The sequence below is a fragment of the Durio zibethinus genome, chromosome 14 (genome assembly GCF_047325235.1).
Source record: "Durio zibethinus cultivar Kanyao isolate XHJ-2024 chromosome 14, ASM4732523v1, whole genome shotgun sequence".
Taxonomy (NCBI): domain Eukaryota; kingdom Viridiplantae; phylum Streptophyta; class Magnoliopsida; order Malvales; family Malvaceae; genus Durio; species Durio zibethinus.
This window is the reverse complement of record NC_143175.1, coordinates 24,626,318-24,752,943: the sequence shown is the minus strand read 5'-3', so window position 1 is coordinate 24,752,943 and position 126,626 is coordinate 24,626,318. Positions and strand designations below refer to the sequence as shown.

Genomic DNA, 126,626 nt, shown 5'->3' with positions numbered 1-126,626 from the left:
AACAAAAACAAAATATTATATTATATAATCCAATGGGTGACATTTAAGATGTCACATATCTTTTAAAATTTAATTCAATGAACGATAAAATTAATTTAATTTAAAAAAATTATATTTATTATTATAATTATGATTAAAAAATTATTATAATTATAATTTAAAAAATAATAAAAAATTTATATTAAATAATATCATTAAAATTAAAATTTAAATTTAATTGATAAATCCCTCCCTAAGTAGCGCTATCACCGGATGAAACGATTACCGCAAACGCAAATTTCCTTTTGTAGTTGTAGGCGATTTGGTTTGGTTCGGTTATCGTCGCAAATGCAAAATTTCTTTTGTATTTATAAGGTTGGTGTGATTTGATTTAGTTAATAGCAGTACAGCCTCAGGCATCCTTTTTGACGCTAATCATATTGACAAGAATCTGCGTCAGCTGCCACGGATTTGCCATTTGATTTGAATGTTTGTATTGGTGAATTCAAATGTCTGTCAGAGCCGCTATTAATTAAAGCGAAAGAGTGTTAAAACCCAGGCTTGAATTCTAAATCTTTGTATGGAAATAGCCTCATTCTTCAAATGACCAACCATGCATGGAAGTTCCCTGACATTTTCGATTGAATAGTACTATTAGAACTTTATCCTTCTGGTAGTCTAGTACGGCATAGTACCAGCTGATTTGACACAAAAATAATTTAAGGAAGATCTGATTTCAAGTCTGAACCAGTTCAAGATGATGGGTGCACCAGCTTTTTAACCATATTTCCCCCAACTAGCGTAGTAACATATTGTAGATTGCACAAATAAGGTATAAATGATTCAACCGCCAACCTTCTCAACATAAATTAATTGCCAAATCCTCATGATAATAGCTTGGATAAAGCAGCCCTGACTTAGCCTCATGCTTGCGTTAGCCAGGTTTGTGGCCGCCACGTGGAGTACTAGAACTTGGTCTTTTAGATCTCCAAGCTTCCGATTTCCAACAGTCAAATCACGACGGAAAGTGCATTTCTTGGCAGAAATTAATAATAGTACCTCCAAAAGTGTACTAGCGTTTCGCATCTTTTGAACCGATCCCCATTTCCCACTCCCACATATGTTTCTGATTAACTTAATTTAACCTTTAAAACCATTAACCTAATCGTTTTACACGTGCCCAAATTCTCCAGCCTTACCGTGGGTCAAAGATTGAAGCTAGAGAAAAAGGTGACATTTTACTAAAAATATATAGTAATAATCTTTAGGCAATCCAATGACACCTACAGTTTGCCTTTTATATTGGTTGGATAAAGGTGAAGTGCTCTGTTCCTGTTCCCCACGAGATAAACAATGATTCAGCCAAGCTCGTGGCACATCGCGATTGCCCAGAACATGCCTGCAAACCTAACCCCCCCAATGTGCGTAACCAGTTAAATTTTTATTATAAAATAAACCTTACCCAGATTGAAAGACACGGAGGAGAGGCATAAGGTTGCGTCACGACCGTAGATTTTCCAGTACAAACAAAAAGATACATCTTTTGCATTTCTTTTTCACTAAGATACATTTGATTATTCCACCTTTTTTTAATTTTTTGTTAGTTTTATTCCATTAATTTGAACTTATCATGTAACCATTAAAGATTAGTTAGGTTAGTATTTTTTTTTTCGCATGTAACCAAATCAAACTATGAAATATGCTCTGGTCAAAGCGGAGTTTCCTTATTAAAAAACCCCTTTTGACAAGCGCACCAAGGTGTAAATGGTTGATCTTCATACTAGGCAGGCTACCATCTGGCTCAACCATCTTCTCCCCTGGAAACTTCCATACACTTTATTTTTTTATTTTAAGGGTTTGTTAACTATACAATTGTTTTAATGCTCCTGCAATATATCGTGGGATTGTCTTCAATAACATATATATTTTTTTATTTGATCAGAGAAATGGAAAGAAACCCCCCAACAAATTGGGTGCATATAGTTATAGGCCATGGTCGTGAATCATGAGATACCACAAGTGAAATTATGAATTTGTCTTGTTGCTTCGGAACAAAACATGAATCATGAAAAACAGTTTTTGAAGTATTTTAAGTTGAAATTATTGCCACATATTATGGTTTTAGTGTTAGAGGCGAGTACGGAATGATATGACCTTAGGAGAAACTACTTGGAGAGTTCTTAGCAGTCTAAAAACCAAATGGGAGCTTAATTATTTTGTTTTCACAAGTACAAATGTCCAGAATTTGCATATAAAGGCAAAATGAGATTGGTGTTAAAACTATTAATTAAATGATAATTATCATGTAAATTAATATATTAAAACATTGCGTGATCAAATAAAATGAGATGATTGATTAATTAAATTGCTCTAGTTCTTAGTCATTATGGGATTATTTTTAGAACGTGAAATGGAGGATAGTGCTGAGTTTGATGAGGGAGATGAACTGATGAGCTCTTGGTCTTCAATTTACTAGCATTCATCTCTACTTCTTTATTTTGAAACCATAAAAACAACAACAAAATAAATAAATAAATAAATAAAACAAAAGGAGAAGAAATTGGGAGGATGATACTGTCCCACGAGGTTGGTTTGGAGCTGAAAAGCATGTTCCTATATATATATATATATATATATATATATCCTATTATCAGTGATAACAAACTAATCTATCTGGAGAACAAGAAAATGCCTTTGGAATGTCAGCTTCGTAATCTGGATTCCATACTTACATATCCTTTTAAATAACTAGCGTAGTCGCCTGAGATAGTGATTAAATTACTCGCATCCGAAACCTACCTTTAAGCCAGGTTAATTTAGGAGAAGGTATATATGTTTATCAACAATGAAAGATGGATTAGTTGATGAACAAAATAGAATTGCAATTTCAAGCAAAGCTAGCACCTAATTATTAGGTTTAGACTGAAATAATTACAGCTAATCATGAACTCCATAAGATCATTTATGTGGGCTCTTCATTCCATATAATTACAGGTATATATGATTTTGAGCTTCCATGAATTGAAGCTTAATTGTCATGCATGGGCCACCATTGAGAACTCAGTGCCATGCACATGACTGTCCTCGATTCCACTCTTCTTCTTGCTCTGTCCTTTTCGTTTGCGGAATGCTTAATTTGTACAAGGGCTGTAAACGAATCAAACATAAATAAATTAATACATATTTTTATTTATTTATTTATTTTTAAATACGTTTATGTTCGTTAAAAAATTATTATATTTATTCATATTTGTTCGTTTAAATAATAAATTGTTCGTGTTCAGTTTATATTCGTTTAATTAAATTAAATGAGTTCATTCATTAATATTAAATGAATATGTTTACAAACATATTCACGAATATATATATATATATATATATATGAACACATTCATGACTAATAAACGAACTATAATCAAATAAATTTAAACAAACATTAAATAAATATAAACAAACCTAAACAAATATAAACGAATCCTAAAATAAAATTAAGATAAAAGATAAAAATATAATTTTATTAGTATTATTATAAATGAATAACATACAAACAATAAATAAATAATTTTTAAACGAATCGTAAATAAATTTATTCGTGAACATAAATAAACAAATAAACAACTGTTTGTATTTGTTCATTTAATAAACGAACATATAAATAATATTTAAAATTATTTATTAAATTAACGAATAGAAATCAAACATATTCACGAAATTTTTTTTAAAATTTATGTTCATTTAGACCTTTAATATATAGGAGTATTTTTTATTTCCCTCTTCAGAGCTTGATCATCATTCATCTTCATGCGCTAAAAAGGCACAAAAAGACCTGGTTTCAAAGTACATTTTTTATGATTAATTTAATACAATCATTGCCACTATTGAAGTTTGCAATTAAACTACTCTATGAACAAACGTGAAGCTCTCATGAAAGCATAATTGTTAACAATATTTTATTTGCGATGACATGTCTGCCAAAGAACTGTTAGTTTCCAAGCATATTTTAGTACCTCAACCCGCATGATTTGCTAGGTTACTAAACGGTTTTCCCTTAGAAAACTTTTTGATACGCTCTGAAGATTTCGAAGTGGGATTCATGGCCTTTGGGGTCCAATCCTTTGATTTCTTTATTTTTCTGAAATCCCCTGCATTTGGTAGGTTATTTGATGCTTAACAATTGCCAACAATTTTTATATAAGGCTAAGCAATGACATTTAACTTCACTTTGTCTGCTTCCATTCCATGGGAAAACATGATTCAGGCTCATCTGCATTTGGTAATTATCTGATGCTTATATTGGGTACTGCCAACATTTTTATATGAATCGGCTAAGCAATGACGTTTAACTTCACTTTGTCTGCTTCATTCCATGGGAAAACGTGATCAGGCTTTTGCTTCAATCTTATTAAATTTATGATGATTATGAAAACAACTTTTTGTGAGATTGTGCTCCAAAAATGAGCTCCCACCATTAGTTGACTTCAAAAACAAGTTGCTGTTTAAAATTATGCAAATGATTTGTTAATCAACTCTCAAGACCGTATAAACTTTTTTTGATATCAAAGCCAGTTAGTTAAGGTGGTAGGAACCCTCAAATGTTCGAACACAACTTCTGATTCTGAAGGGCTATTTGGATTTTTATGAAGAACTAATTGAGACTAAGACAGTTACCTAGAACCAAGCTGAGTTATGATTCACGTGGCTCCATTACAACCTGTTCTGTACAGTCAGAACCACTTTTTCCTGCGTTATGATCTTAAGCTATATGCTTCTGTTGCCTGGCAATGAACAACTGCGTGTTTTTCTGGTGATAGATTTTAGCAGAGGTAGGCAAACACGTGGCCATGAAATTAAAGTCAAGTACAAGGGCATGGATCCTATAATGGCAGAAGGCATGGCTGTCTCAAGGAACGATTTTGTCCTCAAACTAAGAGAAGAAGAAATCACATATGGCTAATGCGTTTGGCAAAGACATTGGTGAGAATTGATGGAGGATTTTTCTTGTTTTGTCTGCAGCAAAAGCAATTGATCAATGTTTTTCCTGGTTATCACAAATGCCATTGCAACAACCTTAAAATGGGAATATATTTAGGCAAAAACGGAACCATATACCTATTATGGGAAGAATTATATGGATTGCAATTATATGTCCTCACATGAACGAAATCGAGATTGACTCAAAAAGCAAGGCTAGCTCTTCCTAGAGATACCATTTCTTGATTTCACAACCATTAACTATTCAAGCCAAACGACATGATTGTTGAAAGTCAAAGTCAGAAAAAACTTGAAGCTGGAGTTGGAGATGACTCAGATTTAGTAGCTGAAACTGAATGATATTTATAAAATACACATTGCATTATTAAGACAAGTCTAAATTCTCATCTGTTAATTAAATTTTGGTCAGTTTGACTAAACGTTGACTTTCTCTAGGATGTGCCATGTGTCACACTCTCATCATCCATTTATTTATTTATTATTTATATTTAATTAATTTTTTTAAAATATAAAATAAATATTTTTTAAAGATTTTATTTTTTTGTTAGATTCACTTATATAAAAAAAATTTTCCCTTCTTTTAGTTTTTTTAAATATTTAATAAATATATTTTTTATTTTAAATTTTTGTGCGAGAATTGCTTGATACCAAAGAAATGTTGTTTTTTTTTTTTTGTTTTTTATATATTCATTAAATAAATTTTTTATTTTTATTTTTTTTAATTCTTATTTGATATCAAGGTTATCTCATATATTAAGTCATTTGATTCTTTTTTCATTTTTGTTATTTTTCTATTTATATTTTATATTTAACAAGTGTTTTTAAATATTTTTAAAATTTTTAAATATCATATTCATTTGGTATTATTATTAAAAATATGTATTTTTCATTATTTTTTAATATTTAATAAATTTTTTTTGAACAAATATTAGTAGTAGTGTTGATGTCACATATGGATTTCATTTTATTTCATTTTCCTTTTTTTTATTTTTTTTAAATCAATGATATAAATTTCTTAATAAAATCTCATCATTCTACTATCATGTGGCTACTCAACCCTTTTTTTTTTTTTGCTAATGTTGTTTGGATATATATACAAATACATATATTTTATAATTATTTTAATTTTATATTTATATATATTTATTCATAAAATTATTATTTGATACTTTAATTTAATAAATTAATAGTTTAAACTCAATAAAAATATTCATGTGACATCCTTTATTATGACCTCTTTTTTATTTTTTATTTTGAATTTTTTTTTCTTTTTTACTTTTTCATTTTATTCTTTTTTTTTATAATTTTATAATTATTTATTGGATATATTTTGTGAAAATATGAGATCCGTGTCATTAGTAAGATCCTTTTGGACTGATTATTCAATCCCAATGGACTATTATCGTTGAAGTGTCACAGTCATGCTGCTTCCCATTTACATGTACAAGACAAAGAAACCTGAAAACGTCTATGAAGTGAAGATTTTAAGCAATATAATTGGACCGGCATTAGACCCTCGAAAGCGAACTGGTCATACAAGTCATTATAATTTCCTTTCATTACAGCTTGGCAGCTGATCATCCCACGATGGATCCCTCAAGATTCTTCCACAAAATTAATCAATGCTTCTTCATATATTATCAATTCCAACGATCCAAATTAATATAAAAATGGTGTTACTCCTTTGGATGTCAGATACCCCTCCAGGAAGCACTGGTGGGATCGATGCATGTTTAAGCTCTTCAGAAAATAAAATTATATCTCCAGGCTTTAATGACATAATTCCTGACTTCATTTTTTCATTCATTAATTTCGTTTCAGCTTGAAAATACCCTAAGCATCGGAGTAGTAGGTTTCTTCGAAAGTAATATCACTGACGACATAGATTAGAAAGGCATAGTTCAATTTACCTAATATAGCAATTACGCAAGAGTATAGTTTTAATGGAGATTTAAAAACAGTGCATGGAAGCTCAGTCGTTTTCATTGACAGAGGTTTTTGACAAGAACAGTGTTATTTATAGCTTAACATTGTTTTTTTTTCTCTATTTATTTAATTTATTTTCTTAAGCTTTTGAATGAAAATCAGATAATTTTAAATACGATATGATCAAACGATGTGAATAAAAAATATGAAAATAACACAACTTAAAACTTTTAAAAAATCATAAATAGATTTAATAAAATAAAAAAAATATTTTATGTTTTCATGTTGACATGAATTACGGCACGTGATTTTCGTATAAAACACGATATAAATACAATATTTTATATGACATGATGACACAAAAATCTTTATGAATGATTTAAGAAGGGAAGATCATGATATATGTTTGAAATCAATCAAAGCTAAGTTATTATAAATGATAATAGGCCATTGGTTGAACAATTAAAGAAAGAATTAATATCACTAACAATATAAAAGCCAAACAATTTATGATTTTATGGTTGAATGTCATAATCTATTACTTGATTATTCAAGAAGACCTGAATTAAAATATCATGCCTAATTGAAAGTAAATCCGAACCAAACACTGGTTTACTGGCTAAAATGATTGCTATGATACATTTCCATTCGAAAGATACATGCCAAAAAGCACCAAGAGTTCTGTCTAAAAGTTGTGTTCACAAAATGCATGAAAGCTTGAGGACTAATGGTTGATTTCATGGACCAAAACAAAGTCTATGGTTTATTTTTATTTTTCTATCTTTTTTAGTTTACTGAGATGCTATATGTTACAATGGAACGTATCCATTATTGAAAGCCCACTTCACTACTGGGAAGCAGGAACCAAGGCCCATTTACTTTCTCAATCTGACCCAAGTTTTGCACTCAAAATCATCCCCAATCAGATCAGATGTGGTTCAGCAGCTTTAGATTCTCTCCACTTTCTCTAGCTTTTTCATAGCAACCAAAGATATTTGATCTAAATTTTTGGTGGGTAATGGGAAGACGTACGAGCTTATTATATATAAAGGACGTTCTAATTGGTTTTTTCTGGCATTAGAAAAATTGGAAATGTAGTTTGCTTTGGCTTGTTACAATGATCAAAATAGCCAGTAATTCTCAAATTTTATATTTAAGGTGTGAGAGGGTCTCTCTTGTAAATTAGTTTCTTCCTTTGAAGCTTAGCAGACAATGGGCCAGGACTCATGATGTAACATTGAGTGCATAATTACCGGATGGCTCTCCACGCAGGTAGTGAGCGATGGCCCGATGGCTATATATGCAGTGACACCATTGCTGAAGCTTCTGATAATTTTTTTTGTTATCCTTTGAAGAAAGTCAGAAACCTCCATATACTTTACAGGAAGCTGCACAATATGGCCGCCAACATATCATCAAATTCCTGACATCAGTTCGTCTAACTGAATGTAGAATCACGGGGGAAAAATCAATCTAATATTATTAAGAGTTTGAATCATTACTACAGAAAATAAATGATCAATCGTAATTTACATTTGCATGAAATAAACGAAAAAGCATTTCGTTAAGGGGGAAAAACAAATTTAAGGATCTTCAAAAGCGGAGATCAACTTTGGGAGCCATTTTCCCAAGCAACGCTTGCAAATCATTCTCCAAAGGAGTCAAATTCAAGTCCAAGTCCGAGTTCAAAATTCTTTTACTATTCGATCTGCTTAACACTGGCACCTTTGAAACAACAGGAAAAGGAGAGAATTTTTCATTGATTAAAGCTCTATGCTTCCTCATATGACCTCCCAAAGCTTGCCCCACGGCAAACTCTTTACCACATATAGCGCACTCATGCACCTTAGGTTGAGTTGCTAAACTTAGAAATTTGGAATCGTTTCCTAATTTCTGATCCCCCATCAATCTGGGTTTCTTATGGCTCGCCCTGTGCCCTCCTAGTGCTTGGAATGATGAAAACCGGCGATGACAAGTTTTACACTCGAAAACATCATCCACCAGATGCTCTAACTTTGGCTTGGTTTCCAGGACTTGGGACAGCAACATTAGACATTTTGTCATGTCAATGGATTCAAAACTCACTCTCTCTTCATTTTCTCTCCCTCTCTTCATATCTACGAAAGAAGATTTTTGTGGGTTTCTAAACCCAAAGCTAGATGATCAAGAATGTTTTGGATTGGTAACTGAGAAACCTTGGAGCTTGTATTTATACTTTGTACCTAGGATCTTCCATCAATGAACTTTGACTGGTTATTTGACTAGATTAGATGAAAATTAAATGCTCTTTAGCAGACGGAAACGGACGTAAGCACCAAGCAAAGAACAATGTCACAAGTGGCGCTGTGAACCATCACTGAAACTTCGTATATATGATTTAATTTGTGTGAGAGAAAATCTATGGACCCCAAAAGGGCATTTAAACAAAGCAGCTGGAATCGTAATTGGTTGGATTCGAACTTTCTTAATTCATACGTTAGTTATTTTTTTATTTAATTTCTTATAATATAAAATTGTCACGTTTGTCTGCTTCACATTTTATAAACCTTTGTTTTATATGAAAAGACAGGCTTTGAGTATCCGACAGAATCTATGGACCCCAAAAATTGTTACAGCAATCAATGAGGAAATGCTTGAAGAAAGCTCCACGGTCAGGCTGGTGGGAAGTTTCAGATTTTACTATGTTTTTTCGGGCTTATGTGACCTATTTCCTTACTTCATCAGTACATCAGCCAATTTTGAATAGATATAATATAGATAATTATAGAGCAAAGATGAAGCCACTTTAATGTAACGATGAATTTAATTCTTTTTTTTTTTTTTAGAAGACAATGAATTTAATTCTTATATGTATTATTTTGTACATCATGCTCATAATTTAAATAACTAATTAAAGAATTTGTGGCATATTAAATATTGAGACCAAAACTCTCTTATTATTGTATGTATGTAAAGCAAAATCTTCATTATTTTTTTCAAAAAAAATTAATCGAATTCAAGTTCATATTTTTCCAATAAAAAAATGAAAAATCTTCTTCTCATCATTTTTTTTTTATTTTCATGTTAAACTCAAAACATTCGATTTTGGGTTAATGACGTATTTTATCTTTAATGATTATTTGAAAACAAAATTCTTTTTTTGGGAGAAATGCATTAAAAAAGACATTAAAATTCAAGTGTTAAGCTATAAATTATGTAAAAATCAAGAAAATAAACATGATTTTTTTTTTAGGGATAGAATATCTAGTATATATAATTGTGACTTATAATTTTTGACAATAGATTATAGTAATGGTTAATTTCTTTTTAGAATTCAATTCTTTTTTTTTTTCCCAAGATTAATCATGCAAACAACTATACTATATTTTACCATTTCTCATGGCTAAGGGAAAAAAATACCTCTAATAATATAGGCAAAAGAAGTTTTTAACACGTAATTTTAAAAAAAATTTATAAGAACATAAACAAAAATTTTGGACCAAAACATTTAATACACTTAAGAGATGATGGAATTTACAATCATGAAAAAGAAAATGAATGTAATATTATTACAAATTTCTATTTTACAACAAATTAACCCCTAATGAATCCAAATTCAAGTGTACAAATCAATAAAGAGAAGAGAAAAATAATAAGAAAAAAGAATGAATATTTCAAATGTTGTATACATAAAACAAATGAAAAAATGATGTTAATGAAATGGAAATTACAAGGGTCACTATATCAAATGCAGAGATCAATCTTGGGAGCCTTGGTCCCGAATAAAACTTGCAAATCATTCTCCAATGGAGTCAAATTCAAGTCCAAGCACAAAACCATCCGACTGCTATCTGATATCTTCAACAGCGGCACCGTTGAAACAACCGGAAATGGCGAGAAGCCTTCGTTCATGGCAGCTCTATGCCTCCTCATATGCCCACCCAAAGCTTGACCCATGGAAAACTCTTGGCCGCAAATGGAGCACTCATGGGTCTTAGACTTGGTTGATAAACTAAGGAATTGTGTGTGTTCATTTGCTTTCTCCCCCATCAACCTGGGTCTCTTATGGCTTGCTCGGTGCCCTCCCAATGCTTGGAATGATGAGAAGCGACGGTGACAAGTTTTGCACTCGAAAACCTCGCTCACTGAATGGTCTTTTGGCTTGGTTTCCACGCCTTGAGATAGCAGCATTAGACATTTGGCAATGTCAAAACCCTGAATCTCTCCATTTTCTCTCTTCATTACAGCTAAGAAAAACTTACAAATCTGAATATCAATACTTGTTTTTCTATGGGTTATTGCTTCAGCTTTAAGTAAGGAAGGAAACTCAACTCCAAAGCCGTGAAGTTTGACCGCTAATTTGACTATTCTAATTGACAGAAGTACCCATTTGGTCAAACATAAGGAAATGTAATAATTAAAAATACCCTCAATTTGGTCAAACATAAGGAAATGTATAGTAGGGATGTTTTGTTGGGAGAAGGCAGTCTCCTTCCCCACGTTGGTCTTTTTAGATACAACGTCACGTATGGCGACTGGCGAGCTAATGGCTATAACAGTGACTCTCCCTGAAGCTTCGGGTACCTTTTGTTCTGGAATATCTAATGCAACACGCGCTGAGAAATAGAGATATATAGTAAGGTTGGTAGGGAATAGAGATCAGTGTGGATATTGTTGATGTAACGTAGAAGGCTGAAACACCAGCCCCAACTGCTAATGTCAAAAAAGTTAAGGCTTGAAAGCTGCTTAGTCAAAACCTAAAATGTTTTCCCATTGCTTGAAATTTTCAATGTCGTTGATTAGTAGTAGATAAACTACTTGTACAGGCCGAATGGAACTGTCAACTTTTCCAAGTTTCAACCTTCTTGCTTGCACATGCCGTTTTCTGGTGAACTAAATTGGGTACTTTCTAATGAAGCGTAGGCGAAAATGAGTAATTATTCTTCAGTCAGTGCAGTGTGAATGGACAATTTTCCATAGCCAGTTCTTATTTTACAGGGTGTTAAAACAAGTCAAATTTGCTTTTTTTTTTTTAATTAGTTGAGGCGGGTAAGGGACATACTCTAAAACAGATTTGACTTGGCTAATCTTTCATTCAACCATGCTCTAAAACTTTGAAATGGCTACAGAAGTTATCAAATTCCCACTTTTCCTTGTTCCATATCTTGGATTTTATCATCTGACTAAAACCAGCTAATTCTGATGATAAGGATGGAAGTTCCCACGGACAAGAGTGTTGTAACTGATGAAGGGGAAACAAATGACGTAAGAGATGATGTAAGAAATAATTTGATGATGCCATGATGGCTTAGTCAAATAGCATAAAAGTTTAAATTTCTATACCATCTATGATGAAAACATAGCATCAACATTTAAAGAACAAATGATGCTAACAGTCCTACGGCATGACGTTAATTATAAATAAAAAAATAAAAAAAAAAGTTAATTCAAAATTATAATATTTAATTTAATTCAAATTAATTTTATTTTATTTGATTCAAATTAAATTTAAATATTAAATATATAAATTCGGATCAAATTTTGAATTAAAATATGAAAAATCGAATCAAATCACTTAAAAATTTTATTAAAAGAAATAAAAAAAATTTAAAAATTGATGAATTGAACAGCATAAATAAAATTCAGTACAATTTGATTTAAATTTAGATCGAATTTAAAAAATTTATTATATTATATATTATTAAAAAAATCAAACCGACCCCTAGCGAGACCTAGTAAATCAAGACGTAGCCTAATGCTATATTTCATATTCAGTCCTAAAATTGCTAACCATAATAGGTTGAGAACAAGGGTTTTGTACTCATCAGCTGATGAGCATTGCTACTACATTCGTATTATCCTAATCATAATCAATTGACATCTGCGAAAGGAGTTCTATTCGGTGAGAATGCCACACATGCAATCTGTTGCTGGATTTTGCTTTCATCCTTGCCCCATTTTGATCTGTTTTCTGAGTTATTTTCGTCTTCCTTTACATCTTCAAAGGAGGACGATGTCCTCATCTCTTCAATTGATGCTAAGCTAGGCACAGCTATGTCTCCCTTCTTTGGTGCTGAACCAGTATCAACCTACCTGTTCAAGGCAACACCAATTATACACTTAGAAATTCTATAACAATGTCAACTTGATGCTCTGAACTATTGTACCGACAATTGAGCAAGCCAACCTACCAAGTAGTCTTTTATGAGGCGTTTCTCAGCTTCTCTTCTGATATTTGAAATGCTGTCACCATGGTTTTCTTGCACTGTTTTAAGTTGGTCTGAGCACAAGTTTGTAAGGGAGTCTATTTCCTTCTTACTTTCACGGTCACGAGTAATGAATCTGCCAATGGGCAATATTTTCCCACTTAGAATGAGAAAGATATGCAATTGTAAAATGAAGAACTTGCACAAATAAATTACCATTAATTGCTGCCATTATAGCTCCAGTTCTAGCACCAAACTCTGCATCCATAGAGGAGAATGCGGGCAAAAATTCTTCATGTACCGTGTGATTTCTTTTGATATTTTCCCTGTCAATGAAATAAGCAGAGGGTTTACCACAGAATAGACATTTTAAAGTTCAAAACAATAAGGACTTTAAGAACCCAGGAACAAGAAAAACCTACTTAACGGTAGATTTGATATCTGCGAGACTGCTTATATTAAGTTATTTATGTATGACTTGGCATTTTCCGACTGCTGCCTAGAATCATTCACTCTTTTTGAGCTGTATCAAATGAAAAGATACGATTAAAATCATAAAATCATTTAAATACCACCATTAGTGTGTGTTTATAAATTGATTTGGTGTTTACTAGAGGCTTGGAATCAAATAAAATGGATAGAGAGGAGGGGGGAGCTACTTCCTTGCACCTTGCCACTTGATTTGCAGAAACAGGAATTTGTTTCAATTACCAAATTGGATGACTTATTATCTCTTAACAAATGAAGGCTTACCATTCTTGAAGGCCATCTTCCATTATACGCCTAGATTCAGCCATTGAGAAGGTGTCTTCCATGAAATGGCTTTCCATCTTTTCTATATACTTGCACATTTCCTTCCCAGCATCAGCTGAAACCTGCCGCAGCACGGACATCTGCATCTGCAATATCTTATTATCTTGAAGATCCGAGTCCTTCATGTTTCTCAATACCTCTGAGACCTAATAAATAATTTCTATAAGCATAAAATTCTTAAAATATATTTGAGCTTTGCAGGGTAAGAAATTGGCAGATTACCAACCATGGCATTTTTATTAGATGTCAAAGTTGCTAATATTGATGCAATCTTTTCCATAGCCCTGCTTTTCCTCCCTAGTGGCTTCTTCCTGTTTCACAGCAGTTAAAGTTCGTTATTAGCCTTAATTTCTTCCCAATATAAATCACCCATGTAAAATATCAACTTGCCTTAAATCTCTCTTCAAAATTTGTTAATTGCTCAGATTTCTCGTTTTGTGTTTCTTCAAGGGTTGCAATAAATTTCGAAGCTTGATTATTGATGTCAGTCAGAAAATCAACTGTTGCCTTGGATAATTTTTGTGCTGAAATCAAGTTGCGGTATAATCCCTGACAGTATCCAAAAGATGAGAAATACTTACTCAAGAGAGTGAATAGTATGGATAAAAGGGAAACCAAAAATACATCCACCTCTTCTTGTTGTCGAGCAGAGAAAATCAATAGTTCCTTTTGTTCATTAAGAGAATTCTGGAGATCCTCCATAACCTCATTGGCCTCAAGCACTGCAGTGACAAGGAACTACAAAGACAAAATTAACACACCATTTAGCAAATCCAAGTCACATGCTTTCATTTTCATAAGGGACTAGAAGTAATTTCATTTTCATAAGGGACTCGAAGAAAAGTAATTATCTTCCTTGAATAGAATACCTCCTCAATAGCTGCTGTTTGAAATGAAATGAAGAATTCATTTGCTCCAGGTTGGAGTAAGCTTTCCTTTGCATGGTGTTGGCAAGTTCCTTCATTGTTGCCATTCCTGAAGCATATATCTCTGTCATATTCTTAATCCTAGATTCCAAAGCTTTGGTTGCCTGCCAATAATGCATAATCATGAATCAGCATTAAAATAGCCACATTCATAGAGTAAGAAGGCAACATTTTTCCACTCTTACATCGCATTTACTGGCAAGAAATGAATGAGCATGCTCTTCCATGCATCTAAGTTGTTGATGCTGTTGAGAAATGGAGCCCAGGATGGTCTTGTGCTAATCCTTTAGATGCTTATCAAGCTGAGAACCAAACATTAAAACAATGCTTCAGTTTTCTGCTTCCATCTTGTCCTTATCATCTGTACAGAATAAAATATTTATATTTAAGATCTCTGAAATGGTGGTACATGGGTACATGAACATACCTTTAGTTTTTTATATATATGTTTTGCATTCTTAAATACTCATATGCAATTATTGTTGTTTCAGGTCTCATTTCATGGGAGATATCTTTACTCAAGTTGCTACAATTTGATCCATCACAACCTTTCATGTAAAGGGGCATTTCACTCCGTTATGCAGCACTCATGGAGCGCCCACACCATTGGGACATCTGCACAGGTGAACTATGAAACACAGTATGCATTAGTGTCTGACAAATGCAACACATCTCCTTATAATATTTGTTCGGAAGCAACAAGGTCCTTTTTATTAGAAGGTGGTTGGCAACTGTTTTTAACAAGCACCACTGAACTTCAAAAATGAAATAGTTTCCAATGCAAATCATTAAGATAAACTTAGTGTAAACACAGAATAAGAGCACATAAGGTATTCTACCTAGTTTTGCAAACAGTGAATTTATGTCCTCTGATGCATGTTGCAAATCAGTACTTAACTCCTTTGCCTTCTCGATCAAAGAATTTTCTGTTCATAAACAATATTGTTACTAATAAGCAAAAAGATAGACAATGAAAATTTCCAGCATTGACTCTGGTACCCGAGCACAGCAGTTTGGAGATGATGAATTCCTTTTCTTTCAGTGTCAAGATGGCTACTGTGTGGTTCTCTTGAAGATCAAGGAATTCTTTCCTATTCTTTTCAAGATTTATCTGGAGAACAAAAATCAATTTGTGAGCAGGGAACTGTTCAGAATTGAGAGAGCAAATATGGATATTTCTAGTCCATGTTTACCTTGCAATCCTTGAGGTCACATTCTAAGTCCAACCTTTGCTCTTGCTCAGTGAGATACAGCTCACGATACTTATCAGCTTGCTACATGAAGAAGAAGAGGAGGAAGAAGAAGAAATAAATATGATATGGCAAGAAAAAAGTGAACGCACAACGTGTGAGAATTATACCTTCTCACTGAGGTTAAGATCATTCTCCAGCTGCTCTATCTTCTCCATTCTTGCATGAAAGGTAATATAAGTAAAATTCAAATTGCCTGAAAGAATGAACCTCAATCTTTGACTCTTCAAGTTTTCTTAAATTGAAGAAAATGCCCTTGTTTAGAGTGCGCCACAATCATAACTGAACCATCTCTCAATCTCTATCTAAGTTGGCCTACAATAAAAGGTGCATTAGAGAGTAACATGGAAAGTTTACCTTCTTTTCAGCTTCCTCTTGGGCAAATCTTTCATTGGGAATGTAAACACCATTTTTGTCCCTAACTGCTCGAACATTTGGATCAATTGTTTTCTCATGAATAAGACTCTAAACATCTAATTCTGTCTCATTGAAGGACTGAGATTGCAAGTGCTTATCAAACCTTCTTTCATTCTCTCAATTTCCAAGTACAAATCCTTAAGCAACACAGCCTTGGACATTTTCTGGTTTGCCTGAAATTATAAGCCTGTTCATTAGAAAATATAAATAAACAGATAGATAGATCAAAAGATGCATTCAAACTAACCTCTGGTTTATTTTTGATGTTCTTAGCACGACATGCGTAATCTAGAGTGCTCAATGTTTCTTCCAAGGAATGAGCCGATGGAGATATTGTGGCAATAATGCAGGTCTTTGTTTTCCCTCCCAAAGAATCTCTCAAGAGCCTTGTCAGCTTGCTATCCCTGCACGGAATGTTGTTAACCACGGCAAAACAGTTAGTAAATGAAATTTAGAAGCAGCTCACTAACAAAAAAAAAAAAGAGTTTATGGAAGCTAACCTATATGGTATATGAGCAGAATGCTCCACAAGTGCATTTATGACACGGCCAAGTGTAAGTAAGCTCTTGTTTATCTCTCCTGCTTCCTTTGCTCGACCCTGCAATTCAATGAAGATTTCATCAAAACTTCACACCCACCGAATAAAAGCCATTCAAAGACATTAGGCTTCTTAATATTTTGGCAGCTTAATAGATAGTAATAACCAAGCAAGCAATTGCTCACTCCAGTGGCAATATTTTAATTTCCAACAACACAAGAAACATAAAGGAAGTGATTACCAATAATAGATGCTGAATGTATATATTTCCCTACCTCTCGTGCACCAGAACGAGAAATATTCTCAGACCCTGCCAAATCAACAAGATTAAGCTTGCCACATTTTATCATCTCCTCATCCCCAACAGCCGATTCTTTTATGTGGACAGTGATAGAAAATACAGAATGAGAACGGCTGTGAGGCAAAGAAGATGACTTTAGCCAAAGGTAGTTCTTCTTACACCAATCAAACAAATAAAGAAATCCAACCTGCTGCGCTTGTTTAACAAGGTATCAGCAGTGCGCCTTTTTGCTGCTCCTCGTTCCATGAGAGTATAGATTTCATTAGCACTGTATACAGCTTCTTCTTTTAGACCTCTTACAACAACACAACCCTTTCCATCTTCCATCAAGGAAATTGGTTTTCTTCGCCTATCTTCAGCATACCTTGAACTCTCTTCGGGAGCCAGCAAATCTGTTATTTCCTCATTGTACAGCTCCAAAAATGTAACTTTCATGTTATAATCATCATTTTGGGCCCCTAAGGTATCAAATATTTGTCTCACTGCTCTAGGAATGACACCAGCCTCAGCAGGCAAGTCCCCACCCTGTATTTAAAACATATTCCTTTACTTAATATTCATCAAAGAGTTGTATTTTGACAAATTTCCAGTACATAATTCTATAAACTGTCAACTAACTGTCAACTAATCACAATTTGCTATTCATCAAAATTAGCATATAGTACAAAATTATAAATTCTTAAACAGAAAACTGTGCATCAAATATAAATTTTCAAATAAAAAAAATGATAAGCTAAAAGTTTTATTACCTTGTTTCTCATCCCACCCTCCATTGTATAAGTTTTGCCAGTGCCGGTCTGTCCATAGGCAAAGACAGTACAGTTGAAACCATCAAGTACTTCATTAACAATTGGGGCAATAGCTTGATCATATCTTATTCTTTGTTGTGCCTTGGGGCCAAAAACCTTGTAAAAATAAAATGAAATAAAAATGTGAACTTTAACAAATCCAATTAATCATCTTGCAAAAGAAAATGGTACCATTTTCATAACAGTGGAGCTGGAGCTTCACCTTGTCAAAAGTGAAAACTCTGTCTACTTGCTTGTTAGCTACATTTTGCAAAACAGTAACTTCCTTTTTATGTTCATTACAGGAAATCGCTTTGGGAACATTCATCCTCTGCTCATCTTCGCTTAGTGGCCTGAAACCAGAATCATCAATCAAGCAAAAAAATATACTGACTGAACTAAATTAAATAAAAAAATTATAATTCAATAATAAATAAATCAGTAAACTTAATGAAATAAAAAAAAAATTTAAATACCTGCATTTAAGCAGCACTTGAACATTAACATCTTTATCTCTATCTTGGCGGTTAGAGCTCCAATCGGATCCTCTCGAGTCCGTACGACGTCGTTCAGGCCGGGGAGTGGGGAAAGGAGTTGGAGATGGTACTACTCCTCCCATCCCTACTTTTCTAAACTGATCTGGAGTGACATATTTATGTTTTCTCGTTCAATTTTTTTTTTGCAGAACCTGATCAATCCTTAAATGCTTATTACTAAACCAGAAACAAGTTCTTTAAAATGATTATAAACTAAATTAAAACCTGATGAATCCTGAAAGTAAAATCTTACCGGACTTCTTTTTTTTTTTTTTTCTTTATGGAATCTTTGGAGTAGAATCTGAAGGATGAGTGAGATGGAAGGAGCTTTTCTCCGATCGTACTTTCTCTCTGCTTTCTTTTTGAGTCTCTTTGTAGGAGTGAAAATACTAATTTTACTACTATTTGGAAGCGTGCGGGGGAAGAAACTTGTGTTTTCTAACGGCTACCGGGGGGATCGTAGCCGTTGGAAGACGTGGCCATTGTTTCCAAGCATGTGGGGCCCTCTGCATGTAAATTCATATAGGGCGCTTTGATTAGTGGCGTTGCATGGCCGTGGCCCAAATACATAGTCTAGTATTGATTTTTTTTGCAAAGAAACTCAAAATTTGTAAAATTTTAAAGATATTATATTGAATTGAAATTTTTAAAGATGTTTTAAAATTTTTGAAATTCAAAATTTGTAAATTTTATTTTAAATAATTATGAAAGTTGAATTAATTTAACAAAAAATCAATAAAAATAATAAGTTTAGGGCATTTGGTTAATTAAAATCTTGAAGATCTGATTAGGCATCATTTATGAGTACAAAATAGTAAAAAAAATAAATAAATAAGTTTTTATGTTGAGTAACATTTTTTAAAAAATAAAAAAAGGAATTAGAGATAAAAGGGAAAAGGAAGTTGAGCTTTTGAAGCTCCTCGCCCCTGGATCTTCTTGCCAGTCAGGCTCCCGTGCGATTGGTAAAATGCCCCGCACTGTAGCTAACAGTTGTCCAAAATGGACTCTTCATCAGTTCGATCAGGTGCAATCAAATCAAACGTTTATAATTACTAATTACTAAGTAGAATTTTTATGGGGGAGTAGTGCCACCCAACCAAGAAAAGTAATCAATTATTTTGACCGAAAAACATGTGAATGATGGGCCCCATGGAAAAGCAAAAGCTAGAAGAACATCAAATCGTATGTGAGATGCTGGAAGTGACGTAGCCCCATATTTGTGTCATTCAAAACGAAAGCTGGAAACATGTATTAACACCATCCAGAGCAGATAATTTCAACAAGAACCATAAAGAATGTTAACATTCATAATTACCATTGGACTTATATTTCTACAAAATTCAAGCAAAATTAATAACGCGTTCTCTATCATGAAAAAATGTTTTAGCGTTATACTCATCATCCTCCGTTGTATTAAGTTTTGCCAGTGCCGGTCTCTGTCCATAGCTTTTATACGTTGGATGGGCTGTCCCTTTTCTTAATTACTGTCTTTGGACCTTTTTGAATATACCTATGATTGATCGTTAGTGGACTTATTTTTTATTTTTTAAAAAAAATTTAAGATAAATAAATTATTTAAAATTTTAAGTCAAAATAAGATATATCGTATATGATAATTTAAAATATATGATTGTAAGTCATATATTCGAGATGATCCAAAATAAATGATTATAAATTATATTCGAGATGACCCAACAAATGATTATCGACAGAATTCGAATAAAAAATCTCTTCGTCAATAAAAACGAACATAATCGATTGAACCAATCACTTATTGTTGACTTATTTTTTTATTTAATTCAATGAATTTTCATATAAAATGTATTATTTGATTATAATTTATATTTTTCTTTTATTTATTTTTGTAAAATTTTCTTTTATTTATAACTTCATTTAAAAAAAGGAAGAAGAAGTGCAGTATCAAAGTTGAAATTGTTTAAGCTAAGTAGCTCAATTAAGTCAAGTAAAAATTACATAAATTTCAATGTAAAGTGGTACCGCCTTAACCTATTATCCCAAGTTCAAACTATGATCGCACGTGCATGTCTAAGCAGCCTTTTTTCAAAGCCTTGATTACGCAACTAGAAGATTTAACTTTTGAAATTTCTGTTGAAGGACCTTCTCATATCACAAACTCAAATGAAACTGTGAGTTTTGACATATTGCGATGGGTTCTCGGTGAGTAGATATGAAACTTCTTAGTTGATAGATTTTTATTTTTTATTTTAAATTAAAGGTTAAGTTAAAAACGAATTGAATATTTTAAAAAAAAAGTTAGGTCGAGTTTGCATGTAAATTTAAAGGTATTTTATTTCAATTTAGCATGATACATATAAATATATAATTTATTATTTTATTTAATTTTAAATTTATATAATAATAAATTTATTATTTAATATATTAATTTAAAATATTATTTTAATAAAAATATTATATTTTTATAATTAAAATATAATTTTATAAATATTATATTAAATTAATTTCGAATCCAATACGAGTGGAACATGAGTTAGGTATATACTTATCAAATCAATGTCGCATATAAAAAATAATAGTTTGATACTGAATTAAAATTAGAGAAAATATTTTAAAAATCAAATAAAAATTATTACGGCTCCAATCCGATACCATCCCTAGTTCTTTGTTGTCAAACATGCTTGGGTAGGTAAAACCACGGCATGCTTTAGGGAATTCAATGAAAGTAGCCATTAATTAGAATCAATTTTCTATGCTGTAAATATACAATTTTCAGACTTTGAATCCTAAGTCATAGTATAATCCAACAATTTTTCTGTAACTTGAAGTGCAAGATAAAGAAATACAGGAAAATGTAACATCAATCTTTTGACATAATAAAAGCATCCTTCTTCTCTTCTATTCTAGCCATATAAAAATGGATGAAAAGGAAACAAAAAGGTGAATGACATGGCTTGAAAAAGAAGCGGAGGCTGCATGTGGTCACATTTTATAGAAAAGAAAAAAGAAAAAGAAACCTATTGATTGGTTGCTACAGAATAGAAATGGAAAGTGTTCCAGAACATGACATAAGATGTAGCTCAGGGTTTTTAGATTTCCATGATAATTCTAGTTAATTCATCTCTATCGCTTTGTTTAATTGATCAAGATGAAGCATTAATCAAGTTGATATACGTACAGAGTGAAAAATATTGTCATACAGTTTGTTCAATCAAAATACGAGTAGGATTCAATACCAAAAGCCCAAATTACAAATTCCAGCCTTTTCTGGATAGAAAACAACATTTGTCTCTCCGAAAAATCCTATAAAAAATGCCTTGAAAAGTGAAAAAACAGCATTCCTCTTATGTTGGTTACTTGTACTCAATGTCTGCTTTTGCTGTCTCCGAGGGATTTTTGCAACCTCCCATGAATGATTCTCTGGTGAAGTAACAGTTATTGACTTGAGCATGTTTGCCTTCTCCAGTAAAAGTTCCATTAGCAGAAGCTGATCTTCTTCACTTCTATAACCCCGAAATTCTACAATCTTGAGGTGTTCCAGCTGGGATGTATTGGACTTCACTGTTACATCATCCATCCAAAGGTGAGGTTCATGCCAGTATTGGTGAAAAAATGGACAAGGTATAGAATTGAGGTCAGGATCAATCTGCAGGTTTTATTCAGACAAAAAAAATAGTGAATGAAAGATTATATTGAAACATTTGAAGTAATTCTGGGAAAACCTGTAGGCAAACCGACTCTTACTTTGATAAGCAACTTCTCCAGGGTAGGACATATGTTCAGGAAGCAAGCTAATGAGTCCCGTTTGATCTTGTTCATTCCAGAATCCATCCAGCTCAATTCCTTTAACTTGCTGAATCTGAATTCCAGCCTTGAAAAGATTACTCCTCCTGTGCACAACCACTATATATATATGGAAAGGCAAATATTTCTGGTCAGGATTAATGAAAGTAAAAGCAAGGAGTATTCTGTTTAATGGGGTAAAAGATCGATACCTCAAGAAGCCAGCTGCTAATGGTGAGGATCTCAATTTCCTTTAGAGAAGTTAGGAAAGAAATAACATCCTCACAATCAAACTCACTACTGCAAAAACCATTTCTCAAATCAAGCATCACTTCTACCAAGTCTAAAGCATTCTTCAGCTGAATCTGAGGAAGAACACCTTGATACAAAAATGATCTGAGATTTCTTGCTGAGATTGAAATATTGACCATGTCTGGACAATCCAGCAGTTTCAGGCATTGAAGGTGGTCATTCGCTCCAATATCTAGGCTTTGCAACCCACTACAGTTTTCAAGCTCCAAGCTTTCAAGAAACTTAGAACTGGAGAATAAGGCAGAAATCAAATCTTTGCCATGGTAGTTGACTGATCTAACACGAAGCATCTTGAGACTGGAAAAGCTTAATGCCTGAGAGGCAGGGCTAGTTGGTTTCAACTTCAATTTGAAATTCTTGGCCTCTTTCTCCCTCTTAGAGAACTCCAGGTGAAGTTCTTGTTCTACCCCTTTGGTTGCTAGAACAGTGACTTCATCCTTAGTTTCTGAAGCTGCTTTCTTGCTATCCTGGTGGCTTAAACACAGTTTCCAGACCTGATGACTATCATAAGACTTGGAAAGCATACAGATGATTTCCTCCAGCTCTCTTTTAGCTTCTTGATAAGAGGTTAGTAAAACAGGTACCCAGAGGCTTCTCCACACGGTCGAAAAGGCGCTTGTTCTCACTGCCTCTGCCAAAGGAAGGACTGATATGATGCGTTTCAGAATATCCTGTGGCAAACTACTGATAAAATCACGCCTCTCATCTTCCATTTTTTTTGTCACCCCTGGATCAAAACCAAAGAAGTTATTCAAATCACCATAGAAAATCCAGAAATGTTCATCAGTTACTTACATAGTTGATACCTTTCTAGAGAGAGCCGGCTGTTACCATATAATGGTTTGATAAGGATTAGATTACTAATTAAATACAAGAGCTTGAACAAAACAGACAAGTTATTAGGCTGAATGAGAACATATATATTTTTTAATCTATCCTTTATCCTTTTAATCTTTATATTTATATGGCTAAAAAAGTACATAACACTTATAAATTTATTAAACTCGTAATTTTAAAATACCAACTCTAATTTCATACTAATTGATCTTAATTAAGTGACGTATGAAAATATTTTAATAAATTAAGATAAATATTATAATTTTTGATATGAGCGAAGCCAAAGGGCAGAGATGGACCATTTAATTAATAATATAATTTTAGAATTCGGCCCTCTTTCGATATAAAATTAGCCCCCTTCAATTAATATATAAAACTTGTAAAATAAGCTTTTTATACATTATTTTATATTTTTAATTCCCCTTTAGCTATTGTACGTTTACTTATTTATTCAACCCAATTTAAAAATTCAAATCAAGTTTAAACTGAATTTACTATTTAGAAACCTGATAGAAATCTAAGTCAACCATTTCATTGTTTTGTCTTTGTGCCTTCACTTACCTCGTTACGCTTGACAAAGAGTTTCTTGATTAATTGGTGTTAGACAGTTGAAACACTCTTTTAAAAAAATTAAGTAAATAATAAAATCAAATCGCCTTTAGTTATTTGATTTAACGATCAAAATAATTTTTAAAAATATATTAAAATTGATATTCGAATCTTAATTTTTTCTCTTTCATTTAATGTAAGATTTTATCTCATGATTAAAAAATAATAATAATAATCAAATCAAGTTTTTCTTAAATCTTTAGATGATATTATTTTATAATTATATGAATTTTTATTTTAAATTAATATGCTCCTTATTTTTTTATTAATTTACATTAATTTGTTAGATTATTTTAATTTTACATGTACCTTAATTTTTTTATATGTTGTCATTCATCTAATATATTATTTTAATTTAACATTTTATTTTTTTATTTGTTTATATTAATATATTAGATTATCTTAATTTAATTTTATAATTTCAGTGTGATGAAAGAATGAAGAGCACAAATCAAACAATATTTTTATTTTTTAGTCTATTCGTGTTTAATAATATAATTTTTTTATTTTATTTAAAAAAATTAAAATTGTTATTATTCACTATGCTATTATCCCCTTCATCCCGATGCTGACTTTGCTTGTTATTATTGTAATTTGTTTGAAAGGAACCTTAAAATTTAGAACAAACCAAGTCATACGCGGTATTTTGGTTTCATTTTTCTAGTTTAGAGCTCTTAGTGACAAAAAATAAATAAAAAACATACCATCGTAATTCGTAAATGAAAAAAGTATTAGGATCATTATGATTGTTCGTAAAAAAACATTATTAGTTGGCTTCATCGGCAGTTAAGCAGTGTTATAGATTTAAGAAGGAGTTTTAAATTTCATATCGAATATAAAAGAAAGTCATCAGAATATATAAAGGTTCATATCATTTTTGTTTTGTGAGGTGTATTTTGTATGATAAAATCGTGAGATCAAAGAAATCAGAGCAAATAATATCTCACAAGGGTGTAAATCGTGACAGATAGATTGATCTGAAACACCGAATGAATAGATGCTCAGATCTCAAAACCACTTGAGTCCGGAGGCAGGTAGGCTAATATGGAATACTGGATGAATGGATATCTGAGTCTCGGAGCCGTGCGGGTTTGAAACTTAAGTTTCGACCCGGACAAGTGGTATCAAAGTCAATCTTAAACCGTTTGATCCACGTCAAATACCTCATGAGAGGTAAGCAATGATGGCTAGCATCCGCGACGAGGGCCTCGAGGGAGGTAGGCAAGGTGGCTAGCCTCCGTGACGAGAACATCACGAGATTAAATGGTAGGAAGAATATCATGGACCTAAGAAGAAGTCATGAATCTCGCATCGAATATAAAAAGAAAGTCATTAGGGTATATAAGGGTTCACACCATCTATTCCTTGTGAGGCACGTAGGATAAAACTCTGAGGTCAGGAGAATCAAAACGGATAATATCTTACAAATATGTAAATTGAGACAGATAGATTGATTTGAGATGTCAGATGAGTTGATGCTCGAGTCTCGAAACCGCCCCTAATTTTATTATTACCTCTTGAATTTTTTTAAGAAAATAAGATCTTGAATAAGGATTAGGGATCGCAAACACTGCCAGATGTATGAGATCTACAGAGTCGTGGAGTTTTGTATCCAGCACTACGAAGGAGTTGGTAAAAAAAAAAAATGGCGTTGGACTGTTATTTTTTTTTTGTAAAAAAAAAATTTGAGATAGATAAATTATTTAATTTTTTAAGTTAATATAAGATGTATCGTATCTGATAATTTAAGACAAGTGATTATAAATCGTATATTCGAGATTACTTCAATAAATGACGACCGACAGAACTCAACCTCAAATCTTTTTGTTGAAAAAAATAAATCTAATTGATTAAATCAGATGTTTTGTACTGTTTTATTGTTATTGTTTTGGTAAAAAAATATATGAGTAGATAGATTATTCACCTGAATATTTTAGATTAAAAAATATATTATATTCAATAATTTAAAATAAAAAATAAAAAATTATGTATTTAAAATGATTAAATTAGATTTAAATTCAAAATTTTTACGTCCATAAATACGAATTTACCAACCAGTTGTCAGTGGACTGCTATTATTATGCTACACTGCCTTTTTTTTTGGCTAGAAGGTAAACCTTTCATTTGCCTGTGAATCTTCATTTAGGAGACAAACACATCAAGAAAAAAAGATCAACTGGGTAAATTAAACTTGGGAGATTCAGCAGAAAATGAGTCTATATTCATCATCCCAATTTATAAATCAAAATCCAAATATTTATTTCCTAACAAAGCAATAAGGGACTGCACCATTTACCTAAACAGTAATAATTAATACTACAAAAAAAAAATGCAACGGATATTTTTTTCATTTTTTTTGAAGAAAATAATAAATTAATAAAATCAGTGAAAAGAAAAAAAAGTTTTTCTGGACGTATCAAATTTGAATTGCATCGTTGCGTTTCAGCGCAAGCCCACTACCCCAAAACCAGCTCTCGTGGGCCCAGCCCATTAACAATATCATGGGTCCACTAATCTTCACGGATCACGCGTCAATTAACTGATGCCCTTGTAAAAAAAAAAAAAGAAATGGAAGCAGTGGAGGTGGTCCCCACCGTTAACCATAGTTAAAAAAATCTAGAATTCAGCTAACCTCTGATCCGGGTTAGATCCTCCTTTCAGGTTTAGCTCACCAGATCCCTCTCTACCCCCAACAAAGAGATTAGGGTTTCAAAAATCTTCAAATCGACCAATCTTCTCTCCAATTTTCGCATTCTAGCAATCGTCAAATCCTCGAATTCGTCAATTATTTTTTTTTCTGTGTGAATTGTTTGGAAATTGAATTGAAAAAAGAAAAAGGTGAAAAAAATAGGGAATGAAAAAATGGAGACGCAGAGGATAATGGAGTTTCCTCACAGAAATATGGATAAACGACCCAGGAAAAGGCCCAGATTAACGTGGGATGTGCCCCCTCCTCTTCCTCCTGCTAAGGTAAAAGAAGAAATTTTCCTTTTTACCCTTTGTTAGATAGAATTTGTTGAAATTTTCAGATTTTTTTCTTATATTTTTAAAAAGTATTCTGAGAAACGTCTTAATTTCTTTTGGTAATTTGACAAATTTTCCCTAGTTTCCCTCAAATTTTGTTTATTTTGTGAAAGTTTTAAATAATTTATTGAAAAATTAACTGCAATGAGATGTTATGATCGCTGATTGATAATCAAATTCCCTTCATTTTAAAAATTTTCATGTCAAGAAATTATCTTTTGATTAGAGATGAGAACTTTTCATCATGATTTTTTATTTCGTTATTTTGGTTTCGCAGGTTCTTCCGGCAATATATTGCGGCCAGGAATTTGGGAATGGAGGGATTTCTAATTTTTCATATCCTGATAATATGTTTTACAGGGGAATTCCTTGCAATGGCTCTCCTCCTCGGAGACCTGATGATAAAGATGGCCATTATGTTTTTGCAGTTGGAGAACACCTGACTCCTCGATGTAATTTCATTTCTCTTATTGCAAAATTGACTATGATATATGTTTGTATGTAGATTTTATAACATCTATATGTTTAATATGGTTTTTGGACATTAAATGTTAAATTCTTACAAAAATATTCAAATGAAATTACTTTGTCATGACAAACACCTTTAATGTTCTTGCATCTTTTCCCCATTTATGTCATATTAAAGTTTGTTCACTTATACTCTTTTATTCTTCATGTCTCCAGACATGATTCTCAGTAAAATGGGAGAAGGTTAGTATTTTCTTTGAATCCAAGTTTTTGCAATCATGGAGAGTGGCTGGTAGTGGATGGGTATTTTGATATTCTAATCCGTGTAGATATTTCTGGTTGTTTCTTAACATGGATTCTTGTCCATTGAATGGTACTTTTGCAGGAACATTTGGCCAAGTCCTGGAATGTTTTGACAATGAAAAGCAAGAAGTTGTGGCCATCAAAATTGTTCGCTCCATACACAAGTATCGTGAAGCTGCTATGATTGAAATTGACGTCCTTCAAAGACTTGCTAAGCATGATGTCGGTGGTGTTCGGTAAGGATGCCAAATCATCTTTTTTTTCTCTTATTCATTGTAGAAATTGAAGTGATTATGGTATAAGCGGTTTCATTCCTTGCAGTTGTGTGCAAATACGGAATTGGTTTGACTATCGTAATCATATTTGTATTGTAAGTATTTATTGGTATTTGCTATTTGATTAATTAGAGGGGGCAATGCAAGCTCCTTCATTCCTAAATATTCTGTGAGTTAAAAAACTTGCGGATGAATTTAAATGGTTTCAACAGGTATTTGAGAGGCTTGGACCTAGCTTATACGATTTTCTCCGCAAAAACAGCTACCGTTCATTTCCCATTGATCTTGTTCGGGAGCTTGGCAGACAAATTTTGGAGTCTGTAGCATGTGTGTGGATAATTCTCGCACTGTTTTTAATCTGTATTGTATCTACTTGATGCTCAAACCCCTTTTAGTATGAAGCAAGAGTTCTGGCATCATTGGTTAATTTATTGGATAAGTTTCCACTTTTTTTTTTAAACCCTACTTAATTTTTGGTTAGGCAAGCTGGGGGTTGATGATGATAATGTATTCATTACCGTAAAAAAGATAAAAAAATTTTTGTTATTTTTGCATCTAGTTAACTTAGTTATTTTTCCCTTTTCAAATGTGCAGTTATGCATGATTTGCGGTTAATTCACACAGATTTGAAGCCAGAAAACATTCTCCTTGTTTCCTCAGAATATATTAAGGTGCCAGATTATAAGGTATTCCTTCGTTTTTCTATTCCCTAGGCATGCTGTTTGACTTTGGTGTGTGTAACTGGGGTTGCTTAATTTACATTTTATGTACAATGAAACTAAGGCATCTTTGAATTCTGATTGCTGATTTCTTGAATAATGCCCTTTTTCATGTGCTCTAGTTTTTATCACGGTCAACAAAAGATGGTTCCTATTTTAAGAATCTACCAAAGTCAAGTGCAATAAAGTTGATTGATTTTGGAAGTACTACATTTGAACACCAGGATCACAGCTATGTGGTGTCAACTCGGCATTATCGCGCGCCTGAAGTCATACTTGGTAATCATCATTATCACAATGGATTGCATATGATGTGTATTTATGTGCACATGTGCACATCTTGTTGACATCCTTTGTCATTTTTGCAGGTCTTGGATGGAACTATCCTTGTGACTTGTGGAGTGTGGGTTGCATACTGGTTGAACTTTGCTCTGTAAGTGAACCTTTGTAGTCTCCTTCTGCATCCCTCCCCTCCCCCCCTCCCCTTCCCAAACCAAAAAAAAGGGAAAAAAGGGCACCTTATTTATGTTTGTATTCCTAGCATAAGTTATTGCCTTATTGGTCATACTGAATGCTGGAGTAGATGATAATTTTGTCAAAAAAGAGGAAATGAGAAGCTTTTATAAACTACTCTTGAGCTAATTATTAGTTAATAAGATTTAAGATGACGTAAGAGGCATGTCGAGAAGATAAATCTCATTTTATATGAGCTGCCATCTAGAAGATAAATCTCATTTTAAGGCAGCTGGAATATAGTTGCTGTGGTCATTGTAATATACGTAGCCAACTTAAAACTTTCATGATTGATTTATCAGAATCTGGAACACGTTGTCATTTGCTTTCTAAAGTGATTACGACCTAAAATCTTGTATATTATTCATGAGCAGGGTGAGGCACTTTTCCAAACTCATGAGAACTTAGAGCATCTTGCCATGATGGAGAGGGTTTTAGGCCCATTACCCCAACATATGGTGCTTAGAGCTGAGTAAGAGTGACTGCATATCTTGTACTTGCTGTGAATATGTTGCAGAGGAAGTTCTTACATTGTGCTTGATATTGTTGCAGCCGCCGTGCTGAGAAATACTTCCGGAGGGGCACACGTTTGGATTGGCCCGATGGTGCAACTTCAAGAGAAAGCCTTAGGGCAGTTTGGAAATTGCCCCGCCTGCCAGTAAGTTGTCATGAGTATGCTCTTCTTTATAACTTATTGAAAATGGTCTTAACTCACTTGATATTGACAATAACTGTATTTGCTGCTGTTGATGTTCATCTTACTAGGGGTGCGTAAGACTATTAAACAACGGCAGAATTATCCTATTGCGTTTACTTACAAGGATTTATCTTGAAAGATACTGGGACATTTTGCCTGTTCTGCTTATTTTGAATCATATAGGCATACTATTTTTAGTCCATCTCTATCACCATTTACATTAGTTTCTAGAGTTGTTGATATAGCCTCCTCCAAATGTTTGGGCACATTACTATCTTTATTTTTGTTTCCCTTACTTCCCAGTTGTGCTCCTAAACTACTCCTTTCATGATTGTTTGGTTTTATGTGCTGCAGAACTTAATAATGCAGCATGTGGATCATTCTGCTGGCGATTTGATTGATCTCTTGCAAGGGCTACTGCGGTATGATCCAGCTGAGAGACTTAAAGCTAGAGAAGCGTTAGGACATCCATTTTTTACAAGAGATCACAGAAGGTTTGGTTACCCTTTTTAGTTAGAGATTGGGATCTTTGTTAATAACGAGTTTGAGCAACCATGCATAGCGAGGCATATTTTGAATGGCATTTTTGTATCTTAAAAATATTTGCAAGATCATTTATATATATGTATAGTGTATACTCATTCCTTCTCCTGAACATGTAATTTGTTTCTCCTTTTTGTTTGTACCCGGTTTCCTTTGTTTCCCAGGATGTTTGTTATCTGGTGGTCCTCATTGAATTGTATCCACCTGATAATTTCCAGTTTTCGGCCTGATATTCAAGTAGAGCAATGGAAAAGTTGTGCTAGAAATTTTTACATTTATTCTAGATCGTTTTCTCTCAAATCCTCCCCCTCTCGACACTTGAATCAGAATATAAGCAGAGTACTATCATGCAAAATTATCTTGACTTGATGAGGATTGAGCCATCGAAACATGGCATTTTGACGTCTCTAACCTACTTGTTGTCTTGCTATCCTTGGGGATCGAATTGACCATTATAATTAGTACAGCTAAAAAATGCTATGAATATTGAATTCTCGGTGTCAACTTTACGCTCATCTGCCAATTGTTTTGTTTAGGTCAAAGTATGCTCGTCAATAATGTAAATGTGCCCTGTTTTTCTTAAACGGACAGCAAACCTTGGGTTATGGTTTCCAGCTGTAATTGTACAAAAAAAAGTACTTTGGTCTGGAATGATGTAACTAAAATTATATTTTAAGTTGCAAATCAAAGATTAAAAACGACAAACGTAATAATTAATTGTTTGAACGTCTACTAATAATTTAATATAAACAAACATAAATGGTCCAATGGATGTTAAAAGTCGCCTCTGCTCTGGCATCATGTGGAGTAGAAGCTGATCAGAGAGGCGGGACGATCATTTACCTGCCCGTATAGTTTCCTTACCAGTTCAATGCGCAGAAGTGATAATCGAAACGACAAACTTCATAGAATCTCGGTGGAAGTGTGACCAAATTTTGCTTTAAGTTCTGAAGCATGGCTCCCACTGTGGAACTGTCGCTGTTGTTAATAGAATTGGTACAATTAGGCGACGGAAAGGGATCTGCAAATTTAACCAGTAACCCCTAATCAATCATGGCTTAGACACTAGGACTTTTCAATTGATATTGCAATATTTAACAAAAAAAAAATTCTCGTATCATTCTTCTTTCTTTTTTTTTACTTGTTCTGTTTTCAATCACATATAATAATGGCAATTTGTGAATGAAGTAGATTAAAAAAAACTGAAAACAACACTTCGTTAACCCCCTCTCCGACTATAAATCAAAAGAAAACAACGTGACAACCGGGAAGTCCGGAAAGCCTGTCCCTGCAATTTCGAATATAACAAATGGATAAAAAATATGGTACCCATTAATTTTTCACGTATAAGTGTGGGATAATACGGCAGTTTCACGGTTCGTTTTTTTTTTTTTTTTTAATTTCCAGGGTGTGGGCAGAGCCAGGTGCACCCCGCCTCTACAGTACACCAAAAATAAAAGTTGGCGGTCCCACGTGTCACGTGGAGTGTGGGGTATCGGCCACGTAAGAGACAAACTAGGACTGCTTATAAAATCTCCTCTAATCTCCTCTCCACCAATCATAAACGTCGTCCCACGTGTGACTTGGACCCCTCCAACATCCTACGACATCATTCATAGGATCAAATTCAAAACAACCTTTTTTTTTTTTCAATTCAACCACACTCCCACAGTGTTTTTTGATTAAACATTTTTGGCCTTCTCTTCGTCTTTTCATAGCTACCTTCTCTTTTTTCTTTACTTGACTTTTTCATCTGCTTTTCCCCTTCTCTTTTTCTAGTTTCTTCTTCATCTCCTATTCTCTATATATTTCTAACCCTTTCTAGCTCTGAGTAATTATTTTTAGTAATACTTGTTTATGATTTATGGGTGACTCTTCTGTTTCATATATCCACATGGTATGTAATGATTGATCTTCTTAATTTTCTACGTTCAATGATGATTTTCATTGAGTTTTCATTGTCGCTAAGGTGATCAAACCTATGCAGGTGCACCATCTTATAGAAGAGTGTTTGATATTCAACATGAGCAAAGAAGAGTGCATGGAAGCTCTGTCTAAGCATGCAGATATTAAACCAGTGATTACTTCAACAGGTTCAGTCACCTTTTTCTTTTTCTTTATCACTCACGTATAATCATACCAACCAAGATTAATACTGTATATATGGTCTGTATGGTTTGGTTACAGTTTGGAATGAGTTGGAGAAAGAGAACAAAGAGTTCTTTGAGGCTTACACAAGGGGAAGAGACCAGAGAGCAACTGAAATAAAGAAAAGGCAAAGGATCCAGAGCAGGCTTAATGCTTCCGTAAGAGAGAATAATATTATTGAGAATGGCAAGAGTTGTTTAAAGTAGTTTAGCTTGATTAGTTCATTTGCTCTTCCCACATGTAGTAGCATGTAGTAGACAATAATATCACAATATCATCATGGAAGTCCCGAAGCATATGGTCCAGATTCCAGAATTTCAGTTCCTACTGGACTTTGCCTTTGGTACAAAAGGATCCTACAAATAAGATAAAGAAAAATGACGAGAACGACGACAGCAGAGGGTCCAGATTCCAGAAAATGAAGTGATGAATGATGAAGAAACAAATAGCAAAAATTGTGAGAAACAGTAGCTGGGAAAGGGGGCCGTTCTCCTCTTCACGCGCTACTATATAATTATATATATATATATATATATATATATATATACAAAGAGAGAGAGAGAGAGAGATAATATTTGATATATTTTTAATATAAAATTTTATCAATAATATTCAGAAATTTTTACATTTTTTATTTTTATTTTTTAAATAATATTTAAAAAATATGCATTGTAAAATATAAAAATTTTACGTTAACATATTTGTTAATTTTTCGTATATAAAATAATCATCCTTAATATAAAAGATAAATTAGTTTCCTACTTTGAGGAATGGTGACGGAATTTGCTGGATTGGGCTCATTGATGCCTCGAACTAACTTGGACAAAGCATCATTGGGCCTGAAACTTCAAATCCAACTATCAAAAACGCTGTCGTTTCCTTTCGAAACGAGAAAAAGAAACGCACACTCTGGAGTCCTCGTTGCTCGAAGGGTTTGAGCGCTCCGTTATCATCTTCATCTACCAGGGTTTTAGAGAAAAAACCTCTGTTTTTCTCTAGACATGGAGTCTTTTGCTAAAGTACACTGCTGTCACCAACCTCTCTACCTCTCTTTCAATCACCACCATCCATCGCTCCCTAAACCCATCTCCTCTCACTCGTTCAGGGCTTCACCCTCATCGTCACCGTTCAAATTATCCTCCATCAGAGCTTCATCTTCCTCGTCATCCTCCTCGGCTCCGCTCTATCAAACCCCCAAACCTTCCCTTCTCCAAACGCTACCCCCTCTCCTCAAAACCACTTGCATTACCATAACAACCGCCGCCGCCCTCCTCTTCATGCGCTTCCACCAGAAACCCGCACTCGCCGTCCCAACGGCAACGCCCATAGTCGAGCCTACCTCAACGGACACGAATATGTCCTTAGAAGATCAAGAAAAAACCATCGAAGAACACTTGACTCAGTACCCAAATGACGTCGAAGCTCTACGGTCTCTCATGGAGGTGCGAATCAAATCAAAGAAACTCCAACAAGCTATCGAAGTTATTGACCGTTTGATCGAGCACGAACCCGAAGACACCGAATGGCCAATGTTAAAAGCCCAAATTCATAGCTACAGTGGCGATATCGAGTTAGCCAAGAACGAGTTCGAAGAAATATTAGCTAAAGACCCGGTTCGAGTCGAGGCTTTTCACGGCCTTGTAATGGCTTATTCGGAGTCGGGTCAAAAACTGATGGAATTGGAAAAAAGAATTGAAGGGGCAATGGAGAAATGCAAGAAAGAAAAGAAAAGTAAAGGCTTTAGGGACTTTAAGTTATTAATTGCACAAATTCGAATGATTGAAGGGAACCATTCGGAAGCCTTGAAGGTTTATGAGGGTTTGGTTAAGGAAGAGCCAAGGGATTTTAGGCCATATATGTGTATGGGCATTATTTACTCTCTATTGAAGAAGAAAAATGAGGCCGAGAAACACTTTGAAAAGTTTAGGAAACTTGTTCCTAGGAATCACCCTTATAGGGAGTATTTGGTTGATAATATGTTGGCCACTAAGCATTTTGCTGAAAAGGCTGCGAGGAAAGGCGCGGGGAAGAGTTGAGAGACACATGGTTTGTTTATTATCAGAGGTGCACAATGATGGTTTTTACAAAGAGGTCTCTTTTTTATTTTTCAACTTTAGCTTGTTTTTCTTTTTTAATCGTCTTTCAGTTTTTGTGCAACATTTTGGATATTAGTTTATAATTATGCATTAGCATATTGATATGAGGCATAGCCGATGATATACTTAGTTTAATCATTCTGTCTGCATTTTGTGTACGATCTTAGGAAGCTTGATATATGTTTTATTTCATGCATTATGGTCATATTGTGCCTTATGTTTTATTGATTGTTGTGTTGCATGAATTTTGGGTTTAGTATAAACATTGCTAAGTTGATCTTATCTAATATCAAGCTGAATTCCAAGCCCTGTTATCCTTTATGGTTGCTATATGTATATAAATGTTTCTTCATCAATGGTGATTGCCATGAAAAATGGCAGTTTATAATTACAATTAGTAGTTAGAAATCAGAAAATCAGCTTTCATTTTGATCCTTCGCTATGGATCCATGAATTTCTGGCTGGTTTTATTTTGTTGTATGCTTTGTTAAAGTGATGACTTTCAAGTACTTTCTAATTTGTTGGCAATTGATTCTGAGTGTGTAGAAATTACCTTGCTCTTTGCATTTTAAATTCAGTATGATGGAATGATGATACCATTGCATTTTGTTATGTCAATGTTGGATTTTTCAATAGCATTCTCTGTTCATTATGTAGGGCCATAATAAGTGGCTGATGAGTCATTTGGTGAGTGGCTTCTGGTCTCCTGCTTCAGTGTGGACTTGTGTTCTTGAATGCAGTGATGAAACTGTGGTTCATAAACTATCCTACCGGTCTTTCCTCAATTTCACTTTGCACTGTCACTCGACGGAACTGCCTTGTTATCCCACATAACCTATCTATTAAACCTAGGAAATGCTATAAAATGCTTTGCATATAAGTGTAATTCATAAAAGTAATTGTTGCTCATTGAATATATTAGATGGACATTGATATCTTGACATTGAGTTTTTTTAATGGAAGGCAGGCGTTTTAGTATGTGTATACATAATGGTAGTCAATAATTGGTTGAGTAAGATAGGAATGATTACTGTGGTATAGATTGCTTTGTAGTAGCTATGCATGCTGGTGTTACAGTATAGTTGCTTTATCCTGAGGCTGCTGTGATAGGTGGGAGTTTGCTAGAAGTGTTAGTTTAGATAAGAGGAATTATTGTTAATCTGTTGTTTCTGTTACAAATGGGCTTTCTAGTTGCCAAGTATCTTGCTAGTCTATAGATTGAAAGGGTCATTTCCATCTAGAATATGTGGTTATGTGGTTGACCCCCATGTAAGTTAACAGATTTGTTTGATTTCTGTGTTTTGGTATGTTGTCAGTTGCTAGTAGGCAACTTAGCAAGAAACCACATGGTGACTTATTCTGTTTGGACTTGTTCAAGTCAAGTACATTTTGAACTGTACAGTTTTAATCTAAGCTGTTGGGTAAATATCTTACCGTTCAAGGGAAATGTTTGGGTTGCTCAACTGGTTTCAGTCTAGCTTGATTGTTACTATATTCCTGCTGAGCGTGTGTAAGATTAACCGTGGTGATTCTGTATATGTTAATGTATCTGCTATTACAATGCTGTGCATGTTAATGTACATAGAATTCATACTTTGATTCACCCACCCTGTTTGATTAAAAATTCCTCTTGTTTGTTCCGAGCGACAAATATATATTTTTGCATCAGTCTGCTTTGAATTGTTTGGTTTGAGGTTATTTTTTGAGTTAGGTGTCGTGGTGCGTGAAGTGTGAACAGAGTGAGTGTTAAGAGTTGAATAAGGTATTATATACGCTGCTTTATATGGCAGCATTTGCTTTCTTTTGAGACAAAGGTCTGTGACATGACAGACTTATCTGATCATACAACAAATTTCTGATACTGACGGTGAGCAGCACAAGTAATTCCGTGTTTGCTTGGATATTTTGTACTGTTATTTACCCTAGCTTTAACTTTGAATTAAAAAAATTGAGTACTAAAGTTACTCCAGTAGCCTAGACGCTTGCTCTGCATTTTGTATGGAAAGGGAAATGATTTTTGGGCTTAGTTTAATGTTTAAAGGCTATTCTTTGAATGCATTGCTTGAACCTGAGTAATCCAATGTACAATAATGTTATTTATGCTCCAAACTCTTAGTTTAACAATTCACTTGATTCTGACTCAAATCCTGTTACCAAAAGATGAACAAAATTCAAGAGTCAAAGGCACAGAACGATCCTCATTCTCAAACTGCAGGGCGATCTTGTCTTGAAGGATGAATTTCATTTACGAGTAAGCCTCTGGATTAAAAATCCTCAGAGGCAAATCAAACAATGTACGCCCCCCAGTTGGGGCATCAGTGCATCAGTATCCACTGTGTATGTCGCAGCGGATGTCCGCTTGGAGGATGGCACGGCCGGCAATAGCTGGGTTCCTTTTGTGCACAATTTTCTTTAATCCTTGTCTTGGGGTTCTCGTGCTGATTTGAGATTTGGCTCACACCAGCTCCTGACGGATATTCTGGAAATCCCTGGTTCGGTCCCACAATTGCTCTTTTTGCCTATGCGACTTGGCAACTTATTTTTTTAGTCTTCGGGGTTTCTCTATTGCAAAGCCATCTTCAATTTTAACACTGCGATCTCCATCTGTCAGCCTTAAAGGTTCACGGGTTCTGAGAAACCATTTTATTGAGATCGTACCTGCTTTTCTTTAATTAACTTTCTTATGATCTTGACTTCCTTTAATGTCAATCCGGTTAATTTTCCACTTTCTTTTTGATTTCTCTTAAAATGCAGTGCTGAATCTATCTATATAAACAAGTCAATGCTTTAAGACGAATAAACATATTTGAAAGTGATAAAGCAACTTAATAAGATTGATAAGTCAGTAATCTAATGCCACACCACCTCAAAAAAATGATAAGACAACATATTTTCTACAGGATTTGCTTGTATTTGACTCTGTGGATCTCTGTCTTTAATCGGAAGCTTGCCATTCGTAGCGTAAACCTTGACAGATCTGTCTATTTCGGCCTTTTCTTTTTGGAGTTGGGTGAGTCACCCAATCTCCAAAAAAAAAATGTCTTAGAAAAGGTTTATACCTGTTCAGGCATTACTTGTTTCGTCATTTAGGTAGGTAACAAGGCTCGACGGTTTCTCTTGATTCGCTCCTGATCTCACACAACCAAAGGTCGGGGTTCTTAATCCAGTTTGATAGGCCAATGAGTCTCCGGCATTTGTCTTCTTAATTAAGCTAATTTGTCTGTCAAAAGATAACAGACACTTATAGCCATTCAAAAGCCATAATTCTTGTTGATTTCGCCCCCAATGCACTTTTAGTCAAAGTCATTCGCTTCACCTTTATCTTTTCCATTTCCTTTTTCTTCTAACAAGCAAGATAAGAACCCAATAAAGGTTATTTATCAGAAAGAGCTAAACAATACCATAAACATTCACATACGTACAGGCCATGGGCGGCTGATAATGCTGGTGCATGTGTACGGCAGAAAGACCGTTTCCATGATTGTCCAGGAGTCTATCAGCTAAACAATTCACCCTGGCAGAAAAATCAGAAGCACATTTGCCTTGCAAATGCCAAACTTGTTGATGTAAAGAAACGATTCTCCTTACTCGCATTGATTACAGGACAATAAGAAAGAAAAAGAAATCAGACAAGAAAATGTGTTAGAAAGGGTAATCAGACACGAGTATTCATGAATCTGTTGTTATGGGTGGTGGGGGCTCTTAAAACTTCTTTCTTTTCACATGCTCCTACAAATCAACCTTTGGATCCCTTATGAAGGAAAAAAAAGAAGTGTCTAAAAGGAAAGAAAAATCAGAGAGAATACTCTCCATCATTGTGATGGAATGGAAGAGCGGAACTTATAACTTTAATCAACTTTATCGTGTCGACTGGAGACAAACAATCATTTTTCCTGTTATGGTGCTCTTTTGCTTTGGCTTTTTCACTGAAATAAAGGGTTTCCGAGCTAATCATGCCTTGATGAAATATACAGGAATGGTTGGTGAAACAGATCATATTTGATTTCACGCTTAGGACAAAACATGAAACGAGTTAACAAAAACAGCTTTGGAGAGTTTGGTTTTTTGCTTCTTGGCTCAAAATTTTGCATTTCCGAGTTTGTTTCAATGCATAAAAACTTATATGATCTTGAGATACGAAGGGAGAGTTTCCTTTGTTTATTTTCTATTTGTAGTTCTGTTTTCATCAGACTGAAATTACTAATTTAGCATAAACTCGTATAGGCTTGGCCTACCCGTACAGACAAATTAAGACAATCCTGGATTTTTACTCAGTGGGGTCAAATTATTGAATGATATTTTCAATTTTTTTGTTCATCCTATCAAGTAAAGTTTAAATCTGCAGCTGCATACAAATCGAATCATGTAAGAAATAGGTAGACTTACTGCAAGTTGGGAGAAAATGTTTTGAGATAATACAAATATCAGACAGAGTAAATTCCAGAAAGAATTGACTATACAAAAATAGTGCATCCCTGTTTGAAATCTGTTCTCCAATTATGATTTGATGAGATTGCTTCATTTACAAACTTCAAATTAATCATACTTCGAAGCTGATTGATTTGTTTTTGACATGCGCTAAAAGGTTTATTCTGATCCAAAACTCATGGGGAATCAGTTAGCCGCTAGCTGATTAGCATTATGCACTTACACCATGTCGAATCCAATACTTCGAACAACGATTCACCAAATCTTCGGTAGATTTCCTCGAATGTTTTAGTTGTCCACTTGCCCTTACATTTCTTGTCGCTTCTTGATTATATAACTGCAGATAATATATATATAAATAAATAAATATATATATATATTCGGCATCAAAATGACATCGCAATGAGTCCATGTTACTATGTGAATTTTTGAGTTTTGACTGTGAATTTAGCGATCAGCAGTTCGAAGGTGTCGACCACACCCCAAAAATGTCTCTGTTTAAGGGTTTTAAAAAGGTCTTGAAATCTGGTTCTTTTACCTGATCCCTTCCTGTCTCTAGGGCAATCCTGCTATTAAAGACACAAATCCCATTGACACTGTTTTTTTTCTCATCCCCAAAAGAAAATCAAGGCTTGAGTCAACTTCACAAAACAAAACAAAATAAAACCCAAAGATTTCACCTAGCTATAGGCTGAGCTAGCTAGTAGCAGGTCCGGTCCCCCTTGATTTAGCATTGGGTAGTTTTCAAATTTGAAGATTCCCTCAACTTTGTTTGGTCTGAGTCGCTGTCCTTGTTGTCCAAAATGACTGCATTCTTCACAACGGTTCAGCTGTCAAGTCCTAAAGCTGGATTAACACTACTTCTAACTAACAGCTATATATAAAAACAACACATGTGACAATTTCCCCTCATTGGGATATTAATTTTTAAAAAGTTTTTGAATTAGGCATTAATTTCTATCACACTGTCAAAGTGAACTTAAATTTGAAAAACAAGTTAATTTTTTTATTATATAAATTAATATTAATGTAAAATTAAGCTACATTTAAATGAGATAAATTAACATAATTAAGCCTTGGGAGAAAAATTTTGAGATGATCATGATCATTGTCTTATGCAAAAAGCAAAGCAAGAGTATAAAATAAAAATGTTCATTTTTCATGCTTTAAGGATATTTGGCTTCCAAGAAATGGTATACACAATCTGTTTTCTTGTTTTCCAATCAATTTATACATTAATATGATTGCCTAATTTCAAGTTTACCTGTAAATAAGTGCATCCAAATCCCAGCAACCTGCCAAGCTTATTTTATTTCTAAAAAGTCATTGGTTGAAATAGAAAAATATAGCATGTATCCCATTCATGACTTTGAGCTAAACTTTTTTGTCTTACAATTCTTGATTCAGCTAAAGTTTATCTCCATTATTATGAAATTAAAAACCATAATTACATTAGTTGGTTGCAAATACAAATTTTTTATTATCCCTATTAAACATTATTAAATCTTTTGATGATACGATAAAAATCACTCTCATCATATCATGATTATGTTTTATGATTAAATTTCATCACTTATTAAAAAGATTTTTATGATAAAAAAAGTAAACATAAAATAATATTAACTAAAATAACAAAAAAGTTTATGAGATTTTATTACTTTATGTAAAAAAATTCTTATATTTTAATTACACAAATAAATTTCTTAATTTTTAATTTATACGTAAATAAACTCATAAATTTTAATTTATATATAAATAACTTATTTTTCAATTTTTATCTAAATAGATCTTTAATATAAATTAATTTTTATTTTAAATAATAACTTGTTTTGCTATATTTATTTAAATATAATAAAACTATAAAAATTTATTAAAAAAAAAAACAAATCAGAAAAATTTTCTAATATTTTAACCATCTTAAAAATACAATGGTTCATTGCCAAATAAAAAGATTAAAAGATTAAAAAAAAAAAGGTTTCTTTTTTGTCCAAATCAAATCCAATAAGGAGGCAAAACGTGACAACACAAGAAACTGACGCGTGTAAAATTTGGTTGGGGTTCGGACAGCCCTTCCCTTGAGACCACCCTCTCCACTCGCCCGCGCAGAGTGCCCCTCTTAACGCCTCTCCCCCTCTCACTCTCTTACTATTTTTGAATGTTCAAAAACAATTCTTTGTTTCTCTCTCTTCACTCACTCTCTACCCTGTCTTCGACGGTTCTAACGGACCCCTCCCCCTACTCTCTTTATTGCGCTCGCCGTTGTCACGCTCTCCGTTTTAACTATCCCAGCTAACAAAGTTCTCTTTCCTTTAAATAAAATTGCTCAAATTTTTAATTTTCTTTTCTTTTCAAGACATGGATTTTCCGTTTTTGTTCCTTTTTTCTTTGTTTTACTGATGAGTATTTTGGATCCTTTTTCTCTCTTCCTAGCTTGCTTTATTCCGCATTATCTGTCTTTTTTTCGTTAAGGAAAAGGAGCGTTTGTTTTTGTTTTCTTTGTTAAATGAGTGAAAATGGAGACAGTTCGGCAAGGGAGGCCTAAGATTTCGAGCTTATCTGCTGATCAGAGCTTAACCGATTTACTTCCTTCAACTGCCCCTGCTTCCTTAAGAGGTCCGATTTTCTTCTTTTTCTTTTCTTTTTTTACGTATTGAGATTTTCGCTTGTTTTGGTTGTTGAGGAATCCAAGGCAAAAAGAAGAATTTTTTTTTGAACTTATGTTTCTTTTTAGGATGTAAAGATTCCATATTTGTTTTTCTATTTTGAAAATGACTCACGAAATTGAGTGAGTTTAGACCGTTGAATTTAGCTTGCAAAATAATAATAATAATAATGATTTTAAGCTTTTCTTATTTTCCCCTTTAAAGTTAATTTTGTTTTCCTACATTTTCTTAGTTACCAAACGCAGCATTCTCCCTCGGTTTTCTGTGTAAAATCTTCCTCCCTTTTAATCTCTTAACTTATTCTGCTCACACGTATTCTTGAAAATTTATCTTAATTTTTATCATTTCTCTTTAAAGCATGCATTTTTTTTTCTTTTTAATTTTTGGCTATCCCCTGCTTCTAGCTGTTGCTTATGCTTTCATTAAAGTTAGTTTTTTACTTTAAACACCTTTCTCACTTTTCTATTATGCTATCAACATGATAATTGCTTGTTTTTCTAGGGTTATGATGAGCCATGATTGCTTCGCTTAGCTGCCGAGTTGCTTTTTTTTTTTTTAATTTGATTTTCTTATTTCTCTGAATATTTGCTTTATTTTTCTGCTTATTACTTGTCTAAAAATTTTTCCAAATTTGAATTTAGTTCTGGGTTTTCATGCTGGGGTTGATTTTTTAATCATATGGTTTTTGGCTCATGTTGATTTCATGAGTTCATAAGCGTAGTTTCTAAGATAATTCTAAGTCTGCCCCTTTCTGTACTCCTTGAACAGCTATCCTAATGCTCTTATAGGGATTCATTTCCAGGAAACAGGCAGCTTCAAAAACAGAGTAAATTTTCAAAATTGGCATCTGATTCTAGTTCCTGCAGTAGTGGTACTACAGACGAAGATCAGGTGCTCTGTTTTTTCTTGTTTCCATTTATTGTACCATATTATAAGATTTGTCCTTCTATGCATTATGCTATTTTAGTTTTAGTTTCTCCGTAGGTTCTATTTTAATACAAAATGAGTTGATAGTTATAATCAAATGTTTCTGGTTGTGGCAGTTAAAGTTTGAGTTTGGTTGGAGATCGTCAAAACAATCAACTGGGACCCCAATGAAGAAGTTGTTAGCACAAGAGATTTTGAAAGAAAATGAATCTAGAAGACGAGCACCAAGTGTGATAGCAAGATTGATGGGCCTTGATGGGATGCCACCTCACCAGCCTGGCCACAAGCAGCAAAAGAGAACTGAGATTAGTAAAGAGAAAGGTCAAAAGGGTGGTACATTCTATAGCCGGCGATCTTCTACGAAAAGCTCAAAAGAGGAGCAGGAATTTAAAGATGTTTTTGAAGTTTTAGATGCATCAAAAGTGGAGAGCGCTGGTTACTTATCCGAAAGGACCGCAAACTCAAAGCTTTCTGATGCTGAGGTGGCCTTTATTCAGCAGAAGTTTATGGAGGCTAAACGTCTTTCAACAGATGAAAAGCTTCAAGATTCAGAGGAATTCAATGATACCCTTGAGGTGTTAGACTCCAACACGGATCTTCTGCTGAAATTCCTTCAGCAACCAGATTCATTATTCACAAAGCATTTGCATGATCTGCAAGGTGCGCCACCCCAGTCCCGTTGTAGTCGAATATCAGCTATGAAGTCATCACATGCTCTGAACAATGAAAATGGTCGCTTAGGCCGAAGAACAGGGAGAGAAACACAATTGAAGCGCCACTGTAAATCTCCTCAGGCTTATCAAGAAGATCATTTGAGTCACTCTTATGGAAGATATGCTACTCACAATCCCCCCAAGTCACCTATGGTTCAATTAGAAGAGAAAAATGGGCCAGCTATTGTACCCACAAGAATTGTTATCTTGAAACCAAATCTTGGGAAGTTACAAAACTCTACCAGAACTGCTTCATCACCTTGTTCTTCTCATCAATTTCCTTCTGATTGCGCAGGACACTCTGAAATTTTGGGTATCCAAAATACGGAGGCAGAAATATGGGGCAAGAATAAGGTTAACCAATATATTGGGTTTTCAAAGCATAATTCAAGAGAGTCTAGGGAAATGGCAAGGGAGATTACTAGGCAAATGAAAAATAGCTTTAGCAATAGTTCGATGAAAATTTCAACCCCCAGGTTTAGAGGATATGCAGGGGATGAGAGTTCATGTGATATATCTGGATCTGAATCTGCAAACGATTCAGATGCAACAACAGTGTCTTTCAGGGATAACATTGGCTGGAATAAGCAACATAGGAGGTTATCATCCCGTTCTAGTGAATCATCAGTTAGTAGGGAGGCCAAGAAGAGACTATCTGAGAGGTGGAAATTAACACTTGGGTTGCGAGAGGTGCACATAGTTTGTAGGGGCAGCACACTGGGTGAAATGCTTGCCATCTCAGATAGGGAAGTGACCCCAGCAAATTCTAGTGGCCTGGTTGGTGTGGAAGGATGCAGTGAGATTTCTAATCATGTTGGGCCAGCAGTCTGGAATGAACCTTTAGGTATTAGCAGTAGGGATGGTTGGAAAGATGGATGTCTTGGTAATCTTTCAAGATCAAGATCTCTTCCTGCTTCTTCTACTGACTTTGGAAGTCCAAGAATAAGCACACGTCATGAAAGTCTTCGCAGAGACAAGTATGTGATCCCAAAAGAGGGTTTCAAGTGGGACAGAAAAAAGGCAGTAAAAGGCAATTTTAATCAGCGGGAAGCTCCATTTCCTAGCAACCAAAGATCATGTGTTAAGAAATCTCAATTTCTGGGTATTAGTTCTAGTGGTAATAAGGAAAATAGCGATGCTTCACCAGAGTTTGATATCACCCCATATCAAGTAAAGCAAAATTTAGAAGGGGATAATCAATCTGAATACAATCTTATGGTCTCAGGGCCATCTGCTAGTACTGCCATGGATTCAAGTTCGGTTCTTAAAAATGCATCTGATATCAATGATCAGAATATGATTGTGCTTTCTGAACCATCTCACATGGAACTATCAGCTCCTGCTTCATTTAATGCTCATGTTTCTACTGGTGACCTGGATAATTTGGACTCCCAGGTATTTTTTTGTTTGAATGGTGGTGTAGCTTGTAAATCTCCTAATATGTGTGTCTATTCTCTGATCTTGCTCATGGTGTTGCATATTGGTTATTGTTAGTGATATTTGACAAACCTAATACCTTGGGCTGTTCGCCAGCCTTGGTCTTTCAAATAAAATTTTGTATATGGATTTTCTGGTGCATAGCTTTACAAGGGTGGACTTGCACGTTGCTAAGTTATCTTCTGTTTGTTTCCCTTGCCAGTTTTATCTGATCATAATCTTAATTTTGTTTCTCCAACGAGGGATCTATTTTCCTTTTACTTTCAATTTTGTACTCCATCATTCTCTACCATGATCTCCAATTATGCAACAAGCCTGCTCTTAAATAGTAACTATTTTTTTTCTATCAGTAGCTTTTGCTTTCTAATATGCACATCACAGATGCCCAACTCAAGTCTGTATTTCTTAAAGTTTGCTTTTACCAATAAATTTATCATCTTTTTCTATCAACTTATTTGTTCTTGATTGCTCCATCCCATAGTAGTGTTGTGAACTTGCTTGAAACGGTTAACTCAAAGTCATTACATAATATTAGAGCATAAGGATTGTTAATGAGAAATTTCTCTATTCAGTTTAACAAACGCATCTCTCTTGTAATATTCTCCAGGAACCATCGGAGGGACCATCTAAACAAACCACATTGCAATGCCCTGTATCTGAACTAGAATCACGAGCGAGCTCTAAGGAGGCAGAGCAACCCAGTCCTGTTTCTGTTATAGAAGCTCCTTTTACAGATGATTTATCATCTGGTTCTGAATGCTTTGAGAGTATTAGCGCTGATCTCCATGGTAATTTAGTGGCTGTTTTAGTTTCATCACTTTTGTATTTAGCTTCCATTTGGATTAGAAAAGCTACTGCTTTTTTATTTTTCAAATTCTCGATCAGATTCTAGTATTAAGGTTCCTAAAGCCATGGAAACATAAGCTATCCCTAATATCTGAGCGAATAGATTGTCATTATTTTTTAAATCAAAATTATAATACAGGACTCTTGTAAGTTCATCCAATTGGTATGCAGCATGAAACATGCCTTTTTTTACTTTCATTATGTGTGATTCTATCTATTCCGTTTAATTTTTTAGTTCTATTTATGCTTTTAGGGCTTCGGATGCAACTTCAACTATTAAAACAAGAATCTGAGGCATATGAAGAGGGAACTATGCTTCTTTCAAGTGATGATGAGGGTGATGAAGTATCTGTTGGGTTTGCCGAGGACAAAGGGATACCAAAGACTGAAGAGAATTGGGAGTCTGTGTACATTGTTGATGTCTTGGTTGATTCTGGAATTGATGGAGCCGACTTGGATACATTCTTAGCAGCATGCCATTCTCCAGAATGTCCAGTGAATCCGTTAGTATTTGAAGAACTTGAGAAAAAGTATTGTAATCTAAATTCTTGGTCAAGGGCTGAAAGGAGGTTGATGTTCGATAGAATTAACTCAAAGCTACTGGAGATCTATCAGCAATACATGGACCAACACCCATGGGTGAAGTCTGCAAGAAAACTTACTCCACAATGGAGCATGAGAGAACTTGAAGATAGCCTGCGCAAGTTTCTAGTAAGCCAAAACAAGAAACTGCAAATGGATGCAGGACAGATGGTGCTCGCAGGGGAATGTCAATGGTTAGACTTGAGGGAGGATATTGATGTAATAGGTAGGGAAATCGAGAGATTGTTGGTAGATGAACTAGCAGCTGAGATAGTGTCAGGGTAGTAAGATGGTTTTGGTTTAGAAAGTTCACATATGCATAATGATGGAATGATGGAATGATCATTTCATGGCTGTATAAGTAAGTTCTAAATCTTTACACCAGCAAGAATTATCGAAAAGCAGAGATTATCATGCTGTTTGAATTTCCTCTTTTCACTATTTCGGTCGAAGTATAAAAAAGGTCTGAATTTGAGAGAATCTAGATAAAATAGCAAAATGATGACTGCTGAGTTTGATGCAGGTTTCTTACACATTCTGTAATTCCTAATCGTTTTAAGTAATTAGTAGATACGGCGATTCATACAATTCGTATCATATAAAATATTATTCGTACAATTAATATATTCGTATAGTATAAAATATTAAAATTTATACATTCATATAATATTTTACATAAAAGTTATGTGTGATAATTTATGTTAATATAAAAATATAAAATTTATTTTATTTTATTAAACTTAGATATAATTATTATTAAAATTTTAAATGGTGATACTTTTATATGTTATATTTTAATGGTTTTCATGTTATATCATAATTTTGTATTTATAATTATCAGACCTAGGAAATAGGTGTTACACTGCTCCAGCCCTTTCCATTTCGAAACCAACCTCTGTTGAAGCCCTGAGTACAACAACCCGCAAATACCCAGCACATACGCTTGGTGGTCTCTCGATCAGGCCCTAATTGATTTGAACTCTCAGGAATAAGACAAGAGCAAATAAGCAAAGGCCGACTCTCTCAGGATCAAGACAAGAGCGAAGGAGAAAAGGCTGAAGGTGTTGTTGGGCCCAAAATGAGTGCAACTTTTGGACGCATTTTCCTTAAAATTGGGCTGTCCAGTGATTAATAGGAAGCTAATTGACTTGTACGAAAAATATATATATATATATGTATTTTTTGCTAAGCATGCAAACAAATTTAAATTAAAGTAGCTCTCTACTTTTTAAAATTTAAATATGCTATCCATCCGATATTTTTTCATCACTTTTCCGCTAGAAAATGTAGTTAAAAGTGAATTGATCTTTCTACACTAACTTCAGCTTATAAAAAAATTATTAATTTTTTTTTCTAAAATGCAAACAAATTTAAATTAAAATATCTCTCTACTTTTTAAAATTTAAATATGCTATCCATCCGATATTCTTCCATATCACTTTTCCGCTAGGAAATGTAGTTAAAAGTGAATTGACCTTTCTACTCTAAACTTCAGCTCATAAAAAAATGATTATGGTAAACAACGAAACGTAAATGATTATGGTAAACAATGGAACGTGAACAATTGAACGTAACTTTAAAAGAAAAGCAACTACAAAAGATATTAACATAGGAGTTGATAATAGTATAATTTATTGATAAAATAGTAAATTTTTAGTTTCAATAATTAAAATACAAATTTTATTAATCTCGAATATATAAAAAAACATGTAACAATAGATCTTAGATGTAAAAGAAAAATTAAACAAAAAACTGAAAATGAGATTAAATATCAAAAGGTCCCTTTGGATCTAATTGCTTGCACAATCCTAGATAAGTGAGATAAAGAACTCGATCCTTAGCACCCGTCCTATGATTCTTTGTATGCTTGCAAAAGTACTTCAACTCTGAAAGTTTACAACACCCCAGCATCTTTCCCAACAGCAAAAATAACCAATTTATAGATCTTTTCTTTGAAACAACAGGCTTCACGCAACTTCCACAAGATTCGCAACTGGGAAGGTTCGGATTCATCCAAGCAGACGGTGCTCGATCATGCATAGCAAACCTGTTTTCTGATATGAAGGATGCAATCTCCCTGAACTTTTGTTCCAAATCATATTCAATCTTGTAAACCTTGTCGCACTTTTTGCACTGAACTTCTCCACTAATGATGGTCATATTATGTGATAAAAGATACTCAAGGCTGTGTACCATGGCACGTTGAGTAGTAGCCCACGGGAAAGGTGGTGGGATGGTTTCAGTTTTCCCTTGTCTTGGTGTCTGAAAAGGGTTTCTACGGGAACGGGATGGGCGTGAATGGCTGACAATCTCTTGAGAAACCCCATTGTCGTTAGGGTTAAGGCAGGTAGGGCTATGGCTTTGATGGTTAGGATAATATGATGGTAGCGGCGGGGCTTGTGGGATTGGGAGAAACTGCGGAAAAAACGAGATTTGTGGTGATAGTGAAGCAGCAGGCGTTAAGGGTAAACTTGTGGGTTGAAGGATTTGTAGCCCCAATGGTGATGATGGTGGTGCTGCCGCTGAGGATGACGGTCCTGTTGAGAGTGATAGGGTCAGGAAATCTTCATCATCTTCCTCACCATTAGGCCCTTGGAAAATATGAGAACTTTTATCCATGAAGAAGATCAAAACATAGAAGAAAATAACTGAGCCAACACTAGGTTTTCAAGGTGGAAAAAGTACAATAAACTTTCAAAAAGTGAAAAAAATAGGGGAAGACAAGTTTGAGTAGTGAAAGAAAGGGAGTTGCTTAAACAGAATTAAAAGTCCTAACACTAATGAAAGTCTAAATTGAAATTCAAAATTAAACAAAAAGAATTTAAAATTCGAACACAAAAGATTACTATCATGAGAGATTTTTTAAGAGTTTTTATAGGACTGATACTCTTCTTTTTTTAATTTAAAAAGAAAATTCACAATAAAACCATATGCAAGGTTATCTTGGGTTAGAAATTTGGTTAAGCTTTTTGCGAGATTTAATTTTGGTGTCTATTTAATTTTTTTTTTTTTTTTGAGCTAGAAAATGTATAGTTCTTGAATGATGAAACAATTTTAATTACAAAAATTTTTGGTGTAATATTCGGTGAAATGAAAATATAATTTATTTTACAGAAGTTTTGCTCTTCATTAATTTCAATGAAAATTCAAAAAGTTGAACCCAATATAAAGGAAATATATACTTTTCGCTTTATTTGTTACGTAATATAATTAATAGTTAATAGTTTCTTCACACATAAATATATTTATATAAGCAAAAACTTTTACAAGAATTTTTACTAACCTAGTTTACCATGTGATTTTATATATATATATATATATATATATATATATATGTAATAGAAGCATAGCAGCCTTAAAATTATGATGAATTGTTCAAAATTAGTATGTTGTAACAAGCAAACTACAATCTATCATATTGAGGCAAAGTTACAGAGAGATAAAAAAAAACTAAGAAAGATCAAGTTAATTAAAAAGAAAAGGTTTCCTTAGCACACTAAAACTAATATTCTAAAACCTAAAACAAAATCAAATATCAAAGGGTCCATCAGGATCTAGTTGTTTGCATAATCCAAGATAAGTAAGATAAAGAACTCGATCCTTAGCTCCCGTCCTATGATTCTTTGTATGCTTGCAAAAGTATTTCAGCTCCGAAAGTTTGCAGCATCCCAGCATCTGTCCCAGCAGCAAAAACAGCCAGTTGATATCCCTTTTCTTGGAAATTATTGGTTTCAAACTGTTCCCACAAGTCTCGCAACTATTAAGCCTCGGATTCATCCAAGAAGGGGGTGCTCGATCATGCATTGTCAACTTGTTGGCTGATACAAAATCTTTAATCTCCCTAAACTTTTCTTCCAAGTTGTATTCAATCTTGTACGTTTCTTGGCACCCTTTGCATTCAACATCACCACTGATCATGCGAATTCCATGAGATAGGAGATGATCAAGATCATACACCGTGGCTCGTTGAGTTGTAGCCCATGGATATGGTGCAGCTATGGTTTCACTTTTCCCTCGTTTGGGTGTCTGGAAAGGGTTTTTTCTAACACGGGGATGGTAAACTGCAGAGGCAGTACTCATCACTTGACGGACTGGGTTAGGGTTAGGGTTAGGGCTGTGTGAAAAAGAACGTTTGTCATCAGTAGAAGGTAAATGTGATGAGGACTGCCCTGGCGGCCCTATTGAAAGAGAAAGATCAAGCATTTGTTGATGATCTTCTTCACCACCAAAGAAATGGGAAAACAAACGTTTTCTAGAGTTAGGGTTGCTTTTAGAAGAATCATGGTTGCGGTGATTAATGGAAGGTAGGGGAGATGAAGATGGAGTAGCAAGAGAAAGTTTGAGGAGTTCCTCATGTCCTACATCATCAAAACAATGGAAAAAGAGACGGTTTGACTCCATATGAAAAAGAAAAAAGAATGTTAGGAAGATAGGAGAAAATTGCAATGCAAAAAACAAAGGGAAATTTACATGTGTCTATATATATATATGAAAAAAATCCTAATCCTAGTTGTCTTAGCTAAAATATTGGACTAAGGTTAGATTATTAATTAGGACAATTTTTTATATCTAAATATATGATTAGTTGAGTTGGTTTTTAACTCTTCTTTCTTATTATTACTTAGATTATGTGATCTCTATATTAATCCTTTTTAATTATAAACTTGATTGTCTTAGCCAAAAAAAAAAATTATTAACTTGATTGTGAAAAAATGGAGTTTGAATCATATGTAATTGTCTTACAATTGAACACTATCCTTGATCATTTGTACTACACTTTAAGTTGGATTAAAACAAAAACAAAAACACTATGTGGTCCCATTTTGAAATTTGGAATTTTATCATTACAAATATAAAATTACCAATAAACAATTTTACTTCAACATGACCTCAACACATGGTAACAATATTTACCAACTCCAATCCTAAAGATTAAATGTTTATTATTATTATTATTATTATTATTATTATTGCAAAGATAAATGGTTTATAATTAATGAAATAAAAGAACAAAAAAAAAATGTTACCATAGCCATGGAGTTAATTTTTGAGTATTCGGAATTGGGTTGCTCAGGCCCAAACCATTGGGGAACGATCCAAGCGGTTAGTAAGGGCCAAATAACAAATTCAAGTTTTACCTATGTTTTAGTACAGTAATTTTTTTTTATCCACCCAATCGTAGGAACTAGTGTTTGGCCTGCAAGGGTCAAACATTTTTAATTTTAATTTATGAAAAATATTGCTTATCAAAGATACAAAAACTATCACTTAAAATTTTTTTATCAACAGCCAAACATACTAGTATTTGTTAATAATATTTTACTTCTATTTTTGGTAAACAGCTACATGTATTATTTTATTTAAAAACTAAAATTCATTAATTCATAAAAGAAAAAAGTTCATACATTTTAGAATTTTAAATAGTGTTGTTTAATTTCCCAAGCAAATAAAAAAATTTAACCAATTTTTTTATTTTTGTTATAGACTTAAGATATTAAAAAAAAAAAAAAAAAAAAAAAAAAAAAAAAAAAACAGATGAAATTCAAGCTTGGGTCAGAAAAAAAAAAATGCTGTCTACGGCAACCCAAGGGTAAGGAGGCCTATAGTTATTGGCTCTCTGCTACATGTCCCGTTTTTGAAAGTACGACACTGCCAAACCCCGTATTTCAAGCATGTGCAATTCCTCTTTATAAGTCACCATCAATGAATTGTGTTTTTCCAGCATTTTGTTGGTGTGAATTAATGCATTTTATTTTGTTGAAAGAAAAGCAAAAAAAAAAAAAAAAAAAACTACTGGGAAACAACTGATATGTAGTTAATTATCATCCTGTGCGCTCTGAATTTGATGATTTCTGGTTCTTTCTTTGTCTCTTGTTTTAAAAGAAGAAAAAAGCAAGGGAAAGGCATGATCTATAAAATATGGGTTTTGAAGGAACCAATCGTTGCTGGGAAGAGTGTCCATTGGCTTTTCTCTTCTGCATTTTTTTTTCACTACCTCAAATTTGTATTTTTCCCAAGCTCCATTCACAGTTTACGGAAAGTAAATAGTTGGGTCTGATCTCTGATGTCAGATAATCAAAGTGGGATGGAAGCTTAAAGTAGTAGACTTGTGGTAATCGTTTTACTCTTCGTTTGCTTCCTTGTGAAGTTCTCAATGGAAATCTACTGTGGTTTTCCTTTCCCTGTATAAAACTGTTAAAGCTATTGAAAGATGGACCAAGGAAATGGCCTTGAGCCTGTAACCAACATTTCTTTACGAATTCCTAAAAAAATTCAGGTGAACAGGTTAATTGAATAGTTAAGCTAAAATCGAGAAAGGAATATGTTACATGGAAGCTCCAAGGGATGACAGTAGTCATGGGGAAAACCATGGGGAACAAAATGAGAGAATGGGTCATGGCCTAAGCAGATTTTAATTGTTGTAAATGCCTAAAAGATGCTACTCTTTTTTGCCCAAACAGAACGAAATAGTCCCTTGGAACATAGTTTGCAAATAGATTCTGATTCGGCTAAAAATACCAAGTTCCATGTACACACTAAATTATCAGTTTAACACGCAAAATTAGTCTGATTTCTTTAGTTTTCTTCTTCAAAGACCTAACAAGATTACTTCTTATTATCATTTATTGGTTGCTAAATTGCCTGAGGCAAGAGCTGGTGTTGCAGATGAAGCAGACATGGCAGATGTCCAAAATTGGGCACTCTTCACCTTTGACACACTAGCCAGGACGCCTAATGGCGTTACATCTCCAACAATTGTCACCTTCTTCGCTGCGAAGTCGATGCTGAAAGATGTCACACCTGATCAAATCATTGCAAAAGTTAAAGTTTTTTGTAAATTATGATGTGAACTCTACTTAATGAAGTGTAAAAGTAGAGGAATTGAGTTTGCAGCTCTTTATCTAAAAATAGGTGGTTTACTGATTATGTATAGGACAATAACAAAGGTTGTGAAACGTAGACTAAAGGAGATGACAAGTGAAAGTGATACATACCTTCCATTCTAGACAGATGTTTCCTCACTTTTCCTTCGCAGCCTTTGCAATGTAGTGACACCTTTAAAACCACAACCTGACAGCAAATCGATTGGAAATTGGAAATTAAAAGTTTTAAAGTTTTGCAGCCACCCTGGCTTGTAATAGATTTCAGATTGCACATTCTGAAGATTACAAAATTTTGAAGATTTAGCTGCAAACTGCAGGTTTGTCATACTCATATTCAACAACCTTTCTATGGTATGCTATACAAAATTGAAAATTCAATAAAAAAATTTTAGTGATAAATGAAACAGAGAACGAGCAAACCTGATGTGTGGAAGGCTTCTCTGAGAGAGAGGAGGAAGAGGGTTTGGAAACGATGGATTGATCTTGCTTTATAGCTTGAATCTTCTTTGCTTCTGCAGGAACCAATGCCCAAACTGGATCATAATCATCAAAAAGCGCAGAGTCACCCAAGAGATACCTAGAGGAGCCAGGAGGGGTGACAAAATCAACCGCCTTGGCAAAGGTCTTCCCACTGGTATCTGCAGCTTTAATATCTGAAGTGCTTTTCCTGCTAACTACATCAGTTGGCTTCAATGAACTGTTCTTATTCGAACGCTTCTGGTGATCATTGGGCTTAGCTGAAACTGCAGAACTACTCTTCTTTGTAGGATGATTATTTGACTTGCTTGAAGACCTTTTTTCATTCTTCCTGAGCTGATGGTAAGGTAAAGGATTGATTGGAGGTGGCTGAGATGTACAAGGGTTGGAAGGCAGAGTTCTGGTGAATCTTTTGGCGTCTCTAATGATGGGGTTGTGGCGATCGATGGCTCGACCACCAAGTTGAATGGTGGTTGCTGAGGAGCAAGAGGATGAGGCTTGATCCATGCTCAAACATATGGCTGTTGAAGCTTGGGATGCACAGAAGATATCCATTCGTTTCATCTTTTTTTTTTCTTTTTGAGTTTGGATATTGATAGCACTAAAAGGATAACTAGTGGTTTAGAGAATCTGCACAAGAGGAGAGAAAAAGAGAGCAACTTCCAAAAGAAGGTTGGCTGTTCTGCTTTTATGCTCAAGTTCTTGACTTCTTGTACACTGAGAGAGAATGAAAGAGAAACGCAAAAGAAAAGAAAATTCTCAAAAAGAAAGAGAATTTATCTTGGAATACCTACTAAGAGAGGATTATATTTGTACAAGTTTCTGCAATCAAAACTCTACATTTTAAAAATTAGCCTCACCTTCTAAGTAATATTTCACCACATCACATGAAAATGTTGAAATTAAGATGATTTTATAATGTCTTTTATTGATGGTTTGCTGGATTAGAGTCAGATAATTTAATTAAAATGGTTTATCTGACTACAATTTTTTAGCACAATTACGCTGTCAGAGTACAAAAAACGAACTCTACCAATTTGGAAGATATGGAAATTCAGCCAAATTACATTATTTCACTAGAAAGAGCAAAGTACAGGAGCAGAATCTGATCTTTAATAGATGTAACCAACTTTTCTGTGGTGTTAAATCTCAATGGATGAAAAAGAACTAAAGTTAATAGCTGGCTTGTTCTTTTTATGAGTAATTCAAAATAGTATACTGCATTTATACCTCTAGACATTGGCGTCGAAGCTTAAGGCCTTTGTGAAAGTTCTTGCCGGTCTTTCAATTTGCACAAGGCTTTTTTACACCTCTCTGCACTTAGTTCCATGGATGTGTTTGCCCTACTGCAATTTTTTATATTATGTTCCTATATCAATGTTCTTTTCAAAGTAAATGGCTCCATCATTTTATAATCTTTTTTTAATCAGGAAATTAACAAGAACAGATGCGCAAAACTAGCACAAATTATTCTGATAATCATATTTAATTAGTACTACTTTGACATATAAAAAGTAATTAGATCAGATTCTTGGAGACAACATAAGAGTTCACGCGACATTTTCATATGAAACATTGGCCTGTTATAAACTATTGTTTAACCATAAAAATTTTCATCGTTTTTGATAGAAACAAAAACATTTTTTTCTGCAAAAATCAATGTGTCTTCTCCGTTGGCCAGGTGGGGATGGCCTACTTGTCAGTCTTTTGTCTGTGAATTCAATTTTTTTGAAGGAAGCATATATGAGATAGACCAACGGTAAAATTATCAGCAACCAGGCTGCTATATAATGCTACATTTATTGACAAGGCAGGACACTTAAGAGCAAAATCATGGTTGTTACATTAATTTCTGTCTACTTTTGTTGTCACCAGGCTATAAATAAATTAAACTCCCCAGATGTTTTTCCCTTGATTAGAAAATGGGAAAGGATTCTACTTGGGGTTGGTTTAAAAGATTAATGAGTTTGATTATTGGTCATGGAACCCTTACCAGCTTATGTAAAAATTACAAAACCTGAGTGCTCTTTCAAGCTCCAATGAAAAGAACCAGTCAGTCTCCAATCCATTTGAAAGCCACAGCAGTGAAAGAGTGGCTGTAACTGAATTCTTATTCTTGTACGTATAGTTACTTTGTAGTTTCTAGTATATATATCTACCATGTCTTGGATTCTCACAGAGGATTTATCAGAAGAAAATCAACTTAGTTCCAAATTATTTTAGTTCTATAGGAATTAAAATCATAATTCATGAGGTAGTTGAGGAAGAATTAAAACCTTTGTGGTCCAAGAACCATATGGCTTAGAATTGTTATTTAAAAACCAAGCATAAAGAGATCAAACAGAAGAAGAAAAAGCAAAGGGAAATGCCCCCACCCCCTAATTACAGATGTACACGCTCATAGCAGTAACACAACAGGGGCAGGCCCAGTTGTTCCTGCAATACACAATTATTATTGAACATATAACATTTAATGATTTTATTCAGATTCTCATAGAACTTATGTTGCCAGATATTAAGAAAACCATTTGGAATTTTTTTTTGCCTGTAGATGGATAAGACACAAGCCACTTTTTTAACTCAAATTCTCCTTCACAAACCTAGTGGAATCAGATGCTTCGAAATGGCTTTTCTTTTTCTTTTCCTCCTTTTTACATCCTAATTGCCAAATGCCAACCCCTTTGGCTTTGGACCAAGTCGAGAGTTTTCATATATTGACCAACTTATTTCTCCTTTCCTTTACTGTGACTTTTGTTAGTGGAATGGAATTTTGCACCTAACGCCCATCTTTTATCGACTTCGAAGTTCAAAGCAATCACGACATTCCATAACAAATAGGAAGTGGGGGAGATTGTGAAAGTTGTAAGCCAACAAAATCCTATTTGCCGCAATTTCTTATGGTGATGGCAAGCCTTAATTGGTTCAACTTGATAATTCTTATCATTCCAATTACGTTTTTAAAGAGTCGATGATCTTCTGTGAACTTTTGGGATATATTTATATATATGGATGCCTTCCAAGAAGAGTATGGCCCGAATTACAATTGTCCTATAGAAAAGATTTGGTGGTGTAAGAGGCCTTTTTAATCAAGAAAAAAGGGGCGCTGGGCATAAGCAATGCAAGCAAATTTAGGTACATAGGAAGATGGCCTGTTCTTTTCTTTGTGTTCGACATATGCACTTCAGCTATTATTGTACATCGTTTTTTAGTGTGCAAAGAATGGGTGTCGGTCGAACAGCTATTGCGCTTTTTAGAAGAGAAAAAAACTAATTATTACCCAATTTTGATTGAAAAATAAAAACCCTGAGGAAATTTGTCAGATGAGAAAGGTTGCGCACACTAACTTTTAACTTACGCTTTATTCAATGGTCCCCGACCCAAGTGTTCCTGTCTAACACCATGCAATTTTTATTCCAATTTTCCAAAGAAAAACACCAAAAGGAACTCGTCTTTATCCCATTCGGTGGCTATAAGTACTTCAGATTTGGACTAGACTGACACAATTGAGGCCCAAATGAAGGGTTACTGTCTTTTCGGCATGTCATGGACTAGAAATATTTAAGTGAACTCCTAACCTGCCTTTGAGACAACCATCTCGTGACCCAAATCCGTTAGCCCATCCCCTTCTACCCCTTATGATTTTTTTTTTTTTTTTTTACCTTCCACGAAATGAAAAAACAAGAAACTGAAAGGCGGGAAAATATGAAAAATAAAGCTATTCTTATTGCTAGAACTTAGAAGAAAGAATAACTTACAGATGAGCGAATCAACCCAATCAAAGCCCAAGTGAAGCCTCTGAAAGGGCATTAATGCCTTTAGAAGCTATAGCAATCAGCATCAAGATGAACATTCAACTTCTCTCAGACCACCAAAGGGCAAAGACTAAAAAGCATTACATGATCTAATTAAGCAATTGCTGCCATTCACCTCACAATAGCCCCCTAAAACTGATAGTATCCACTACTGAGTGATAAGTCCATTTAGGGCAAGGGAGCTTTAGGAATCAGTCAATACAAAACTTGACTATGTGCAAACAAATGCACAGTGTAGATGTGAACAATTAGAACTGGTTAACATAAAAGGAAAGGACAACAGATCTTCCTATTGATGGGTTGAACTGCTAAATTTTCAGGTAATGTAGAACATGGATGATAACAATAAATGAATTGACAAAATACAGATGCTCTTCACACTATACATATTTGTTTTGCTATTTCTTTTTCATCTAAGCTCCTTTTCCTTCATCTTCATTCAAAATGCGATTCCGGAAATCGCTCACCATAAGAGGCAACCCCTCTCTCAAGGAGACTTTTGGCTCCCAGTTCAGCAGCTCCTTTGCTTTGCTGATATCCGGTTTCCTCATATGTGGGTCATCTGCAGTATTTGGTTTATATTCTATTGTTGCACTTGGATCAATTGTTTCTTTGACAACCTGAAGGTTAGGAGGAAAATGAATTTGGAAGGCCTCTATGAATTCTAAGATTTAGAGAAACTTAACAGAAAGCAAAATGCATTCAAGAAGACAAACCTCGGCCAATTCAAGCATAGTGAACTCTCCTGGGTTGCCCAGATTAAAAGGCCCTATGCGCTCCCCTTCCATTAAAGCAACAAGGCCATCCACCTGTCATTGATGAGCTCCAGTATGAAATTATGTTCAATTGTATGTATTCAAATGTTCTTGACTTCCAACTTGTCTGACTCTTTTAACTTTTAGAATAAAAGAAATCATATAACTAGTTTTTACTTCCTCACTCTAATCCAAATGAGAAAAATAATCGAACTTCTTTCCACTTCACTCTTCTCTCCAGTTTTCACAATTCAAATACCAATATAAATGCTTAACTCATTCTACATTTGCAGAAGCCACCAAGAAAAAAGCAGCATAGGAAAAGTACATAAGATAATAACCAGTCATACCAAATCAGAAACATATTGGAAGCTTCGTGTTTGTTTGCCATCACCATAAACAGTCATCGGTTGCTTACGGATTGCCTGAAAAACAAAGCTGTGGTTATTAGAAAATGTTGTATAATCCACATATCAACTGAATTCTGTAAATGAATGCTACAAAATATTAGAAGGATGAATAACCTGAGCAACAAAATTGCTAACAACACGTCCATCATCCAAGCACATGCGAGGCCCATAAGTATTGAAAATACGAGCAATTCGCACCTGCAAATAGCAAGTATCATCATTTGATCATCACATGTAGAAGATCTTTCATATGACAGATGATCTTTTTTATCTCCCCTTCAAATACATTATTAATAATATTCACATAAAAAACTTGTCTAGTACACAGGAACCACAAGGCAGTAAATTGTAATACGATGCAGATCCAATTCATGGTCAAATGAAAGTTAATCTTTTAGGTTTTGGCTAAGCATCAGATGGTCAGTTCGAAGTTGCAACTGACTTGACCAAAAGAGGACCTGGCTAACCTTAATGATTCACTACTGTTGTGAGTTTTATATACATTTTTGAAGACATTAACACATTAGTTTACCACATTACTGAAAAGGATTTGTAAGCTAGACTCAACATATTCTTTTAGCAAATTACTACAAGGAAATTGTAAATTCAGCTCCAACCTTTTCCTCTAGTTGACTGGTTTGCTTGTGGGCAATGAAATTTTATTTACTACAAATTCCGTGATTATCCATGTCATATTACACTACCTTTCATCAAGTGTCAGTTTTTAGAATACTTAAGGAAGAACTAATGGCCCAATTTTTGGATATATAAACAAATTAACCTATCACACGATTTCTCACCCTAATTAAGCATCAAAGGCCACAATACTTCAAGGTAATAACACACCATCACACTACAGAATAAACGTATTACTCAGATTCTAAGATACCAGTAAAAGGACAACCAACAGGACTGTCAAAGCCATGGGATTATTAAAAGCAGACATTGCTGTAAATATTACAACATGACAATTTCTAGAGCAGGTGCTCAATATCCCATTATCTTGTACATAAATCAATCATGCTGGCATTGTTCACGTACAAGTAAATATCCAAAAAACCATACCTCAACACCTGCACCTCGATGATAATCCATAGTTAAGGTTTCAGCCGTCCTTTTTCCTTCATCATAGCAACTCCTCTCGCCTAACCACATTCAACCCAAACATTAATATTAGACAACATAAAACAAAGAAACAATTATGGGATATAAGGCTTACTTTGTTGTTGTTGTTGTCGTACAAAACAGAGAAACAAGCAACCAATAGGGAATATTGTTGCACTATTGCTAGCTTCTTACCAATTGGATTGACATTTCCCCAATAGGTTTCTTTCTGCGGATGCTGAAGCGGATCACCATAAACCTCACTCGTGCTCGTGAGCAAAAACCTCGCCCCAACTCTCTTTGCAAGCCCCAACATATTAAGAGTACCCATCACATTTGTCTTGTAAACTCAACAAGTCAAGGATCTCCGATGAACATCATTCAACCAAACACAAAAACGCATTCAATCCAAAACAATAATATTGACAAACACAAAGAAACAAACAAAAGGATATGATGGTCTTGACAGGATTGTACTTATAATGAACGGGAGAAGCAGGGCAAGCTAAATGATAGATCTGATCCACTTCTAAGAGAATTGGCTCAACAACGTCATGTCGAATAAGTTCGAACCTCGGATTCCCGAAAAGATGAACCACATTCTCTTTCCTCCCAGTGAAGAAATTATCTATAACAATCACTTCATCGCCTCTTCCAATTAACTTATCAACAAGATGACTCCCAACGAACCCGGCTCCACCGGTGACCACGATCCTCATTCTCCGCCGTCCGATCCCAACAGGGACCCGCCCCACCTTGCCATGAACAGGCCTGTTGGAATCGGAGGAGTCCTGGGTGTGGGAAACGACAACGTCGTCCGCGAAGGCGGTGGTGTCGGTGGAGAAAGATCTGGGGATTGAGGAATGGGCCTCCGTTGGGCCTAAGCGAGAGAGGGTAGGCTGGAGGATGAAAAAAGTGGAGCCGATTAAGATGCCGACGAGTATAAACAGAAGCCGCTGTTCTTTGAAGAGATAGTTAATGGATCTAGGGAGAGATCTGTGGTGTTTTAAGGATTTGGGTGAGTAAGGAGGTGTTTGGGTTGATGGGATCTCCTCATCTCGCCTGTGGTTCAGGCTTGGCTGCTTGTATAATTGTTTCATATCTTAATTTCCGAGAAATCAAGTATCCTTTTTCCTTACTTTTCTTTAATAATATTCTTGTTCTTGGTTTTGATAGGGTTGGAATGGCGGAGTGAAGCTGAAGTCGAAGCTGGAAGCCTGTAACACGCTTCAATTCATCGTTTTGTTGAAGACAGAAAGAGGAGACGATGGATAGGTCATTTTCTTGAAAACTAGTTATGAGAGCGCGACTGACTGCACGAGGATTGGTTTAGTGCTCTGGTGGATACGCGGACAAAATCGGCTCATGCTCCCTAGACCATAGGATGGCAACGGTACAATGCGATAAATGTTCGATTTTGGCCCATTAAGGTCCAATTATGCCCAATTAGTACATTACCTAGTGGGCTCGATTAGGTCCAATTAGATCTATTAAGCTCCAGAGAGAACTCAAATTAACTGGAAATACCCTGACATTTTGGCCCATTAAGGGCCAATTAACCCAAATTTTACCCAATTGGATGGCATGATCGTGTCCAAAAACGCTTCCAAGGTGTCATGGAGCGGAGCTTTTTTTTTTTTTTTTTTTTTTTTAATTCTAAAAAGTTGAATTGTGGTTTGGATGCAGCTGATATATAAGCACCATTTTTGGCCCCTTATTACCATTCCTGGATCATCTGTTTGAGCACTTATAATATCATTTCTCATTTCAGAATGTTTTAAAATTATTCATACAAGCGGAATCATTCATATAATTATTTTTAAAAAATAATATGTAATACATTTTTGTCCCTTTTAATTCATTTTTTTACTCTTAAAATTACAACATTTTATAAAAACAATAAAAATTTTATTCTTGCAGGTTCTTTGTCAGCTTTTACCCTCTTTCCTCCCCTTCCCCTCTTTCCTCCACTTACTTGGTCTTTATTTGGATTTCACCACATCTTTAGTGTGTTACGATTAAGCTTATCATATGTTTAGTTAAATTTAAATATCAACTTTAATAAAATCAAGTTCGCATAAATTTTTTTATTAAAATTTTTTTCAATCGTAATTACAGTAATTTTTTTAATTACAATTGTAATAATTTTTATTATTATTTTTAATCTTACCGTTCATCCAACCTTAAACTATCAGCTTAATATGATCATGACAAGTGATCAAAGGAGGATTTAAGATTTTTTTTGAAAATGGTAAATTTATTATATAATATATTTACTTAAAATTTTTTATTTTATGTAAAGATAATATTTTCTAATTGTAAAACAGAGCTTTATTTTATGTAAAGATAATATTTTCTAATTGTAAAACAGAGCTTTAATAAAAAAATTTGAAATAATTTTTACAATATCAAATATATAAAGTTTAAATAGAAATTAACACAAATATAACAAAAACTTATAATATTAAATATATAAAAAATTTAAATATCAAATAAACACAAACACATAATATTATCTTTTATCAAATGAAAATATACTATAATTGAGTTAAATAGTTTTCATATGTAGAAAATTGAGATTTTTTTTATTGTCAATATTAAAAGATATATAACTTTATTCAATTTCAAATATTTCCTTAAAATTCACTTTCTCTTATTAATGATATTCATCTTTAACTAACTTAAATCAAATACTAATTTAATTTCTCTATTGTTTTAAGACATAAAATATGAAAATACAAAATAGGACAACAACAAGCTACTTTTATATTTTTTTAGCTTTTTTAAAAAATTTAAAATTGCTACTAGCTTGTTTTTTCTAAATTTTAGATTTTGTTGAGTTACATCTCTACAATATTATTTTACATCAAATACGTATTATTAAAAATTAGAAATAATGTTAAAAAAATACCTTATCACAATACCACTATAAAAAAAAAAAAAAAACAACAACAAGAGAAGAAAGTACTTTAATATGTTAAAAATAAATTTTTATATCATGAATATTTTGTCATAGTTATATTTTACTCAATATTTATATTTTACTATACAATATTTGTTTAGCTTTAATTTGCACTTTTTTTTTTACAAATATTTTATTATTTTATGCTTGACTTTGACACTTTTATAATAATATAATGATATTTCACATAAATAAAAGAATGAAATATGCAAAGGAAAAGAGAAGAGAATAGATGGATGGGAGAAAAAAAAAGTAATACTAGGTTAAAAATAATTATTTATAAGCTAAAATTTATTAATGTTTACACATAATATTTGTTTTTCTTTTAAAATAAGTCAAAAATTTTTTACTAAAATATGTCTATACTTTATCATAATTTTAAATTATTTCCTTTTTTATTTCCCTTTTTTCAAGTTAATGGGGGTAAAATATAAAAATATTAAAATTTTTATCTAATATCATAATACATTTAAAAAAGATTATAGGATTTCAGCGGAATAATTGCCCTCATTGCTTTCAGTGTAAATGCGTTCATGCGAGTGATTAAGGCTAACCTGCCAATTAAACAGCCAACTTAAAGAAATATCCAATATTTTTTAATTGGAAATTTGAATTCCGTCTCCTAATATTTTATTGCTAAAAAAATTTGCAAATATCGGGAGAAATCATCTATCACAATGAAAAATCTTCAACCCATAAATGATCTTCAGTGAAATCAATATCACATGGGAATTGGGATACCCAAATTTTATAGACGTACATTTTTCAAACCATGGCCCTGTTTGCAAGAAATTCAACATGCTTTAACTCCTAATAAAACACGTCAAATCTCCCCATTAGTCTGCAATACATACGAAAGGAAAAAGTAGGAAACTTCGGTACGAAATGTATGATCCACCGTCGAAAACTTATTTCCATTCCTGTTAGTTGTGACAGCTACCTACTCTGCTTTTCCTGGTTAAGGCAGCAGATGATATTTTGGAACTCATTATCATAGTAGCTTTCATTTGGCCACAACAAAGGTGGCACCTGAAAAAAATATTAACCGCTAATATATAATCTTTGGTATGTGTATTAAGAATTTGGAATCAAACTCATATTCAATTACTCATTAAAGAATTAGGTGTTAAAAGAATCCGTGAAAGAAATTCAAATTTTAAATTTTATATAATTAATTTTTAAATATAATATTTAATAAATTTAAAATTTTTTTTCCTAAAGTATAACTTCTTTTATATAAAAAAAATATATTATCTACTTGGCCAGAACAAATAAAAAATTAAAGATTTAATTAAGTGACAGAAAATTATCATATTGCTTTGGCACGACCTTCACTAATAGTAGTGAAAAAAAATCAAAAATTAGTTTGAAATCATAATCTTTAATTTGATTTGGATCAATTTTTTATTTAGTTTAGATTAAATTTAGATATTAAATATATATATTAAGTTAAGATCAAATTTTATATTGAGATAAGAAAAATTAGAAAAATAAAATATAACCAAACTATATATTTTTTAATTTATATATTTTAAAATTTTAAAATAAAATAAATAAAATTTTATTAAAATTTATTTAAATAATATGTAAAATAAAAATAAAATAATTAAATTTTAAAAATTTATAAATTAAATCAAATCGAATTAATAAAATCTTTTAATTTTGAATTAAATTTTAAAATTTTATAATATTATATAATATTTAAATAAATTGAATTAAATCTGATGTCATCTTAATCGTTATCACCCTTGGTACTTAAACTCGAACAGATTTGTAGAGCAGACCTCTAGACAGATATATTGGTCTAATAGTCTGAACCAAAAAAAAATTCAACAGAGCAAACAAAAGTTTCTTTTCAGGTTTGGAGGGGCAAACAATTGTCAGTGTCTGTTGGAATAAGCTTGCTCGTGCATGAACCGTACGACCCTATCAGCTATATCACTGCCAGTGCCAGTAGAGGATTTTTTTTTTTAAGCAAATTATTTGTAAGTATTATATTATAATTAATTAATTAAAATTTAAAATCATATAAAAATAAATATAAAATTTACATTTATAAATAATGAATTTTTATTTATTTATTTATTTATTTATTATAATTAAGCAATTACAAAATTATAAATGACGTGCCTCCATTTTTATTTGCAATTTTCAATATTAAGGTAGCAATTAGTATATTTTATTGGTTCATCGGATTGATCATAATTTATTTAGGAATTAGTTATGTGATTTTAATGAAAATATGTGCATATATGGTTTCTCTTACACAAACGTATACTTTAAAATCATCATTATTTGGTTGTTGAACCTTGAAAGCAAAAATAAAGCAATATTTAATTTTGTAATGCTAGTGACCATAAGGGAAATTTTCATGACAACCACGTGGATTTTCTTTTTGTCATGACATTAATGTGATTGCCGATTATTTTGTGGTGTCAAGGGCATTGACAATGATATTTTTCTAAAAAAATTCCTTAAATGATGCCTAAAAAAATATTATATACTTAGATTTTTTCAAATCCAATTTTCAAGGTCATTTAATTCAAAAAAATTTATGTATAAATTTTTTAAAATTTTATTGTTGGTTATTTAATTTCAATGTTTGATTCAAGATAATTTAATTTTGAAAAAAAGTGATAAACTTTTAGCAGTACTCAAAAATTTTGAAATCAAAAACTCATCTCTCTTAGTGGTATTCTAAAATTTTAAATGAAAAATTACATTATTTTCAAATATGATCATAATAAAAAAATTATGAAAATAGCTATTACTATTTTGAAAATCATATCTATAAGTGATTGCAAATCAGTTGTAAATTTATACTGCTAAAAAATTTATTTTATATTACAATTAATGGTGTTTTGCATAAAAAATGTCTTAAATAATTTTATTCAATTTTTTTTAGGATTATTTAAGCTGTTTTTAGCCAAAAAATATATTGAATAATTATGTTTAATTTTTTTATTATTTAAAACATTTTTTGCTAAAATATTTATTAAATAATCATCTATAAAAAAATTGAATAGATTATTTAAGGTATTTTTTTACTATAAATACCTTAAATAATCATAAAAAATAAACGCTAAAAAAATATATTAAACCTACGACCTTATGGTTATTATCTATATACTCTAACAAACTCAGCTACTTCAAATTTTTTATATATTTTATCTTTTAAATATTATAAGTAATGAAATAGATTATTTAAAGCGATTATTTAAGGTATTTTTGACCACCATAAATACTTTAACTAATCTCTAATATTTTTTTATTGATAATATTTTATAAATAAAAATAATAATCGAATAAAATATTTATCTTTTTTTGCTATTAAAGAAATCATTTGTCATTTGGATATTTATTATTAATAAAAACTAATAAAAAGTTACTATTATACATGTTAAGGAGATTATGATAATTATTTAATAATTAATATATATGAATTTATTCCAACAAAATAAGTGAATCTGAACACGCGATATCTTAAAAATAAAAAAAACAACTCTGAATATCGCACTTTCTCACAAATCATTCTTTCTCTTGGAATCCAAAATTTAAGTTTTTTTTTTTTATGGAGGTAAAATTATTATATAATATATTTATTTAAATTTTTTTATTTAATATAAAGATAATATTTTCTAAATGTAAAATAGAGTTTTAATAAAAGAATTTGAAATAATTTTTACAATATCAAATATATAAAAAGTTTAAATAGAAATTGACACAAATATAACAAAAACTTATAATATTAAATACATCAAAATTTTAAATATTAAATAAATACAAACACATAATATTGTCATTTTTCAAATAAAATTATGACTATATAATTGAGTTAAATAGTTTTCATAAGTATAAAATGTATGATTTTTTTTTCATTGTCAATATTAAAAGATATATAACTTTATTTAATTTCAAATATTTCTTTAAAATTCACTTTCTCATACTCATGATATTTATTTTTGACTAACTTAAATCAAATACTAATTTAATTTCTCTATAATTTTTAAGATATAAGATAAGATATGAAAATAAAAAATAGGACAACAACAAGTTACTTTTATATATTTTTTAACTTTTTTAATAATTTAAAAATTGATACTAGTTTTTTATTTCTAAAATTTAGATTTTGTTATATTATATATCTACAAGTTTGTTAGGTTACATATAATCATGATTATTCAAAAAGTTATTGACAAAAACGTCTTGAATGATTTTTAATTTTTAAGTTTTAAGATTTAGAGTTTAAAGGATTATTCAATATATTTTATGATAAAAAATGTCATGAATAATCTAAAAAAAAAGATTATTTAAAGCGTTTTCTAGACAAAATCTCATTGAATAATCCCTATAGTAAAAACTTGAAGGTTAATAATTAAATTTGTTCACAAATATTAAGTGAGCTTATTCACGAACATAAATGAACTGAACTGACCTCTATTAATGTTTGGTTTGTTTAACAAAGGAATATAAAAATGCTGTTCAAAATCATTTATTAAACTTAATAAACGAATATAAACGAGCAAAAACTGCACATGTTCATGAATAGTTCGTCAAAAGCTCTGTTTATTCCTTAATTTAAGTTTACTAAAGTGAGACATACATGAAATAATTATTTATAAGCCAAAATTTATTAATATTTACATATAATACTTTATTTTCTTTTAAAATGAGTCAATTTTTAATTAAAAAAAATATATTTTTTATAATATTTTTGAATCCTTTCTTTTTATATATATTTTTTCAAATTAATGAGGGTAAAATATAAAAATATTAAAATTTTTACTTAATATCATAATATATTTAAAAAGAGTTACCGGACTTCAATGGGGTTAATTGCCTTCATTTCCTGTACTGTAAATCCGTCTCTGAAAGTGACCTGCAAATTAAACAGCCAGCTTAAAGAAAGATCCAACACTTTCCAATTGGAAATTTGAATTCCGTCACCTAATATTTTAATGCTAAAATAATTATCCAATATCGAGAGAAATCATCTATCACAATGAAAAATCTTCAACCCGTAAATGATCTTCAATGAAATCAACATCACATGAGAATATGTGATACCCAAAATGTGTAGAGGTAGATTTTTCAAACCGTGGTCCTGTTTGCAAGTAAAAAGTAGTTCAACATCCTTTAACTCCTAATTAAACACAAAAAATCTCCCTATCATTCTTCGGAACATACGAAAGGAAAAAGTCTGAAACTTCCGTATGAAATGGGTAATCCACCGTCCAAAACTCATTTCCGTTCCTGTTAGTGGTGACGGCTACCTAATTTGGTTTTTCTCTTTATGGCAGCAGCTGATATTTTGGAGCTAATTGTCATAGTCGCCTTCATTTGGCGTTGAAAGACAGCAAGGGCGGCAGTAGCCATAATTGTCACCTGAAAAAAAGATTAAACGCTAATATATAATCTTTAGTACGTGTTTTAAGAATTTGAAATTGAACTCGTATTCAATTATTCATTAAGGAATTAGGTGTTAAAAGAATGTGTGAAAGAAATTTAATTTTTAATTTTTATGTAATTATTTTTAAAATAAATGTTTAATAAATTTTAAATTTTAAAATTTTTTTTCTTAAAGTATAGCTTTTTTTTTATAAAAAAATATATCTATTTGGCCAGTACAAATAAAAAAATTAAATATTTAAATCAAGTGACAGAAAATTACCATAAAGCTTGGTCACGACCCTAGCTAATAGGAATAAAAAAATAAAATAAAATTAAAAATTGATTTGAAATTATAATATTTGATTTGATTTGAATTAATTTTTTATTTGATTTAAATTAAATTTAAATATTAAAAATATATATTAAATTAAGATCAAATTTTAAATTAAAATGTGAAAATTTTAAAATAAAATTAAGTTTAACCAAATTATATATATTTTAATTTTAATAAAATAAAAATAATAATTTTATATCAAATTTTAATTAAATATATTAAAATTTTTAATTTTAATTTTAATTTTAAAAACTTATAAATCAAATTAATAAAATTTAATTTAATTCAAACGTATAAATATTCAATTTAAATTTAAATTACATTTTAAAATTTTATAATATTATATAATATTTAAATAAATCGAATCAAATCGATACGAAGCATTATCACTTTTACTAATAAAAGAGATTTATAGAGCAAACCTAAAGACAGATAAATTAGTTTAATAGTCTGAACTGAAAAAAAAAAAAAATCAACAGAGCAAACAAAAGTTTCTTTTCAGGTTAGGAGGACCAAACGATTGTCAGTTTCTGTTGGCAAATGCTTGCTCGTGCATGAACCGTACGACCCTATCAGCCATATTACAGACAGTGCCAGTAGAGTAGTTTTTTTTTTTTTTTAAGCAAATTATTTATAATTATTATATTATAATTTAAAATCATATAAAAGTAAATATAAAATTTACATTTATAAATAATAAAATTTTATTTATTTATTAGAATTAAATAATAACAAATTTATAATAAAAAATTATAAATGAAATACCTCCATTTTTATTTGCAATTTCAATATAAAAGGTACCAATTAGTATATTTTATCGGTTCATTGGATTGATCAGAGTTTGTTTACGAATAATTGATGTTACTTTAATGGGTGTACATAAAAGAGAATGCTTGTAAATTCGGGAATGAATAATTTAATTTTGACAAGATACATGATTCAGACACGCAAGAATATTAATTAAAAATATGTGCATGTATGGTTTCTCTTACACAAACGTATGCTTTAGAATCAATCATTATTTGAGTGTTGAACGTTGAAAGCAAAAATTAAGCAATATTTAATTTTGTAATGCTAGTGACCGTCAAGGGAAATTTTCATGACAACCACATAGATTTTCTTTTGTCATGATATTAATGTGATTGCCGATTATTTTGTGGTGTCAGGGCATTGACAATGATATTTTTCTAAATTTTTTTTTTAAAATGACACCTAAACAAATATTATACACTTAAATTTTTTTAAATCTAATTTTCAGAAATTTGTCTAACACAACATCTTATTTAAGTTAATACTTAGTTGAGATATCAAATTAATTGATGAGAAGTTATGAAAACTGCCCTTGATTGATCATAAACTAATTGATTAGTATTTTTTTTAATTATGCCTCCATTATCAACATAAATCAGTGTTATCTCTTTTAGTATTCAGTTAAACTATTTTATTGTTTAATTGGACTAGTAATTCATTTGTTTTGGTTAATTTGACCAAAAAATTATATTTATTTATTTTTGTGGTTTCTGTTTGTCCTCTTAGATATGTATCTTTCATATTAAAAGGGTCAACTTGATTAATTAAAACCAACCAAGACCTTTCAATCTTGTTTATATCAAACGGAGCCTTATATTACAACAATATCTTTCCAAGATTTGATTAAGTAAGTTTTTTTTTTTTTTTTGAGAAATTATTTGATACATTTATGGTAAAATTTTTTAACTTCACAATCAAAATTAAAATAATAAAACGTATTTTATTTTTTAAAATTAATTTTTTAAATATATAAAAAACATTTATCATAATCTTAATATAATATGTGAAGTTAAAAACTTCACTCTTATATATTTAATAATTTCTCTTTTACTTATATCTTTTGTTCAAATCTATCAAAGTCACCAGTTTTTATTTTTATTTATTAATGTTATAATAATCCAATTAAAGAGTAGCAAGAAAATAAACATCTTGAAAATTGGAAAATATATATAACTGGCTTAATATTTTTCTTGATTCTATTATTAATTTGTGTAAATTTTCAATCTTATATTAAAATATTTTATAAATCTATTATGATATATAAATAGTGATTTAAATAAAAATATTTATAAAATACTTTTTGTGAGTTAAAATTGTGAACCCTTTCTATTCCCCATCCCTATCGTAAAATAGCGTACGTAGATAAAGAAGTAAAGGCTGGGGACAATCCCTCTTATCTCCTTTGTCTTTCAAGATCTCCATTTGCCTTGTGTTCTGCTTTTCCTTCGAGTGCTGGGGCTGCCCCTCCTTTTGCTTTCATTCCTCGTCAATGAAGCCTTAGGGCGAGCGGTTGAACTGCCGGCCTAGCCCAGTAGTCCCTCTTCTTGCTACTAAAGAGATATCGTATTAAGGAGAGTGGCTCATGAAGCAACTTTCTGTCTTCTAGCTTTCTTTTCGAATAAAAATAGATAATATTTCGTATGTTAAGTGTGAATTTTTATAAATGATATCAGAGCAGTTATCAATCGGACAAAAATTAAATACTATGTCGTGAGAATTATTTTTAAAATTTTGTAATAATTAAGTGTTATACAATGAAAACTATATTTGAGAGTCACATTTAAAATCATATAAAAGTTAAGCATTATATGATAAGAATTATTTATAAAATCTCAATATATAATATGATCCTATGATTTGTATTGGATTTGCCTAATATTAGATATGATTGGATAGATCTAAGTGCTTTTATGTTAAGCTTGATAGGGATATTAAGTTTAACGAAAATTTTTTATAATACTCTTATCTCACATCGAAAGATTTTGAAGATTTATTATAATATTTAAATAGAAGTTTAAATTTAAAATTTGTGAATTATATTTTATAAAAAATTTATAAAAATTTTGAATCAAAATAAATAATATCTCATAAATTACGTATGAATATTCACAATTTAATTATTGATTCATACGTTTGAAATTATAATTGTACAGCAATATTAAATCGGAATTGTACAATAAGAGAAACAAATATTAGTAATAAAAGAAAAACTAAAAAAATTAAAAATTACTACAGCTCTAATTAAAATTAAATGGTCCTAGCAGGGCCCGGGAGGTTGACCTGGTAAATTATTCCATGCCACAAATTAAAGCCGTCCTGAAAGACTAAAATGGGTTTAATTAATGTTAAGATTTTTTTCATGCCAAAAAGTCCACAATATATTGCAAAGTCTTTAATTTCGTCCTGATTTTTAGGTTAGGTGGAATTAAAATGAGGCAATAGCAATCCCAGCGGTCAAAAGTCTAGAGACCGGACCCCAGAATTATTGCCAACTCCTCTTAACTTAATTAATTATAAAATTTTCATCATTAATTCGATCATTTCAGTTTTATACCTTTAAAATAATATTTAATTGTTCATGACAAAGAAAATTGTAAACGATTTTATAATTACTATTTTATCAAAACATTAATTATAAATTATTGGTTAAAATTTTAATAATTTTAAGTTAAATATAAAGACAAATTAAAATTAATTAAAAATAATTTAAACAAATTAATCATATATTTAATTAAAAGTGCACTACTTATTTTTTAATAAAGTAAAAAAAAAATTACATAATTTTTTAAGTAATAGATAGAATCTTTTCTCTATACTAAATTTTTTCCCCCTAACAACTTCAAGAAAATAAATTAATAATAAATGAAGGCATACGGCTTGCATTGGGAACTATAGGATTGACGAAAATTGTGCCTCAGATTGCTCGATTTTTTTTTGTCAAATGGCACTATTTTCCAACTTTAGTTGGTAATATATAATTCAAGCAATAATATTACTAATTTAATTATTTTTTAGGATGTTAATATTTGACTTGGTCGCAACAAAATGGCACCGCACGTTTGATAGTTTGAAGAAGAAATTTTAAAAATTAAAAAAAAAAGTCATTAATTGGACTATATATAGGGTTATAAGTCAATAATGTTTCTAGGGTATGCTTAGCTTAAAATCATTAAGATTTCATGTAAAGAAATTGAAAAGTTGAAAATCTTGTTCAAATTGCATGCATTTGCCCTTGTTTAAAGCTAAATTAAATTGATATTATTATGATTAATTAGGTTGAGATCAAAACCATGACGTGGATCCCCGTCATGATACCAAAAAAAGTTAATTTATTTTAACTAAAAATAGATAAAACTTTTTTTATAAAATTTTTCCACCGAATCAATCTCAACTTTTATTAATTTTTAAATTATAAGTTAATAGTATAACAAAAATTATATGTGATAGTGCTTTTGTAAAATTTATTGGAAGAGAATTAAATTTTGGCAAAATTTGAGATATATTTAGTTATATTGTCAAATTTTTTTTTAAAAAAAAAAGATACGTGGGAAAAATGTTTTATACTTTTCTTAAACGTGTTTTCTTTCTTGCCCCATAAGCTTGTGGCTTTTTTTCCAAGAAAATTATTGAATTAGACTATGTTTTGAACATATGATGAAATTCATGATATATATGCTTACGTGCTTTTGTTTTGATATCTAATGTGTCGATCGTCACAGCTTAGCTTACCTCGACTTGATATTGGGCTTTAGAGTTCTCGAGTCAAAACATTCATGTAAATAAATTACTAATATTTTTCAACATTTGAATAAGTGGTCAACTTGTATTACTTGCCCTATCAAATAAACCGAATTAAAATAATCTATAAAATTGTTTAACGAACACGACCGCTATTAACGGCGTCGTTCATCCAACGTCTATATATATTTCTCACCTTCATTTGAACTCAAACAGACTCCCCAAACAAGAGGAAGCTGAAGCAGTTGAAACTCAAAATTCCAATTTCTTATTGTCATCTGCTGCCGCCGGCGAAAACCGAACAAAAGTAGTTTCAAACACTTACCTCTTTACGAACTCAAATAATGCCGAGAAAAGGAATGAGGAGCCTTTGCTTCAGCACCAGAACGCCGTCGTTTTCTAACTCTGGGCAAACCATGTCACCCTCAAGATCCTCGCAATCCAGTATTCCTCGCCGTAGATTTTTAGAATCCATGATCGAGCAAACCATTGATGCGGCGGCTACTATCATCATGAAGTGGGATGCTGAAACGTCTGCTTACGCTAGAGTGACCTCTCTTTTCTACCAAAGCAAAAGAGAAGCCATGCTGTTTATAAGATCCGTTAACGAGCTTCAAAAACTCATGCATTTGTTAGTTACTGAAGATTCCGGTTCGGAAAAGCTCATTCAAGCTCAACATTTGATGCAAATAGCAATGAAGAGGCTTCAAAAAGAGTTCTACCAGATTTTATCAATGAACCGGGCTCATTTGGATCCGGAATCGGTTTCCACCCGATCATCACGGACCTCCGCGAGATCAAGCATGTCCGATTTCGAAGATGACGGTTCACCGGACGATGGGATTACTACCGCAGGGGATTCCATCTCTGAAGTGGAAGAAGTTTCTTCTATGGCCATGTCCGATCTGAAATTGATAGCGGATTGCATGATTGCTTCCGGGTACGCTAAAGAATGCATACAAATTTATAAAATTATTCGAAAATCGATTATAGATGAAGGTATTTATAAGCTTGGAATCGAAAAAACAAGCTCGTCCCAGGTTAATAAAATGGACTGGGATGTACTGGATTTGAAAATCAGGAACTGGTTAGAAGCCCTGAAAGTTTCTATGAGGATGCTTTTCAATGGAGAAAGAATCCTCTGCGATCACGTCTTTGCTTCGTCGGATTCCATCAGAGAGTCTTGCTTTACCGAGATTTCAAAAGAAGGTGCCTCGCTTCTGTTTGGATTCCCCGAACTCGTCGCCAAGTCCAAAAAATCGCCACCGGAGAAAATGTTCCGTGTTCTCGATATGTACACCGCTATTTCAGAGAACTGGCGAGAGATTCAAACGATCTTTTCTTTTGAATCAACTTTAACCGTCCGATTACAAGCTCTTAACTCGCTGATTCGACTCAGCGAGTCAGTGCGGTCTTTGTTGACGGATTTTGAGTCCACAATCCAAAAGGACTCGTCCAAAGCGATGATTCCAGGCGGCGGTGTGCATCCTCTAACGATCTACTCGATGAATTACCTCACTCTCATGGCTGATTACAGCAACATCCTCACTGACATTGTCTCGGACTGGCCACCGCCTGCGAAATCATCGTTGGAGGGATCTGACTTCAACAGTCCGGATTCCGACGAATCTCCGTCGCCGGCCATCTCCGTCCGCATTGCATGGCTAATCCTCGTCCTTCTCTGCAAACTCGACGGCAAAGCAAAGCATTACAAAGATGTCTCATTATCATACCTATTCTTAGCCAACAATCTCCACCAAGTAATCTCCAGAGTCCGTACATCGAATCTCCAGTGTTTACTCGGTGAGGAATGGACCGCCAAACATGAAGTTAAGGTGAAGCAGTTCGCAGCGAATTACGAGCGGTTAGCGTGGGGCCACGTATTCGCTGCATTACCGGAGAACCCGACGGCTTCGATGACACCGGGGGAAATTAAAGAAAATTTCAGGAAATTTAATTCAAGCTTTGAAGATGCGTACTGGAAGCAGAGCTCTTGCGTCGTACCCGACCCAAAGTTACGAGACAAGATTAAAGATTCAATCGGGAGAAAACTTGACGCCGTATATCGGGAGTTTTACGATACGCATAAATCAACAGTTGGAGATGAAAGGGGCGTGATTGTCAGATTTTCCCCAGAAGATGTAGGGAAATACTTGTCGGATTTGTTCTTTGGGACAGTTAGTTCCGGAACTTCATCAACGTCTTCTTCCACGTCATCTCACCATAGATGGCACATAAGGTCACCGTTACGAGCGTAGATTTTTGTTTTTTTAAATGTATGAAAAAATTTGTGGATCTTTTGTAATTATAAAAAATCGACGACCTTTTTGTGGTAGTCATAACGATCTTTTAAGTTTTAACGGCTTCTTTATGTGTTATTTACATGATAGCCGTTCCTCATCTGTTTATTTACAACTGAGCATATAATTTCGTTTGTGTCAAAATCTTTTATCAAAACTGCCAATAGTCGAATGAACTACTAATAAAACGCTAGCTGAACCGCTGGACTTTGGATGAAATTTTAGAGTAAGACAAAAAAAAAAAATTACATCAAAGGTGAAAGTATGAAATTTCCGCTGAGTAGAAATTGCCAGTCAAATAAAAACTGCCTCTGATACAGTGAAAAACAGAAAAGAAGATTCGAATGAGCTGATTTCAAAATTGTCAGTGTGCATAATTTTTAAAATTTTTCAAAATTACATGACCTTTAAAATGCCGGGTCGCAAGCAACAGCGTAACATTTTATTTGTCTGGGGAGATTTCAATTTCAACCCTAATTATTCATTCTCTTGAATTTTTTTTTTTTATTTTTAATAATCCAACTTTGGCGGCTCTGTTTGAACTTCCAAACTCATACAGAATTGTAGCCAATTGCGATCCTATAATAGCTATATATGTTCTACAGAACATATCCTCCTAAAAGAAAAGCTAGAAGACCATATATAAATTATTGTAACATAATATTTTATAGAAGTTACTATCATTATGTCCTATCATTGTAAGAAAATATATTATGGATTCTATTTATGCCATACAACTACATTTGCAGTAGGATACTAAGGTTATTGCAGCAGAGAAGAAGCTACGAGGCTATTTCAGCCGGTCGAGGAACAGACTGCCATCCTGTATGGTGCTGAATAACATGTTTAAGGGCATCTGTCGGAGCTTCCACTGTCCATTTAGAGTAGTATTCACTTGGATGAAACAAGTTGGACATAACATTCTCAGTCATCAACCCTGCTTGGGTTCCTGCTATAAGCAAATCCCCTTCCGACTTTATGCAGCCACTGCAAGCCTCATCCGTGTCAGTAACCTGTATAACCAATACATCGACCGATGTTTTCTATCAGTTAACCATCAATGGCTATATGCCAATATGGATATGGATAAATTGAGTATTTTCGGAAAAATAAAAGATTTCAGAAATACAAGCAAATCAAGATGAGATGCCTTTTCAGTAAGGTACTTGAAAGCCACCTTCTTCTGCCCTGCTTCATATATATTGCGTTGAGAGTATATCTGATGTCAAATGGTAAATAAAACTGTTATCTTTTTCCAAGTAACACATAAGAGGTTGAAATAATGAAAGCAAAAAAACAAGTGTCACCTGGGATTCCACATTGGCACAAACAGCATAAATGCCCCTGTTTCTAGTGTCGTTATTGTACAAACGTACCTTCCCAAATGTAACACGAGGATGCTGTAGCCGAGTCCCATCAAAAAAGCAATGGTGAATGGTTACTTGGATACACCTATCACTGGCATTAGAGGGGTCTGCTCCAATAAGCATCGTCTTGTCATGCTGTGAAAAGTGACACCTGAGAACCTAGGTAATGATATCAATTAGTGTAACTTTTTAACCTAATCCCAAACGATGATTAATTACTTTCCTGAATATAATAAACCATACCTAGAAACAGTAATGTCTGTGCTTTCTCGAGTGATATCTATCAATCCATCACCATAATCACGAAGGCTGCAACGATCTATCCATTTGTGTTTGGAGTTGGGTTTTATTTGAATCCCATCGTCACGCGATTCTCTACCACCTTCAAATTCCAGATTGCATATTGTAACATTCACATTCCTTCACCCTCAAACCCTTCCCCGTGAGTTTTATCCTTTGGCCACGTCCATCAATGGTCTTGTAAGATGACACCTTCAAGTAAGATGAAAGGTTGATGGTTCCAGAAACTTCAAAGACAATCCAGGGGGGCTCTTTTCTACAACAACCATCACGCAATGATCCCGCCCCATCATCTACAATCACACATCAAAAATAATTTTAATTTCACACAAGTAACTAGGTAGTCCAGAGTCAATTTACATACATAAAAGATTTCTCACTATATTTAATCTGAAATTCAAACAATCAAGCTAAATGAGGCTTCAATTTAACTTTAAAACCATATTTCATACACAAACAAATGGAAATCTAAGCACAACCTTCCAAACAAAACTTCAAGAGTTTCCCCAAGGAGCCAAAAAACTATTTTTCTTCAAATATAACTCCAACAAACAACCACATTAAAGTTGTAACTTTACCTACTAAAGTGGTGACATGGTAGAGAGGAGCAAGCAACCCGCCAATGGCGAAGCGACCAAAGCCCTCAGCCTGACCGGCAAGGGCTCGAAGACTGGAGTCGTCATTAGTATAAGGTAAAGAGAGAGCCATCTGGGGTTGGGACTTGGGGTTGGGGAGGTGGACCGTATTTGTAATAAGGCGGAATAGACGTTGGGTAAGAGCTAGAGTGAATGTGATTGTTACGGTTCTTGCGGTGGCCGTGAACGTTCCCCATTAACGATGTTAACAGCCCAGGGATGTTAGAAAATTGATTGTTTCGCAACGGAAAAAGAGCTTCGGTAGATGTCTAGATTGAATGATTGATTGCCTAGAAGAAACTGTCTATCTTGCTCTTGATTCTTTCATGCAACAGCGTTTGCCGACAAAATTTAGGGGGTTATTTATTATTATTTGCGTCAGTTAATCTCTCAATTTAAGCCAACTCAAGCATTAGCAGACAGTTTGGGAGGATTTGGATTTACAGTTTGGCTAAGGATTTTGCATGTGCTTTGCTATTACAGGTTTCTTGGATTGATCAAAGTGAAGGACATAGCAATGCTAACGGGTTTAATTAAGGCCATATTTTGGAGTTAGAACTTACGACTTGAGTTTGCCGGATTGTACATTTCAGATTCAGATAACATAGAATTTGATTCATTTCAGTTTAAATTTTTTTCTATTTGAATTGAATTCAGATTAATCAAATTGATTTTTACATTTAAAAAAAATGTAATTATTTCAATATGTTTTAAGAGTTTGGGTGAGTTTTTTCAAGTTTATATCAATTAGATTTATGGTTAATGAGATTGGGATTGAATTTTTTCTTGTCAAACAAAATTGGATCCATTTCAAATTGAATTTTTTTCGAATAAATTTTTAAGTTTGGATTCATTTTGCCACTATTAGATAAAAAAATTACTCCGCATGCCTATCATTCCCCATTGGCTCTTACTGAAGGAACGTGGTGTATCTCAAAGTTTCATTGGATCGAAACAGAATAAATCATGGAAAATATAAAAATATGAAGAAAAAAAGGTATTACTAGCTGGTTTGTCATTGGTAGTTATAAGTTTGTTAGTACGTCGGACCAATGGCATTTGTCTTGCCTGAATGGGGGTTATTGGGTTTATAAATTTCCGTATGTTACCGTACAATCACAAAGAGACATGACAGGACTTAGCAAAAAAGGCCAAAATAACAACATTAAAAAAAACAAAAAAAAAACGTAAAGGACGCAGGTGAGATCCCAAACCTCCGGGGGCCAAGCTAGTCGGGCTGGCAGGCCCGGCGGCTTCATTTCCCAATCCCCCTTCTTTTCTCCTCTTCTCCAGTCGTTGTTTGTTTTTTTTTCCTTTTTGGGTACATTTTTCACTCTTCGTTTTGAATTCTTTGTTTTCTCGTTTGACCATAAAATCTCCAAAGAAGATCAATGGAAATCATGGAGAAGGTGATTTCGTAGTGTTCTCTTTTGCATCTCTTGAGTCTTGATGGGGTCTGGTAAAGAAGAAGGTACATTCTCTCTTTTTTTTTTATTATCTTTTGATGATCCTTTCGGTTTTCGAGAAATCCCAGATGAATGAAATTGAAAGAAAACCAATATATATATATTCTGCCATTCACTTTCATGCAATGTGACGGGAAAAGATAAAGTATAGATATATATATTTTTAGCAAAGAAACAAAGCATAGAATCTAGGATTTGATCTATAGGGATTGCTTTTAATGGGTTATATTTTAGAATTGATGGATTTTTTTTGAACATGGATGAAATGTGCAAAGAATGCGAGGTGGATATGGAGAAGGGACTTTCTCCACAGCCTTGCCAGTTGTCGGAGACAATACCACTGCCGTCTCCGAGTCCGCCAAGGCCTGCTCTTGTTCTATCCAATTCAGGGAAGGCCCTGGTGGCATCCAATTCTGGAAAGGCCCTAGCGGTGTCCAATTCTGGCAAGTCTCTTGCAGGTTCTAATTCCGGAAAGCGGTTTGATAAAAAGAAGTACGTGAAACAAGTCACCGGCCGACATAATGACACTGAGCTACACCTGGCTGCACAGCGTGGTGAAGTTGGAGCAATCAGACAGATTATGGCAGAAATTGATGCTCAGATGATGGGGACACTTAGTGGAGCAGAATTTGATGCTGAGGTAGTTGTTTATGAAACAATGTATGCATGCCAATATCTTATTATAACAAATCTTAGGGCCTTACTTTTTTATTTACTATGTTAAGAGATTCAAGGTTATATTCAATTTGATGATGATATGAGCTGTCTATAACTGAGCATAACCTTAAATGCATACTATCAAGGTTTAGCATTTCAAGAATACTCTTGTGACAATCCTGAATGTGATGCCAAATGAAATATGAATTTAAGAATGCATTAGCAAAAACTAGTTTGAGTGTTGCATTCACATTTTGATCGTATCTACATGCTTTTTTAACAAGGTGACAGAAATAAGGTTAGCAATTGTGAATGAGGTGAATGAGTTGGGAGAGACAGCGTTGTTCACTGCAGCTGAGAAGGGGCATTTGGATGTGGTTAAGGAGCTGTTACAGTATACGACTAAGGAGGGCATTGCATTGAAGAATCAATCTGGGTTCGATCCACTGCATATTGCAGCAAGCCAAGGTCATGAAGGTATTAGGAAAAGCCTTCTCTCTTATGAGCGTAATGTAGGTTGAAATTGAGTAAAATATATTTAGTTTGTAGTGCTTGTTTACTGTCATGAAGGCACAGCAAGTTTTTAGGAATTGTCTTTTTGTCTAAAAAAAGGGGGGGTGGGGGGGGGGGGGGGTGAGAAGAGGTTCAAAGGGTAACGTAAGTTAACTGCAGAGAATCACTTCAGAGAACCCTCTTTGGTTGATGGATGAACTTATTGTTTATACTGTAAAAAATTGGCATTGTCTTAAAGCTATTTTCACATAGAGATGTTCTTTACTTCTGAGATAAAATAGTCAGAATTCTCATGCCGCCAAAAGTTGACGAAGATGAAAGTCAAGTGCTGATACATGAAAAATTGACAATAGGTACTTCCACGATCAATGTTTCAGCGAATGGTTGAAGTAAGAGCTAATATGAAAATCTTAATAACTGCCATTTGCTACTTCTGAATTGTTCAGGGATCAAAATAATTATTCTGAATTTCTCTTTCTTTTTGTGAGTCAAGATTCTCAATGCCATTTTCAAGACATTGAAACTTTGCAAGGAAAGTATAATAGGAAACAACATAACCAATGATTGTCAGTGTCCAATTGGACATAACTCTCCAAGGTGCTTATGACACTAACTTTGAATTGTCTCCGGTGCATTTTTTTTTTCTACTCCAAGGCTGCTGATGAACTAATCTCACTCATAAGTTGCATGTTTTCTGGTTGCTTTCATTTATGTTCTGTAGCATAAATTACATCCTAGGATGCTGCAGTTTGTCTAAGTTCAATAATTACCTTTATGCAGCCATTGTCCAGGTGCTATTGGACCACGATCCAGGGTTAAGTAAAACAGTTGGACAAGCAAATGCAACCCCTCTTGTATCTGCAGCTGCAAAAGGACATACAGCTGTAGTTAATGAATTGCTGAGCAAAGATCCTAGCTTGTTAGAGATATCAAAAGCAAATGGAAAAAATCCGTTACACTTTGCTGCCAGGCAAGGGCATGTCAATATTGTTAAAGCCTTGCTTGACAAGGATCCACAATTGGCAAGAAGGACTGATAAGAAAGGGCAGACAGCATTGCATATGGCAGTCAAAGGGGTTAGCTGTGAGGTGGTGAGATTGCTTCTTAAGACCGATGCAGCCATTGTCATGCTCCCAGACAAGTTTGGTAATACAGCATTACATGTGGCTACTAGGAAAAAACGAACAGAGGTATTGATTAGTGTTATGCATATATACAAAATAGTTTGCCTCTTCAGCCTTATGAGTAGCTGTCAGATATGCAATTTAATTGGCTGCAATGGCCCAAGTTGTCTGTTTCCTGTTAATTGAAGATAAAAACTGGCGTCTAAAATGTTGTTTCTAGTGGCATGGTTTTCTAAATATTCAACGCAGTAGTTCTCTTGTTACTATGGTTTTCAGTTCTGTCTGCTGATTTCAGGGTCTTTATTTTCTCTTTGTCGCCCCCATGTTTTCTCTTTTTTCTTCCCAAATTTTATTTTCTCAATTTATCACTTCTTTATACATGGTAGTTCCATTGCTTTGAGTTTATTGTGTTGAACATGGGCGAATAATTAGGATGCAAGCAATTTAAATAAATGGCAATAACCCTTGAAAGAGTTAGTAGAAGGCATTGACTAAGTTGTTTCTTGCAGATATTGAACGAACTTTTACACCTCCCAGACACTAGCGTGAATGCGCTTACAAGAGACCATAAAACAGCTCTTGACATTGCTGAAGGGCTTCCACTCTCTGAGGAAATTGCTGAAATAAAGGACTGTTTGTCTCGTTTTGGTGCTGTCAGAGCAAACGAGCTAAACCAGCCACGAGATGAGCTCAGGAAAACTGTGAAAGAGATCAAGAAAGATGTGCATAGCCAGCTTGAACAAACGCGCAAAACAAACAGAAATGTTAATGGCATTGCCATGGAGCTGCGTAAACTTCATAGGGCAGGTATTAACAATGCCACCAATTCAGTCACAGTGGTAGCTGTGCTTTTTGCAACAGGTGCATTTGCAGCTATTTTCACAGTTCCTGGGGGTGATAATGACAACGGAATGGCTGTCGTCGTTAGCAGGACATCATTTAAGATCTTCTTCCTTTTTAATGCGATTGCACTCTTCACTTCGCTCGCTGTTGTGGTGGTGCAAATCACAGTTGTAAGAGGAGAGACGAAATCAGAGAGAAGGGTTGTGGAAGTGATCAACAAGTTGATGTGGTTGGCTTCTGTCTGCACTAGTATTTCATTTATTTCTTCATCGTATATAGTAGTTGGTCGACAGAACATGTGGGCCGCAATTCTTATAACAGTTATAGGAGGAGTAATAATGGCAGGAGTTCTTGGCACCATGACTTATTTTGTTGTCAAAAACAAAAGGATCCAAAAATTAAAAAAGAAAGGGAAGATTTCAAGGAATGAAGCACGATCACGGCGCTTATCAGACTCTGAAACAGACGTGAACTCAATCTATGCCATTTAATGTTCATACTACTTGGAACTGGCCTATGAAGCCAGTACTTCTAACTTGTAATTCAAGGAAATGAGTGAAGCAGAAAATGGGGCAGTTTTGTGTTGTAAGAAGCTTTATTCTGTAAATGTGTCTGGTAAGCAAGCAAATCAAACTGAAACGAAACACATAATAATGCAGCCTTGGCTGTTTGTTTATTTTCTTTAATCATGCTGTAAAGCTGTTGCATACCTTATTAACTGTTGGAGAACCAGACGGTTAGACATAGATTTTGTACTGTAAAGTGCATAAATTTTGGCTTGTGTCATCTGATTGTTGTGATATTTTTCCATGCAAATTTGGGAAAGGGAAGCTCAATAGCTTCCAATTAATCAGGCCAAACGTGTTCATTGAAAAAGAAGGATAATGCAGAAGCTACTCTCTTATTTTCATTCTTCCCTCCATTTCCATTTCTTTTTTTTACTTAAAATTTAGCAGAATCCCAGATATTTCAACCAATGTTATAACACCAACCTCATGAGCTTCTCATTGGCAGCATAAGCATGCATGTCAGCTACCTTAATTAACAAATTTTATTGGCAATAGTATCAATTAGGGTATATTTGGGTCTAAAAGGTACTTTAGTCATTCTATTCATTAGAGATCGTTAGTAGATACCTAACATATATAACTGACACATGACTATGTCACTATTTTACCTCATAAACTTTTTATTTTTTACTTATAAATTAAGATATTTAGATATTATCATTTCATTCAATTTTATTCATACATTCTTACTTTTCTCTTTTTCTGATTTCTCTTATGCCACACCTAACTTGAGTGTTAAAATGTAAAGATAGGGAATACTTCTTATTTTTATTCTTAACCGTTCTCTTTTTCCTTTTGTAATTTCTGTGTTTGAGGATCACCTTGGACCTCGGCACCAGCAGTATCAATGATTTGAGGTTGCCTTTGTGGCTGATGAAGAGGATGGAATAATGAGTCAGATACAACTACCCAGTCCCTCACTACGCGTACTCCTTCCCACCAATGGGCGCCGGACAATGAATAGTTAGAGGAACTGAGGAAGGTGGAAATGGTGCCCCCAAAGTCAAAAATATTCGCATGAAGAGACAAGATGCAGATGCATGGCAATAGGGGTTAGTTAAACAATCCACATCCTAAAAGTGAAAGAGAGATAGCCTCCACTAATAGTCATAACAGCTACAACTAATGCTGCAATGCATGAGGCCAGCAGCATGCTCATGCTCTAGTCTCAGCCAATTAATTTGCTTCAATTTTTTTTATTTGTCTTTAAAATTCTACTTGTTTTTTATGCAACTTGCCCCGACCATGCTGCTCAGGTGAGAATCTTTTCTCTATTTTTTTTTTCTCACCAAACCATTTGCAAAAGTTAAAAAAATATTAAAGTTAAAGTTTAACTCAATTTATTCGTGTAATTATTTATAAAAGATGATATTTTATAAATTTAAATTCAAATTACAAAATTTATAATTCTTTTCTTTACGCTTAATTTATGATTTTTTTTATTCTAAAAAAAATTAAGAAAAGCCTTGAATTAGATTTAATAATTCATATTACTGCATCATGTAAAATATTATACATGTATCATAATTTATATTAACATAAAAATATAAAATATAATTTTTTAATTTTATTAAATTTATTTATAATTTTATTAAATTTTATTATTTTTATATTTTTTATTTATATCGTCATATCGTGTCTTTATTGTGTTATGTTTCAAATTGCCTAAATCTATTTTGGATTGATGTTAACCCTGCTTTGTAGTGGGAATATGGGGAACAACGAATAGCTCTAAATTAATGAGTTTTTTTGGTTAAATTTGAAATTAATTTCTACAGTCCATTTTCTAGTAACACCATTAATAAAGTTCAGACAAAGGACTAAAGTTGTGTAATAGTCTTTTCTTTAATAGCTCTGTGAAAATATTGAATAATCAAATTTGATGGGAAAAAAATGAAAATAAATGAAAATGTTTTTTTTTTAATTATTCTTCTTTTCAATAATGTGTCTTGCACTTTCTCTGTTAACTTTCATGGCATCCAAACAGTCGGGTTAGTTTCAAAATGACAAGACACGGGAAAACGGGGACAAAATCAAACGTTAGCCAAATCACTCAAACGCTAAAACAAAGCTATCAATCTTTTCTCCCACATATGACGCGGTTGTGACTGGCCGGTGGGTAGTGCGTGTCAGTTGTGGCCCACAAGTCCAAAGGCCGAGGCAGTGCGTGTCAGTTCATGACCGTCGTACTAAAAGCGGGCGAGCGCAAATCCTGGGCCCACCTTTTTATGTGGCGGCCCTTTGAGTTGGGTTTACCTTTGCCTTGTCTGGTCAAGCGCCGGTCCCCCTCCTTTTTGGTACTCGGCCATTGTAAATGGGGACACAGGTTACTCGCTTCTTTTGACTTGTAAATATTCTCTTTTGATTTTTCTATGCACAGATTAATTACTAAATACAATTCTCAAATCCTTTCCTTCCTTCAATAATTAATTTCATCTTAATATCACCTCCACTTTTCATTTGTTTGTCAACAAAGATTAAAGTCTTTTTTTTTCCAAGTGAATGTAATAGTATTATGCTTTATATTTTGCCACTTTTTTTTTTATTTTTTAAGCTTTTAAATTTCATCTAAATTTATGTTAATTTATTAAACTTGTACGTTATTTTTTTTAATTTGACAATTATTTATATGTATTGGATTGTGATTTTTATTTTAAATGTAATCTCATTAAAAAATTTTAATACAAAAGTATTTTTAGAGTATTTACAATAAATAATCTTTATACTTCTTATAAATTTCATTGTTTTCATTTTTAATGTTTATACTTAAGTCATGTTCGGCATATAAAATTATTAATAAAATATGATAATAATTATATTATATTATGTTTAATTTATATTTAAAAAGAAATATAAAAATTGTAAGAAATATTATTATTTTCTTGTAATAGGATTATTAAATTCTTCATAAGTGAAGAGAATTATTTTTAATTCATAAGATTAAACTTATATATTTAATTATATTTTAAAAAATTTTATCAATAATTTTAATTGTATAAATTTTAAATAAAAATAATTTTCATAAATAAATAAATAAATTATTCTATTATAATATTTGTATATATCAAATACAAAATAAAATGATATTATTTAATTTAATTTAATTTATAATATCATTTTATCTTATTTTATCATAATTTTATATACTAAATATAATCTTAATATATTTAATTAAAAATTTGAAGTTTTTAATCATTGAAACATATTATTTGGAATGGCATAAAAAGTTCAAGTAATGGTTTTTGTTTTTCTATCATGAAAATTTCAAAATTAACAACAATAATTTTTTTTTCTTGAGAATATGTAGATTATTCATTATATTATTTTTTTTCATGTCAATTCTCAACCTTTGAAATTCAATAGCACTATAAAATTCTAGAAACATGGACCACCTTTTAGCTTTGATTTCATTTCACCCATGTCCGATCTGCTTAAATGCCTGCTCGAGTGAATATGCTATGCTTATAATTAGATTTAAGAATTTAAAATATGATGAAAATATATAAAAAATAATATAATTTAAAATTTTAATAATCACTATTTAAATTTAATAAAACAAAAAATTATATTTTATATTTTATATCAACAAAAAATATAACAAATAATTTTTATATAAAACATAATATAAATACATAAATTTGAATATTATATATATAAATACATGAATCTACGTATTTAAGTTGAAGTCTACCTCGCGCAGAGATTACTTACTGACATACGAATTACTAACGAACAATATCACCCGCGCGTCATTTGGCCGGTGGTGGTCCAGGTCATTCAGTAGACAGCTTACGTGGAATAATATCATTGGTTATCTTCGTACCACGTAGGACTCCAAACGAACTAGGATTTTAAAGAGAAACGCAACGATAAGTTTCTACGGTGTTTATTCGTTGCTTGCAAGCCTCTTTCACTAAAGCTCCCCACTTGGCCATTGCAAGTAACCATTACCCTGTTATCCTTTTTTGCTTCTAAATTATTCTTCATCTCTTCTTCTGTTTTTTGTTCTTCATTGTTCTAAGCAACCCTTTTTCTGAGTCCTTCAAAGAGCTTTTTTTTTTTTTTTTTCCCTTTTCTTATAACTGTTTCTGTAACAGAGGAGACAGGGAAGCTTTGTTTTTTTAAAGCCAAGAACCAAGGTAAGTAAAAAAAAATTAAAACCCATTTCTTTATTTTATGTTATTGACTGTTTTCACTTGGGGACTTTGACTTTAGATGGTTGGTTGTAAAATTTAACTACCCAATTATTCTATTTGATTCATTGAATGAAGATAAAGATTCAAACATGAAGCAAAGTTTCAAAATTTGCAGTGCTTATCTAGTGGTTTTTTTCTTTCATTTATGATTTTCGGTAATAATTATAGACATGAAACTGTGGATAATTATAATGATGTGTGGGGAGACTATTGGGTTTAATTTTTTAGATTAGAATATCTGAACTGAATTTGGGTTGCAAGGGAAATGTCAAGTATATAATGATATCAATGAAATCAGAGGCCTTAGGTTTCCCACGTGCATACATATCTCTCAGTCTTCTGAATCATCTTATCTTTTTATATTGATTTCAGGGATTCCTTTATGCATAGGATGTAGTTTTTGATCTGCCTGCGTGGTGAATAATTGAGGTTTTGATTGAAAAGAATCAATTTTCTTTTGGAAGTTTGCACTAAAGGAAGCAAAGTAGGAGGAAACTATGGGAAAAGAGCGAAGTTTTCTGAAAAAAGAGATGACAAAGCAGTTTACAGGTAAAAGGGATGATACACAGCTGCACTCAGCTGTGAGAGCAGGAGATTTTGAATTGGTTTTGGAAATAATTAGTGGTGGTGAGGATGGAGAGTTGAAGGATTTGTTGTCTAAGCAGAATCAATCCGGTGAAACTGCCTTATATGTTGCTGCTGACTGTGGTTATGCTGATTTAGTGAAGGAAATGATGAAGTACTATGATATTGTTTTGGCTGGTGTTAAAGCAAGGAATGGCTTTGATGCTTTTCATATTGCTGCCAAGCAAGGGAACTTGGGTGAGTTTCTTAGTTTCTTTTCACTCAATAATCATGTTGGATACGAAATTAAGAACCATTTTAGCAACTATGTTATCAAATTATTTCTATTTTTTATTTATTAAGGTCTTGCTATTTTTGTAATAAACTTTTTACTTTGATGAAATTATGATTTGTTTAAAGTTGCCATATTTTATCCCAATCCCAAAATTTCAATCAAACTACCTCTTTTTTTTTTTTGTAATTTATTTGTATTTTGGTAAAGATTATTCTAATCCTTGCCCATTAACAGATTATCCTTGAGGATAATTATTTATTTTTTAATCTACTGCCTGTCTCAGATGTATTGAAGATTCTCACTGAGGTCAATCTTGATCTTTCAATGACTTTTGATACTTATAACACCACAGCATTGCACACTGCTGCATCACAAGGCCACACTGAAGTGGTGAATTTCCTCTTGGAAAAAGGCAGCAACGTGGCAAAAATAGCAAAGAGCAATGGTAAAACTGCCTTGCATTCGGCAGCAAGGAATGGGCATCTAGAGATAGTAAAGGCCCTTTTGTCTAAAGAACTAGAAATTGCAACAAGAAATGACAAGAAGGGCCAGACAGCTCTTCATATGGCGGTTAAAGGACAGAATGTTGAAGTGGTAGATGAGCTGATAAAGTCAGATCCTACTTTAATAAACATGGCTGATAATAAGGGCAACACTGCTTTGCATATAGCAACTCGGAAACGTCGGATTGAGGTAGTTAACATTGAATTTTTAGTAATTGTTGTGTCTCCTCTTTAGAATTTGTCTTTTGCCAACATAACTTACTGCAGGATGAATTTGTAATGGCTTTGCATGTTCTGTCAGATATTGGGAATCATCTTAACTCATAGTATCTTATTTCAAGTAGTGAACTGGTTTTCATTATGGAAAGTAGTTCGCGTTTTTGCTTTCAGCTTTAGAATAAGTTCCCACTTTAACTTCTGATATGATAGGTTCTAAGTAATTCTTTGCAACAAATGCACTCTGCAGTGACTAGAAATAACCAACCAAAGTTGCTTGATAGAAATTTTAATCTCTCTTATAGAGTAGGAAAATTCTGTGAGCCTGTCTAATCACAATTCAATCTTTCAGATTGTTCAAAAGCTGCTAAATCACAGTGGAGTTGACAAACTAGTCATCAACAAGTACGGGGAAACGGCGCTTGACACTGCAGAGAACAATAAACTATCTGATATTTCAGGCATCTTAAAAGAGCATGGAGTCCAATGCGCCAAATTCATCAAGCCGCAACCTAAAAATTCGGCTCGAGAACTAAAACAGACAGTAAGTGATATAAAGAATGGGGTTCATCACCAGCTTGAGCATACACGCCAAACAAGAAAACGTGTGCAAGGTATAGCCAAGCGGCTTAACAAAATGCATGTTGAAGGTCTCAATAATGCGATCAACTCCAGCACAGTGGTGGCTGTTCTCATTGCCACTATTGCTTTTGCTGCCATCTTCAATGTCCCAGGCCAATTTGCTGACAGTCCTGATGATATTTCACCAGGAGTCTCTCCAGGACAAGCGAGAATTGCTTCAAAACTGCCGTTTATGGTTTTTATAGTCTTTGACTCCATAGCCCTCTTCATATCATTGGCTGTTGTGGTAGTGCAAACCTCAGTTGTAGTTATACAGAGTAAGGCAAAGAAGCAGATGATGGCAGTTATTAATAAGCTCATGTGGTTGGCTTGTGTGCTGATTTCAGTTGCATTTCTTGCCATTTCGTATATTGTAGTTGGAAACGATGAGACGTGGTTAGCTATTCTTATTACTGTTATAGGGACTGTTATCATGGTATCAACATTGGGGACATTGTGTTATTGGGTGATTGTGAACCGTATCCAGGCTTCAAAACTTCGGAGCATCCGCAGGTCTTCGATGAATAGCGGATCCCGGTCACTGTCAATGTCATATATGTCTGACACTGAGATTCTCAACAATGAGCACAAGAAACTCTATGCTGTTTGAGCTTTGATGCGGCTTATATCCTTCTCCCCACCCACCTACCTCTTTTTATCTCATTCACAGATATATGACTAACTGTAGCAGAATGTCAGCCTAGTGCTTCTCGTTGGAGCAAAATTGCAAGATTGGGCTTATACAGATTGTAAACAGTAGAGAATATGTATACATTTCCTTTTTGTAGTTCAATGGATTAAGGAAAACAAATGAGTCCATGATTTGGCTTCATTGCCTAGATTAGCTGTCATCCATTGTTACATTCGTAAGACATCATCGTTTACGTCCCAACGTGTCAACAGACAGTCACTGTTCTAACCTCACAACGTTCTGATTGCTTTTTCCAAAAACATATTACTACCACTTAACACTTGACTACATAAATTTAACATCTTTCAAATGAGGAAACAACAATATGGCCATTTTTGTTTTCTTGGTGGCCGGGGAAAACCATGGAATTTGTGAGTCCAAATCTTTTAGACTGTCAACACTTCCGAAGAGCTTACTGAACCTTACTTCTAGGGGAGGCCATGGAATGCAATCCGTTCCCGAAAACGATATTTCGAAGGACAGAAAAGTTTCTTAATCTTAGGTCATTTACCTCCTTTCCTACATTGCAAGCTAATCATTCGATGGAACTATTTTTCATAAGCATATAATTTTGGAGTCCAACTTTTAGTCTTTTTGCCTAGATAGTTCGAGTTTCCATTGAAATTAAGATACTTCTTACAAGCTTACAAGTTTTAGTACCTTGCACTTCCATTCTTTCACCAAATGGACAAACCTGATTATACTGGTGGGGAAAAGGAGTTGCTTTTTTATACTTGTCTGTTCTCCTGGTGCTCAACATCTGTCAATTAGCTGCTATGCAATTTCATTATTTCCCTTCCAATCTTGTCAAAAATCTAGCAGGCTTGTTTTGTCTAGGTTAATGTTTAGTCAAAATCATGAGAAAATAACAATAAGATGGAAGAAAATTTTTGTTTTATTTTGTTTATGAGAGCTGAAGTTCGGTTCATTTCATTTCATTTCATTTTTGGCTATAACAATGACGGTACAGATTTGCCGTGCATATGCTCTTCAGAGGCAGAAAGAGGATATCTTGTGATCAAAATCATTGTAAGTGATCGTTTCGTAGATATTAATATAATTCAATAATACAAAGCTTTCGGTATAGATTATTTTACTTCGCCGTAAAATAATATTAATATAAATATTTAGTTGCCCCAAGTATTTGTTCAAGTAAAAGCTCTGAAACGCTAGCATTAGGCCGATCTGAATTAACAGTAACGTGTCTTTCTTGCACTTTTTCTCTTAACTTTCATGACATCCAAACACTTTGGCTTAGTTTTAAAAAGACAAAGACACCAGAAAACGCAGCCGTACCTTACTTAGCCACATCAATCTATCAATCTTTTTAGTTTTTGTCCCACATACGACGCGGTGTTGGCTGGCCGGTGGGTGCTGCTGTTTGACTATTTGTAAGAGTATAGGCCCCCAAGTCCATAGACCGAAGAAGTGCGTGTGGGTGAGTACCTCTCCTGGGCCCATCCTTTTTTGGTGGCGGCCCTTGACATGGGTTTTTCCTTGGCCTTTTCTGGTCAACCACGGGCGTCTTATCTTTTTTCGGCCATTGGGCCTCCTCCCTTTTGGTACTGGGTATCTTTATTTTTTTTATTTTGTTTTTAATTTGCAGTAAAACCATGCTGTTCTGCAGGGGATGATCATGCTTGTCTGAACAAAGCATCTGTTTGCTCCAGCAATCAAGGTTTTTTCGGGATCAAAATATTGTTAAACCACTTTTTAAAACTAATATTACATGCCTATTGGGTACAAATTAAATATTAAGAATTTATTTGAATATAAATTAAAATTTTAAATTTTATTTGAATGCAATAAAAGTATATGAATTTATCTATATGATATAGTTTAAAGGTTTTTTTTTTTTTTTTAATTCTTACTGTAGTCTGTGAAAAAAAGGCCATTTACTGTTTTTGGCTTGTTTAGATTAAGTGAAAATACAATGATTTTTTTACAACTTACTTCTGGTCAATGATCAGTCTGTTCCTAATGATTTTAATATCGAATTGAGATTATAAAGTCATCTTTATTCATTGAAATGATTCAAAGAGAAATGATAAAAAGATGGCAGTCCTCATTTTCTGGACAGATACAAATCTCCTAACTTCCTGAATGTTGAAAACAGGGATAAAGCCTGAAAGGCTGAAACAGTAATAGAGAATCCATAATTCAGGGAAGTGCTTCATATAAAGAAAAAAAAAAAACTTTTATAAAATACACCTCGTTTTACAGAATCTACAGATTTAAAGCTCTGGTGATTTTAGTGAAACGTTTTTTTTTTTTATTGATTTTGAATGATAAATTGCACAGAAATGTAGTACAGGAACATTAACAACTTGATCTTGTCTAACAGTGGTGGAAAAACATGCAAAGTATCTAAATGACACTCAATTCGAAGAATGTAACATGAAGTGGGTACCATCTCAATCAACTTGCATTTTCTTTCTGCTTCTTATAGTGGATTTTCAGTGTTTTCCAAAGTATTTTCATCTTCATATGCTAACAAAGTCCTGGTCTTTCTTGCTCCCTACTAACTGAAATCTTTGAAGCAGAAAGTGAACAATCGCCAGGTTCACTAGAAGTCTTTCTTGAAGTAGATAGCTGCTGAGACTGCTTACAGTGAGCAATTGCTCCCTCAATTGAATTCTCAATCTCTGAATTCGCGCTGCTGCTCCTTTTCAGCGACTGTAAATCACAGAATCCGCTTGAACTGAATGAAAAAGATGATGAAGAAGAAGAGGAACCAGATGAAGATGTTGATGTAGATGAAGACTTTGTTGCAGAATGCCGTTGAATTACCCCTGAAAAGGACCTCCTATGGCTATTTGCAGCATCCTCAACCAGCTCCCTGTCAATGCTCTTCATAATACTTGATATTTTGTATCTATCATTATCAATCTTTCCAAATGAGTTCTTCTTTGCCATTTTCATGTACTTGTTTACACAATCTTTGCCCTTTGAAACATTTTCTGCTTCCACAATGCATGCTGCTTTGTCACAAGACCCATCTGAACGGGCAGTCTTACTAAATAAAGACTTAAGATACGCCCGCGACGCCTTGAGCTTTTGGCTTATTGAGGATTGCTTGATATGCTTGAGCTTTGTAGACCAAGAGCTCTTCGAATTATTGCCAATGAAGACATTCAGTTCAGTTGAACATTCAAAGAAACAGTCATCAGGGTTTAGTTCACTACTCACCCCGCTGGATTCCAATGGGGTACTTGTATTAGTTGAAGGAATAGCAGAGCCAGTTACGAAAGGAACAGCAGAATTTTCGTCAAAGGGTGCTTCAGTTTTGCTCTCAAACGTACTGTTGGAACTTTGTAGTAGTTTCTGAACCATTTGCAAGCGAGGAGGGAGGTGGAGGGGAAGGAGCTTTCCTTTGTAGAAGAGCTCATCAGCAGGGAAAGTTGAGGTTTCTCCATCTCGGGAAACTGAACACATTTGGAACTCAAACTCTCTAATTTGTGGTGGAGAGCTTATAGAGTAACACAAGAAGTTGGAGGATGAGCTTACCTCCATAACAATATAGTCTTCAGCTGCGTGGGTACATGAAGCTTGGCTTCTGGCCATCTTTTGAACTGTCAAAAACCTCTCTCTCTTGGAGATGTTCAGCTTATGGGAAGGTGAACTTGGGGAGGAAAGAGAGGGCATCGCATCATTTAAAGTGAGGGTGGAGCCAAGTTAGAAAAATAAAATCACAAGGTAAGGAATTGTCAAGTCTTTTCCATTTTTTTCCCACTCTTTTTCTGCTTTATAGTAATATCTTGAATGGTTCCAAACAATAAAATGCAGAAAACAGTGTGGAATTTCCCCCCTTCAGCTGAACAGCTTCTGACTGACCCATGTATGTAGTTGTATTCTGCGTTTTTATCCCTTCAATTATGCATCAAAATTTATGTGGCTTACACACAGTAGCCATGGGTTGAATTATTTATGTTATTATCTTTTTACTGTTTCATCATTTACCTTCTACATTCAAAAGGTGAATTACAACCGTTTGTCTTTTTATTCCAAGTTTTCAGTTTGAAAGAAAAGAATGCAAAGAATCTTCTCATTATATTTTTTATCATTCCTTCTTCTCTTTTGAATCTGACTTGCATCCATAGCCAATTAACTTCTGATACATACAACGAGTAAGCTTTAGGTGAGCTTAGAACCACCTGATCAAATCCCTATAATGCAAGGACTGTATAGAGTGTAGAAAAGTGGATAACAATGTTGGTGCGCCCCATGTTTTTTGAGGCTCTTGAATGTTGCCATGTTTACATATACTTTGAACTTGAACTGTAGTGCAGAAGGTAAGAATCTTCCACCACCAGAAAGGTGACAGTGCCTTTGTTTTTACTGAAAGTTTCTATGTAAGCAGCACACACAAATCTCTTCAACAGTGTTAAAGAAAATGAAAGTAGAAGAAGAATAGATCAAAAGGGCTCAGATGGAATCTTATTTGAAATCATGACATGCATGATAGTATATCTAACTTCGGAATTCTCAAGGATTTAGGCATTCGCTGCCACTCCGGCTTAGTTTGCTTTTTTTACAAAGGAGATCCTGGCTTAGGAATAGGGAAAGGATTGCAGGCGTTGGGATTATATATATACAACAGACTTGTTTTTTGCACATCTACAAACTTCTCTGCAGCAAAATTTAAATTTCACAAGGTCAGCCCTGTTTTCAAAACCTGGTTTTTTGCACCGTCAAGTTTACAATTCAATAATGAATTAAAGCCTAAGAGGGAGAGCTATTATTCTATTGTTACAAGTTTCCAAGCCTTTAAGCTAAATTATTTTCTCCAAGAACTGCTACGTTATATATCAGCCTATTGCTATGGGGACTATATATCTGAATTCCAACCATTTGACTTGGTCAAAGCATGGGAGAAATTTTAACCCTTTTCCTATCTTGATTATTGTTCCATTTTTAGAAATTTTCGCTGCAGCTGTTGACCTCACTAACAACAAGCATAAGCTCTATTCACCCGGAGAGGGGAAAAAAAAAAAAAAAAAGTATAAGCTCCAAAACTTTGGTGGTGGGACGCGGTTTACCCGAGGCTAGAGGGCTTTTTTGCTTGTCTCCTCTTGTACTAACTGTTTACTTTGGTCAAAATCCTCCAACTTTGATCCAAAACCAGCCACAATATTCAATGAGCACATTACAATTGGCTTTGTAGTTTTCTACATTATTCCTGTAACCAGAAATTATAGGAGTTTGCCTTATCAATTTAGACTTGACATATATGCGCATTGTCATCAGTTTAATAAAATGTCGAGGTTGCTATCACTAGTTCAGTTCTGTAGTAAAAGAGTTTGAGGTAAACACATTTTAGTAGTTTTTCGTTTTGAGGGTGAAAATAATGAAGTTTCAAAAGAAGGAATCTGATACAAAGCAATCACTGCTCTGAAATATGGTAAGCCGATTTTTCAGAAACAAATGAAGCAGGTGAACACGTGATGCTGGTCTGAGCAGCAAAAGCTTTGTTCATGTATACAGGGATCTTACTTTCAATCCTGGCAATTAGCTTTTAACTCTAATGCCTGCATCATTTGCCTTCTGAGGCATCTGAGCCACCGCCAGAAAGACTCAAAGTTGCAATTACAACTCAGAGCTGAGATCTAAAAGTTCAAGGCCAGGCCCAATGGGTCAAGGGAGTCACTTTCAGAAACACCCTTTACAAGTGGATTAATTATGGTACTAACCTTTATAAAGTTGTTTTTGTTTTGGGTTATAAAAACACCCTTAGTAGCATTGATTTGGAAGCATTATGTTCAGGAATCCAATTAAGTACTACTACAGTAGTTTGAAATTATTGCAATCTTTTATTGAGTTGTCAGAGCCTATGAAATAATCTAATATAACACCATTAATGGCCTTATGCTGTCACTGTTACTGCAATCAACCTCTTTGACAGATTGCCACTGTACTTCTTGTTTTGCACATTTTGTTCGTAAAAGTTTCAGGAAACAATCTCCTTCAATATCTTGTAGAACTGAAGTTTTTGTTGATAATTATGATCAATTCTGAGTAGTGTTATCTTTTCATTGTCGACGTCCAGTAAGTTACTCGTGATCAAACAGAACAAAATTTCCTGATGAATGGAATTACTAGAACCATGGAGCCTGAGCCCTGAAGAACATGGAGAACAGCTTGATTTAAAGAATACATAAGTTAAATTTGTTCAGAGTCATCTATAATCTATACATTTCAGTACAAAAAATGGAGAATCTACACCACAATATTTGACATACAAATACAATGAACTATCAGTTTCTCTAATTGCAGCTGTTGCCGAAGTAACAAGACATCTTACACAATTCTTCAAACCACTGGAACAATCAGAGGCATATCATGACACCACAAACCAGATAAATTAGGCAATATTTGGTTGGGTTGGTCGGCTGCTGGGTTTTAGATCTTTTCAAACGCATCATACTCCCACTCTACAATCTCCTCTGTCTCATAATCTGAACTTTCTTCATCATCATTTTCCAACTCAATTTTCAGTTTCTTCAGTAATGTCTTATTTGAGGAAGACTTTAGTCGCGACCATGAACTTTTCTGTGACTTTGTGCGGGGTGGTGACCGTGATTTTAGCATTGGAGTTTCAACTTCCAAAGTTGGTCTCTCAATGGATTCAAATTCTTCCTTTATACTTTGAAGATCCTCAAAAAGCTCTTTGACCCTTTCATCGTTTTTCCTGGGTCAAGGCCATGCCCTCGTTAACGGCAATGTTAATGTAGTTCCGCATTAATAAAGGGAAAGAAAACAAGATAGAATTGTATACCTGTAAATGCCTTCATTTGGAGACTGAAACTGTGTTTTCATTGAATCCACTACACTTATGGAAGTTAAAAACTGAAAAAAGAAGGAACAATTTCATCTCTTAACATGATTAAAGTGATATTATGCATACTGCAAATTGCAGATAAAAAAAATATAAATAGTAGAATTTTTAAAAATGGAAAAACCTATAAATTCATAAATATAATGCTATTAGAAGGACAGAGCAATGTCCCCAAGCACAATGGATGTGCTACAAAAAGGCTTACTGTAAAAACATAGAACGTAACAAAAGTAGCTTGTGACTATAAATTAATTGAAAACAAACAATGTTAAGGCTATATCCTGGATGTACTAAAATTGATACATACCTTGGATTCAAGGTTCAGATATTCTTCTTCAACATTTTTTCTTTGGTTAAGACCTTTTTGAGATTCATCCTTGGCTGTTTCCCCAGACCTGGTTTAGTAAAAGAATTATGAAGCTTGACTTAATTATGCACTAAAATTTCAAAGAAACAAAGCATTATACCTTTCATTTGAGCCCAAGTTCTCCACCAGGTGCTTAATTCGTGAGATGGAAGGCCTGAGTTGCTCCTTAATATAGGAAAGAAATAGATGTGTCAGTGAAATTAAGGAATACATGTTTTGCACCAGACACCAAGTAATGAATGGCAAGTGCTGGATATCATTAAGTTTGAGGAGCTATCTGGATAAGATTGTAGGTAAAGCAATACCTTGTACGCAGATAGAAGCCGAATGACTACATTCACAAAATATTCTCCATATCTCTCTAGTTCACCACTAGCAAATTTAAATGAAAAAAAAGTAATCATTTAACACTTTAGAGTTAAAATAATAACTCGCATATATAAATAAAGCATAACTTAGATAACAATGTGATATTGCAACCATTTCTTGTTTTAAAATGGATAAATGGTCAAAAGAAGTGATAGCATCAATTCATACTGGTTAGATGAAAGGGGATGTACATACTTGACCTGCTTCTCCTTTTGCTCATTGTAGGTAGTTTGAAGAAACCATGTATCTTCCAGAAAATTAATCCACACATTAACTACATCTGCTTCTACTCTACATGAAGCAATCGATTTTGAAATTTCCTCTTCCTATAACCAGAAGAAACGGAAAGAAGAAATGTATAAATAAATAAAAAAGGATCCAAATTAGTTGCCAAATTGGACTTGCAAATTCTGAATATGAACAGAGGGATAGTTATAAAAGCATATAATCTGATTAGTACCATGGTGAGAGTTAAAGCAATTATACCTTTGATTTCAGTTGTAATAGAATCTGGTTACTGGCATCATCAAAATGCTCTCGCTCTTCCCTGGCATTGCGAAGGCGTGCCCGAGCAGAAATAAGTGATGCATTGACCTGAACCAGAGTCACAGCCATAATTGTAATCCCACTCTAGATCATATGGAGAAAACCCCCAGGACTGATGTATCATTAAGGTATTGGTGTAATAGAACTGGCAATTCATCTTTGACACACATGATCACGCATGTATATACACAAAAGAAGAAATAAAAGTAAGGGTAGAACTTAAACTTAACTAATGATAGATGATATTCCATTCAGAAAAGTTGCTCAAGAAGAAGAAGAGAGAGTAGTGAGAGAGTATTAAAGAAAAACCTTTTTAAGTTCAGCTTCAAGTTCATCTTTTTGCTTCTCAAGCTCTCGAATCCCTGCTTCCAGTTCCTGGGAAATTCCATATCAATTATCTTTGATTTTCCTTGTAGAAAAAGTAAAAGGGAAAATTTACTTCAACGTGCAAATGTGCCATCAGAAATCAGTTGAAAATTATTACTTGATCTACAGATAATAAATTGGAAACTTAAGTTCCCTATCGAGTCCTCATTCCCTTATGTTATGATGACAAAACAGTTGACAAAGATAATGGAAGCAAGGCAGAGCAACCAACGTGAATGGTTATGTGAAGTTCTTCATTTGATATTCTGATAAGAAAAGGTCAGAACTTCCCTTGAGGACTAGTACCTTCTCATGTTGGCTGACTTCGTTGGCTTTAGCAACACGAAAGCTGAGCGCTTCTTCTTTCTGAAACCTGATTGAAACACAAGGGGAAAAGAAAAATAAAAAGGCCCTTTGTACCTATAAAATGCAGAAATGAACAACAGAAAATTCAATGGAAATTAAAATGGAAACTGTAAGAAGCCATTCAAACACAATGTATTAAAAGTTTTTGCCTTATCTGACATATATAGGAATGTTACATTTGCTGTTGAATAATAATAACCATCTAACCAGTACATCTGGTTAACACTAGCAAATTTCCCTGATTCATATTAGGTATATTTCATTTCACTCCAATAACTTTTAACTAAGCTAAAATCAATATGATCCAATTATGTAAGCCCCGAAAGGAAAATTGGTGAGTAATGATCTATTTAAAACCTGTGGTCTAAAATGCGCTTTTCAGCCTTGGATGTTGAGTTAATGAGAGATTCTGATAAAACTTTTAATTTGTTGACCTGCAACAAAAATGGACCATATTATAATAGCATAATTAGTGGTTACAGTGAGCAGAAGGCCATGAAAACCATTGCTGCTAGCATAAACTATAAAAAATTTAATTAATAATAAAATAAAAAGAAACACTTTCTTGATAAAATATAAAAAGGACTATCACAGTCAAATGACATCTACTCGTTTTCTTATCTTTTTTTCAATAACTAACCTATAATTAATCATTGAATGGATTTGGTTTTTCAAACAGATCTTTCCAAGATGTGATGGTAAAAAAGACATTTTCATTATGGTAACAGAGTAGAGCAGGTGAATTAACAGAACAAAATACAGCAGGGTAAGATAACATGCACTTGCTTTATAATAGGATGGAATGAAGCTCTTACTAAAAACACCTTACAGTCTTATCCGTTCTTAAAAGATAACTGCTGGTTGTTAGCCTCAAATCTTGTTTAACACTTGGCAATCTACCAAATACCCGAGGGGGAAGAGAGGTACCTTTTCAGCATGAACTTGTGGAGAATCCCCATTGCTTAAAGATTTTTTCTTTAATAAGATTTCCTCCAATCTGGAATATAGCCTTACTAGTTCAAGAGCTTCTTTAAGAGCCTACAGGGAAGATCAAAACTTTTAGTTTTATTAAATCACAAGATACCGAGCACTATTTGATTTATTTGCTATCTGATACACTTGTGGACCAGTGAAATATACAAAAATGATACTTACGAAATGAAAAAAAATAAAATAAGATGGAGATCGTTCATAAAGTGAAAAACTAGAATTAGCCTCGCTTCTCTCTACCGTGCAAATAAATATTAGGATCTTACTGCAAGAGGATACAGTAGCAATACTTATTTATGGTAAAGCAAACTTCCTTTTAAGCCCCAAAAACTGAATTGACCAACTCAATTTGGTACAAACATGCTGGTTAATTCAGTTTTTCAGTTGTTTGGTCAGTTTAGTTAAACAATATTCCAAATCAGAAATTGCGCACTGGTATGCACGAATAATTTATTAGCTTTCACCTCTGTCATCGCAGCAGTTTGTTTTTCAGATAATTCTTCATGACCTTCACTTGAAGATTTCTGGAGTGCCTTCATTTCTCCAAGTTTTTCCTCTAGACTGCATGTTTCAGCATCTATTCTGATAGCAGACACAGAAAAAAGTGGAGAAAAAAGATTACAATTCAGTCCTACTATTTTATGACAAACCAAACATGTCTACAGGTGTTTATAATTACTTGAACATGTGAAGAAATGCTAGTAAATCCATATTGCACAATCAAAAGTGATGCTAATAGAAGATTGGTGTTCAAATGTGGCAAAGACTTCCTAAATCTAGCAGCATTTTCTTTGAAAACTTATATCGCAAGGAAATTCGGTCACATCTAGATTTCCACGAGCTTTATAACAAGAAGCTAAGAATCAATCCCCTTAAGATTCAAGATACATATGTACTGATATCAATTACAAATACCATAGCTCTAGATAACAAGTCTATGTAATAAAGATCAAGGATGTTATTAGGGGAAAATATTTGGAGGCAGAAACATTAAAAACACCACTTTAGGTACTGCACATAAGGAAACAAAACATGAACAAAAAGAAACACAATCGATTAGTTGGTTTGAAATAATAATTGCAAATGTACATAAAGTGTAGAAGTTTGAAAGTTGTGACTTGTTAATGCCCACAAATATGCCGCAATAGAAAAGATATTATAATTAAGTAACCACCTTGCAAGATCAGCATTTATTTTGATCCCTGAAATTGCAGCTTGAGCATATTGGAGTAACTCTTCTCGTTTTACCTGCAAGAAATAAGAGGGAAAGAATGACGAAGAGGACATATTTATGTTAGATTAAGGTAAAATGAACAGATATGTTAGATTAACTCTAATCGTTTGTTAATGATAGTACAATGTACTTACCAATACTTCCTCCTGGTAGTTTGAAAATGCCATTGCTAAATTCTTTATGCTGCTCATTACTGCCTCATGAACTTCCTTCCCCCCTGCAAGACAGATCCTGTATATGACCAAACCAAGAAGAAGTTTACTTGGAATTCGGCTATAATAAGAAGCCAAAAGCATATGTTTCTTCCAAACAAATTCTCTCCTCTCCTTATAACTGACCCAAAAATAACTTTAAGCAGTTAATTTAGGCCACCATGGTAAATCAGACAATCAAAAGTAACTAAAAGAGTGAGAAAAATCACCGAAATATTTCCATAAATAGTGAAACCTCTTCGTCATTTGGTGCTTCAATAATCTGAGTCATACAAAAGAGTTACCCTGCGGTTAAACTCAATCGATCAGCAAATACAAAGCCCAAATATGCAAGGCAGCAAAGTTACACGATAATGCAGGGAAAATTTCAATATTCATAATGCTACAGCCTTCTAATAGGAGTGCCAAAACCGCCAAACAAGTGTGAAACTTGTTTTTGTGGTTGATTCTTAAACGATTATGATATCCCCTGACTGCTATATGAATCAGTGTTAACAGTCTATTAGTCCAGGTCAATATGCAGGATATATATATTATGTATTCCACCTAGAGATGGCCTAACCTAATGATATGGATAACAGATGATGACCCTTAATTTTAGCAAGAATCAATTATGTACGGCTTGTGGGAGCATCTAATATTGCTCTCCCATGAGCATTACAAGCCAATGATCAACAAAAGTACACCAAACTATGACATCAAAATAAGCAAATTTTGGTCAGCTTCCCACGATATACTTTCTCAAACTCTTTAGTTTAAGAAGATTTCCTTAATAACAAGCTCCCCGAAGTCGTAGTTAGTCCAACACAGAGTGGAAGGAGAGAGGAGATTTCCTTTATTAAAACCTCCATCCCAATGATCATAGTTCTTTCAATACTTTTTAAATTATGATTTATGAATTCAAGCACAACCTTAACCAAAATTTTTATGATTACCAAGTATTAATGGCTAATGATCACAGTGCTTTTCCATTAACTTAAAAAATAATGACATGATATTTCCAATACAAACAAAGGGAAACATTGGCACTAATCATGAAGGATAGACTTACCATTGACAATGCCATGCCTTCAAGAGCTTGACTGTAAAGAAAAACCTCACGAAAATTCATTGGTTCACCGATTTCAGGATCGAAGTAATAAACCTGTGATCATAATTACAAACATTTGCAAAACAAAAAGAGAAAAAAAATTTTTTTTTGAAGACAATATAAAATTGAAAAAAAAAAAAAAAAACAACATCAACAAAAGGATTACCGACCAAAGTTGGCTTTTTTGGAGAATCCTTAATCTCCTCGAAAGAAAACTGATCATCAACGTTTTTGTCATTATCATTATTATTGATTGTGTCGCTGCTATTATCTTTATCGTTGTTTTTATCATCATTAATTTCTTTATTATTGTTTTGATCATTTAATAATCTGTCGATTTCTTTAAGGGCGACGAGCCATCTTCTTAAAAGCTGAACCCTTTCAATTCCTCTACATGATACCGAAACTTCTTCAAGTCTCTTCACCGTTATCCGTAAGTTCTGCATATTCCTAGCTGCCTGATTATCGCAAAATAATCAAAATAAAAATAAAAATGTCGCTGAAAGAATAGAAATACCGTTAGCATTGAAAAGGAAAAAATATTAATTACAATGCGGTCCTGGAGCATCTTGGCACTTCCAACGACGGCGGATCCAGCATGTTGCACAACGGAATCGGCGTAGCTCCATACGGTGCGTGTCAGGTTGTTGTTTCCGCCTGCTTCCACGGCTCTGTTGACAGCCGTTCTTATCCATGACATTTTCTTCCTAACTCAAAGACTGACGAATTTCAACAAAAACAAACGAGGAAAGACGACGAAGCACAAAAGATGGCGTTTGATTGTTGTCGTGGAAAATGTCACTTCTTCATGTTTGGAAAAGCGACGAAACGAAGAAAAAAAAACTAAAAAATATAAAAAATAAATGGATTGTTCGAGTCCCTTGCCTCTTGTTTCGCTTTCTTACTTTCTGTTTAAAGACCAACATTTTTTTTCTAAATTTCAGGAAATACAAAAAATTTGCTATTGATATCCATTAACTAAAAAATAATGTGTTTCTTATTCTAAATTTTAATTGAAAAAAAAAAATCATCTGTGGTTTTTTTTTTTTTTTTTTTTTTTTATGAATTTAAAGCAATAATATGCCTAAATATGGAAAAAGCTTCCCTGCCATCCATAATTAATGAGTGCGGAAGAAAGGTTAAAAACCTGAAGAATTTCATAATAATCTGTTCTCTACAGGGCACTTTTCCATATCACTTAATATCCAGCAATTGCACTTTCCATGGGATACCGTTGATCACCCAACTTTCAGATTCCAGGAAGCTATCTGCTCAATTGCTTGCAGGGAGATTCAATCCTTCCACTGGATGGTGGAGTTGAATCTGCTTGTGAATTTGGTAGACCGGATTCAGTATCAACAAATACTTCCTCACTACATGAATTGCTGCTGGTGTGCTCAAAGCATTTTGAGCCTTCTAAAGGGAATAGGTCAGAGCCTCCATCTACGGACAGAGGATGTGGAAGTGACTATAGTCTATAGAATCATCAACCTTTGGGTTTGATGACTCATCCTGTTCAACAGGGATTGCATCTTGGCGCTCAACAGCTAACTCTAAACAAAATGCAGCCATTCTGGAACAATAGGAGCAGCTTTTTCCCTTGGAAAATACCTCTCTCCAAATCGGAAAATTAGGTTTGCATTCTTAATAATTAACATTGCATTATTTTTATATTCCTCCTTCCACAGAGAGAGATCTCAAATTCTGGAAATATAAAGTGAGCAAGAGAAAGTTTTTGAGGAGAATCAGAGCAAGAATAGCAGAGTAGAGCAATTAAAGAAGGCAAAAGTCCCTAGTTCTTACTCAGGCTAGCATGAGTTCTAACCGGAAGTGTTTCAGTTTCCACACTCTCATTTTAGCTACTCTTATCCTCAGGTGCAGGACTTTTCTGACTGCTATTTATCCCTTCAGTTGCTGCTGATGTATCAAACTGTTCATCCTTCTGTTCTGGGTGATTACCAACAGAATCAACAGACGCATTGTTAGAGCCCATATAATCAGCACCCAACACTTTCTTTTCAACTGGTTCACCCTCAATTGATAAATCAGAAGATCCCTTATTGTTGGAAGAATTGGGACTACAAGAAGAAGACAACACACCTTTATTTTTGGAATCACCCTAAATTATAATTTTTCCCTTTTGATAAAAAGGTTTAGGGTTTTGTTGTTGGGTTTTCAGTTCTGATTCTGATGTTACCACGACCTATGAAAAACCATGAGAAATCTAAACGGACTTTAGTTAAAAAAAATAGAATTTTTGAATGATTTTTAGGGTTTCCGACAGAAGAAAACTTTCTTGGAAAACAAGAAAAAACCAGAAAACAGAAGAGGGAGGGAAAGGAAAAACGACCGTTAAACCGATAGATTTGCACATCCACGCGTCATCTTTAGATGAGATGACCGCTTGATGGTTATAGGACTAATGGGACCATGAAGCCTAATTTATAGAATCGTGTACCCCTAATTTTAAGTCGCGTATTGTGTACACGTGTCCATAGATCTATGGCTAATATTTTGAAAAAATATCGGGTTAAGTTACTCAGTCCAAATGTAGGCCCATGTAACAACACTTCTCTTGTGGTCAACACCCAACCCATTTTATCAAATATTAGAGTTTGTGCCAGTCCAAATGTTAGACTAAAACGAATGTGGGTTGGACCAGTTTTTGCCAACTCATAAATCTGAGCCCATTATTGGACTGACCCAAACTCACCTGCTGTTCTAATCAAACATTGAGGCCCATTTTTTGTGAGTAAGAACCGACGTCGTATTTACATTGCCTTGAAAAGTTGAAATCCAAGATCTGAATTTATGATAAAAACATCACAACTACAGCCAGATCCGGAAAGCCGATGCCCGTCCCATTTTAAATTCAACCACTCGCCCTATTTCCCTTCCGGACCACCGTAACCACCATGCCGACCGTCCCAACCGCCGCAGTTAGTTCTCAGAAAATGTCAAAAATACCCTTAATCCTCTTCTTCTTCCTCTCCATCCTCTCCTCCACCACCGCGGAGATCAAAACCCTAACTATCAACTCCGACTCGCGCCCCATGATCCTCTTCGAAAAATTCGGCTTCACTCACACCGGCCACGTGGCCATAGCCGTTTCCTCGGTCTCGGTCTCTGCATCCCTCAACGCCCCCAACCCCGATGCTACCCGCCTCGGTTTCTTCCTCTTATCCGAAGAATCTCTCCTCCAAGTCCTCCTCGAGATCCAACAGAACCCTCACTTTTGCGTTCTCGATTCTCACTACATCCAACACCTGTTCACTTTCAGCGACCTCTCCCCACCTCCCCTCTCCCTTTTCAACCGCTCTTACCCCGTTTCTTCCCCCAATGAATACTCTCTCTTTTTTTCCAACTGCGCTCCCGGGACGCGCGTTTCCATGAAAGTCCGAACCGAAATCTACAACCTTGACCGCGATGGCTCCAAAGATTACCTCTCCGCCGGTCTAACCCAGCTCCCTTCTCTTTACACCTTCTTCTCAATCCTCTACTTAGGCTACGTAGCCTATTGGATCTATGTTTGTTATACTAACAAACGATCCGTGCACCGGATCCATTTATTAATGGCCGGATTGCTTTTATTCAAAGCTTTGAACCTGATCTGCGCCGCCGAAGACAAACATTTTGTTAAAGTTACCGGAACTCCTCACGGTTGGGATGTTTTGTTCTACATTTTTCAATTTATTCGTGTCGTTTTGCTTTTCACCGTCATCGTTTTGATTGGTACCGGTTGGTCGTTTTTAAAACCCTTTTTACAAGAAAGGGAAAAGAAAGTTTTGATGATCGTGATTCCGCTTCAAGTTTTAGCTAATATTGCTTCGGTTGTAATCGGAGAAACCGGGCCGTTTATCAAAGATTGGGTGACGTGGAATCAGGTGTTCTTGCTGGTTGATATCATCTGCTGTTGCGCGATTATTTTCCCAATTGTTTGGTCGATTCGTTCATTGAGAGAAACTTCCAAAACTGATGGGAAGGCAGCGAGGAATTTGGCCAAGCTGACTCTGTTTAGACAGTTTTATATTGTGGTGATTGGTTATTTGTATTTTACAAGAATTGTGGTGTTTGCTTTGAGGACGATCGCAGCGTACAAGTATCAGTGGGTTAGCAATGCAGCTGAGGAGACCGCGAGTTTGGCTTTTTATTTGGTGATCTTTTATATGTTTAGGCCCGTGGAGAAAAATGAGTACTTTATTCTTGATGAGGAAGATGAAGAGGCTGCTGAGCTCGCTCTTAGAGATGAAGAATTCGAGCTTTGAGAAAATGGGAGCTCTTTAAAAGAGAATTGATATAAAGGGTACTTTGGATTTTACTTTTAATGCAAATTGTGAGTAGTTTGCAGGTTTATTTTTAGTGAATTTTACGGATACAAATTGCTGCATCAGGTCTGGAACTGCTGCTGCATTTCTCTTTACTGTTTTCATTTTGTTTAACTTGTTACAAGAACTTGAATATGTTTCCATTAGTTACTGTATTTCTGCTTAATGAAATTCTTACGTTATGAAACTCATAATGAATTTTGCACTATAGTCTGTTTAATTTTTCCTATGATTCCTAATTAGGCAGTGGAGTTGAGATGAATGACCTTTATTACGTTGTTATAAAACAAATGACCTTTGAGTCTCTACTAGTAAATCATGTGCAACTTTTCTGTTAGAAAATCACAAGCAGCTTTTGTGAAATTTGATCTAGCTTTATTCAATTTTATAAAATGGACTGTGGATAGAGGGCGGGAGAATTTATGTGGGATTGACTGGATGATCAGGATCATCCAACGTGGTTAGCGGTTAAAATGGGTATTTGCGTTTTCCATTAACTGCTTTCCATTTGGCTTCCATCAGTCAAATTGGAGTCTAGGAATGCCCAATTTTTGCTTTCCATTTGGTTGTCAATGGAATTATTTTGTGTATCACATGCTATTCATATTGGTCTTTCTGATGATATTCTTTATAATATCATGCTGTTTTCCTTTTTTATGGTTGTGCTTTTTGGGTATGTTCTTCTTGGTTGGCTGTCTGAAACTTTAATGGTTGATAGCCCTTCCTCTGTTTTTTGAACTGTCTGAAATCCTCTTGGATACTGATGTAAATGGTAAAAAAGGAAGATTTTGTCACTACTCTTGTAAGATGGCACTGAGAAATATGCATGAACTTTTCTTGGCAGGTTGAATTTTAGAAACAAGAAGTTAAGTTTATTCTGTTCTGCAATGCTAGACATTTTCTTTTGTGAATTATATTGAAGTGTTGGGCGGTAGAACACATATTTTTCTGCATTAAATGAAATATTTGATTGAAAAACGAACTTGGTTTGATGCTGGCTGATTATAGCTAGAGGTGTTTTCACTACCAAGATAATGCAGATTTGTGAAGTTCTCTGGAGTGAGCTCTTTGAATAGTCTTTTATTGTAGATAGTCTATGTTTGTAGTGCATTTTGGTGGATATGTAAGTCAATTGACCTCGAATTTTGTTGTTTTTGTGTTTTTTTTTTTCCTTACATTTTTCAAATTGGACTTATTCAGCATTTTGAATGATCCATGCCTTCTGTTTTTGTTCGTTCTTATTGGCAGATACAGGCATATTAGTGCTTAGTGTGGAAACTTATGTCCATTTGTGGTCAAACTTGAGCCATACGTCGAAACAAGAAAGTGACCATCTAATTTATGCCCCTGTTAATTGCCTAAACGTGTTTAATTAATTGTGTGCCTAAAATAAAGCAAGAAATTAAGAGAAAGTATTGTAAATGCTCAAGTATTTAGTTCCCAGCTTCAGTGTGATGAGTTCCTTCCAAGTTCCATGATCTCCCAATGGTTTGTACGAATTTTAATTGCTTCATGGTCGTGTTTGTTAAACGGTCTTTCCCTCGAGTGAGTTTGTCGTAAAACATGTAGTTGGAAACAGAGTCCTCCCTAGACGAGAGGCTCGGGGAGGATTGTGGGCTTGGAAACTGAAGCTATGGCTCAGGCCCCCAGAGAAGTGATGAACTCAATCTCTCATTTACTTCAGACAAGTAACAGTTTTGAGTTTTTGACTCGAATTTACAATCTCCGCTCAAACTTCAACCCCACCTTTGTCGCTTAATTTAAGTCTTAATGACTAAGACAAGGGTTTTTTTCCTCTTTGTCGTGTTAAAAAAACCTTAATGATTAATGCAACCATACTCCTATCCAACCAGCTCAAGCTATTCTTAATCTCCCATCAGAAACCATATACTCTATAGCTTGGATGAATATATACTATCACATGATTACAACTAACAGCTTGGTAAAATACTCTACTTGTGTAAAAGGCATTCTTTTGAAGGTGGGTGGGCAAAAAGAATTTTAGTGCAGGAAGTTTTTTAACAGAAATTCCAACTACAGAAGAAAACAAAATCAAATAATCACCCAAAAAAAGTTCAGAAGAAAACGTTCCTTTGATACACCATATCTACACTAGCAGAGCAAGAAAGCAACCTTTTGAAAAACCTAAACAGCACGACCTTCACTTTCCTCCAAACCAAACCCTTCCTTCTAAAACGTCTCTTTTGGCTGGTCCACCTCTTTCCATGAGTCCCCACCTTCTCTTTAACTCTCCCAAAGCATTTCATAGTCTTTTCAGCCACAGTTTCTTTCCTGGAAAACCTATAGCTCCTCAGATACATCTGCCTGCCGGAGATACTGTCAATAACTCTAGCAGGTTGGACTTGGCCATGCATGGGGCCTCTGCTCCTCGACCTCACAAACTCTGCATCCGACTGTGGCCACTTGTAAAGATTCACATAGGTTGCCCTGACAGGTATCCTGGGGTCTCCAGCATCAGCCAAACAACTAGAAATACAAACGGAACTCATTCTTTCAAAATACTTTTCCTTTTTTTTTTTTTTGCGTTTTTTCTTGGGGGGTGGGATGAGGGCAGAGTTTGATCAAATTTATGAAACTGGGTTTTCGGAATTATATAAACTTGAACAAAGCTTGAATTGCGAGAAAAGATACACTATAATGGAAAGCAAGAAAAATAGGAAAGCGAGAGAGATGACGGGGGAAAACGGGGTTGGTTCTAGGTAGGATTTATTCATGCCTTGATTTAACATAATCAGCAGCACCGAAGGTTTTTCTTTCAATGACGTGCCGTTAGGCAGAGAGTGAACAGGCTAATGATGTTATTTCATTGACCAAAATGGGCCAACATGAAGTAGATCTTGGAGTATAAGTCGGAGTTTCAAACTGGTCTTGGGGGGCTAAAGATGTAAAACCGAAAAAAGGGCTTAGCTAAGTCAACTAAAAATTCATAGCTGCGAAATAAATAAATAAAGATATGACCTTGGTTTCCAAGTATTCATTAAAACTTTTTAACAGTTTGATTCATTCGCATTGGAGAGTTGCTTTTGATGTTGAAATCAACCCTAATTTCTTGATTAGTCTGTTTCATATTCATAACTACAAGAACTTTCCCACAATTATATACATAACAATGGTTATCCATTAACATATCATGTTTTCTTAATTAATTATGCATTCTACATCTTCCAACCATATTATATTCTATCCTTTTGCTGTGTACTCAAACATGGGGTTATAAAAGTTTCTGCCGTGTGATGGAGTTTGGAATTTATTCCAATTCTGGTACAAGGCTTGCTTGTTATGGTCTTTGCATGAACAAGAGGTGGATCAATGTGTTTGTAGTCGTTTTTTTTTTTTTTTTTTTTGTTTGTGCAAATGAAAAGAATTTTTTCAAGAAAGAAATATCATTTCATACTAGATACAGCTTGGAGAATTGCTTCAAGCCATTTGCCATTGGGCCCATTTCACTTTAGACAAACAGAATGGACCTTATTGCTACAAGCAAACATGGCAAAGATGCTGACGTGAGGCCTGTTAGAGAAAGCCTGAATTTCTAAAAGTTTAAGCCCAAGTCTAAGTCCAAAATTTTTCCCTGGAAGTAAGCCCAAAATAAATCCAACAAAATGTAACTAATGGGGCCATACCATCAATGATCAAATAGATGTTCAGAACAATGCTTTGATGACCCCGCAAAAGCATCCCAGCTTAAGATATGTTGCATTTTAATTTTATTCAACCCTAACTTTCTAATTTTAGTTTCTAAAATTATATCTTTCTAAAAGAAGTGGTGGTAGATTTGGTAAGTTAGATCTAGGCTTTTCAAAAGGTTTTTTCCTTTTAAATAAAAATATAATAATAAAACAAAAATGGTTCAAGAGAAGGTTAGGAGGAGCTTGAAAGTGGTACGGCATCGGATTCTAGATAAATAAATGATTATTTTTTGAATTTTTAAAGTTTTAGGGAGATATTATAAAGAGAAAAGGGCAGGGAAATGCAATATAAGTTTTTGTTGAATTGTCACATCATCTGCCATATAACATTGTTATGGTCAAGTGATACTAAAAACATCATTAATCATGTGATATTATATGAACTTTTTTCATTAAAATCAGATCAATTTAACTCAAATTAAGTGATTAAAAAATTTAAATGATCCATATCAAAGATTGGTGATCAAATTTTGAGAGCCAAGATAATGGTTATGCCAAGGAAAAAACTATACCTAATTTGAAAAACATGAAGAATTTTCATTTTTAATGAAAAATAAAGCTACAAAGCTTGACAAATAAATATCCATGAACCATTGAAAGTGACAAAAACTGTGTTAAGAAACAAAATAAATGGTGGGGTTAGCATGCTTTTTAAATTGGATGCAATGAATTTCCCAGATAAAATACATGCCCAATTTTGCCCTAAGTTTCTTCCTTACAAATACAAAGGGTCAAACTCAAAGATGGCCATAGATACAATTCCAAAACACAAGTCTTTTAAAGATCAAAAGTGAAGAAAAACAAAATGATAATTTCTCCTCTTACAAAGAGATGTATGGCATCTTTCTACGGCGGCTTTGGTATTTTTTTAATGTTTTTTACTTTGACCATTGCTTCAAACACTAGTATTTAAGCTTTTTACGCTACTGTCTTGAAGCTTCCCTTTCGTGACTTTTTTTCTTCCATCACACTATATTTAACAATTTAAAATATATATAATTAATATGTTTAATTTAATTATCTACCCCGCAGGCCAGCAAAAAAACAAAGGAAGGAAATAAAATGAAACGACATCCATCGCCGATAGTATACTTAACATTAAAACTGTCCAACTAAAAACTGCCAAATAAAAATAATTAAAATTTTCCATATTTTGCCAGCTGTCACAACCTGAACAGATGTCACGTTTTCACCAAACCAAAACTGTCGACAATACGGGCAAATTTCGTCGATCACAAGAAATGGATTATGCGATAATCATATATTGAAAGAGAGCGAGAGACGTGCGAAAAGCAGATACGCAAGAGAGAGAGAGCGAGAGGAACTGTGGGAGCAGCACGAAACCTCGATGCGAGCGAAGCAAAATCAATTAATCATTGAAGTTTTCTGTCCCAGTTCCTCACCCTTTTCTCGATAACCAAACACCTTGATCGTCGTCGCAACCTAGGGTTTCTCAAATTCGATCTACGTAACTGATCGAAACATGGGAAAAGGAGGAGAAGATTATGGAAAACGAGAAATTATCACATCCAATCCAGCCGATTCAGATGTATTCCCCGCTTGGGCCAAAGATATCGAAGAATGCGAGAAGCGTTACCGAGTTAACAGGAAATCGGGATTATCATCAGCAGAAGTCGAAAATCAGCGCAAGATCTACGGCTACAATGAGTTGGAGAAGCACGAAGGGCAATCAATATGGAGTTTAATCCTAGAACAGTTTAACGACACGTTAGTTCGAATCTTACTCGTGGCGGCAGTGATTTCTTTTGTACTCGCTTGGTACGATGGTGAAGAAGGGGGTGAAATGGAAATTACCGCGTTCGTTGAACCTTTGGTAATTTTTTTGATCTTGATCGTAAACGCGATTGTCGGTGTTTGGCAAGAGAGTAACGCGGAGAAAGCATTGGAGGCTTTGAAAGAGATCCAATCGGAGCAAGCCACAGTGATTCGAGATGGAGTTAAAATCCCTAATTTGCCTGCTAAAGAGCTTGTTCCTGGTGATATCGTGGAACTGAAAGTAGGGGATAAAGTCCCCGCCGACATGAGGGTTTTGGAGTTAGTTAGTTCAACTTTGAGAGTCGAGCAAGGTTCGTTAACGGGAGAAAGCGAGGCAGTTAACAAAACCAACAAGTTAGTTAGCGAAGATGCCGATATTCAAGGGAAAAGAAGCATGGTTTTTGCGGGAACAACGGTGGTTAACGGAAATTGTTTCTGTTTAGTTACGCAAATTGGGATGGAAATGGAGATCGGTAAAGTTCACACTCAAATCCATGTGGCGGCGCAGAATGAAGAAGATACCCCATTAAAGAAGAAGTTGAACGAGTTCGGAGAGGTTTTAACTATGATAATTGGGGTAATTTGTGTGTTTGTTTGGTTAATTAATGTTAAATATTTTCTCAGTTGGGAATATATTGATGGTTGGCCAAGGCATTTTAAGTTTTCGTTTGAGAAATGTACGTATTATTTTGAAATTGCGGTGGCATTGGCTGTTGCTGCCATTCCTGAAGGGTTACCGGCAGTTATAACTACTTGTTTGGCACTTGGTACACGAAAAATGGCTCAAAAGAATGCGCTGGTGAGAAAGTTACCGAGTGTTGAGACATTGGGCTGTACTACTGTGATTTGCTCTGATAAAACAGGGACCTTGACTACCAATCAGATGGCAGTGGCTAAGCTTGTGGCTATGGGAGGTGAAGCGAGTAGGTTAAGGAGTTTTAGGGTTGATGGGACTACGTATAATCCTTCTGATGGGAAAATACATGATTGGCCGAATGGTGGAATGGATTCTAATCTTGAAATGATCGCGAAGATTGCTGCTATATGTAATGATGCTGGTGTAACGCATTCTGATCATAAGTTTGTAGCTCATGGAATGCCTACTGAGGCAGCGATAAAGGTTAGCTACTCTCTTACTCTTGGTTGCTTTCTTAACGTCTTTACAAACTGTGATTATTACGTTTAGAGTGTGAGTCAATGTTCAGTGAAGCTTTTACTAATGGAGTTGATGTATATTTTTTTAATCTATAACTTCTCTGAAGAAGACATTATAGTGACTTTAATCTCTGATTCATCTCTATTCCTTGTTGCTATAGGTTCTTGTTGAGAAGATGGGCCTCCCAAAAGGACATAGTGGTGGATCTGCTGGCAGTGATGTTCTACGTATGTTGGATATTCATATACATTATTTATGCTTTTGTTATTTCCTGTCTAGCATTTAGACATGTGAACTTAGACATTTTATATAATGTGCTCTAAAGGTTGTTGCCAATGGTGGAATGAGTATGAGCGACGGATTGCAACCCTTGAGTTCGATCGTAATAGGAAGTCCATGGGTGTTATTGTGAATTCCAAATCAGGAAGAAGGTCATTGTTAGTTAAGGTGCTATCTATCTCTCTCATGTAATTTTCTTACATAAAAGCCAAATATTTTGTCTTTAGGTAGCTTGATTATCTTGTGATCCACTAGTAAATGCTTGCGTTGATTTGCAGATAGCCTTGCTCTGCTCATATGTCTCTTTTTCCTCTTTAGACATTTGAATGTTTTTCGTCTTTTATGTTAAAAAATAATGTGCATGATAGTGTTTTGAAGGATGAATGACACTTGTTGCCGTTGTTTAACATCTGCATTGTTTATGTTTATGGAATTTTTTTCTTACATCTGCTTTAGCTTTAACCTCCATGTTCATTTCTCTTTTGCTGTAAGCCTCTAATGTGAATTACATACTTTGGCAGGGAGCTGTAGAAAACTTACTGGAGAGAAGCTCAAAGATGCAGTTGCTTGATGGTTCTGTTGTAACACTGGATCAGAATTCAAGGAACCTTGTTTCCAAAGCTCTTCAAGATATGTCAAGTGGTGCATTACGCTGCTTGGGTTTTGCATACAAGGATGAGCTCCCTGAGTTTGAAACCTATGATGGAAAGGATGATCATCCGGCTCATGACCTATTACTTGACCCATCCAACTATTCATCAATTGAGAGCAATCTCACTTTTGTTGGATTGGTTGGACTGAGGGTGAGTTGCAATGTTTCCATCAATGCCTTTACTTACAATGCTTTTAATTATATTTAATATTTTTCTCTTGTCAACTAATTCTGTTTGGTGGTACCAATTAAATATTTGCAGGACCCTCCACGTGAAGAGGTCCATCAGGCAATTGAGGACTGTAAAGCAGCTGGTATTCGTGTTATGGTAATTACTGGAGATAACAAGAATACAGCAGAAGCTATATGCCGTGAAATAGGTGTCTTTGGGCCCATGGAAGACATCAGTTCAAAAAGTATAACTGGAAAGGAGTTTATGGAGCTGTTGGATAAGAAAGCTCATCTGAGACAAAGTGGTGGGCTTTTATTTTCTAGAGCTGAACCAAGACACAAGCAAGAGATTGTGAGATTGCTAAAAGAAGATGGAGAGGTGGTTGCTATGACTGGTGATGGAGTAAATGATGCACCTGCCTTGAAACTGGCTGACATAGGGATTGCTATGGGCATTGCTGGAACAGAGGTATTTTTCTCGTTTTTTGTTTTTCACTGATCTCTTTCAGATTTTCTTTTTGAAGTACACCTCCATTGCATATTTAAAAGAACAGAAGAGAGTATTGGAATGAAAGGCTAATTATTTAAAAAAGAAATCGAAAAGGAAGTCCGACAGGAAGATCACTAAGGAGATGCTTACAGCTTAATAGCTCTTGTTTCATGTTCTTCAATTGGATGGATGTTGATGGGGGATTGGAAATGACCTATTTTGTATTCGTCCAATTGATTAGTTGGAATAGAGGACCATGGCTTGCTATTCTTCATGATGCGCTGTTCGGGTTTAAGTTTACGCTTTCTTGTTTCTCTTTTCACCATCCCATATGATTTTTCCCCAAAATTTTTTTGAAACATTGTTGTAATCTTTTCTTCTGCCAGGTTGCAAAAGAAGCTTCTGACATGGTGTTGGCAGATGACAATTTTAATACAATTGTTGCTGCTGTTGGTGAAGGCAGATCCATTTATAACAACATGAAAGCTTTTATCAGGTTTGTTGTAAGCTTTTAATCATGCTTTAGACTTTGAAGGATATGCACATGGACAAGACTGCTTGGAAAGGCATCCTTGCTCAATTTGCTTGAATTTTGATTTTTGCCCATAAATTATTTCTATTGTTTGAGTTCTTCTTTGGATGCTAAGACACAATAATTTATTTCTTTTATTTTAATCCTATTTCAGGTACATGATCTCTTCAAATATTGGTGAGGTTGCCTCCATATTTTTAACAGCAGCTTTGGGTATACCTGAGGGCCTGATTCCTGTCCAGCTTCTATGGGTTAATCTTGTTACGGATGGACCTCCTGCAACAGCTTTGGGATTCAATCCTCCGGACAAGGATATCATGAAGAAGCCTCCTCGGAGAAGTGATGACTCACTCATCACTGCCTGGATTTTATTCCGCTATCTGGTAGCTTGTCTCCTTTGGTGTCTTCTAATATGAAAATTTTTAGTTTAGGCCTTTGGTTGATATTATTGAGAATAATTTTCTCAATGATTTTAGAGGGATTGAGTTATATATCTTAGTTTATTGCTTTGCACAGGTCATTGGACTATATGTTGGAATAGCAACTGTTGGTATCTTCATCATTTGGTACACACACTGTTCCTTCTTGGGCATAGAACTTAGTGGGGATGGCCACACCCTTGTCACATACTCCCAGCTTGCCAACTGGGGCCAGTGCTCGTCCTGGAAAAATTTCACTGTTTCACCTTTCACGGCTGGGAATCAGGTCTTCTCCTTTGAAAGTAATCCTTGTGATTACTTCCAGGGTGGCAAAGTGAAAGCCATGACCCTTTCCCTTTCCGTTTTGGTTGCCATTGAAATGTTCAACTCCCTTAATGCCCTTTCTGAGGATGGAAGCCTCTTGACAATGCCTCCATGGGCCAACCCTTGGCTCCTTCTGGCCATGTCTGTATCTTTTGGCCTGCACTTCTTGATCCTCTACGTGCCATTCCTTGCTCAAGTTTTTGGTATCGTGCCCTTAAGCTTTAACGAATGGCTGCTGGTTCTGGCTGTTGCATTTCCTGTGATTTTGATTGATGAGATCTTGAAGTTCATAGGGAGGTCTACAAGTGGCACTCGGTCATCCCGTCCAAGACCTTTAAAGCACAAATCAGAGTGAGACAACTTGGCAGAAATTCGAGAAGTTGGATGGTGCTTCTGATTCTGCCACTAAACAGATGAAATTCTTGGGAACTCTCCCTAGCAAACTATCTTTATCATTTGAGTTCTGTTATTGGTTCCCATCTGTAACCCCCAATTAATTTTACAAAGGGGGATGGTTTGGGCCACAAACAACTAGCTAAACTTTTAGTTTATATCCCATCTGTTTTCTAGGATTTAGTAAAACTCATTTTTTAAACTGTTAGAAAATGCAGAAAGAGAAGCATTGTTTTGAAGTAGGTTTTATTATTAAAACTCATTTCCATATTGTTTAGCTATATCCAAAAATATTATCCGTTCTATATATTTGAACAGGTTTAATTAGTGATATCAGAGTGTTAATACATTTTACAATTTAGGTTGAGACTAAAAGGATTTATCTAAAAATAAGATGGTTTATTCTTAGTTTAAATTCACTAAACAAATGCAAAAATAAAGTTATTTTATATTTAAGCAATCTTTTAAATTATTTTCAAGTTTTGTATCTTTTAAGTAGATTTTTTAGAGTAATGAACTTTTATAGTTCTGTATCCTTGATTATAATTTTTAAGATAGTGTTTTTGTATTCCTTAATGTCTAGTATTGGTGGTGAACTTTTATCCCTTTTAATCTAATAATCATATTTTATCATTATTCAAATTCTTGTGAGTTTTTTTTTATAATTTTTTTTTTGTTTGCAATTACTCTTTAACATTTCAACCATCAATTCATAGCATCAAATTGGTATCAGAGCTATAGTAGATTGTTGTTATCAAGCACCAACAGAAGATATTAAAGCCAACACCAATGTTATAGTAGCTACAAAATGATGGCTCAAGGGATGCCTTTATAAAAGAGATGCGGCAACAAATCCTTCAACTACAACAACAATTGTATATGCAAAAAGAGATAGAAGAGATAAGGCAATAAGGAATGAAGAGCGGAGAAGATGAAGGAGAGGCTAATTCATACCCTGAAAACAATAACGATTTTGACGATAGTACCCTGTCTCACCCACGACAAGTCAAAGACTACTAACGCAAAAATCAACTTCAACATAGCATATTCAATCCAAAGATAAAAATTCATGAGTTTGAAGGAAAAATACAACCTGAAGAGTTCTTATATTGGCTATTCACAGTGAAATGCATCTTTGAATATCATGATGCCCTTAAACATCACAAGAAAAAGCTAATGACCATCAAATTTAGAAAGCATGCATCTTTTTGGTGAAAAATTTAAAGAAGCAAAGGGAAAGAGATGACAGTAGAAAAATTATAACTTGAGAGAAAATGAAAAAGAGTTGAAGAAGAAGTATCTCAAGATAACTTTCAGTAAGACATCTTCCTTAGGCTCTATAACTTGAAGCAAATAGATCTCTCAATGAAAGAGTATACGGTTGAGTTTGATCATTTTATTTTGAAATGTGAATCAGTGAAACAAGAGGAGCAAACTATTGCACGATATCTTAGAGGGTTGAAGATCAAGATAGCTAATATGATACAACTACAATCTTATTGGGCTTTCAATGATGTATGCAAGCTTGCCCTTAAAATGAAGATAAAACAAAAAGAGACTCGTGGTAGTAACTCGATATTTGGGTCTTAATAGGGCTATATCAATAAAGATGGCTCATCCAAAGTTGTTGTTCCTTCTAAGCCCATTCCAAAATAGCCTAAAAAGAAAGATAAAATCTCAACAAGCAAGCCTCAGTTTAATGCACAATTCAAAATGTGTTTTAAGTGTCAAAGGCTTGAACACATTGCCTCAAAATGCCCAAACAAGAAGATTGTGACTCTAATAGAAGAAGACTTGAAGAAAAAATAAAGATGAGCTAGTTGAAGAGAATCAAAACCTCGAAGAGGAGGAAAATGTTACCTATGACAATTGTGGAGCATCTTTAGTCATACAATGTAGCTTGAGCACTGCACTTACTAAAGAAAAAAATTGATTATGTAAAAACATGTTTTACATTCGGTGTACTACTTATGAAAAGGAATGTGATATTATAATCGATAGTGAAAGTTTTGAAAACTTTGTTTCTACTTTTATGATACAAAAATTAAGCTTTAAAATAGTAGATTATTGCCAACCATATAAGTTATCTTAGCTACAAAAAAAAAAAAATGAAATCAAAGTTAGTATGAGGTATTTAGTTCTTTTTTCCATTAAAAAGTAATACAATGATGAAGTGTTGTGTAATTTTACTTCGATGGATGTTTGCCACTTACTGCTCAGAAGAGTTTAACATTATGATAAGGAGGTTATTTATGATAGTTTCTACAACATTTACACATTTGTGCATGATGGATACAAAATCATCCTAGGCCCTATCAAGCCTATGGTGATGTCAAAACTAACTAAAAGGGAATGAAGCAACTTGTTTACCAAGGTCAATTATAGAAAAAAATTAAGATGGGTGGTACCATATGTACACTAATGCTAATTGAGGAGAATGAAGATAATAAGGAGCCCATTGTAGTGATACAACCATTATTGGTAGAATTTTAAGATGTTATTAAAAAAGAGTTACCAACTGGTCTATCATCAATGAGGGACATTCAACATTGTATAGACTTTATCCCAGAAGCTATTCTATCCAACAAGGCAGCTTATAGGATGAGTCCTAAAGAGTATGAGGAGTTGCAATGCCAAGTTGATGAATTGGTGAGAAAAAGAATGGTACGTGAAAGCATGAGTCTTTGTGTAGTCCTCGCCCTTTTGATGCTTAAGAAGGATGAATCATGACGTATGTGTGTGGATAGTAGAACGATTAATAAAATCACGATTGACTATCACTTTCCTATTGTGTGCTTAGATGACTTGCTAGATCAACTATATAGAGCAACTATTTTTTTCAAGATAGACTTTTGCATTGGCTATTATCAAATCAGAATAAGGATTGAAGATAAGTGAAAATAGCCTTCAAGACAAGGGATGGTTTTTATGAATGAATGGTAATGCTTTTTGATTTATCTAATGTGCTTAGTACTTTCATGAGATTTATGTATCATATCTTTAAACCTTATATTGGCATATGAGGATCAACATTTGAATCATCTACACCAATTGTTTTGCATATTGAGGGAACAAAAACTTTATGCTAACTTTAAAAAGTGTAGTTTCTTACTTTCAGCTTTGTGTTTCTAAGATTTATGGTGTCAAAAAAAAGAATAAAGATAGAATCTAACAAGGTTGAGGCAATTTTAAATTGGCCAACATTAGCATCTTTACATGATATCTGAACCTTTCATAGCCTTGCATCTTTTTATAGGCATTTCATTAGGGGTTTTAGCTCTATTGTGACTCTTATTACCAAATGTTTAAAGAATAAAGCTTTTAAATAGACCAAAAAAGCCCAACACAACTTTGAGCTCATTAAGATGAGGATCACCAAAGCTTTCATCCTATCCCTACTAAATTTTGATCAAGTGTTTGAAGTGGAATATGATGCATCCAATTTTGGAACAAGTGCTATTTTAAACCAATGAGGAAAACCTATAGCATTTTTTTAGTGAAAAGCTCAATGAAGCTAAGAGAAAGTATTCAATCTATGACAAGGAGTTCTACATTATATATAAAGCTTTATTCCATTAGAGTCAATATCTCATTGCCAAGCCATTTGTCTTATATTCAGACTATGAGGCCTTGAAGTTCATCAATGGCCAGCACAAGCTTAATCGAAGGTATACAGCTTGGGTAGAGTTCTTTCAAGCTTACAATTTCATTATCAAGCACAAATGAAAAATTTGAAATGTGGTGGTAGATGCTTTGAGTCGAAAGCACTCTTTATTAAGGATTATGGCTATTTAAGTTATTAGATTTGATGTGATCAAAAGACTCTATGAAATAGACTTTTACTTTTATCGAATTTAAAAATAATGTAAATAAGGACACACAACCAGTTTTTGTTGTATGATGGATATCTCTTCAAGGCTAACAGCTTTTACATTCCCTCATGTTTCTTGAAATAGGCCTTAATCAATGAGGCTCATAATGGTGCACTGGGTGGCCACTTTGAAAAAGACAAGACATTTATTCTTTTGTAAGATGGGTTTTATTGGCCGATAATAGAAAGGAATGTGATGAAACACCTTGAATAATGTAGAGTGTGTCACATTGCCAAAAGTCACTGGATTGTATACTTTACTACCCGTGCTTAATGCTTCTTAGGAGAATGTTAGTTTAAACTTTATAGTAGGACTACCTAGAACTCAAAGGAACAAAAACTATCATGATGGTTATGGATTATTTTTCTAAGATGGTCCATTTTGTTCTTTGTACCAAAACTATATATGCTTTTTATGTTTTTTTATTTATTTTTAGGAAAATTGTGAGACTACATGGAGTTTCTAAATCCATGGTGTTTGATCATGATTTCAAGTTTTTTAGTCATTTTTAACACACCCTTTAAAGGAAGCTTGTCACCAATCTTAAGTATAGTTTTTTTTATCATCTTTAAACAGATGGTCAAACAGAAGTAACCAATTGTAGCTTGAGCAACCTTTTAAGAAGTTATGTGGAAAAGAATATCAAGCAATGAAATCTTGTTTTACCTCAAATAAAGTTTCCTACAACATCTCACCAAATCAAACCACTGATTATAGTCCTTTTGATGTGGTATATAGTAAGAATCCAATCAACTCTTTAAATTTAGTTCCTCTCTTTATTAATCAATAATTTAGTAGAGATGTAGAAGAAATGGCTAAAGGTATCAAATGATTGCATGAACAAGTGCGAACTAGGATTTTACAGCAAAATAAAAAATATAAAAATGCAACAAACAAGCATTAAAGACATGTGCAGTTCAAAGAAGTTGATTTGGTGAGGATTAACTTGTGAAAAGAGAGATTTTCTTCAAGAAAGTTTAAGACAGATGGTCCATTTAGAATTATTCACCGCATTAGGGAGAATGCCTACAAGATAGAGTTTTTCGACACTTATGAAATATCTCCCACCTTCAATGTTACTGATTTGTCACCTTACCATGGCAAGAAGACAGATTTAGACTTGAGGATAAATCTTTTCTAACTAGAAGAGATTGACATTGGAGTGCCAACACATCTTATAACTTAAGTTGAGACTAAAGAGGATTTATTCAAAAATAAGATGGACCTATCCTTGGTCCAAATTCACTAAACAAATGCAGAAATAAGGTGGGCTGGAATATATAGGTTGTCTTCACACTAACTGAAAAAGGAGAGCATGAAAATAGATGAGATTATGGTCAGATTCATAGATGAACATAGGTACCAAAATATTAAGCACATTATCAATGTGCATTATAGGAGTAAATGGATAGATAATTGTGTTCACACTACATATTATTGTGTTCACATACAATCTCATGATTTTAGGTACCATTTCAATAAGATAAGATTGAAGGCAATCTCATCAATTTAGCAAACCCAAAAAAAAAGGCAATCTTTTGAAGCTCACATGTTTGGAGGGATGTTCTTAGTTTATTTATTTTATGTAGAAGGCATAATAGAGTTTATTTTATCCTTAAGCAATCTTTGAGATTGTTTTTAAGTTTAATATCTTTTAAGTAAATTTTCTAGAGTGATGAACTTTTATAATTCTATATCATTGATTAGAATTTTTAGAGTAATGTTTCTATATCCTTTAGTGTCTAATCTTGGTGGTGAATTTCTATCTATTTTAATCCAATAACCATATTTTACCATTTTTCAAATTCTTATAAGTTATTTTCTTTGAGAGTTTTTCTATTTACAATTATTTTTCAACATTTCAACTATCAATTCCTGGATTAGGGTAAGGAGATATAGTTGAATCTTGATTTCAAGGTGGTTTTGTTTGCTTGCCACCACCTCCAAAGTTTCTTCCCCTTTCTTGCTACCGTTACTTTTTAGATTTCGAAACTACCCTTGTTGCATCAATATACCCTTCTTTGTTGTTAAACAGGTTGAACTGGTAATGTTCCTGTCCAAAACATTAATTTCCCTGCTCAATCGCAAATAGATCACTCTTTATCGACGTTGGTAGTGTACCAAGTGCTGATTAACCCGAGCAAAACAGTTTTTTGGATCATCAAGGAAATCATTTTGTAAAAGAGCCTTATAGGGATATTTAACTAAAGATGTAAATATAATGAAACCATAACCAAACCAATATTTTTTTTTCTTTATTTCATATATATTCCCAAATTAAGCCGCAATCTTCCATATAGTCAAAACCACTTACTATTAGAGATTGTCAAATTTTGGTTTTGTTATCAAACTAAGCAACATACATATGCATATCTTTTATATGTATATTTAACTTGGATTTTTAAAATTTAGACAGTGATGTTCTAAGTTGAATGTTGACTTTTTTTGCATAATGACGCAAGCTTTCAAGACCTAGAATTTGACTCTTCATCCTTTTATCTTCCTTTAACATTAATTTCCTTTATGCTCTTTGATGTTTATGGCTCTTATTGCTTTTTCCTTGTCTTTAAAGTAATTCTATGTTGTGTTTATTAATGAAATTTCTTAGTTACATACCATATATATTGTAATCAAATCATACAAGACCACCACGATCATTCTCACATTGAAATTTTCAAAATTAAAAAAATAAAAGAGACTTGAAATTATTCATTTGCTTTTGGTCAAAAGAAAAGAAAAGAAAATCTAATATAATAATTGAATTACAAAATATATGTTATTTTGTAACTCAATCATTAAATTAATTTTTTTTTCTTTCTCTCATACCAATCTGAGGCACTGGCATTACATCTTGCCATCATTCTCACCAAACCAATGCTTGAGTAGTTCCATCCCTTATTGCTGCACCAGTGAACTGCATTTCAAGGCATGAATTCTCACTTACTTTTGTTCATGCTCCCAAACAACAAACTTAAGTAGAACATAATCGTAAAGAAAAAGGCCCATGCTATAATAACCAACAGGCTGGTCAACTCAGTGATCCCTTGCAGCTTGAATATATCTTTCCCCGTTGTTATACAGGTTGAGTCTGTAAAATTCATGCCCAAAACATTTCCCATGCTAGTTAATAGAGCATCCTTCGATGAGGGTGAAAACAATACACACATACAGTATTTACACATAAAATAATAAACTCAAATAAAAAATAAAAATACACAAATATATTTATTTTGGTCTAACTCAAAATAATTTACTTCAAATTTAATCTATTAACAAATAAATCTTTACAACTATGAAACTTTTAGAATGAAAAAAATTTTCAAAAATTTTTTACTCAGAACTTAACAAAAAATCAATTACATCATTTTAATGACATATTCATCTAGTTATTCTTTTGATGTTTAACAATCTAAAATTATCAAATCAAAACCAAAATATTTTATTTATAAGGATCAAACTCATTATAACTTTACTAAAATCTCAACTTTTATAACTTTAAGATTATAAGATTCAAGGCAACAACAGTGACCTAGGTGGTGATTTGGTCAAACACTTGTGGACCCCGAGCAAAGCCTCTTAATGGCCGGAACTCGTTTTGTAAAAATGCTTCATAAGGATATTTCGCTACATATATGTAATGAAGCCATAACCAATATTTTGGGAGTCGGTCCCGAGAAACAAGGAATCCGCAGAAGAAGAGGTAGTAGGATACCATGGCAACGGCCAGAACAAAGGCAAGGAAGTAATCAGGGAAAACAGCTGCAATAAATGCCACTAATGAACTTCCAGCCCAAAACGTGGCCAAGACTATGAGGAAGAAGAAGAGGAACGCAGAGAAGCCACCGGAAAGGCCAATAGCCCAAAAGGTTATCACAGAAAAACAGAGGGAGAGGACGACCAATGATGGGATGGAGATAATAGAACGAGCAAGAACGTATGAGGAACGGCGATATGCATTGTAAGCAGTCTCTCTCATGAAAATATATCTTTCTTTGATGAACTCGGGGGTTTCGGTTGTGCAGGTAAAGAGAATTGTGCTTATGGAAATAGCCAAGCATCCTAATCGTTCTTGTACTGCTCTTGGGGAATTGTCAACCTTCCAAAACATGGTGCCTAGAACAACCCCAGTGACAATTATCGTAGCTAAGCAGAGACCAAACACTTCTGGCATTCTTCTCGAGTTTATTGCTAGCCTTTTGAACAATACCAGCACTTCAAACCACAATGGATTGGCAAATGATGGAACTGAAGATGTTAGATTTTTGTCACTTGTGGCAGCGGCACCAGTGACTAGCTTTCCTTCAGCAATGCTTCTCTTTATTTGCATCTTCGAGTGAAAGACTCGGCTTATTGGAGACATTAACGTTATTGGAATTCATTAAGGCCTGCCATGACTGGTTGAATTCTACTAGATTCTGGATTCCGGAGGGAGTGTCTTCAAGTTCACGGATAAAATCAAGAGCAAACTCGCATGGATTTCCAATCTCAGGAAATGGATGCCCGACATCATTAAAGAAACTGGGGAGATTTGCTGGTGAACCGGTGTACAAAGTTTGTCCGTGTGATAGGAAAACCATCCTATCAAGTAAGCCAACAATCCTGGAACTAGGTTGGTGAATGGACATGATAACAATGCTTCCACTCTGTGCAATTCGCTGCAGGACCTTAACAACCATGTATGCACTAGTTGAGTCCAGGTCCGAAGTAGGTTCATCGAGGAACAACAGTATTGGATCATGAATTATGTCGATTCCAATGGAAACTCGCCTACGTTCGCCTTCAGATACACCTCTATGCCCTTCATCGCCAATCACAGTGTTTGCGGCATTTCTCAAGCCTAGTTGATCAATCAAAGCTTGAACCCTCGCTTTCTTCTTTTCTTTTGAAAGTGATCGAGGAAGCCTGAACTCGGCCGAAAACATGAGTGTCTCTTCCACTGTCAGCATTGGGAACAAGACATCATCTTGCATAACATAGGCAGAGATCACTTTCAACAGGCCTGACTCTAGGACCTCACCGTTCAAAGTGATAGACCCCTTCAGGCTACGCTTATCAATCCTGTTCGCAAGAGCATTCATCAGGGTCGATTTGCCCAACCCAATTGGACCAAGAATAGCCGAGAGTTTCCTTTCCCTTGCTTCACCTGAGATGTCATTGAGCAAGCTCTTAGTACTATTCTTGGGAGAAACAATCGTGTTCTTTCCACTCCATGGGAACCTTGATTTGCGGCCAACTTTGACATCATAAGTTAAGTTTTTGAAGGAAAGAACAAATGGGTCTGGTATTGGAATATTGGAGCCGCTGGCAGTGGCAATGTCTGGAACCAGATGATTATCATTTTTTCCTTGGTTTCCCACGGGATTCATGAACTCTCTGAATGTAGGAGAGCCTAGGAATTCGGCTTCCGAGGGCAACTCTTCAAGCTCCATTGCTGTCTTTGGCCTCTGACCTCTCCCTCCCTCTCTCTCTCTTTTTTGTGATAAGCAAATATCAAATCTCTTTCTTTGTCTTTGGCCTCTGATCTCTTTAGCTATTTAAAGCATGATAAAGTGAACTCCTTTTTATTTAAATTCAGCCTCAGTCTTTGTCTCATTCAACTCTAGACCAATTTAAAATTTTAAGATAATAACACATGAAACCTTGAGGAAGACCCAAAGATTCCTTGAAATATCTTGTTTTGATTTACACGCCTTCCACGATGACTATGCATATTAGTTTCCAATTAGTATTCTAACTCCATTAAGCTGATTCGGTATCAAATTCTAAAACAAAATTGCGGCAACAATCATGTGTTTGTTAAATATTCATCTTCCAGTTTATGATCTTTCCTGATCTTTAATTTGTTATTCATTTCATGAATCTGCAATGCTCGAGATTTATATTCCGACGTGCAAATAAGCCACTATTATGAATGAGCTAGAAGTTGGATTTACTAAGATTTATAAGATTAATAAAAGGATTTCAAAGATTTTGCTTCTGTTCAATGAGGATATTAAATAATGAAACCTGGAATCAAAATTCTTACTCCTTTATGCACCCCAAAAAAAAAATTTTTTTTTTTCTTA

General features: G+C 33.9%; 16 protein-coding genes and 6 pseudogenes across 27 annotated transcripts; 9 read left to right on the top strand and 13 right to left on the bottom strand.

Moving 5' to 3' along the window:
* Window positions 1–8,351: 8,351 nt before the first annotated feature.
* Window positions 8,352–9,258, bottom strand: LOC111294533 (zinc finger protein ZAT11 pseudogene; annotated as a pseudogene). Its single transcript, XR_016327852.1, has one exon. The product of XR_016327852.1 is annotated as a zinc finger protein ZAT11 pseudogene (transcript).
* Window positions 9,259–10,416: 1,158 nt separating this feature from the next.
* On the bottom strand, window positions 10,417–11,172 carry LOC149515181 (zinc finger protein ZAT11 pseudogene; annotated as a pseudogene).
* Window positions 11,173–12,480: 1,308 nt separating this feature from the next.
* LOC111294922 (kinesin-like protein KIN-5B) lies at window positions 12,481–18,767 on the bottom strand (annotated as a pseudogene). Its single transcript, XR_016327851.1, has 23 exons — window positions 18,592–18,767; window positions 18,339–18,468; window positions 18,077–18,232; window positions 17,515–17,852; window positions 17,302–17,440; window positions 16,989–17,086; window positions 16,736–16,892; window positions 16,592–16,661; window positions 16,429–16,493; window positions 16,182–16,220; window positions 16,015–16,095; window positions 15,821–15,932; window positions 15,661–15,747; window positions 15,007–15,182; window positions 14,765–14,925; window positions 14,526–14,633; window positions 14,286–14,444; window positions 14,122–14,206; window positions 13,836–14,041; window positions 13,505–13,605; window positions 13,299–13,408; window positions 13,068–13,218; window positions 12,481–12,965 (listed from the first exon to the last, which is right to left on the bottom strand). The product of XR_016327851.1 is annotated as a kinesin-like protein KIN-5B (transcript).
* Window positions 18,768–21,581: 2,814 nt separating this feature from the next.
* On the bottom strand, window positions 21,582–23,627 carry LOC111294146 (F-box protein At2g39490-like). The gene is made up of 4 exons (XM_089744100.1): window positions 23,518–23,627; window positions 22,623–23,449; window positions 22,372–22,530; window positions 21,582–22,273 (listed from the first exon to the last, which is right to left on the bottom strand). Exons 2-4 carry the CDS (start codon window positions 23,433–23,435, stop codon window positions 21,857–21,859), a joined length of 1,389 nt encoding a protein of 462 aa, XP_089600226.1. The 5' UTR covers window positions 23,436–23,449; window positions 23,518–23,627; the 3' UTR covers window positions 21,582–21,856.
* Window positions 23,628–26,804: 3,177 nt separating this feature from the next.
* Window positions 26,805–30,993, top strand: LOC111294183 (serine/threonine-protein kinase AFC1). Of its 4 annotated transcripts, none has more exons than XM_022887389.2 (12): window positions 26,805–27,138; window positions 27,470–27,644; window positions 27,877–27,903; window positions 28,046–28,199; window positions 28,285–28,333; window positions 28,451–28,565; window positions 28,833–28,924; window positions 29,080–29,236; window positions 29,326–29,390; window positions 29,845–29,942; window positions 30,023–30,128; window positions 30,522–30,993. In XM_022887389.2, the coding sequence occupies exons 1-12, from the start codon at window positions 27,031–27,033 to the stop codon at window positions 30,678–30,680; spliced, it is 1,305 nt and encodes a 434-aa protein (XP_022743124.2). In that variant the 5' UTR covers window positions 26,805–27,030; the 3' UTR covers window positions 30,681–30,993. The 4 variants fall into 4 exon arrangements, with proteins under 4 accessions (XP_022743124.2, XP_089600222.1, XP_089600224.1 ...); XM_089744096.1 differs by having other exon boundaries at window positions 28,451–28,598; XM_089744098.1 differs by lacking the exon at window positions 27,877–27,903 and having other exon boundaries at window positions 28,451–28,598.
* A 1,456-nt stretch (window positions 30,994–32,449) lies between these two features.
* On the top strand, window positions 32,450–33,197 carry LOC111295219 (uncharacterized). Its single transcript, XM_022888619.2, has 3 exons — window positions 32,450–32,607; window positions 32,698–32,803; window positions 32,898–33,197. The coding sequence occupies exons 1-3, from the start codon at window positions 32,575–32,577 to the stop codon at window positions 33,062–33,064; spliced, it is 306 nt and encodes a 101-aa protein (XP_022744354.2). The 5' UTR covers window positions 32,450–32,574; the 3' UTR covers window positions 33,065–33,197.
* Window positions 33,198–33,768: 571 nt separating this feature from the next.
* LOC111295295 (protein SLOW GREEN 1, chloroplastic-like) lies at window positions 33,769–35,932 on the top strand. The gene is made up of 2 exons (XM_022888724.2): window positions 33,769–34,949; window positions 35,612–35,932. Exon 1 carries the CDS (start codon window positions 33,860–33,862, stop codon window positions 34,892–34,894), a length of 1,035 nt encoding a protein of 344 aa, XP_022744459.2. The 5' UTR covers window positions 33,769–33,859; the 3' UTR covers window positions 34,895–34,949; window positions 35,612–35,932.
* A 5,594-nt stretch (window positions 35,933–41,526) lies between these two features.
* On the top strand, window positions 41,527–46,973 carry LOC111295275 (uncharacterized). Of its 4 annotated transcripts, none has more exons than XM_022888705.2 (5): window positions 41,527–41,995; window positions 42,848–42,936; window positions 43,089–45,080; window positions 45,730–45,910; window positions 46,222–46,973. In XM_022888705.2, the coding sequence occupies exons 1-5, from the start codon at window positions 41,896–41,898 to the stop codon at window positions 46,833–46,835; spliced, it is 2,976 nt and encodes a 991-aa protein (XP_022744440.2). In that variant the 5' UTR covers window positions 41,527–41,895; the 3' UTR covers window positions 46,836–46,973. The 4 variants fall into 4 exon arrangements, with proteins under 4 accessions (XP_022744440.2, XP_022744443.2, XP_022744441.2 ...); XM_022888708.2 differs by having other exon boundaries at window positions 42,834–42,936; XM_022888706.2 differs by having other exon boundaries at window positions 42,814–42,936.
* Window positions 46,974–48,205: 1,232 nt separating this feature from the next.
* On the bottom strand, window positions 48,206–49,169 carry LOC111294921 (uncharacterized). Its single transcript, XM_022888226.2, has one exon. It carries the CDS (start codon window positions 49,167–49,169, stop codon window positions 48,315–48,317), a length of 855 nt encoding a protein of 284 aa, XP_022743961.2. The 3' UTR covers window positions 48,206–48,314.
* Window positions 49,170–50,066: 897 nt separating this feature from the next.
* Window positions 50,067–51,782, bottom strand: LOC111294920 (uncharacterized). The gene has a single exon (XM_022888225.2). The coding sequence runs from the start codon at window positions 50,949–50,951 to the stop codon at window positions 50,079–50,081; it is 873 nt and encodes a 290-aa protein (XP_022743960.2). The 5' UTR covers window positions 50,952–51,782; the 3' UTR covers window positions 50,067–50,078.
* Window positions 51,783–52,836: 1,054 nt separating this feature from the next.
* LOC111293667 (protein SODIUM POTASSIUM ROOT DEFECTIVE 2-like) lies at window positions 52,837–54,575 on the bottom strand. 2 transcript variants are annotated; one of them, XM_089744093.1, is made up of 3 exons: window positions 53,855–54,575; window positions 53,546–53,709; window positions 52,837–53,351 (listed from the first exon to the last, which is right to left on the bottom strand). In XM_089744093.1, exons 1-2 carry the CDS (start codon window positions 54,473–54,475, stop codon window positions 53,554–53,556), a joined length of 777 nt encoding a protein of 258 aa, XP_089600219.1. In that variant the 5' UTR covers window positions 54,476–54,575; the 3' UTR covers window positions 52,837–53,351; window positions 53,546–53,553. The 2 variants fall into 2 exon arrangements, with proteins under 2 accessions (XP_089600219.1, XP_022742254.2); XM_022886519.2 differs by having other exon boundaries at window positions 53,037–53,351; window positions 53,546–53,621.
* A 3,213-nt stretch (window positions 54,576–57,788) lies between these two features.
* On the bottom strand, window positions 57,789–61,366 carry LOC111293666 (UDP-glucuronic acid decarboxylase 1-like). The gene is made up of 7 exons (XM_022886518.2): window positions 60,448–61,366; window positions 60,188–60,335; window positions 59,954–60,033; window positions 59,003–59,086; window positions 58,829–58,903; window positions 58,440–58,532; window positions 57,789–58,343 (listed from the first exon to the last, which is right to left on the bottom strand). Exons 1-7 carry the CDS (start codon window positions 61,090–61,092, stop codon window positions 58,137–58,139), a joined length of 1,332 nt encoding a protein of 443 aa, XP_022742253.2. The 5' UTR covers window positions 61,093–61,366; the 3' UTR covers window positions 57,789–58,136.
* An 11,988-nt stretch (window positions 61,367–73,354) lies between these two features.
* LOC111295536 (exocyst complex component EXO70H1 pseudogene) lies at window positions 73,355–75,562 on the top strand (annotated as a pseudogene). The gene has a single exon (XR_016327850.1). The product of XR_016327850.1 is annotated as an exocyst complex component EXO70H1 pseudogene (transcript).
* A 210-nt stretch (window positions 75,563–75,772) lies between these two features.
* LOC111295538 (putative pectate lyase 4) lies at window positions 75,773–78,026 on the bottom strand. Its single transcript, XM_089743008.1, has 9 exons — window positions 77,962–78,026; window positions 77,773–77,864; window positions 77,329–77,487; window positions 77,138–77,276; window positions 76,835–77,045; window positions 76,657–76,746; window positions 76,314–76,540; window positions 76,051–76,126; window positions 75,773–75,838 (listed from the first exon to the last, which is right to left on the bottom strand). The coding sequence occupies exons 1-9, from the start codon at window positions 78,024–78,026 to the stop codon at window positions 75,773–75,775; spliced, it is 1,125 nt and encodes a 374-aa protein (XP_089599134.1).
* Window positions 78,027–78,987: 961 nt separating this feature from the next.
* Window positions 78,988–83,057, top strand: LOC111295537 (ankyrin repeat-containing protein ITN1-like). The gene is made up of 5 exons (XM_022889065.2): window positions 78,988–79,300; window positions 79,571–79,935; window positions 80,237–80,429; window positions 81,246–81,655; window positions 82,099–83,057. Exons 1-5 carry the CDS (start codon window positions 79,279–79,281, stop codon window positions 82,921–82,923), a joined length of 1,815 nt encoding a protein of 604 aa, XP_022744800.1. The 5' UTR covers window positions 78,988–79,278; the 3' UTR covers window positions 82,924–83,057.
* A 3,828-nt stretch (window positions 83,058–86,885) lies between these two features.
* On the top strand, window positions 86,886–90,235 carry LOC111295535 (ankyrin repeat-containing protein At5g02620-like). Its single transcript, XM_022889063.2, has 4 exons — window positions 86,886–87,140; window positions 87,570–88,019; window positions 88,340–88,749; window positions 89,128–90,235. The coding sequence occupies exons 2-4, from the start codon at window positions 87,695–87,697 to the stop codon at window positions 90,004–90,006; spliced, it is 1,614 nt and encodes a 537-aa protein (XP_022744798.2). The 5' UTR covers window positions 86,886–87,140; window positions 87,570–87,694; the 3' UTR covers window positions 90,007–90,235.
* Window positions 90,236–90,974: 739 nt separating this feature from the next.
* On the bottom strand, window positions 90,975–96,112 carry LOC111295432 (putative membrane-associated kinase regulator 3 pseudogene; annotated as a pseudogene).
* A 93-nt stretch (window positions 96,113–96,205) lies between these two features.
* Window positions 96,206–104,871, bottom strand: LOC111295431 (uncharacterized). Of its 2 annotated transcripts, XM_089744091.1 has the most exons (20): window positions 104,266–104,871; window positions 103,610–104,166; window positions 103,013–103,169; window positions 102,633–102,920; window positions 102,424–102,516; window positions 101,582–101,634; window positions 101,295–101,391; window positions 101,101–101,174; window positions 100,391–100,508; window positions 99,864–99,974; window positions 99,294–99,370; window positions 98,877–98,943; window positions 98,514–98,579; window positions 98,145–98,252; window positions 97,854–97,984; window positions 97,595–97,661; window positions 97,390–97,454; window positions 97,230–97,317; window positions 96,863–96,933; window positions 96,206–96,775 (listed from the first exon to the last, which is right to left on the bottom strand). In XM_089744091.1, exons 2-20 carry the CDS (start codon window positions 103,621–103,623, stop codon window positions 96,487–96,489), a joined length of 2,034 nt encoding a protein of 677 aa, XP_089600217.1. In that variant the 5' UTR covers window positions 103,624–104,166; window positions 104,266–104,871; the 3' UTR covers window positions 96,206–96,486. The 2 variants fall into 2 exon arrangements, with proteins under 2 accessions (XP_089600217.1, XP_089600216.1); XM_089744090.1 differs by having other exon boundaries at window positions 103,610–104,871.
* A 506-nt stretch (window positions 104,872–105,377) lies between these two features.
* Window positions 105,378–106,981, top strand: LOC111294966 (protein CANDIDATE G PROTEIN-COUPLED RECEPTOR 7-like). The gene has a single exon (XM_022888272.2). It carries the CDS (start codon window positions 105,378–105,380, stop codon window positions 106,725–106,727), a length of 1,350 nt encoding a protein of 449 aa, XP_022744007.1. The 3' UTR covers window positions 106,728–106,981.
* Window positions 106,690–109,297, bottom strand: LOC111294967 (uncharacterized). The gene has a single exon (XM_022888273.2). It carries the CDS (start codon window positions 109,295–109,297, stop codon window positions 108,863–108,865), a length of 435 nt encoding a protein of 144 aa, XP_022744008.2. The 3' UTR covers window positions 106,690–108,862.
* Window positions 109,298–111,791: 2,494 nt separating this feature from the next.
* LOC111295715 (calcium-transporting ATPase 1, endoplasmic reticulum-type-like) lies at window positions 111,792–116,928 on the top strand. Its single transcript, XM_022889355.2, has 8 exons — window positions 111,792–113,393; window positions 113,590–113,656; window positions 113,755–113,876; window positions 114,230–114,511; window positions 114,623–115,000; window positions 115,408–115,517; window positions 115,708–115,936; window positions 116,070–116,928. The coding sequence occupies exons 1-8, from the start codon at window positions 111,981–111,983 to the stop codon at window positions 116,649–116,651; spliced, it is 3,183 nt and encodes a 1,060-aa protein (XP_022745090.2). The 5' UTR covers window positions 111,792–111,980; the 3' UTR covers window positions 116,652–116,928.
* A 6,426-nt stretch (window positions 116,929–123,354) lies between these two features.
* Window positions 123,355–126,175, bottom strand: LOC111294919 (ABC transporter G family member 20-like; annotated as a pseudogene).
* Between the last annotated feature and the right edge of the window lie 451 nt (window positions 126,176–126,626).

Excerpts from the sequence above, each read along its gene's own strand:
- LOC111295295 (XM_022888724.2), top strand. The coding sequence starts at position 33,860 with ATGGAGTCTTTTGCTAAAGTACACTGCTGTCACCAACCTCTCTACCTC.
- LOC111294146 (XM_089744100.1), bottom strand. The coding sequence starts at position 23,435 with ATGGAAGATGAGAGGCGTGATTTTATCAGTAGTTTGCCACAGGATATT. Across the intron at positions 22,531-22,622 it reads TTAGCAGCTGGCTTCTTGAG|TGGTTGTGCACAGGAGGAGT; the intron begins GTATCGATCTTT and ends ATATATATATAG. Across the intron at positions 22,274-22,371 it reads TGGAGAAGTTGCTTATCAAA|ATTGATCCTGACCTCAATTC; the intron begins GTAAGAGTCGGT and ends TAAAACCTGCAG.
- LOC111294966 (XM_022888272.2), top strand. The coding sequence starts at position 105,378 with ATGCCGACCGTCCCAACCGCCGCAGTTAGTTCTCAGAAAATGTCAAAA.
- LOC111295537 (XM_022889065.2), top strand. The coding sequence starts at position 79,279 with ATGGGGTCTGGTAAAGAAGAAG. Across the intron at positions 80,430-81,245 it reads AGCAAGCCAAGGTCATGAAG|CCATTGTCCAGGTGCTATTG; the intron begins GTATTAGGAAAA and ends ACCTTTATGCAG. Across the intron at positions 81,656-82,098 it reads CTAGGAAAAAACGAACAGAG|ATATTGAACGAACTTTTACA; the intron begins GTATTGATTAGT and ends TGTTTCTTGCAG.
- LOC111293667 (XM_022886519.2), bottom strand. The coding sequence starts at position 54,475 with ATGAAACGAATGGATATCTTCTGTGCATCCCAAGCTTCAACAGCCATA. Across the intron at positions 53,622-53,854 it reads AGAAGCCTTCCACACATCAG|GTTGTGGTTTTAAAGGTGTC; the intron begins GTTTGCTCGTTC and ends ATTTGCTGTCAG. Across the intron at positions 53,352-53,545 it reads ACATCTGTCTAGAATGGAAG|GTGTGACATCTTTCAGCATC; the intron begins GTATGTATCACT and ends TGATTTGATCAG.
- LOC111294921 (XM_022888226.2), bottom strand. The coding sequence starts at position 49,169 with ATGGATAAAAGTTCTCATATTTTCCAAGGGCCTAATGGTGAGGAAGAT.
- LOC111295535 (XM_022889063.2), top strand. The coding sequence starts at position 87,695 with ATGGGAAAAGAGCGAAGTTTTCTGAAAAAAGAGATGACAAAGCAGTTT. Across the intron at positions 88,020-88,339 it reads TGCCAAGCAAGGGAACTTGG|ATGTATTGAAGATTCTCACT; the intron begins GTGAGTTTCTTA and ends TGCCTGTCTCAG. Across the intron at positions 88,750-89,127 it reads CTCGGAAACGTCGGATTGAG|ATTGTTCAAAAGCTGCTAAA; the intron begins GTAGTTAACATT and ends TCAATCTTTCAG.
- LOC111294967 (XM_022888273.2), bottom strand. The coding sequence starts at position 109,297 with ATGAGTTCCGTTTGTATTTCTAGTTGTTTGGCTGATGCTGGAGACCCC.
- LOC111295219 (XM_022888619.2), top strand. The coding sequence starts at position 32,575 with ATGGGTGACTCTTCTGTTTCATATATCCACATG. Across the intron at positions 32,608-32,697 it reads CTGTTTCATATATCCACATG|GTGCACCATCTTATAGAAGA; the intron begins GTATGTAATGAT and ends AAACCTATGCAG. Across the intron at positions 32,804-32,897 it reads ACCAGTGATTACTTCAACAG|TTTGGAATGAGTTGGAGAAA; the intron begins GTTCAGTCACCT and ends GTTTGGTTACAG.
- LOC111295538 (XM_089743008.1), bottom strand. The coding sequence starts at position 78,026 with ATGGGGAACGTTCACGGCCACCGCAAGAACCGTAACAATCACATTCAC. Across the intron at positions 77,277-77,328 it reads GATAAAACTCACGGGGAAGG|GTGGTAGAGAATCGCGTGAC; the intron begins GTTTGAGGGTGA and ends TGGAATTTGAAG. Across the intron at positions 76,747-76,834 it reads GTGCCAATGTGGAATCCCAG|ATATACTCTCAACGCAATAT; the intron begins GTGACACTTGTT and ends ATTTGACATCAG.
- LOC111295431 (XM_089744090.1), bottom strand. Across the intron at positions 102,921-103,012 it reads AGATGCTCCAGGACCGCATT|GCAGCTAGGAATATGCAGAA; the intron begins GTAATTAATATT and ends TGCGATAATCAG. Across the intron at positions 101,175-101,294 it reads ACTACCAGGAGGAAGTATTG|GTAAAACGAGAAGAGTTACT; the intron begins GTAAGTACATTG and ends TATTTCTTGCAG.
- LOC111295275 (XM_022888705.2), top strand. The coding sequence starts at position 41,896 with ATGGAGACAGTTCGGCAAGGGAGGCCTAAGATTTCGAGCTTATCTGCT. Across the intron at positions 41,996-42,847 it reads TGCCCCTGCTTCCTTAAGAG|GAAACAGGCAGCTTCAAAAA; the intron begins GTCCGATTTTCT and ends ATTCATTTCCAG. Across the intron at positions 45,081-45,729 it reads TGGATAATTTGGACTCCCAG|GAACCATCGGAGGGACCATC; the intron begins GTATTTTTTTGT and ends AATATTCTCCAG.
- LOC111294920 (XM_022888225.2), bottom strand. The coding sequence starts at position 50,951 with ATGGAGTCAAACCGTCTCTTTTTCCATTGTTTTGATGATGTAGGACAT.
- LOC111295715 (XM_022889355.2), top strand. The coding sequence starts at position 111,981 with ATGGGAAAAGGAGGAGAAGATTATGGAAAACGAGAAATTATCACATCC. Across the intron at positions 114,512-114,622 it reads TTGGATTGGTTGGACTGAGG|GACCCTCCACGTGAAGAGGT; the intron begins GTGAGTTGCAAT and ends AAATATTTGCAG. Across the intron at positions 115,518-115,707 it reads AACATGAAAGCTTTTATCAG|GTACATGATCTCTTCAAATA; the intron begins GTTTGTTGTAAG and ends ATCCTATTTCAG.
- LOC111293666 (XM_022886518.2), bottom strand. The coding sequence starts at position 61,092 with ATGAAACAATTATACAAGCAGCCAAGCCTGAACCACAGGCGAGATGAG. Across the intron at positions 60,336-60,447 it reads ACAATCCTGTCAAGACCATC|AAGACAAATGTGATGGGTAC; the intron begins ATATCCTTTTGT and ends TGTTGAGTTTAC. Across the intron at positions 58,344-58,439 it reads CTATGCTTGAATTGGCCGAG|GTTGTCAAAGAAACAATTGA; the intron begins GTTTGTCTTCTT and ends CCTAACCTTCAG.
- LOC111294183 (XM_089744096.1), top strand. The coding sequence starts at position 27,031 with ATGGAGACGCAGAGGATAATGGAGTTTCCTCACAGAAATATGGATAAA. Across the intron at positions 27,904-28,045 it reads TCTCAGTAAAATGGGAGAAG|GAACATTTGGCCAAGTCCTG; the intron begins GTTAGTATTTTC and ends GTACTTTTGCAG. Across the intron at positions 29,943-30,022 it reads CATATGGTGCTTAGAGCTGA|CCGCCGTGCTGAGAAATACT; the intron begins GTAAGAGTGACT and ends ATATTGTTGCAG.